This window comes from Callospermophilus lateralis, chromosome 4 (assembly GCF_048772815.1).
Source record: "Callospermophilus lateralis isolate mCalLat2 chromosome 4, mCalLat2.hap1, whole genome shotgun sequence".
Classification (NCBI taxonomy): domain Eukaryota; kingdom Metazoa; phylum Chordata; class Mammalia; order Rodentia; family Sciuridae; genus Callospermophilus; species Callospermophilus lateralis.
The window spans coordinates 149,498,396-149,642,574 of NC_135308.1; the positions used below are offsets into that span (position 1 = coordinate 149,498,396).

At 42.4% G+C, this 144,179-nt stretch overlaps 2 protein-coding genes across 2 annotated transcripts; one reads left to right on the forward strand and one right to left on the reverse strand.

Moving 5' to 3' along the window:
- Positions 1–27,736: 27,736 nt before the first annotated feature.
- Pah (phenylalanine hydroxylase) lies at positions 27,737–95,594 on the reverse strand. The gene is made up of 13 exons (XM_076853241.2): positions 95,535–95,594; positions 89,329–89,436; positions 72,321–72,504; positions 56,203–56,291; positions 43,839–43,906; positions 39,848–40,044; positions 37,808–37,943; positions 37,219–37,288; positions 33,605–33,661; positions 32,420–32,515; positions 31,750–31,883; positions 29,816–29,931; positions 27,737–27,780 (listed from the first exon to the last, which is right to left on the reverse strand). The coding sequence occupies exons 1-13, from the start codon at positions 95,592–95,594 to the stop codon at positions 27,737–27,739; spliced, it is 1,359 nt and encodes a 452-aa protein (XP_076709356.1).
- A 26,512-nt stretch (positions 95,595–122,106) lies between these two features.
- Ascl1 (achaete-scute family bHLH transcription factor 1) lies at positions 122,107–122,808 on the forward strand. The gene has a single exon (XM_076853242.2). It carries the CDS (start codon positions 122,107–122,109, stop codon positions 122,806–122,808), a length of 702 nt encoding a protein of 233 aa, XP_076709357.2.
- The last annotated feature ends 21,371 nt before the right edge of the window (positions 122,809–144,179 follow it).

Below are 144,179 nucleotides of genomic sequence, written 5' to 3' on the forward strand. Positions count from 1 at the left end.
CTTTGAAATGTCTGATCCAATTGCATTGTTGAGGAAAGAATCTAAGTAGTGTTTCTCCATTTCAGGGCTATTTTTTTTTTAAAGGAAACCACTGTTGGATTGATCATGAGCACATTGCGCCAACAGGTCAATTGAATCCAATTTATCAACTCACTAGAAACAAATTGGCTAGCGGAACAGACTATGTAGTATCTAAAGAGCTAAATACGACACTGGAAAGAGGTAAAATGATAGGCGGCACTGTGTAGGCAAAATGCAGATTCCTGGGTTTGGAACCCAGAAGTTCTCAATCCGTAGATTTAGAATATGGCCATGACTCTTCATTTTAAGCAGCATCCTGATGAATCAGACCCAGATGGTCCAAAGCCCCTGTGCAATTCTAGTTGAGGACATGCTTCTGTAGAGTGACGGGAACTTATGCAATCACTTGTCCTCCTTGGATGTAACTTTCTTACCTAGACAATGAGCACTTCATTCAGAGCCTGCAGGCTGGCAGCCTGATGGCCCCCCTGGCTTCTAACAGTGTCTCCCATTACCATTTTGTTCAGGGCTGTGGCTGATCTTTTTCTTGTCATCCCATCAAATCTATCAAGTGTGTTAAAACCAACCATATTTCACATTCTGACCTACATATAATTCATATTAACCACAAAATAGTTGAATTTCAGTGGATTGCTTGGTAGGTTACAAACCATATTTAATATCATGTAATACAGAATTTAATTTTGTAATTTTCTTTTTATGTTTTGGAACCAAGATTTTTGTTTTGTTTTGTTTTGTTTCCAGGATCTCAAGCATTTCTGTAGGGTCTTAAAAACAACTTAGGTCCTGGATAATGTATCTTTAAAATCACTAATAAATAAAACTCCTTTTTTTGCCAGCAGAGTATTTTAACAGGAAATGAAACCAGACAGGAGATAGTTTAACAGGAATATTAGGTTGATCTCTAGAGTGTTATACATCATCCATTTTATACCTTCCAATTACTATGACCTGCCCAGTCCCAGAGTGTGACCCTTTATCTATGATGAGAAAAATGTCAAGATGTCTTCTATACTCAACTATTATTATTTGATAAATAGAAATTTTCCTGCCTAAAAGCATGTTTTCAGCACATTCAATTGGCTGATAAATCAGAAGTATGCAGTTGTCTCCATTTGAATTTAAAAATAATTTTTTATATTTATATTTTAATTTGTGACAAAAAACAAATTTTGGGGTAGATCCATGACTTCACTTCACCAGCTAAATGATACCAAATGAATGGCAGGGCTATCAACAAAAAGCTATTCAAAGAATATATTCATGATGGTTTCAAGAGAAACTCTCCTTTACGAAGTATAAAGTCAACCTGTATAAATGAATGAATGATGAATGAATGAATGGGATATGCTCATCAAGTTGAAATTTTCAGGGTTGTATAATCTACTTTTGACAAGGGATCATCACTCAGAAAACAGGGAAAAAGAGAAGATGCAAAGAAAGACATTTTATAAATAAAGCCCCACTTCCTGGTTTAGATAGTTTTCTCCCATGTGGGTACTGGAGTAAAGTACATATCAAAGGAGTTCTGTGCACAGTAGTCCCTGGATCCTGTATCTATGCAATACTCTCACAGAGCTGTTTTCTCACTGATGAAGCTTTATAGAGTAGCATATCTTACCCAGCTAGAATCTAATTCAATGAAGGTAGAAATTATGCCTATCTTGTGTACATCACCAGGATCTTCCCCAAAGCATACTTGAAATAAACATTTACCAAAGGAACAAACTCTGGTTGCTTTTGCAATTTGCATACTGCTACCAAGTGACAATAAAGAAAAATGCTCAAAAATTAAATCTGCTAGAAAAATCTAAAAATTACATTAACAAGACAGTAGATATATGAGTCTGACCAAATCAGATTGAAAATTTATTCTATCTGGGGTCCAGAATCAGAAAATAATAAAAGATTTATAGAGCATTTATGTAAAATTTTGTCATGCCATTATGATGTAATGTGCACGAGATATCATTGCTCATAACCTGGGCATGGTCCACATGACGCTACACCATTTGGTTGACTAGCTTAAGCCTCTCTCAAGACAGATGGCTCTTATATAGCGTAGCTCTGTTTATCCTCATTGACCAACCAGGCTAAAAACTATCATGCAACATTGCCATTATCTCCTATATCTCCTATTTGAAAGGAAGTTTTTCTTTGGAGACATACAATTTTCTCACGTCAGAAAACACTCTCAGAGATTCTTTAAAAAAATCTAGAAATGGAACCACCCTATGACCCAGCTATCCCACTCCTTGGTATTTATCCAAAAGATCTAAAATCAGGACACTATAGGAATGCAGTCACATCAATGTATCTAGTATTCCAATTCACAAGAACCAATGGAACCAACCCAGATGCCCATCAACAGATGAATGAATAAAAAAAAATGCAATATACACACAAAATGGAGTTTTAACTCAGCCATAAAGAAGAATGAAATTATGGCATTTGCTGGTAAAAAGGATGGACCTGGAGAACATCATGCTAAGTGAAAGAAGCCAGGCCCAGAAAGTCAAGGGTCAAATGTTTTCTCTCATATGTGGAAGCTAGACCAAAATAAGATGAGAAAAGTGAGAGGAAGAAGTCCTAGCAAAATATGTATCATTGGAGTAGAGGAAGGGAATTGAGGAGGTGAGAGAAGGGACCGAAAAATGGAAGAAAGGTGCAATGAAACTGATCAACCTATTCTATGTACATATGTAAATATGACACAATGAACTTTATATATATATATATATATATATATATATATATATATATATATATATATATATATTTTATATATATACACACACATATATATGTGTGTATATATATATGTATATATATATATGTATATATATATATATATATATATATATATATATATATATTACTGATTTTTTTAAAGCTATATATTAAAGAAGAAAGACCAGTAGAGGTAGTGAAAAAGGAGCTGGAGGAGGAAGAAGAGGAGGAAAATGGAAGCACTAGGAACTGAATCAGAACAAATTATATTGTTAAGTTATGTATAATCATGTCAAAATGAACCCCAATATTATGTATAACTAAAATTCACTAATAAAAAAACCCACAAGAAGAAAGTACTCTTAAAGTAGAAGCAACTTAGAGTTTTTTTTAAAGTCTAGTTCCCTTTAACAGAAAAAACTCTAAAATATAATTTCTAAAATTCCCTAAGAGAAACTTTCAGTACAAGAGTTATATTTCCCATTAAGTAAGAACAATTTGCCTGTTTGTTTGAATCAATAAATTTACCTCTGATGGCACTGAGTGCATGAAAATAAAACCATTAAACAGCTGAAAACATTCTTTTATTTTTATTTTATCATCGTAGTTGAGCATTTTGATGATGACTAATTATGAGAAACTAGTTATTAAGCAGAATATTGAAACCACTTTGTTAAAATGTAAGCATGAATAATTGTGAGTGCTTCTGATAAGAAAGGAGATTGAATGGAAATGAAAAGTTTTTCTCCAAACACTCTTGGAAAGGCCGTATCCCTGGCAGAATGCTCATCACCCCACAAAGTTCTGCTTCCCATTGTGCAGGCCACTAGCCACCTGCGGACATTTGAACTTTAATTTAGCTTAATTAAAATTAAATAAAATTAAACGTTCAGTTCTTTAGGCACACTGGCCATGTTTCAAGTGTTCATTAGCCACACGTAGTTAGTAGCTATTGAATTGGACAGCGCAGCACAGAGGATTTCCATGACGCAGAAAGTTCTATTGGATGGTATTGCTATAGGGAATGTCTCATGCTCTTATCAAATAATTTGCTAATACGTGCTTTATTGAAATAGGTTTAATCATCTGAGTTTCAATTTGGATGTCAAATACCAATATGAAGGATATTTGTTGCCACAGGTAATCCATGGATTGATGAAATGTTCTTTGAAGAATTGGACTTTGTAGTATGTTCATATGTGTTTTACTCATTAGAAGCAAAAGGTGTTTTAAAATATGCAAGATTGATTTCTAAAAAGCCACATGAGCTAATGGAAGCTCAAACCTGCAATAGACATTATCATAAAAAAAATCTACATATCATGAGCGTCCTTTGGATTGGGCAATTTATGTCAAGTGTATTTGATGTTTTATTTGCAGTTACTGGATGTAACTAAGAAAAAGACCATCTGTTTAGGAAACCAGATCATCTGTTTATTCAACCATTGTATTAAAGTAGAAGTAAAAGAAAAACGGATGTCTTTAAAACAACCTATGAAAATAATTTAAAATTGTACCTCAAAATAGAGAAAATAGTCCTATTTTCAACTTTATTTTCATTTTCTTTTTGTATTAGTTGTTCAAAACATTACATAGCTCTTGACATATCATATTTCATACATTTGATTCAAGTGGGTTATGAACTCTCAACGCAGTCTCAATTCTCCCCATTTTTTCCCTCAGAACACTGGAAGAATTTTACCCTTTGGAAGATCATTTCCATCGAATGGCATGCATGCCACTTTACATGAATAGAGGAAATGCTTATAATTTTTTAGTTTATATATTAAAGAAAATATAGTTACTCTGTTAAAACCACGTGCTCAGCTATTTCAGCTATTAAGCTTTGTAAAAATAAATTTAAGCAAAGATGTAAGACAATTTAAAAAATTAGTAGTATACTGATAGAAAATAATAATGAAGTTAGCATATAAGTGACTGAAGTTTCAAAAACAATGCTTAAACTTACCCCTGGGTTTACCCAGCATCCAGCTCCTGGCATGTCATCTCTTAGCTGTATAAATTTTGTTTTCAAAAGGTCTTGTGTTGGTCACAGGTACCATATTGCTAGCTTTAATTTTCAGCATTATCAAGAATCGAAGTGTTATTTTTGAACTTGCATGAAGAGGGGTGTCCTCCCCATTTCACTACATGCCATATTTAGCTATTTAGCCATTTAGCTTCCTCGCTGAGACCTCTGGTCTTCTAGTCTTACCTCTTCTCCATATACTTTCTCCCCCAGAAAAGTCCCATTTCTGAGTGGTGTTTGACCTTCTTTAAATCTACCCAATTATCCTGGATCAGTGGTATTTGCTTTAAGAACAGAGATTCTCGTGACAGGAGACTTCCCATCAATCAGAACTCAGCAGTTACCCATTCAATTAAATAATGGGACAGTGGACTTACATTTTCAGTTACATTTTGAAAGGGATGACACAAATCATCACTTTATAAGAGCATTTCTCAAAGTGTAGTCCATCAGACACTAGTCCTCTCTGCTGACCAGAAGGAATACAAGAGTTCCAAAGCCAAATAATTCTGGGAAATATTGAATAATAAATCCCCCCTCTTGGAGTCTCTCATTGCAAAGCATTTCAGTATAATGGTTAAGTATGCAATTTTTGTAGCCATGTGGTCAGAATTTGAAACTCAATCATCACTTATAAATCCTGTGCCTCATTTGTAAAATAGAAAAAAACATTAGTGGCTACCTCGTGGTGTTACTGTGGGGATTTATCAGGTCAGTGTGAGAAAAGCACTAGTACAGGGCTAGTCTCAGAATAAGCGTGTCATTGTGTTGATGCTTTATTATTTAAATTTACTTTATTATTATGTATTTTTAACTGATATATAAAAATTACACATAGTAATGGGGTACCATGTGATTTTGATACATGTATACATTGCACAGTGTTGGTGTTCAAGTCAGGTCAAACACATGTATCTTCTCAAATGTTTATCTCTCCTTTTTTTTAAATCTTATGGTGAAAAGATTCAAAATCTTTTTTTTTTTCTTTTGTTCCATGGAAGTACATCAAATATTCTGGGAAGTCCTACAGGGTTAAACCACAGTTTTACTTTGCTTAAATCAGATTTGTCCACTTATTTGACTCTGGAAGCCCTTCGCCACGTACAAGTCTTCAGAATATTTATGGATTAATAATTTGAGAAACACTACTCCAGAGTCTTGTGTCTGAAAGCCAGGAGCTCAAGAATGCCAACTGTTTCCTGCAAGGTACTTCTCTGCGTAAGGGTATGCTGCCCCCAGGTGGACAGAAAGACCCTGGTCAGAAGCCCAGTGCCTATGGATACAAGCTGTCCTCAGGTGTAGTTATGAGAAAATGAAACAAAAACAAACAAACAGCAACAACAACAACAACAAAAGCAAGTGATTTTTCTATTAAGATGCGTTTTAAAATAATTTGAAGAGGACCTCTTTATAAAAATGCTAGATATAAAAATAAAACAGCAAGAGCTAAGGCTGTAAGTTCCTTCCACGAAAAAGCACCTTGTAATTATGAATCTCGCGTAGAGCATCGCTCAGACAAGCATACAGTAAGTGATCAATAAGTTTTGCAGAAAAGAAGGGCTGGCTGGTTGATTTCCTGAAAGGAGGAGCAAAAATGGGAGTGAATGGTTTGTCTCTAATCTGACAGTTTGGGCATCTCAAGGAGCTACTGCAGAGTTCATAAAAGTTCAAGTAATTTGCCCAGAACCTTTTTCTCTGGAATGAGTCAGCCCTCACTGAGGAAGGAAGGTAAACTCCAACATCTAACAAAGGCATGAATTTGAAATAAGATGCAAAGTTGCTGAACAGTTAACCAGCAAATGTGACCAACCAGAAGAGCTAACCCTATAAAAATAAGAAGCTGTTTTAGAGAAAAACACATGACAGTGTGCTTTTCGGGAGGGTTGACTGGGTACAGCACAAAGACCTCCGTAAACATTTTCTAAGCTAATTCACCAACAGCCAATGTGATAATTCCTACCTTACCTCTGTTACACACTTGATAAAACTAAGACTCCAATGGATCAAGTGACATCCTCAAGGTCACACAGCCCCATAAATGGACCTTGAACTTGACCCAGCAGCCTGATCTCCAAACCCCCACTCTTGAATTTCCTATTATATTGCCTTAATATGTGCAAAAAAAGACACAGCAAAACAGAGGCACAGACTCCACAGGCCAAGATAGGTCCTTGGACTGAATTGATTAGTTGGCAAAGCAACTTACCTGATGAATTTGGGCTAGCAAATATGTAGGTGTCTTAAAGACCAGAGCTTCTCAGCTTTGGTAGCATATTAGGATCACTTGGACTGCCAATTTATACATATCCTGGAGGTTAAAACAAAAACTGCCAATGCCTGAACCTCAAAGAGAATCCTATTTCATTGTTCTAGCGTGGAGTCTGAAAATACAAATGTTGTTTTCTTTTTATTTGTTCTTTTTAGATAGACATGAGAGTAGACTGTATTTTGGCATATTATACACACATGAAATATACCATTCCAATTAGGATTCTATTCTTGTGGTTGTATATGATGCAGAGTCATGTGTTCAAATACAAGGCTAAGAAAGTTAGGTTCAATTAATTCTATTGTTCTTCCCGTTCCCCTCCCCCTCCCTTCCCTTCATTCCCCTCTGTCTAATCCAATGAATTTCTATTCTATCTCTTTGTCCCTGTTATGGGTTAGCATCCACATATCAGAGAGAACATTCAGCCTTGGTATTTGGGGACTGGCTTATTTCACTTAGCATGATATTCTCCAGTTCCATCCGTTTACTGGCAAATGCCATACTTTCATTCTTCTTTATAGCTGAGTAATATTCCATTGTGTATATACATATGCATTTTCTTTATTCATTTATCTGTTGAAGGAAACAGAGGTTGGTTCCATGGCTAATGTGAATTGAGCTGCTATGAACATTGATATGGTTGTGTCACTGTGATGTGCTAATTTTAAGTCTTTGGTTATACACTGAGGAGTGGGATAACTAGGTCATATGGTTGTTTCATTCTGTGTTTCATGAGGACTCTCCATACTGCATTCCAGAGTGATTGCACCAATTTGCAGTTCTACCAGCAGTGTGTGAGTGTACATTTTCCCTCACATCCTCACCAACAGTTATTGTTACTTGTATTCTTTTTTTTAAGAGAGAGAGAGAGAGAGAGAAATTTTTAATATTTATTTTTTAGTTTTCGGTGGACACAACATCTTTATTTTATTTTTATGTGGTGCTGAGGATTGAACCCAGTGCTCCGCGCATGCCAGGCGAGTGCGCTACTGCTTGAGCCACATCCCCAGCCCTTGCTTGTATTCTTTATAATTGCCATTCTGATTGAAGAGAGATTTCATCTCAGTGTAGTTTTAATTTGCATTTCTCTAATTGCTAGAGATGTTGAACATTTTTTTCATGTTTCTTTTTAAATTTTTTTAGTTGTAGATGCACACAATGTCTTTATTTATTTTTAAGTGATTCTGAGAATCGAACTTAGTGCCTCATACATGCAAGGCAAGTGATCTACCACTGAGCCATGACCCCAGTCCCTTATATAATTCTTGACTGATCATATTCCTTCCTCTGTGAAGTATCTGTTCAGTTTCTTTGCCCATTTATTGATTGGATTCTTTGTTTATTTTTTGGTGTTAAGTCTTTTGAGTTCTTTATATATCCTGGAGATTAATGCTCTATCTGAGGTGCAGATGATAAAGATTTTCTCCCATTCTGTAGGCTCTCTCTTCATGTTCTTGATTTCTTCCTTTGCAGTGAAAAAGTTTTTAGTTTGATACCATCCCATTTATTGATTTTTGATTTTACTTCTGGCACTTTAGGAGTCTTTTTTTAATTATTTTTTAAATTTATATGTGACAGCGGAATGCATTACAATTCATATTACCCATATAGAGAACAATTTTTCATGTCTCTGGTTGTATACAAAGTATATTCACCTCAATTCATGTCTTCATACATGACATCATTTCCAACCCCATGCCCCCTCCCTTCCCCTTCCACCCCTCTGCCCTATCTAGAGTTCATCTATTCCTCCCATGCTCCCTCTCCCTACCCCACTATGAATCAGCCTCCTTATATCAGAGAAAACATTCTGCATTTGTTTTTTTGGGATTGGCTAACTTCACTTAACCAGTCTTCTCTAACTCTATCTATTTACCTGCAAATGCCATGATTTTATTCTCTTTTATTGCTGAGTAATATTCCATTGTGTATATATGCCCATTTTTTTATCCATTCATCTATTGAAGGGCATCTAGGTTGGTTCCACAGTTTAGCTATTGTGAATTGTGCTGCTATAAACATTGATGTGTCCTGGTAGTATGTTGTTTTTAAGTCCTTTGGGTATAGACCGAGGAGAGGGATAGCTGGGTCAAATGGTGGTTCCATTCCCAATTTTCCAAGAAATCTCCATACTGCTTTCCATAATTAAAATAAAAAATCAATAAATGGGATGGACTCAAACTAAAAAGTTTCTTCTCAGCAAAAGAAACAATCTGTGAGGTGAACAGAGAGCCCACATCTTGGGAGCAAATCTTTACCCCTCCCACATCAAATAGAGCACTTATCTCTAGGGTATACAAAGAACTCAAAAAGTTAAGCACCAAAAAAACAAATAACCCAAACAATACATGGACCAAGGACCTGAACAGACACCTCTCAGAAGATGATATACAATCAATCAACAAGTATATGAAAAAAATACTCATCATCGCTAGCAATCAGAGAAATGCAAATCAAAACTACTCTAAGATTTCATCTCATTCCAGTCAGAATGGCAGCTATTATGAAGACAAACAATAATAAGTGTTGGTGAGGATGTGGGGGAAAAAGTTAACACTTATGAGTCCACTGCTGGTGGGACTTCAGGAATCTTAGGGAGAAAGGCAGTTCCTAAGCCAACATGAGGAGCAGTTGGGCCTACTTCTCTTCTAGTAAGCATAGGGCCTCTGATCTAAAGCCTAGGTTCTTAATCCACTTGAGTTTTGTGCAGGGTGAGAGATGGGGTTCAATTTCATTTTACTACATATGGATTTCCAGTTCTCCTAGCACCATTTATTGAAGGAGCTATCTTCTCTCCAATGTTTGTGTACAGAGCCTTGGTCTAGTGTGAGATGACTTTTATGTGGGTGTGTTTCTGTGTCTTCCGTTCTGTTACGTTGGTCTTCCTGTCTGTTTTTATGCCAATACCCTGGGCACAGAAATATTTCTAAAGCTCCCGGAACATTTTATTTTTTGTACCAGGAATTTAACCTGGGGCACTTTACCACTGAGCCACATCCCCAGCCCTTTTTACTTTTATTTTGGGGACAGGGTCTACTAAATTTTGTTAGGCCTCACTAAGTTGCTGAGGCTGGCCTTGAATTTGCAATTCTCCTGCCTCAGCCTCCTGAGTTGCTACAATTACAAGCATGCATGACCACGCCCAGCTCCCTGAGCATTTCTAATGTGTATGTGCAGCCAGTGTTGACAACTTGCGAGGGCAGACTCTCCATGCCCTTAAGGGTGCCTCTTAGTTATAGAACTTCTCAGAGTTCTTTAGGGATTGGGTTTGTTTATCTTGGCATTTTAGTTCAGAACTAATTGGGTGATCCTCACACTCTAGGCAATAATTCGCTGTGTAAATTCTGAATTGGGACAGCACTCTGCCTGGAAACATGAAACTTCCCAAAGAGAGTATTTTTCTCTATTACTAATTGTAGTCAAATTTCCCTTGAAAAATGGCAACATCCAAATCTCCTTTTCCTACTAGTCATGTATTGCAAAAATTAAAAAAAAAAAAGAAATTTTAAAAAGCCTTCAAACATTGCAACACCATTCAGTAGATTGCACCATGTCGTGGCTTCGACCTCATTAGGCTTGCCCTCTTTGGCTTTATCAAGAGAGCAGCCATTTCCCTTTGGGATCCACCCCCTCCCCCATGAATGGATTTCTTCACTTTCCCTGAAAGGTCACAATATCCGCCTTTCCCCGAATCCCTTGTCAAGCAGTGATGGCTCAGCCTCTTGTTATCGGCTCAATGTCGTTCCCTTGAGGATGAATTTTACTTACAAATTCAAGACGTCTACAATTGTAGATGTTTATATTTGAAAAGGAAACAAAATAATCTTATTTTGAACAAAGATACTTGAGATGAACAGGATGGCTCTCTAACCAGCCTTCCCTCTCTTCCTACCAAGACATGGTTCTGTTGGGGAGGCCCCTCCTCTGCACCACCCTCGTGAGCTCAGCATCCACTGTGCTCAGTATTCGGCTCCCTGTGTTCTAATAACAGCTCCCCACTCAGGCGGAGGGCACTCCGACTTTCTATGGTGGCAGCCCCAGGGTACTACAGCAACATCTGTGGATATCCCTGAAGTCTTCCCATGATATTATGCATAATGGCTATATTAATTTCTCCTCATTTGACTAGCTTTCATAAGCCATCTGCTTCCTGCTGGGACCACTAAGACATCCTGTGTCTCCCATCTCCAGTTTCAAGGGCTGGATCTTGATTAGGCTAACCTAATCACAGTATCCCGTTTACCATTCATCAGTTGAAACACCCAGCGTTAAGGCAATTACTCTATACATTCCATTAAGAAATCGTTTAGATACAGAGATGAACACCTGAATTACATTGGTCCATTAGATGGAAGGGACCAGGGAAGCACTTGACCTCAGCTTCTGCCAGCAGCCATCTTGTGAGCAAGAGGAAAGACCCCGTGAACACAAAGTCAACACGCTTATAGGGCAGAGGACAGAATAGTGACATGGAGCCCTGATGGTCATATCTATGGGCTTACTAGGAAATAATAAATCTTCTTATGGATTAACCCCATTTTAGTTTTTTTTTTCCTTTATTTTTGTTTGCTCGTGTGTCCTGTCATTTGCTGAAGAAAAATCTATGCAGTTCTATCAGTGTCTCTCTGGTTTGTGTAGAAGTCACGGGATGTAAAGCATTTCCCATGCTCTGCCTCACTTGACTTTCTCAGTGGTCCCATTCATGGTTATAATAATAGTAATAGCTAAGGTAGTAAGTAATAGCTCCAGGCACTATTTTCAAAACACTTTATCTATAATTTGGTTAATTACCACAGCAACTCTATTCAGCAAGTACCATAATTATTCCTATTAAGATGGCTATTATATGACCCAAGAGCATGAAGATACCCAAAACAGCCGATAGCTGGTAAGTGGGAAAGCTAACATTTGAACTTATGCAGTCCAACCCCAGATTCTGTGTTCTTTATTGCTATATTCTACCACACGTATTTCAAACGGAGAAACTGAGGCCCAGAGAGCCAAAGAGATGGTTAAGAAAAGAATCAGGACTCACTTTACATTAGTGTATTTCCATGATGCTTTATTTCTCTCCTGGTGAGCTCCTCACCAGGGTCTTTCAAATAAGTTGTGGAGCAGTTCATGCAAATGAGAACTCTCTATCCCTCCCAATTGTCCTTGAAGTGGAACTGTGACAACATGAGAGGAGAGACTTTCTCTAGGGGCCATAAATATAATGCAACCTACCAATTTCACAATCACATATTTCAAGTAACCTAATTCTTGGAGTATTGAGATACTGACTTTAAAAATAAAGCGGTTGGATCATTTTTCTGTGGATATGCCTTGAAATCTGAATTGCAACTTGAGATTTACAATAATGCAGTCAGAAATGGTGATATCATTTTTATAATACTTGGAAATTTTACATCTTTCTTTTTTTCTGGAAGTTCCATTTCTAGTGCATAATGCACACAGAATTTTATCCCAATGTGGTGTGTTTATTCTTCAAAGATTTTATTTATCTTTGGAACAAAAATATGAAGATAAGTTAAAAAATACATTGGTTTTTTAAATTTTTCTGTGACTGTGGATTCTACAAGTTAAAATATTTATTTTTGATTGAGTAATATTTGCAAATATTATTAATACATAATTTATAAATATTTATTAACTACAAAAATACACTTCGATTAGAAATGCATTTACTAATTAGGTACAGATGGGGATTTTTTTTCTTTACCCATAGTTCATATGTATTTACTTATTTCTAGAATGATAAAATAACCAGTATTGATTCAATTTTTTTCCTAGTTTTTTTATAGTTGCAGGTGTTGAGAAGCCTTTATAATATAACAAGCAAATGGAAACTTAAGTTTTTTGTAGAATTGTCACTCAATTCATTTATCAAATGCACCATGATCTACTATCAAAATTCATTTTAATAAGCAATCAGGTGTTTACTTCCTCCCTAGTATTTATCACACAAAAGAATTATATTTTCTATGTTTTCCTGTATTTTCTTCCCTTTTACTTCCTGATCCATAATCAGGATGCAGATCCATGACAACAGTACTTTGGGCACATAATAGATGCTCAACAAAAATTTGTTGAAAAATGACTGAGGGAACCGTATCCAAAAGGAAAGCAACCATGGCGATTCTGCCTTGATGAGGGATGGGAGGAGTCTTAATGTGGAGGGTGGATGGGTTCCCAACCACTGAAGCTTCTTCCTTCACCAGGAGTAGCCTCTCTGAAGTACACTGCTGTCTGCACAGAAATTCTCCTCCCATCCCCAAACGTGCAGCTGGTCAACTTCCTGATTCTGTATCTCTAGTCTCAGGGTCATTCTCAGGCACTTCCCCCTAGGAGGTTCACTTAATTGATCTTCCAGTGGCCATCTATGGTCCCTTTGGGTGATTTTGGTGTCTGATGTGCCCGTCAAATTCCGTTCATTCCCCAGCCGAGTGCTACTTAGGGGAACTTCTAGAAATCTCCAAGGACAATGGCTTAATAAGACCATGTGTACATTTCCATGCTATTGAAAGGTCTGCAAATTGCATTTTCATATTGACTTTTTATGACACCAGCTTTACGAGATGGACAAGAATTATCTTTCTTTAACTTGAAGGTGAAGAAACTGAGGCTCAGAAAGGTAAATGAACAAGCCTTATATGCCATCAATAGATGATCAAGTATGGGTTTGAATATATTTTTCATAAATAGAATGGCAATTATCAAGAGTACAAACAAAAATAAATGTTGGTGAGGATATGGGGGAAAGACACAGTCATACGTTGCTGGTGGGAATACAAATTGGTACAACCATTATGGAAAGTGGTATGGAGGCTCCTCAGAAAACTTGTAATGGAACCACCATTTGACCCAGCTATCCTACTTCTTGATTTATACCCAAAGAACTTAAAATCAGCATATTACAGTGATGGCAGCCACATCAATGTTTATAGCAGCTCAATTCACAATAGCTAAACTATGGAACCAACCTAGGTGCCCTTCAACAGATGAATGGGTTCAAAAATGTTGTATAGACATACACACACAATGGACTATTACTCAGCCTTTAAGAAGAATAAAATTATGGCATGTGCCAGTAAATGTGTGGAGCTGGAGAATATCATTCTAAGCTAAATAAGCCAATCCCAAAAAACCAAAGCCAAATGTTTTCTCTGATATGCAGTTGCTAATTCATAATGGGGGTGCTAGGGGGAAATAGAGTTACTTTAGGTAGAGGGAAGTAAAGGGAGGGGAGGGGATATGGGGTAGAAAGGACAGTAGAATAAATCAGACATTATAACTGTATGTACATATATAACTGTATGACCGTTGTGATTCTACATCATGTACAACCAGAAGAATGAGAAATTATATTCCATTATATATGATGTTATCAAAGTGCATTCTACTGATGTATAACTAATTAAAACAATAAAAAAGATATAGTACAGATTTCAATTTAGTTCAACCTGGTTCATCAATTTGCTGATGTGCCAGAAGAAAAGTAATTCAACTTCTCTGAACAGAGTTAACTCAGTAAAATGGAACTATTAAGAACATTTGAGGTCAAGGAAAAACATATTTACAACCTTACCACTCACCAATACGTTATCTTCCCTTGCCATAGGGAGATATTATAATTTTATCCTCATTTTAAAGATGGCAAAACTGAGGCATAACATAGCAGAATACCACAGTCATCAAAAGTGTGCGTTTTGGAGTCAAGCTGCTTGACTATTGCTAACTAACTTTGGCAACCTATTTAAGACCTGCCTAGCACAAGGTAAAAGTCAATCTCTTTCTGCTCATATTAGGCAACTTTTCAAAGACTTTAAATGTCAGCCTGGCTCCAAAGACCATGCTTTGAACAATACACTATGTTATTGTTAGAGACAGAAAGTATAAAGAACAGGGGGGTGAGAAAGAAAGAGAAGCTGGAGGTTTTAGAGAGACAGAAAGTACTGGGGAAAGAGAGGACAGAGACTTGTAAAGTAATCGAGAATTTTATCATGTGGCAACAAATGAATTTCCCTTAGATACCTTTTCCTAAGATTACAGTAAACAATTATATTGTTCACAGTCCTTTTTTGCCAGGAGAATACTATTTTTTTTTGAAATCAGTAATGCATAAATTAGACCACAAGGCAGCCCAAGGAACATAGTAATACTATTTCCCAAAAAAGAGAAATGATCTCTTATTTGCAGCTAGTACTAGGTACTATCTGTGACCACCTGCTAGATGGCAATAGATAGGCTTTACATTGGCCTGGAATTGCTCTTTCCAAGCTATGCATGAATACAAGAGTTCAGTTTCCCTTTGTCTATATCGTTGGGGTTGCAGTGTAACACATATATGGACCTAAACCCCGAGTCTGACTTATAGTCATATTCTTAGGAAAGAGAGAGAACAGCCTGTCAGATTCCTGCAGGATCAGGATATTGATGGCAAGAGACAAGCAGTAGCTGACTCATATTGGAGGCTCAGAATTCACCTAACTCTCATAGCCTCCATATAAAGTGGGTACATTTATTGTTGGCATTTTGTAGTTAGCAAAAACTACAGGGAGGTAACATCGCTGCTCACGTGAGAACAGCTCCAAGAAGACTGACTGAAATCCATCATGTAATTTCATCTAAGTATATGCAGACATTAGCTCCAGTCTCCTTAATCTATTCCAAATTCTCTGGATCCAACCTTCTTGTCCATACTGAATATTTCTATCTGGAAAAGATTCGGTTTCTTCTAACAGGTTTTCCCTAATGCTTGATTTCTATTTTATCAGAAAAGGTTAGTGACACTAACTGCTGACACTTAGTATGTTCCTAAGTTCTTTATGAGTTTATTCAACATTCTTCTCAGACTTACAAGGTAAGTATTATGATACTCCACTTTACCCATGAGGAAACAAAACCACAGGTGATCAATAACTTGCTTGAGATCATATATTCATTGATTAGAAAAACCACGATTCTGCCTGGCTTCTACTCCCTTACTTACTCCTCACTATTTCTGCTCTCTCCTGAGCCAGAAAGCTTTTGAAGAACAAGGTTTTGATAAGTCCGTGGCCCTTGGCTAAAATAAAACCAGGTTTGTGGTCACAGCCAATCCAGAGGAGCCACAGCGTCATCTCCACTCTGTCCCGCCCATGTCCCACGCAGGTGGTGGAAATGGGGTTCCCCTTGGTGGAATGGGCTGGCTGAGAAATAAAAGAGTGTGGAGAAAACCACAGGACACAGAAAATAGTTTGAAAAGCGGGGCCAGGATGGGCAAGCAGATCAGATCTAGTCTCTGGCCAAAATGGAGACCAAAGGCCTTTCACAGAATGTTCTTCACCAGAAAAGGTTAAAGGTTGGCTGGGTGTCCAGTTCCCAGTGGATTTTGCCCATCTCTGGAGCTACTTTGAGGATCTTCCTAGAAGAGTGGAGATGAAGGTCATGTGCACCGGGCAATCCCAAGGCCAAACTTAAATATCCTTGGCTTCCATGCTAAGAGAAGATCCTCATGTAATTCACAGATGGCTTCCCACAAACTTTAGCAAGTTTGAAATACAATGATATACATCTTTCCTTTGGATCAACATGCACATCTCTGAACTCTTATTTCAAGGCATCAGCAATCAGGCCGATTCTGCAACCTGTATACTCAGAAAAATGAGATATTATATCCCATGTGATTCAAATGCACGATATGTCAAGGTCATTGTACTGTCATGTGTAACTAATTAAAACAAATAAAATAATTTAATTAATTAATTAATTAAATGAAAATAAAAATAAATAAATAAATAAAATAAACAGGCTGATTCTGGACTTAGGGAAAACATGTTTCATGTGAATTTTCTCAGAGAAAAAAGCACTGTTGGCCTTAAAAACAGATCTGGATTTTAGATGCTGAATCTTTGCCTCAAAGGAAGAGGTAGAACAGTAATTAACATCTCCGTGTACTTGTTTTTCTTTTTTTTTTTTATTCCCATGACTTCAGTGATATTTGTTTACCATATAAAATATTGAAATAAATAAAATAATAACCCCCCAAACAAGTTCAAATTACCTTTAACCACATCATTTTTCTTTAAAACAACGTCTTAGTTCATTTTCTGTTGTTAATAACACCATACCACATTATTGAAAAACAAAAACAATAAATTGGCTTATTTTGTCGCACAGCTCTGGCATGAGGTCAAGGGGCCACATCTGGTAACGGCCTTCTTGCTGGCAGATTCCCATGGTGGGGCAGACCATCACATGGCAAGACAGAGTGCAAGAGACCCAGCCAAACAAGCTTTTAGAACCGATCTCCTGTCAAGAGAACCCATTAGGGCTGGGGATGTGGCTCCGTGGTAGAGAACTTGCCTAGCATGCAAGAGGCACTGGGTTCAATCTCTAGCACCACACAAAAACTAAATCGATAAATAAATTACTTAATTAAATAAATAAAAAAGAGAACCCATTAGTCCATTAATCACACTAACAGGTTATTCCATTCAGGAGGGCAGGAACTAATCTCCTGCAAAAGGGATTAGGTCCCCAGGGCCCAGTGACTGGACCTCCCTCTCCCCTGTTTCCACAGATGGATCTGGTCACACCTCTTAATATCTCATAATGAGGACTAATTTTCCATATGAGTTTTGAAGAGGGCCCATAAAATTCAACCATAGCAAGAGCAATAAGGTAAGGAATGAGAGCAGTCTCTGACCCCTTCCCAAGACCCAGGAGTGACCACTCTGAACATTCTTACCTGTTTTCTCTCTGCAATCATAAAAATCTACATATATTATGCACATCATATACATTATTTTTGTAAAATTTTTGTAAAATAACTGAAAGTTGTGTTTCTTTCTTCACGTAACAATGCCTCCTACACTTCCCCAGTCAATATTCACAGTTTGACCTTATTGGCTTTTTAGATACTCTACAATATCCCATTAAATATAATTTAACTAAACAACTTCTTCCTGATTGATATCCAGCTGGTTACAAAATATTTGCTAACACAAGAGTTGTTACGTTGCTCATCTTGGTGTAGCTTTTTGCTCTCATCGAGCAGCATCATGTTGGAGCATTTACCACTTCTCTGAAGACGTCAGGTAGTTGGGATCTTTCCCCTTTGAGGTCATTAGGTAAAGTGGAACTGAGTATTTCATTTTCAGAGTTCCCAGACTTCCTTCCACAAATGTTTCCTGCTTCCAATTCTAGACTATATGCCCACAATGTTTTGAATTCGGAATCAAAGATATCCCCATGCTAATACCAGATCAAGAAGGAAACCTAAGTATCTTTCTCCTTCTTCCTCCCTTTTACCACTACCTGGGTGAAGACTTTCATCCTGACGGCTGTCTCCAGGGCCAGCCCTGAATGCTTTCTGGGTTCACAGAGTCCAAAGACTTTGAAACTATTGCTTAGATGAATTGAATTCTTCCTGTAAAGCCTCCACCCCCTGCCCACAGAGAAGGAAGGTCCAACTTCTTAAACTTCAAAAACTTCTACAGTCCTGGAGAAATAGGAAGACCTCTCCTGAGCTCCACCCCTGTATTTAGAATGGAAACCAGCAGAAAAAGACCAAACTGAAGCAATTGACTCTCACATTCCCTTCCCACCTTCCAACAGAAAGACAGATCCCCTGGGGCCTAGTCCCAGCCAGGGCCCAGTGACTGGACCTCCTTCCCGCCTGTTTCCACATATCCTGGAGATTGATAGGTTAGGAAAGAGAAGAGGGAAGAATGTGGTGCTCTCTAGATGCTTGGTGAAAGGGGGACCCTAAGAAGGATCACAAGTGAGGGAATTGCACATCTAGCCAAACCCTCCCCCCAGAGAGAACTGGGGAAAAGGAGAGGAGATGGGGCGGGGAGGAGAAATGGAGGGACCTCACCTATTATGCCTGAAATCATCCTTACTGTGCAGAAAGAGGTCTCTGACATGTGTCTCTCCCCTTTCCCTCACTTGGAATTGGACACGCACCCCAGAGAAGAGGTACCTCAGTGGCTTGACCAGCCTTCCCCCTGATAAAAAGCAAAGTCACCTCTATCCTGTCATCTGTGGGACTGACGTCACTACCTCTGGTTGTCATCTCCCAGGGTGAGTAAGCTGAGGTTCAGCTGCTAACCATGGTACAACTTTCTCAAGACTCAGTCCCTCATAGGGCACCTAGCTCCAGGCTGGACTCTAGTAGCCCAATAAACACCCAGAGGTGGTAGAAAGGATGCAAAAGCAATAGACAATTGCTGAGATTGTCCAACACCCCTCATTCTCCGTGACACTTCAGAAACTACTCAGCTCTGGGATCTACAAGGGCCACAGGGCGGGAGTTGTCCATGGTCCAGGCCAGCGTTGGTGAGTAGGTGATTAAAGACCCAGGACAGCTGGACTACCTTCTGCTAAACCACAGAGAGGAGTCAGAGGCTGATGGGGCCATGGCTGGTTTTCATTAATCCTCCTGCAAGGCAAGTTCTGAGAGCTGCATCTCTGGCCCTTTGTGGTACAAGTTGTTGCTGGGTTAAATCTGAAAGATTCTCGCCATGTTCTCCCTCAGGGTCATCCCTCTTTGAGGACTTAAGCAATAGACTATTTTGATGTCTTCCCCACTTTTGTCCCCAGCCTGCCTGGCATTTATTATCACTCTCCAGCTTCCTCCCCTGCTCCATACCCGGATACAGGTAGAGAAGTACAAGGTGAGGAATTTGTAGCCAAATGGTGACATCTAGCCCTACTTCTGATCCCCAAGCAGCCAGGCAGGTCCTGGGGCATGGGCACACTGAGCCTGAGATTAGGTTAAAACCCATGATGCTGGCCTGTATGCCATGAGGATGAAAATGTAAGTTCATTGTTGAGAGCCACAGCAGAAGGGGCCCCAGCAAACTTTCAGACTTCCAGCTGATGATTGGCTCATAGCGGCCCCAGCAACATCTAGCTGATTGGCTCCTCTGCAGTGATGCTCATTGGAGATGCTCATTGAGCTGTTTCCCCGCCCTTTCAGACTGCCAGCTGATGATTGGCTCACAGCAGCCCCAGCAACATCTAGCTGATTGGCTCCTCTGCGGTGATGCTCATTGGGCTGTTTCCCTGCCCTTTCAGGCCACAGAGCTGCTCATTGGGGGACTTTTTGGCTCCGCCCACGTGACCCAGCCAATCGGCCTCAAGAACAGGAGGATTGTGGGAGGTGGAGAGGCTTGTGGTGGTGGGAGGGGCTTGGGGGAAGCCAGTGGTGGCAGTTGGGCTCTGAGGGTTTTTCCTGAGGAGCTGTTTTGTTTGGAGTGTGTGGTTCTAAAAATAAAGTTAGTTTCTTTTGACAAGTGGCTCCTGAATTGTGCCCAGCCAGACTGAGGCAGTTCATCAAATAGAAACCAAATTTTTGGAACCTTGAGGTTTGGACCTCTTAAAAGGCAGTGTATGTCCACAGATCTGAGAAATCCTGAGTTAGGGATGGTATATGGAAGGCTCCCACTTTTGGGTGGGAGAGATCCTGGAAAAGAAAGAGAAAAGAAGGTTGAGGACTACAGCAGCACACAGAAAGAAACAGATGGGCAGTTGTGTGGTGGAGCAGTAGAGGTGCATAGTCTTGGCAGTAATCATCGTCATGCTCCTGGTCTTGCATTAAACACAAAGCAAATAGTCAAATCAGTGTTCAAAGAATTCAAACTGGGGAAAAACACAATATTGTGTTTTAAGGCACTATATATTAATAGACTCTCTCCTTCATCAAACTGTAGGCCTGATGACAGATTTTGGCATCCTTTATTCTACTAACCTTTAATGAATGGGAATGGAGCAATACTTCTCAAGGAGGATACTGCTTTCCCATCACTTCTACATTTTCAGGGACTACTTTGTCTTGTTCTATTTTGCAGTAATTGTTTGGCCCACTGAACTTCTCAAAGGGGCAAGGCTCAGAAAGTAAAATGAATTGACTACAGTGCCAACCACTTTCCATTTTTAAAATTGGTCTCCACTTCCTGCCCCTGGAAGCACAAAAACCTTTCCAACCCTCACTTACCAAGGCAGTCTTAAAATTGGGCAGCAAAGAAATCATGTTTTCTTGCATTGATTCCTTAGTAAAGGAGCATGTCTGGAGAATGATTCATTTTTAAAATCAATTGTGTTTATATTAAACTGTTTCCTAAAACCTTACTGAAGGTTTCTATGTAGTACATTGAATGGTGGCTTTCTGGAGGTTATGATTTAGAACTGTGAAGGAATGCTACAGCTCCAGGAGGAAATGGAAGGTGAAAAGTTATGAATGCATGTCAAGAAATCAGGATTAAAAAGTGGAGGTTCAGGCTGGGGTTGTGGCTCAGTGGTAAAGCGCTTGCCTGGCATGTGTGGGGCCCTGGGTTTGATCTTCAGCATCATATATAAATAAATAAGTACAGTAAAAACTAAAGAAAGGAGCAGTAGGCCAGAAAGCTTAACTTTCTATAAGTATTTATTTGTCTTGTGGTGTTGGAGATAGCACCCAGAAGGTTTCTATGTTGTACATTGAATGGTGTACTACATGTGGCATGGAGATTCACTGCCACTGGCTTTAAACAGGACACTTTAATTTCAACCTCCAAAGTTGCCTTTTTCAAAATAAAGTTTTAGTTTCAAGTTCATGCAAATTTTTATTATTGACATAATAGCGCATATAGGAGAAACACTTATATGAAACGTTTACACTCTGCTTTAGCAACTAAACCACTCTTCCAAAACCTTTAAAGGAATTTTTTTTTAAATCTTACTCTTTCTTCAAACGGAAGCCAGTTTTTAAGTCAAGCTTCTCCACAACAATTACCTCTGGAAAGAAGGTCCAATGGGATCGTGTTTCTGGACCAAGGTGACCAGAGTAATTTATGGAAGCATAATTGTGCTTCAACTCAGAATAATAAATGCTTAAAATTGTTAGATGCAGCTGACAATGAAGGAAAGGTTCTATACACACAATGTTATTTGATCTTTCTGATGATCTTATGAGGAAGACATAAATCTTTGCCATTTTAAAAATCAGGAAATAGAAAATCACAGAGCTTAAAGGTCTATTCAATTAGATACAGAGAGGTGGAAAACTGGCATTTGATTTGGAATCCACAGAAGGGTCTGATTAAAGATGCTGCATCTTCTGATCTCCAACAGTTACACATGATAGTGTACTGGAAAAACACAATATCTGATTTTCACTTGAATAAATAACAAGACATCAGACATTGTTAATGAGGTAATGAACATTAAAAAAATTCACTCTTTTTATTTAGGCAAATTTTATTTAAAGTCTCAGTGAGCAAGACAATCCTTAGAACCTTGTGTGTCTTTGTATTCACATACACTCTACTCTTTTCCAGGGCTGATGGTTGCTGCATGAGAAGATGAGCTTAAGATATAGCTTAGTGTTAGAAGAATTGACGTGCATGCACAAGGCTCTGGGTGCTATCTCCAATACCACAAGAAAAAATAAATACTTATAGAAAGTTAAGCTTTCTTGCTTACTACCCCTTTCCCTATGCTGGTGGGGGCGCTGTCCACGGTGCTGAGGATCTCCTCTCTGGTAGGCATGGACAGTCTTGGTTCTTTCTCCATTCATCCCAGCCTCAAGTGCCTGGTCTTCAGAGGCACTTCATGATCAAACAACTTCTATTTTTTAACTCCAGATTGTCCTCCACTCTGGAAAATTTGTTGTTTTTTTGCAATAGCAACTTTGAAAGGAGCCTCCTGTCTCTTTGGCTTTCCCAAGGACATGCTGGGAATAGAAGGGTTCTGCTTCCTCCTTCCCCAGTCTAAAATTTTATTTATTTTGTTGGGCCATAGAAATGGAGTTCTCCCAGTTTGACAGATGTAGGGTTGGCGGCCACCAGAAGCACTGCAAAGATCCCAGAAGCCTTCCTAATTGTTCCAGACTGATTTTCTGCCTCTGGGAGAGGTTGCTGGCTGAAGATTCTCTAAGAAACAAACAGCTTTAAAATGTGTTTTCCACCAATACACAAGTATTAGAGACTTACAGAGAGGGCCAGCTGATCTACGCCTTTCTTCATTGGTAGATCCTCTACTGAGCCCTTTCTTTTAAGTATCAGGAGGTCAGAGAAATGGAGTGGTACAATAAAATTTCTCAACAAAACCCAAGGTCTATCCTTTAGAAAAGAGAAATGGGGGGAGAAACTCAGTCACAAAGGAAGGTGTATTCTGAATCTTTCTTTCTAAAATCCAAATTCCATCTTCCCTAGTCCTATCACAAGGTGTGGAAATCATTCTTCTGACACTACTCTCCCCAGTTGAAGGTGATTGGAGAAAGGGACATGACCCAGTTAACATTTCATTGAGAGCCTGTAGGAATAAAGGATCCTCAGAGAGGACTAAATTTATTTCTCTTTTAATAGTTATCCCTTAATTTAGTCCTACTTCGAGGAAAAGAAAATTATAGGCATCCAAAGTATAGACCAATTTTAATAATCTCAATAAAGGATACAGATTCATTTGCTTTCTCTAAATATCACATACTTCCTAAGAATGATCTAAGAAAAAATACAAACTGCAGTTCACACAAAATGCATGTTGAATTGACCTTTCATCCCAGGGATAAATCTAACTTTTTGGTGGTGATTGATCCTTTTCAGATATGGTTGAATTCAGGTTTGCTAATATTTTGCTGAGGATTTTTGCACTTAGTTTCAGCAGGGATACTGATCTGTAATTTTCTTATCTTGTAGTGTTCTTGTCTGACTTTAGTATCATGATAATGCTGACCTCATAAAAATGAGTTTAGAATAGTCCTTTCACTTCATTTTTTGTAAGAGTTTGAGAAGGATTAATATTAGTTTTGTTTTAAATGTTAGGTAAAATTCAATAGCAAGGATATTAGGTTCTGGGTTTTTCTTTGATGGGAGAATTTTTTATTACTGATTCAACGTTATTACTCATCATTGTTCTGTTCAGATATTTTATTTTTTCTTGTTTCAGTATTGGTAGCTTGCATGTTTCTAGAAGCTTATTGATATCCAACTTTTGGTATATAATTGCTCTCTAATTGCTCATTGTAGTATTTCATGATATTTTGTATTTCGGTGATATCAGTTGCAATGTCTTCTTCAATTTCTGATTTTATTTATTTGAGACTCTTCTTTTAATGTCTCCTTATTAATTTACTGACTGAATGACGTATCCATTGTTGAAAGTAGAGTATTGAACCCCCCTGGCATTTTTGCTGCCTTCGGGTCTGTTAATGTTGTTTTATATATTTTATAAATAAATGTCTAGCTAAACAAATATCTAATGTTGAGTGCATAAATATCTATAATTGTTATAACCTCTCAATGAATTAACCCCTTTGTCATTATGTAATGAATTTCTTAGTCTTTTTTATTTGATTTTTTTTTGTCTTAAAGTCTACTTCGTCTAGTACAAGTATAGCTACATTTGCTGTCTTTGGGATTCCATTTGCCAGAATACCTTTTTCCACCCTTTACTTTCAGTTTGTGTGTCTTTAAAGCTGAGTCTCCTCGGGATAGCATATAGCTGGGATTTTGTTTTTTACCTACTCAGCTACTCTTTGTGGTTTTTTTTAAATTTTTTTGTAGTTACAGCTGGACATTTGTTTATTTTTTTAAATGTGGTGCTGAAGATTGAACCCAGTGCCTCACTTATGCTAGGCAAGTGCTCTGCCACTGAGCTACAGCCCCAGGCCACTCTTTGTATTTTGACTGGAGAATTTAATCTGTTTCTATTCAAAGACTTTATTAATAGATAAAGATTTACAACTGCCATTTTATTGTTTTCTTTTCTTTTTTTCTTTTTTGTTTTCTTTTTGGTACTTGTAGATGGATAGCATGACTTTATTTTACTTGTGTAGTTTTTTATGTGGTGCTGAGGATTGAACCAAGTGCCTCCCACACCCACCTCAAGCGCTCTGCCACTGAGCTACAGCCCCAGCCCCTGTTTTCTTGTTTTGTAGACTCTCTGTTCTTTCTTTCTGTCTTGTTCTCTTCTTTTGTGACTTAATGAATTTCTGAAGTGCATTATACCTTGAATCCTTTTTCTTTATCTTTTGTATATCCACTACATGTATTTGCTTTATAGTTACCATGAAACTGACTCAAAACATTGTATAGCTATATGGGCTGTTGTAAGTGGATAATCAGTTAATTTCAATTGCATGTGAAAGCTACACTTTCATTTCTCCTCTCCACACTTTGTTTTTGATGTCATAATTTACACATTTTAATATTATCTGTTACCCTTTAAATTTTTGTAGTTACACTTACTTTAATAGTTCATCTTTTAAACTTTATAGTATAAATGTAAGTAATTTGCATACTTCCATTAGACTTACGTTCCCAGGGGCTGTGGTTGTAGATCAGTGGTAGAGCACTTGCCTAACATGTGTGAGGCACTGGGTTCGACCCTCAGCAACACATAAAAGTAAATGTTCATACTGGAAAAAAAAATTACTTTCACCAGTGAGTTTTATACTTCCATGTTACTAATTAACATTCTTTCATGTTGGATGAACTTCCTTTAGTATTTTTTATAAAGCAGGTCTTCCAGTGATGATTTCTACAACTTATGTTTGTCTTAGAAAGTCTTTATCTTCCCTTTATCTCCGAAAGACTGCTTTGCTGGCTAAAAATATTCTTGATTGGATATTTGCCTATATCATTCCATTCATTCCTGCCCTATAGAGTTTCTGCTGAGAAATCCACTGATAGCCTATGGAGGCTCTTTTGTATGTAAGATTTTTTTCTGTTGATGTCCTCAAGATTCTCTATTTATCTTTGATTTTTGACAGTTTGAAAAATATAATGTGATGTAGTCTTCTTTGTATTGAATCTGATTAGAGATTTTCCTGTACCTACATATTTATGCCTTTCCCAGACTTGGAAATTTTCTAGCTATTATTTCTTATTTCTCTCCTTTTCTGACTCTCTTCCCTTTGTGAACTCCCACAACATGAGAGCTATCACTCTAGATGCTGTTCTATGAATCCTCATTAATCCTCTGCATTCTTTTTTTTCTCTTTTCTCCTTAGTCTGTATCTTTTCAATTATTCTGTCTCGAGTTCACAAATTCTTTCTTCTGCCTGGTCAATTCTGCTGTTGGTGTTTGCTACTATGTTTTTTTTTGTTTTTTTTTTTTCATTGTATTCCTCAACTCTAGAATTTTTGTTTGGTTCTTTTTATTATTACAACCCATTAAATTTTCCATTTTGTTCATTTATTGTTGCTCTGATTTTGTTAAGTATTTTCCTGGAAGCTCACTGAGCTTCTGTCAAACAATTATTTTTTTAATTCTTTGTCAGGCCATTGACAGATCTCCACCTGGGGAGTTAAAGTTACTGGAACATTACCGTGTTCCTTTGGTGACATTATGTTCCATTCATTTCTCCTGTTCCTTTTTTGCCCTATGTTGATGTATGCATACTAATAGTAATAATAAACAACCCAGGTACTTAAAGATCCAGGTCTCTCGGTTCTATCCCCCAAAATTGGGCAGAGCCGGGAAAGGGCCCAGGATTTACTGTTGATGGTGCTACAGCTGGTCTGAGAACTGCTCTTGAGGAAGCACTATGCAAACCCTTAAGACTTAGCTAAAATGTAAGGTCGTGTAAGAATTTGAAATCAAAGCTTTAAAGACACTGACATTCTCCCACTGCCTCTCAGACATGCATGTGTTCAGCTAAAATACACATTTGACAAAAGTCAGCCTGTTGACTATCCACAGATGACTTATTATCACAATGAGCCTCTTCGATGGTTTGGGCATAGGAGCTTCCGGTTATTTCTTCAGTTCAGAAGACTATCCAGCTAATGTGTTTCCAAGGCAATGAAAGGAATATTTCATTCCAAGGAGCATTTAAAACAGTAAAATTTAATAACCCCTCATGTGCTTTCTAACGTTAATTCCTCATTATTTTTAGTGGACTTGCTATTTAATAATATATGCGCTTATTTATTCAATGAATATTTATTGAACATCTACCAACTATGTCTTTAGTTAACATCTGCTGCACCATAAGTGTCTTTTAAAAGTTCCCCCAAAAAACTTGGCAAATTGTTGGAAAATGATGTTGGAAGTTGTGGGATCCTGTGGGGAGTTAATGCCTTCCACAGCAGTAATTATGATTACAAAAAAACATACAGAATGTTTTCACAATGCTTTAAAATTTTAATGTTTGTAATGATCTTAATGGGCTCCCAAATTAAAGAAATTTGATATGGGCACAATAACAAAGCAGTAATCAGAGTCATAGTTAATGAAAATAGAAACTGAATTTTGTAGAATAAGATTTATATTAAACCAACTAATTCGATTCTAATGACAGTCTTCTCTCACGTGTAGCCATATATACTCCCTTAGGACTTCTCTATGACAAATAAAAGCACATATGAAGCTTGAATAAAGCCCTTCCCAAATATTAATTCACCTTGATGAAATGTGACAGAGTACTATTTTATCTTAATCGGGAGTCTGAGATATAATCTCTAAATCAAAGAGGACTCCAAAAGATCCACCATTATATCTTTGGATTTGAATTAATATTCTGTCACTTCAGATTATTTTGATTTACTTGTTGATCTTCCATCTTTTTCTAAAATTGTTAAGGCTAACATGTCACATAAAGGTTTTTTTTTTTTTTTCAGTTTTATGGATGAAAAAAGTAGCCAGATTTCTATGGACAGCTTCTCAGTTGAGAGACCCAAGTTCTGTCTGTAGATTCACTTTATTTTCTGGAGGGCATTGCAAAGGATTCCAACTTCACCTAAAAAGAAGAAAACCATTGGTAAGGGCCACACATATAATTTAAAAATACCCTTGGAGTATCCACAATGTGTGGAACCCTAGGGAATCAGTGGACTTCCTGAAGAAGCTGGGTGTCACTCAAATTTTATGGCACCTACAGCTTAGTTATGGAGACAGGAGTTGGGCAGTTGTGCTATGGGTACTCCCATGTTTTAGGATGTGCTAGAGCTATTAATATAATTATCTTCCTCTTTCCAGAGTCTGTTCACCAGGGAAGGACTTAACAGGCTTCTGCCCAGGCACACACCAGCTATTCTGTTACTTTTTACATGACTAGCCAAAAGTGCCTCAAAGAACTAAGTCACTAAACCCAAAAGAGTGGTTCATACAAATCTCACATGTCAGCATCGCCTGAGGTCTTATTGCCAATACAAATACCCAAAACTTAGCACAAATTTAGTAAATTTGGTTTGGAACTTTTTGAGTTTTTAGCCATCTTCCTAAATGATTCTGGTGCACACTAATGTTTGGGAATGTGTGCTCTAAGCAGATCACAGAGCCTAGATTGTCAGATCCCTAGACTAAGGTGTCATGTGATTCCATTCATGCCAAGTTCTCACAATCCAAAGAACACAGGTCAGATACTCATCATAAAAGTGGAAGAAGCTTTGGGTATCCATAAACCTCCTTCCCTCCTAGATCCAGAAGAAGCAAAAGTGGAAATTATGATGAGGTTTTATATAAAGTCGTAGAGTTCTAAGAAACCTCAGTTCCTAAACTGGTTAGTTTGTGCTCTTGAAAATCCCCTTATGAATGATAATCTATGGAATTATTTTTGTCTTTTCAGAAACAATTTGAAAAAAAATAGCTATGGAAATGGTAAAAGCAGCTATAGCCTCACACCTCTGTCTTACATCCCAGCCTCTGGAGTGTCTGGCGCTTCTTCACTGAACACATTGACACCAAATGAGTGTTTCAAGTGATTTTTTGAAATGAGAAATCACAGGCAGCCATACCTACTGTGGAACATTGTCAGCGATGAGGGCAGGTTCTGCGTGTTGGAGGTTACCACAGGCAATGTGAAAGGGGCGTTACAGAGACAGTTCAATCCAACTTTCCCCTTGGACTGCACTGACATTATGCAAGGTAGGAATTCCTGCCTGGCCCAGAATCCAGAATACCTCCCTATGGGCTCCCCTCTTTGGTAGTTTCATCTATTCATCCAATAGCTCTTGAGTACCTAATATAATTCTTAGAAATAGAGCTATGAATAAACCTGCTGTGGCTTTCTGCCCAAGTCTAGTTGGAGAGACAGCCAAGTGAACAATTATAAAACAGTGAGAAATCCCCTATGAGAGGAATCTCCAGGCACTGGAAGACAAAGGAAGGGCCTCCAACCACTCTTCCTACAAGAAGAGGTATCTACACAGGACATAAAGGTAAACAGGTTGTGGACATCTCTAAAAGGGCCTGGGAAGGAACAGTATTTTAAACAGAAAGAATTACATGGGCAAAAGGCCAGGAACAACCAGAGAGCACAGGAACTAGAAATTGATCAAAATTACTAGAAAACAATTTAAAGGGTTGGGGGGAATCAGGTATGAAAAAAGTAACTTTGTGATTTTTTTTTTTTTAAAGAACAGTTATCATTCCATAACTGAGGAAGAGTAGAAGGCAATAGATGAGCTACTGGGGAGCTGAGAATGGAGACAGAACTAGCTCTTTAGGAGATGAGATACACCCGGACAGAGTGATATCACCCGGACACTTGGAGGAATGGGATGGAGAGGTGAAGGACGAAGGCACCTGAGAGTGGCAGACCAGGTGTAGAAAAGTGGTTGTAGAGAAGGGAGATGGGAGGGAGTCTCAGAGGGTGGAAGGAAAAAGAACTCTCAAGGCAACCTCTCCTTTTTGCCAAATTCTTCTCTCCCGATGATCCCAGGGCTTACGTGGGGATGTCTCCAAATCCAACATGTGATAAATCTCCTATTGTTCCTATAGTGAGGTAAGAAAACACAACCCTGCGTTTCTGGGAAAGAGGGGTAACTACTTACTGTTGATGGAGTCCGCCAAAATCTTAATCTGCTGGGTGTTGTCCAAGACCTCGATCCTTTGGGTGTAGGGGTCATAACGCACTGAGAAGGGTCGAGGGATCGTGGCAGCAAAGTTCCTGAAACCAAAACCGCAGGGCAGCCTTTGGAGAAAAGTCTCTTTTTTCCTGTGGCATTTCCCTTCGTTGTTAACACTGAAGCCTCGCTAGAACAGGGGCTTCCCAAGCCAGGGCTGAGAACAACAGAGAACTTTAGGGAGATCCTCTTGGGAAGCCTTCATGATGCTGGAGGAAGGTGAGGCTCCCGGAGTGAGGAGGATGGAGGAGAGAACTAGAAATGCCAACCAGGAAGGACTGAGGGTCCTTGAGAGAGAGGTGGAGGTGGGAGTCATTTTAGGGCAGAGCAAATGGACTTGTGGGCCAGAATTTTACCTTTAATTACTCAAATCTAAATGCACCAAAGGCTGACATACTCAGCCTCAGAATTCCAGAGGCCTCCATGACCTGGGTCCATCACCTGATGGTTCTAAGCTATTTCCTAAAAGTGGTGACAGTGACTATCAGGATATCCATGTTGGGTAGACCCTCTGCTCAGCCTGTCTCCTGCTTGGATGAGAACCTGGTTTGAGGGTTGCAGGGCTTGTAGGCAAAGCTCTCAGCTCAGAGGCCGAGTCCCAGAGTCCTGAAACCACTCTGAGGCCTCTTGCTGAACTGCCTCTGGGAATGACCCCTTTCATCAGTTATTGATTCAATGCCTTTTTTATGTCAGGTACTATTCTAGGGACTCGAGAAAGAGCAGGAAACAGAAAGCACAAACATTCCTACCTTAATGGAGCTTAAATTATAATATGTTAGAAGTTAAGAAATACTAGGAAGAAAAATAAATCACAGAAGTGCTGAGGGAATGGCTGGATGGAGATTTTAAGTACAGTCAGGTACTGCATAGACGCATTTTGGCCGATTATAGACCATATATATAACAGAGGTCCCAGAAGGTTATCCAGGAACTGGAATATTACTCTTGCCAAGTGACACCATAGCCATTGTAATGTCATAGTGCCACATATCACTTATGTGTTTATGTGCATGCTGATGTCAAAAAACCCACTACTCTACCAGTCATACAAAAGTATAGCAATACAATTGTGTATAGTACAAAATACTTGACAACAATTATGTTATTATGCTACTTTTCTATGGATTTACTATACTGTACTTTTTAATCATTATTTTGTTGTTCTTCTACTTTTAAAAAACAAACATTTTAGTGTAAAATAATATTCTGGGTCATGCCAAGCAGCATCCTCATACATCTCAGCTTTACTGTGCCTCATAGCAAGAATGTTTGCATCATTTTCTCTGGTGCTTGGTTAATCCTGTGTTATTTTGTTCATCAAGGCCTTAGGAGCCATAGGCTGTGCCTTGTATGTGCCATGCAGCTGCAGTGTGCAGTAGGCTTCACCATTATGCATGTACGTGCTATGACATTAATAACACAATGACAATCACCTAGTGATGGATTTCTCAGATAGGTGATTGGTTGATGCATGATTGATCATAAGAGATGAAGACAAAGAGATTAAATTTGGGAAAAGATATAAAGGAGGTAAAGAAGCAAGTTATGCAGGTATTAGAAGAGCAAAATGAAGAAGGTATTTCCTGTGGTTGGAAGACTTCCCTGACTGATTTGGTGGGGTGGGTGGGGGAGACTTTTGTGGCCACTCTGCACACACAGGGTTCCATGACTGGATTTGGTGTCTACACTGAACAGAGACCCAATGTCAGGACAGTCTGCAGGAGTCAGATGTCCAGTCTCCCAAAAGAGCATAGAAATAGATGAGGGTGGGGAAGTTCTGCAGGCCGACTGCCCACAGATCAGCACCACCAGCCCGGGTCAGGGACTCCCAGAGCTAAGGACCCACCTGGTCACCAACTCACCTCACTTTCTCCTTGGCATCACTGAAACTCTCAGCCACATAATACAAGGGCTGGAACTCTGTGACCTTGTATGTCTGAGTCGCTGTCGTCTCCAATTCCAGGGGGAGGAGTTTCGGCTTGTCAGATAAGCAGTACTGCAGGCACCAAGTGAAGGGCTTTCAGTTAAATCAAGATCAGGGATCCTGCTCTCCCCATAGGCTATTTGCACATCTTATTTTACCTTGATTCCTTCTACACTCCATCCCAAATGCAGTCAACCACGTTATTTTGCATATATTCAACCCTTCTTAGCTCATCTAAAACCTGCTACCAAGATAGGAAGTGGTAACTCATTCCAAGTACTTTCAAGCAAAGAGATCAACAGGCACTGTGGGAACCAACCACATCTTCTGGCCTGTGTTTGCATCCATGGAAAGTTGCATACACAGGTCAATCTTCGGATCAGGAGTTCCCTCCTCCCTAGGGCCCTGTGCACTTGCAGTTGATCTTCTACCTCTGACACCCACAGTCATAATCAAACCATAACTGCTAAGGTACCAATCACTGGATGGTGAGCCTCCAATTGCATCTCAAAATGGATACACGGGGCCTCAACAATACCAAGAAAATGAGAATGGTCTCCTGTACCCACCACTTTTAAATCCATTCCTGGTTCCTGTTAGGGTCATACCTGTAATTCACCAAAGGATGACAGGAGCCCAGCACCATATGCCTTTATGGAATCCCCTTGCTTGCAGAGCCCAAACTCCACGGTGAACCAGTAAATCTGGAATGGAAAGCCATGCTGAGAGCATATCCCCAGGAAGGAGAAGGTATCAGATACCCTAGGGTTAAGGACAGAACTGCCCACGTAGGAGCCTGTGTGAGTCTGGTCTCTGGGTCAGTGCTGCTGGACCTCACTTCTCTGTATCCTGTGCCTCACCTACCTACTCACCTGTTGAATCACGAGTTGGCCGAGTCCAAGGTATGATGGGAAATACACTTGATGGGCACTGAGGAAGTCTCCTAAAGATAGCCCCAATAAATTCCTCTAACAGGGGAACCCCTCTTTTCTTTTCTTTTTTTTTTTTCACGGTGGCATAAACTATGATGATATGTCCCTAAAATGTTCTGAAATTGGTAGGGTTTGTCAGGTAATTCCATCAGGTCTAGCAGTGGGTGGTAGGGGACTGGGTGGTGGTGGAATCAATGAGGGGCGCATCCCATTGTCCATGCTAAAACTTGGAGTGTTGCTAAAGTCAACCACTGTACTTATCTCCACAAATGACCAAGTTCTTTCCCTTCAGCGGTCCCTAGTCCAACACATCCTAGATGCCTGCCCTGGGGAAAAGTGTCTTGGGGCTCTTGGCTTAGAAACTGGGGAAGGATGTGTTGAAATTGTGGAGTATAAAGGGAGGAAATCACCTACTATGCAGATTTGCTGCTTCTATAGCTTCAGTGAATGAGTGTCATCATAGTCACATGGGAGAGAGAAGGAAGAGCCCACCCTATTCCTTCCTTGTGTCTGAGAAAAGAGCCTAATGCTGGCTCCACTATAAAGGTGGAGATGTGAACATTCCCTCTTCAAAGTTGTGAATCCAGACTACTTCACGGCACACTTTATTGATTAGTATAGCCAGTTGTTATTTTTAAGAACACTCTGTTTAAAATTATGTGTAAACATCTGCATGCAGCTGCCTCCAAAATTATCCAAGAAGGAGAAATCAAAATGTGAGGCTTCCCCTGGGCAAATGGAACCCACTGCATTCTGATTCCACCCCCCAATAGCCTGCCTTGCAGGAAAGAGCAAGTCTTTAAGCTCTGAGGGCCGCATCACAGCACTCCCACCATCCACCTAGGGGGAGGAAAGACTCACGGTGGCGAGTTTCTCGATGTACTCATCAGGAGCACCCAAAGAGGCCAGGCCAATTTCCTGCATGGTGGAGAAGCAGAGTCACCAACTCAGCCCATCCCAAACCCTACCCTCGGTACCAGGCTGATGCTTGACCACAGAAAGGTCACGAGTGGCCATCTGTCTTCAGAAGGGCCCAGATGGATCCTGTGTGTTCTGTCAAGTCTTCCCTGCCCACACCTCATAGAAGAAAAGATCTCTAGAGCCAGGGAACCTTTCAACATCATTTGGTTCTTTTGTGTTCGCTTTACAAATGAGGTACAGAGAAGGGAGGTGACTGTTCATGGTCACACAGGGCATTGGTATCTAAAGCTTCATCTCTTGTTTCCAGTCCAGTGATTTTTCTCCCATAGCAAATATGGAACATTCCTGGAATATCAGATGAGGCTTTAATCATGTACCTTGGGACACCACAGGAGAACTCAGATAAAGTGTGTGAAACCCTTCCAGGTCTATCACCCAGCTGGAGAGTTTGAAATGTCATGGATCATTTCTCATCACAACTTCAATTGCAGAATTCCTCTCACGGTCTCTTGGTTTGTCAGAGTGTGTGTATGTGTGTGAGTGTGTGTGTGTGTGTGTGCACACACACGCATATGTGTATGGGTGTGTGTGTGTGTGTTTCCAACTTTATGCATTCCTTCCAAAAATATTTATTGAATGCCTTCTGTATGCCTGACTATGTACAAAATTGACACAGATTCTTGACTTTGTGGTTTGTATATCTATGCATATACATAGATATGTGGTACTCTGAATAAGTTCTTTGGAAAGAAGAGACAGAAGAAAAAAGGGACCAGGAGGATGACAAGTTTCAGGGAGTCTGGGAGAAGTCAACCTTAAATGGTGTTTCAGAGGAAGCATCATTGAGAAGGCAATATTTGGGCAAAAATTTGAACAAGATCATTGGTTCTACTGATCTCTGAGGAAATTACATTATAGGCCAAGCACACAGACAATGTAAAAATTCCTTAAAGTGGGGAAATATAAGTTGGTTCAAGCAATAGAGAGGGAACCAGTGTGGCTGAGAAAGGATTCAGAATCAGATTATGTCGGACCATTTTAGGTATTTTAGGGCTTGGGCTTTTCTTTTCAGTGAAATGGGAAGCCATTCCAGGGTTTTGACCAGAGAAGTGGACAGGATCTGACTTATGTTATCAAAGACTCACTCTGGCTACTGTGTAAGAATGGGCTGTAGGGGTCACGAATAGAGGTCAGATGCCAGTAAGGAGGCTATGATGTCAACAGGGTAAAAGATGACAGTGGGTGACTGATGCAGGGTGTAGCAGTGGACATGGTAAGACATGTCAGGCACTATGCCTATCTAAAAAGTAGGAATGCACAGAAGAGACTGAAAGATTGGTCGTGTGGTAAATGAAAAAGGAGGTGATTAACATTCTCCTGTGCTTTTGGTTTAAGCAACTGGAAGAATGGAGTAGTCATGGATTGATATGAGGATGTTTGTAGGTGGAAGTTTGGACAAGATTTGAAATTTAGTTCTGGACCAGATGATGGAAATATCTAATTAATACCCAAGTGGAGCTTTTGAGTAAGCAGGTGGATATATAAGCCTGAGTTTGAGGACTGAAGTCTGAGCTGAGGACATAAATTTGTTCATCATCAAAGTCAAGAAAGTATTCAAAACCATGGGATTTGGTGAGATCACCAAAGGAATGAGTGTAGGCAGATAGAACTAATGATTAGACAACTTTGAAGCAAGAGGATACATGGTTTGCATTTCTATATCCCTCCTGCACCAAGCCCAGAGCCTCAACCCCACTATGCTTAGAAAATGCTATCAAATGTAGAGTAAATCAGATTCAGATATTGTCCTTAACCTGGCTCTCCCTCCATTGTCTCCATTCCAGCCACCTTTCCAAAAAAGCCATAATCCCAAATCCAACAAAATCCATTGATAAACCAAGATCAAAATGGTGCCCAGTTTTTTTCATTACCATTCTCCCTGAGCCCAGAGCTGGCCTCCATTATTTCCCTGTGCTCCATCCCAACCCCAAACTTCCCTATAGTGAAAAGCGAGTTCTACCTTTAGGTCAAAAAGGAATGTTCTCATTGAACTTTTAAAATGTCTCCTTGCCTGTGGATTTTCCAGAACAAAGTTAGAACCATGTGACACTGATGGCCCCACCGCTCTCATCTGTTGTACATAACTGTCCACCCCTCTGTGGGTTCCCCAAAATGGAAATGGCTTAAGGAGGATTGACACTTAGCCTCTCACTTGGTAGAAGAATTCCTGGAGGTGAAAATAAGAAGTATCTATTCTCCAAGGAGAAAAGTGATAGTTCTCTAATATAGTAACCAGTCCCTATTTGAAGCCTGTCCTGAGTAATCAATGCTATCTAGGCAGCTGTACTACACTGTCAGTAAAAGTGCTTCCAGAATTAAAGTTAACTAAGCTGTACACCCTCCCACTTTTAAAAGCCCAACAATCTCCAAATTCCATTAGCTCCCCCAAACCTCACACAGAAGTAACAAAAGCTTTGTCTGTTTAGAGAGTCTGTGTCTTACAAGCACAGTTCTCCCAGACTTAGTAAGCAATGAGTTTGGCTTTCTATTTTGTCCATTTGTTTTAAACATGAAGTGGTATCCTCTTAATTCATCAGTGGAAATATTTATTTCTTCCAGCTGACAAAAAAATGATTCTAATATTCACACTCAATCCCATTATTCTGAAATTCAGACTTGGCCTGGCATTTCCTCATGGGTTATTCTATTTGATCCTCATTCTTCATTATGAGGAAGAGAACCGTCAGGGAAGGCTTCCTACTGATCAGATCTGTGCAAACAAAGACAGGGTGCCCTGGCAATTTTTCCCAGGTCACAGAGCTGGGCATTGGTAGGGTTGGATCCTCTGAGTGCATCAGAGCCATCATGCCACTCAACCACGATCCCAGCTACCCAAGCCTGGTTTTCGGCTGCCTCTCAGTGCCTGGAGAGAATTAGTAGAATATTTTCATTCACCCCAAAAGATTTTTCTTTTGAGTTTGCTCATCATTGTAAAAGATGAATCAAGGTCTAGATTGCTGCTTTGATGATGGTGAGGAGACACTGGGCTCTTTAATTATTTACATATTTATTTATTTTTTTCAACTGTAAGTCAGGTCCTTGGCATTTGATTCTCAATAAATATCATCTTATTTAATTCAAATACATACACCAATGACTGGTGTATGTACTTGTATGAAAGTCCCTAAAGAAAATGAGAGTGGGAAAGTACCAGGGGAACTTGGAAGAAGGCAAGGTGATGTCTGCATGGGAATCAAGGAGACTTTCACAAATGAAAGGCTCTTAAACTACATCTAGTAGGATAAGTAAGATAAGTAAGTTTGACCATGCATAACATGATTTGGAGGATGAGCAATTCATCCTGGATGATGTTCCTAAAGTGGGTATTTAGCCAACTCCACAGACCCACACACCCCTCTCAGACAGGATCGCAGGACTCGACCAGGTTTCCACTCTTGAAAAGGATGTGTAAGGCTCTCTCTAGGGCTCAGCTCATTTGAGAAATCCAGTCCCAACTCTATAACTAGAAGGGGGAAGATAAATCCATTCCTTACCTGGGAAAATTGGGCAAAGCTGCGATCTGAAAACAAGGGCACATGTCCCAAGAGCTCATGACAGATGTCACTGAAAGACACAAAGTAGAGTTTGGAGGGCAGGAGGGTTAGGCCAGGCCAGAATTCATCTTTCTACATGAGGAATGGGCAGAAAGAAGGTAAGTAACTCCTTTAGGCTAATGCCTTCACTCTCAAGAATAAGTGATAGGCAGAGTATGGGGTCAGTTGAGAAATGGAAGAAGGGCAAAGAAAAGTAAGGATCAGGCACAGGGCAGGGCACAGCAGCCAGGGGGCGTAGGGATATGTCCACTAGGGTGTAGGGCAGGACCTAAGAGCCTCTCATACACCTAGGTGAGCTGTGGGTCATAAACACTTTCCCATTCCAAATCTTCTGTATGTTCAAATTTGGTCATTTTGGACAGAGAAAATCCTCAGAATAGACGAGATTCCTTCCCTGTTAGTATTGCCACCAAATAATTCAGACAACTACTCCTGAGGCTCAGCCTACAATGATCCTAAACCTTGTTTCTGGAGCAGAAAGGGTGACACCCACTGTGGCTAGCAACAGGCGCTGGAGGACAGTACTCACGGTTCAGGGGTGTACATGGGCTTGGATCCGTGTCTGATGTACTGTGTGCAGTGGAACACTCGGAAGGCCAGGCCATTCAAGAAATCTCGGGAAGACAGCAGGCCAGCCACTGGTCGGAGGCGGAAGCCAGTACAACCTGGGAAGCAAAGAACAAAGACTCAAACCCCTTTGCGGAGCAGCCAGAGGGTCCTAAAGACCTCCAGGTAAGAAAGCAGTACATGCACCTGCCCTGGAACAGGTACTCTGATGCCAAGCTGGTTTGGCTTCACATCTCTACCCCACTGTTTTATGAATGGCTGATTTGGGTCAAGTAAACACATTTCTGAGCCTCAGTCTCCTCATCTGCAAAATGTAGATAGATAGTGCTTAAGGATATTTCAAACATCACGAGAGTGCTAAGTACAAAGTACTTAGCACAGAGCTTAGTTCACTGCAAATACCTAGTATATTTCACTTTTATTGTTGCTTGTTAGAGTTGAACACTTACTCACTAATTCTTATTTTTCCAGAGTTGGAAGGGACTTTTTACTCTGTTGCCCAGAGGAAAGAGAATGGAAGGAATAGTTCCGGTTTCTCTGCTGTTGCCTCACACAGTCCACCCCAGGAGGAGCTGAGACCTGACTACAGTATTGGGGAAGAAGAAACAAGGGTTGGGACTTTAACCCTTCCCCTGGGGCTCCTTCTTCATTGACTGCCCACGGAGGAACACATTCTGTTCTACTCTTAGCTATGCACTGAGAATTGGCAGGCTAGTTTCCCTATCCAAGGACAAAATACTGGGAAGTCCAATACGGGATTGACTGGACATCCATACCTGCGTATCTTTTCTTTAAAACTGACATTGTGATCACCATCTCTCCAGGTCCTCTGTTTTTCAATTTATTCCATACTTAGAAGGAGAACAGTGATCACACTGATAATGATAATAAGAACAGCTGACACTCTACATGACCTGCCACATGCCTGACACTGTTCTGAGAACTTTACATGTGCTCACCGATATTTGCACTGACACTGAGTTAGATGCCATTATTATCCCCCTTTATAGTGGAAGAAGCTGAGACACAGAGATTAAAGCTCTTGTCACACGCCACAAGCAGTCTGGCTTCAGAGGCTGGTCACTTAATCATGATTATATAATTCCCCCAATGCTAGTGTTACTGTTTTATGATTCTTATCGTTGGCTAAAGATGATAATCAGCTACAGAATCTCTTCAGGGCCTCCTTGCCTCTTCCCTCGTGTTCACAGCATCTTCAGGCTAAAGCTTCCTCTTGCTCTTCTCTTTATCTTAGGAGACTCTCTCAACAGAAAAGACCCCAAAGCTCCTATAGCCCAACCTGCCCCAGCTACCACTTCCCTCCCTGCCATCTAGTTTCCCGGAGCCTCGCACCAGAGTCTGCACTGTTCATATGAACAGAAAATTCTCAGTTGCTATAAACCTGCACTCTGTCTTCCTACCTTTTCCCTCATTCTACCTGGCACATAGTAGGTATTCAGTACGTGCTGATTGTTTTATTTTATTTTATTTTTTTCTGGATTAACACCCTCTTTGCAGAATGGAGAGTACCTCTCTCTGAGCCACTCAGAGGCAATTCAGTCCAAATTCCCCAAGCAGCCAACAGTAGGTGCTGCTTTCATGTGCGACATCTTATTTCACTCTGATGACATCCCTGTGAGGAAAGGCTAAAGGGTTGACACACAGGTGGCAACACTGAGGCAGGTTTACCCAGCTAGAGAAGGTCAAGGGCAGGATTCATGTCCGAGGCATAGAGCACCCCACATAGGGCATTTACACAAATACTGCAGCCATCTCCTGAGAGCAAACCTGCAGGAAGAACCCTCACTGGGCACCTTGAGCTTTGAGTATAATAAAAAAAAAAAAAATTAAAAAAAAAAAAAAAAACAACAACTTCAGGGACAGATGTAGGACATTACTACCAACTCTCTGACTCACTCTGGCTTCCAGGTACCACCCCTTCCCGCTCCTCTCCCCCAGCCCTCCCGCTCCCTCAGGACCCTTGGCCTTGGTGAGGACTCACTCTGCAGGAACTGAGAGACGTCTTCCAGCTGGGGAATGTTGTCTTCACGGAAGCCACAGTACTTTTCCAGCAGAGGGAAAATGTGATTGTACTCGTAGCAAGCGTGGGTTTCATACAAGGACTTCAGGGTCCTGAACACCGTCCCCCACGTGTTCTTCTCTTCCTCCGTGTATTCCACCCGAGGGATGGGCTGCCCGCTAGAACAGACAGGAAACAGGTGTCTCCAGGGGACCAGGCAGAGCTGGCAGGGGATGCAGGCCAAGTTACCAAGAGTGGAGCTCCAGGGTTGGTGGGCTGCCACCACTGCCTAGCTTCAAAAGTAATGTAAGCAGGGCACCGTGGCACATGCCTGTAATCCCAGCAGCTCGGGAGGCTAAGTCAGGAGGATGGCAAGTTCAAAGCCAGCTTCAGCAAAAGTGAGGCACGAAGCAACTCAGTGAGACCTGTCTCTAAGTAAAATACAAAATAGGGCTAGAGATGTGGGTTAGTGGTTGAGTGCCCCTAAATTCAATCCCAGTACCTACCCTCCCCAACAAAAGTGATGCAAAAGGGGGAAATTCCACATACTGATATAGAAACATTATCGTGTTGGTTCTCCTGGTGCATGAGTAATTTGATTAAACAGCAATATATGCCCTCACTTCACTGTTGGCACAGGGAATTTACTCTCACCGTGGGAAATCATTTGGTCCTGCTGCTGTTCTCTCTAATTGTTTACCTGTAGGGGCCAGTCAGGTAGCCAACAGGTATAAAGTGGCAGGTATAGGGTGATAAGGAGGAGGGTGCTGAGGCAATTCCAGAATGCTTCCTCTTTCTAAACAAAGATACCTGACTTCAGTTAAAGCCACACAGTGCCTTGTGTTACAGCAACTAACCCAATTAACCCTGTGGGCTAAGATGGATCTGATAGGTGGGTCCTGGGTCATGAGTTTCAAACACCTTTCTTGAGTGGGTGTGTGCCTGCTGAATTTGGTGTTTCTACTCCTGGGAAGTTACCAAAGTATTTACCTGCTAGGAGTCCACAATGTGTATATATAAATATACTATATATATAAACATAAATGTGTTTTGTCAATACAAATATATTTTATATAAATGCATACAAGTGTATTGTATGTGTTTTTTTTATTTATCAGTTTAAAAGAAAAAATTCTAAATCAAGGGTAAAAATTAAATAAAGAGTGAGACAGGTAAATAAATACATGCTAAGGTATAGCCAACACCGAGCTTGACAAAATACATACACTAGGCCCTGCCCCACGGGTTCTGAATGTACTGGGTGAGGAAGACCCAGACTTTGGAATTCTGATCAGCTCCCCAGGTGACTGTTACGTACTTTGTTTAAGAGTCATTTATTTGAAAGGCCCTGAGCTGTGTTCTGAACAGTGAAAACAAAACAAAGTCTGATCTCAAAGACCAGTGATGTGTCCTGGGCTGTGGGCCTGTTTCCCTCACAGGGGACACAGTCTAGGACAAAGTCAAACTGTTTACCTCGGAATTTCGGATCAGCCTCCAAATTTGATCCCTCCTGCCCTTTCAAAGTTGTAGCACATCCAAGGAAACTAAAGTCAAGTCACTGTTATTTTCTACAGAAATATGAGCAGGGATTAGGGGAAAAGACATGGTTTTACTTATGAATTAAAAGCTAGACAAGCTTAGAGGATCTTGTGGGGACCATCAAGGATGTGAAAGAACATCAGGTGAGCTCCTCAGAATGCACCATTATTTTAGGGCCAAGTGCTGGCACTTGGCGGGGGGTGGGGGGGAAGGCTTTGGAAATGAACAGAAACTGGTTCAACACTGGTCTGCCCTTTCCTGGCTATGTGTCCTCAGGAAATTTAATAAACCTCTCTGCGCTTCAGTCTGTGCAGCTGTTACACAGGTTAATGGCAATAACTGTTGGTAAGGTGTGGATAAGATTAAGTGAAATACTAAGGGTAAAGTCCCTAACACTGGTACTGACAAAGAGCAACCAGTAGATTGTTGATCATGACCATTATAACTGATTCTCATTTAAAAAGAAAGGCATCTGATATTTCCGTTCTTTTCTTTTTTTTTCCCTGTACCAGGGATTGAACCCAGGGGTGCTTAACCACTGAGCCTGAGCCACATCCCCAGTCCTTTTTATTATTTTATATTTTGAGACAGCATCTTGCTGAGTTTCTTGGGGCCTCCCTAAGTTGTTGAGGCTGGCTTTGAACTTGTTATCCTTCTGCCTCAGCCTCTGGAGCTGCTGAGATTATAGGCATTGTGCCACCATACCTTGATACTTCTGCAACAAATTTCAAGAGATAGTAATATCCAAAGCACCAAGATGTCCCCCTGGTCAAGATTTGCTATTCAAGGGACCCAGAATCTGTTCCCTATTCTTTCAGTAAAGTACCCACCTCCCCTGTCAGTCTACAATGTCTGGGTACAAGAAGGTTCCATTCCCCATCTTCAGAGGTGAGTGTTATAACCAGGTGTGGCCAATGAGAGAGTCCTGTTCCCTGGTCACAGTGACTGGCTGAGGGATAGACAAGTCCTGGTCAGAGCTGATGAGACTCAACCACGGAACTTTGACTTTGTTGGAAAGAGATGGAACCTCTATTGGGTCAGCCTAGAGGTACTAGGGTCCATCTTCAGGAGAGGTGAGGTCATTGCCTGAAAACCATCTAGTGCAGAGGCCACTACAGCCAGAGAGAGAGAGAGAGAGAGAGAGAGAGAGAGAGATAGAGAGAGAGAGAGAGAGGCCCTGAGTCCTGGACCTGCCTGTACCCAGCTGTCAGACACCCACAGAAGTATTGAGAGAATAACTTTAGAGTTAAAATTAAAAGCCTAATTTTATCACCTATTAGTTATATGACCTTGACAAGTTACTTCACCTTTTTAAGCCTTAGTTTTCTATTTGAAAACTGAAAGTTATTACTAAGGCTGAAAAAAAATAACATATGCAAAATATTTAGCAAAACCCCAAACACACTGTAAGGACATTTCAAATATGATCTTTCCCCACAGACTCTGAAGAAAGACTCTTGCCTGTGCCTGATATGGAAGGATAAAGGTGAGGACAGAGAGAAGTCACCTGTTCTGTGATTCCTGCTCAGCAGAAGCCATGGCCCAAATGGGCTTGGATCTGACCAAGGGCTGCCGGGTTCTGAACCCTTCTGCTCTCAGGAGTTATTCAGAGAAGAAACTTTCCCCATTTTCTCTAAAGGTCTTTCAGGTTAACTAGGAACTCAGTGACCTCAGTGCACCAAGTCCCAGCATCTCCGTTATCTCAGTGATAATCTCATCAGAGCTGCTGAACTACTATCACCTTAGTACCCTGCCCACCTTTTTGGGCTCTTCCTGTGCATATCTTTGCTCATTTCCTTAACTCGGGGATGGCACCGTCCCTCCAAACATAAGTTTCCCATGGTAGGATTGATGGAGTTCATGAGGATTGAGAATAGCAGAACCATTCTCTTCCCAAACAACATTTTGATATTTGCATTCTCTTTTGGCTAAGTTAGCATCGGGGAGGGGCATTCAATCCTGAATAGAGAAAAACATCCTAAAATTGCCCTTCACAGCTGGGTGAGACCAGACAAAAGTGGAACTCTGCTGGCCCCAAACCTCTCGTGATTCATTATTTCAGTAAAGCCGCCAGTTCCTTTCTGAATACAAACGATCCTCTTTTTTTCCTTCAATGTGGAGAAGACCAGAGGCTGTTTCATTCAAGACTGAGACATTTTGTAATGATTTCAGACATTGTGTCATTAGGCAACAAAGTTTGGGAGAGAACTGAGGCCTAGTGCAGTGGGTAATTTTGTTTTGTCTGGTAGCATTTTTTTTTTTAACATGTGCTATTAAAAGGAGGGCCTAAACACACAGAGACACACACACACACACACACACACACGCATACACCATGGCACACTCCATGCTAGTATTTTCCAATCAAAAGCAAAAGAGACGTAGGCTAGGGGTAGGCATTTCTCTTATCTTTTCTGCAATAGGTGAGACTTACTGGCGGTAGTTGTAGGCAATGTCAGCAAACTGCTTTCTTCTTGCCCGGTACACAGGATCTTTAAAACCCTAAGAGAGAGGAGACACTTGATTACTCAGGCCTTTGTAGTAAAAATTTAACTTCTCTATAAACACCTTGAATGGGGGCTTCCATGCTGGGCAGTGTGAGTCTCCTTCATCTGATTGCACCCTAAAAATACAGTCTCATTAAACTCTGAAAGACAAGTTATCGGCAATGCCTTCAATTAGGCAAGACCCACCCTGCAGTGGAATTCCAAGGTCTATAGGCACACTCTGTTCTTAAAGAAATCTCATCCACAGCATTTTTCCCTTCTGAACCTGCTGAGTCAGGCAAAGATAGTAGGATAGACAGCCGGGTTGAAGATCACAAGGAGCCCTTCCTTCCTGACCCACGGAGCATGTTCAGCATGGCTTCCTAACTGCATGATAGATAAATAGGTACCTGCTTAAAGCAATTTTTAAAGATAACCTTTATTGAGTTCCAACTACATGCCAGTCTCTGTGTGCCAAGGGGTTATTGTATCCACAACTTTGACAACGAACTTGCCAGGTAGACCAATACAACCATCTCCTTCTTTCTAGAATAAGCAGCAGCTCAGAGAAATGGAGTCATAACAAAGGCCAGGCCAGGACCCGGATCACTCAGTTCTGAGCTCTTTCCACTGCACTCCAGTCACTTGTCAACCTTTACAACCTGGCAGGGGCCCAACCAACTGAGAAATCCATCTCAGGACATCAAAAGGATGACAATGGCTTCTCCTCTGAGGCTGACTGGCAGCCAGTCTTTTTAAACAATTTCCAAGCAGAACATTTCCAAGTGAATAGAGGACAAGTATGTCTTCAAGTGTTGGGGGGTGGGCAGTAGGGCACATCTTGAGTGGGAAATGGTTGCAATTGATCAAAAGGGCATTTTCAAAAAAAAGTTTACTATAATCTGAATTTTGGTGAGACACAGTCTGGTACATCACTTCAGAACTCTGCTTGGGTCCCTCCAAGCATTTCCCAGTACGCCTCACAGTCCACCACTTTCCCTTGCAATTCTCTGTCCCAATGACCCCCAAACCACAGCATTAATGAATTGAAAGTTAAGGCTTGTAACATGAAGCTCAGAATTTAAAGAAGTTTTTTTTTTTTTAAGATAAATAATTTCCTGATTTTCAAATATTGCAGTTCTTTTGTTTGCTGGATTGGTTGGCCGGGTTTCCTTCCTTCCTTCCTTCCTTCCTTCCTTCCTTCCTTCCTTCCTTCCTTCCTTCCTTCCTTCCTTTTTTATATCATGGACAACCAACAATTATGAAGAACCAGAAGTCAATGAATGCAATGAAATTTCCTCAGAGAGTCTGGAACAGAGGATCTGGCATGCAAAAGGAACTATGGACACTTGCTGATGGATAGAAGGAGGAGTAGAAACCTATTTTGTTAACTAGGGTGAATTTGGAGAAATTGAAAAATCCAAATACTTCATAGAAAAGCAAATAATAATAGTAATGACTACACATTTTTAAATGACAAACCCAAAACCCAGTTACTATAGTGACTACTGAGTTTAGAAAAGATGCTGATCTAGAATATTCTCCTAAAGATCATGTGTTAAAGGCTGGGTTCCTGGCTGGTGGTGTTATGGGGAGACAGTAGAAACTTAGAAGGTTAGGCCCAGCTAGAGGAAGTAGGTCAGAAGGTTCTTAAGGGGTATAGTTTGTCCCCAGCCCCTTCCCCTCTAGCCCCACCCCACCCACCCCCACCCTTGCTCTGCTTCCTGACTGCCATGTAGTAAGTAAACAGCTTTCCTCCACCATGCCCTTCCACCATGATGTCCTGCCTCACTACAGGCCCAGGAGCAGTGGAGGTAAGAGACCATGGACTGAAGCCTCTGAAACCATGAACCAAAAGAAATCTCTCTTCCTGTAAGTTGATTTTCTCAGGCATTTTATCAGAGCAACAGAAAGCTAACTGTCACATGGCATGGTGATGATGATATATAACCCTATTGTCTTCCCTGGAGAACTAACTGGTTTGGAATCATTAGTTATAGATAGGGAAGCTTAGGAAACTGGGAACTTGAGACTACCATTGGGTGTTCTACCATTGGGCTGAGATAAGTTGGTGTAGAATAACATTATAAGAAAATCTGGATTCCAGATTCCCAGGTTTTGGGGTTTTTTGTTGTTTTTTTTTTTTTTCTTTTTGAGGCTATTGTGAATAGTTTTCCTAATTTCTCTTTCAGTGTATTCATCACTGATGTATAGGGATGTGTTTCATTTATGGGTGTTGATTTTATATCCTGCTACTTTGCTGAATTCATTTATTAGTTCTAGAAGTTTTATGGTAGAAATTTTTGGATCTTCTGGATATAGAATCATGTCATCAACAAATAGTGATAGTTTGAGTTCTTCTTCTTTACCTATTTGTATCCTTTTAATTTCTTTCTTTTGTCTATTTGCTCTGGCTAGAGTTTCAACGATGATGTTGAATAGAAGTAGTGAAAGAGGACATTCTTGTCTTGTTCCAGTTTTTAGCAGGAAGGCTCTCAATTTTTTTCCATTTAAAATGATGCTGGCCTTGGGTTTAGCATATACAGCTTTTACAATGTTGAGGTATGTTCCTACTATCCCTAGTTTTTCTAGTGTTTTGAACATGAAGGGGTGCTGTATTTTGTCAAGCGCTTTTCTGCATCTGTTGAGATGATCATATGATTCTTGGTTTAAGTCTACTAATATGATGAATTATGTTTATTGATTTCCATTATATTGAACCAACTCTGCATCCCTGGGATGAACCCCACTTGATCGTGGTGCATTATCTTTTTAATATGTTTTTGTATGCGATTTGCCAGAATTTTATTGAGAATTTTTTATCTATGTTCATTAGGGATATTGGTCTGACGTTTTCTTTCTTTGATGTGTCTTTGTCTAGTTTTGGCATCAGAGTGATATTAGCTCATAGAATGAGTTTGGAAAGGTTCTCTCCTTTTCTATTTCATGGAATACTTTGAGGAGTATTGTTAATTTTTCTTTGAAAGTCTTGTAGAACTCAGCTGAGAATCCATCTGGTCCTGGGATTTTCTTGGTTGGTAGGCTTTTGATGGTGTTTTCTATTTCATTGCTTTTTTTATTTTTCAAAAGTCAGTGCTTAAAAGTTAAAAAAGCATTTAGTTGTGTGGCAGGATTACAGGACCCCCAATGCTGTGCCCTGGAAGCATAACTCCCATCCCAAGTAGCTTCTCTTCCTTTGATGCCTTCAGCTTTCTATTCCATTACTTGAAATTGATCTGTTGAAATCATGTATGATCTCCTCATTCAGTTTGGGTAGGTCATATGTCTCTAGAAATGTCTTCAGTATTTTCTATTTTATTAGAGTATCAATTTTCAAAATAGTTTCTAATTATCTTCTATATTTCAGATGTGTCCGTTGTGATATTTCCTTCTTCATCTTGTATTTTAGTAATCGCTTTTTCTCTTCATTAACATGGCCAGGGTTTATCTATCTTATTTATTTTTTCAAAGAACCAACTTTTTGTTTTGTCAATTCTTTCAGTTGTTTCTTTTGTTTTGATTTCATTAATTTCAGCTCTGATTTTAATTATTTTCTGTCTTCTGCTTTTGGTGTTGATTTTTTTTTCCTAGGGCTTTGAGATGTAGTGTTAGATCATTTATTTGTTGACTTTTTATTCTCTTAATGAATGTTTCAACCTAGGTGTCCCTCCATAGATGAATGGATAAAGAAAATGTTGTATATATACTCAATGGAATATTACTCAGCTTTAAAGAAGAGTGAAAGTATGGCATTTTCCAGTAAATGGTTGGAGTTGGAGAATATCATGCTAAGTGAAATAAGCCAATTCCACAAAACCAAAAGCCAAATGTTTTCTGTAATATGCAGATGTTAGTTCACAATGAAGTGAGGACACTGGGGAAGAATAGCATTACCTTATATTAGGTAGAGGGAAGTGATGGGAGGGGAGGGGAGGGGATGTGGGGATAGGTAAGGTAGTAGGATGAAACCGACATTATTACTATATGTATGTGACTGCATGACCAATATGATTCTGCAATATGTACACTCAGAAAAATGAAATTATATCCCATCTATGTATGATATATCAAAGTGCATAAATGCAATCCACTGTCATGTATAACTAATTAAAACAAATAATTTTTAAAAAAAACATAGAATTAAAAAAAGAAAAGAAAACCTGGAATCGTGATTTGACTTTCAAGCAATATTAACATGCGTACAAGTAACCCATCTACTGGACTAAACAGAGAACACTTATCTGTCTACATGTGCGTGCTTAGGACACAAAATACACATTTAAATATAAATTTAATATTTGTCATTCTTACTGTCCATCTTAACAGTCAGTAGAAATGTCATTTCTAGTCTCTGGCTATAAAATGAACACCTTTGCTCCAGGCACCTTGGGGAATGTGTGTATATTTTGATCTAGAATTGAGGACAATTAATCCCACTGGGCCATTTCTAAAGGGTCCTTAACTGCAGAACCAGCACCTTCATCAGGGTTTTCTGATCCTACCCAGGCTGGCAATTGAGATTTGAGAGCTGAATGAGAGGATCAGGGAAGCAAGAGAAGAATTCCTTCAATCAGTGGATCCCCATCTCATGCTGCCTCCAGATTAGGATGCCCATGCCATGTCTCTTCCCCTTCTGGCTCCACGGTTGACCTATAATATGCTTTGTGGCCTAATGTTTTGCCACCTGTGAAAACAAAAGCTTAATACAAGTTGTATGTCTAGCATCAACTGTGTCAGAGGGAAAATAAAATTATATAAATGAATTGGTGGAGAAAATACACCAAGCTCTAATAAATGTTACTTGTAAGTAGTGGGGGCCATGTTTTATTCTTCTATACTATTTGTGCACTTGAAGCTTTCTACAGTGAGCATGAATTTCTTTCATAATTTGGAAAGAAAGCAAAATAATATTAAAATCCATCTTAAGTCATCTTGGGAAAGTGGCAGAAGAGTCACATACTGAGCTGTGTGAACACACCTATATCATACGCCACGCAGACTTTCTACGTGAGAGAGTTTCAACCAAGGCCTTTTCCAGCTTTATGTTACTATTAGCCTGCAAGGAGTGCCCACCAGGCAGATCCCAGGGAGTTTTGTCCTCTCAGTGACTAATGGCCAGAGAGATCTCTGGTCCTGAAGCCCAGCCTCTCCATGAGTTTGGGCTGTCAGGTGACCCTGGAGTCTCTGTGGCCATCCACATGAAACGCTTTCTCAATGAAGCTGCTGTTGGTGACAACTAATCACCCTGTCTTGATTTAGATAATAGCAGCAATTTCGGTAGCACTGCATGTCATTTATTTATAATCACCCTGTCTCAATTAAGCTAATAGCAGCAATTTTGGTTGCACTGCATGTAACCAAGTATGTTTTGACAGGAAAAATACATTGTTGGTGAAGGAGTGGTGAGGGAAAGGTGGTAATGAGGAGGAGAACCAGGGGAAAGAGCAGAGAATTTGACAGGATGCAGAATTATAATATTGCCTGAAGTCTTCATACGGTCCCTTAAGTTCAGAAGTTTGTTATTTGCAGGTACGACTTTGGTAGGGTAGGAGTGGGACTGGGGGTTAACAATATGGAAAAGTCTCCCAAGGATTCTTCTAGCCTGAGTCATTTAGTTCATCTTTCTTGACGAACTAACTAAGAATAAGAAATACCAGAAATGCCATCTTTAGGATAAGTGAGGAAAAGGACACAGGTTTTAAAGTCAGACAGGCTGGCTTGGAATCAGAACCCATGCATGGCCTCCAGTTGGTTGGTTGATTTACCTATCAGAGCCTTAGTTTCCTTATCAATAAAATGGAATCGTTAATTGTAGGCACTTCACAGGATTGTGAGGATTGGATTCAGTAATGGAGGTGGGGCATGAGGTGAAGTTCTAAACACAAAGTATGCACTGAAAGTATGATACATTTGCACAAGATGATGGGAAACTCCAAAACCTGAGGGGTGCCACTCGGCTTGCACGGAGGGGATTCTCTGGAATGGGTTATAGAGTCCCACCACCCACCTTGGGCCTTGTAAGTGACACCTGCAGAATTCTCACTTTGCTATTCACGTTTCATGTAGGCCAGTAATGAGAGGCTTTTCACGTTTCGTAAGTACCCAGGGGACGAGAGTTTCAAGCTGGTATTTACTGGGTGCCTATCATTCCCACCCTGTAGACACTGGCCAGAGGAGGCTTGCAAACCAATGGACAGGCGAAACGCTGACCATGTCCCTGACCCAGCTCACTCCGGGTTGCTGTCCTGGTCACTACTGAGAAGACCAAGAAGCCTATTGTGGAGAGGATTTGGGGACCTGGCCGGTCAGGCCCATGTGCTGGGAGTCAGCTTCTCCCCACTTTCTTCCTTGGTGTTCAGTGATCCGTTTCCGCCCACTCTACCTTCCAAACATCCCTGAGACCTTCTTCATTTTCACTGTTCCTCCTTCACTGAGGCCACTTTCCCTTCCTGCCCGGACTTCTGCGTCTCTGTCCAGGTGGTCTTTCACCTACCCTCCAAGTGGCTTCTCCAGAGCCTGCTTGCCTCCTCTATTTCAGCCCAAGGAGACTTGGAAGACACAAATATTCCAGGGTTATCCCCTCCTTAAGAACCTCAGAGGGCTTCGCATTGCTTTGCAATAAAGTCCAAAGCCCTTCGCACAGTCCACCAAGCTTTATGGGATCTGGCCCGGTCTATGTCCCCTGCCCTAGGCTGAGCCACTGCTGTTCTCCAATGGGACTCCCGGTTGTACTGGTCTTTTGTTCAATTCCTTAAACCTGCCACTCTTCCCCACATGAAGGTCTTCACACATGCTCTTGCTTGTGACTTGGATTTGATCAATGAGCGACAACCTCTTCTTTCCATCTTGATTTAAATGGCTCCTTTAGAGACCATCTTTGATTTTTCCCAAAGTTTATTGGCTTCCCTCTGCAACATCTGTGTCTCTCCTTTTATAGGGTCATCACGCTTGTTAATTACAACCAAACACAGGACCTGTTTGTCTTCCTTATCACTTAATTGTCAGTGCTCAGCCCAGTTGGAATACCCCTGAGTAGTAACTATTAAGAACAAATTTTACAAAAACTTGGTGATTTTGCAAAACAAAATTACCCTATGTCTTTTCAATGTCATCTTAGAGCGTGGTCTTCCAAGCTCACTGTCTGATCTTGGAAAACATATTTACTACTTATTAATTAAGAATCTTCAAAGTGAATGCTGACTTTTAGATTAAAAATTGCAAAATGTTTATTTTAGGTTTAAGTTGCAAATGATCTCTGTCTAGGAGAAAAAAAAGTCATCCTTGTGACTGTGGTTGCATTGCCTGGTGGACATTAGTCATCGGTGCAACCCTCTTTGTGATCTGATCCAGGGTTCTGTTTTCTATTGACTATATATACTTTGGTGTCTCGTGTCCTTTGTACCATCTTTGTCATATCTTGACGGTTCCTCGTTAATGAGTCAAATGGATCATGCACAGGTGTTCACCGTGTACTTGTATTTCAGTTGTTTTTAACTGTGAAAACTAGGCCTTGGCAGAGCAGCTAATAAGAGGGCAAGGGCCTTTGATGACTCAGCTGGATGGCTGACCCTTAGAACAGACTGTGACAGCCCCAGGTGGAGAAGGACAGAGGGCGAATGAAAGAGGAAAGGAGAGAAGCCCTGGAGAACATGTCCTGTTCTTGGGGAATTTGCTGGTGAGCAGGGAACTCAACACCCACACGGTGAAAGGTGAAAAAGCAGTTGGAGAGATTTGGCTCAAGATGTGGAGCTCCACACAGAAGGACAGTTATGGTGGCTGGTGTGTCTCCCCCGACAGCCCCCTCTAGAGCCATCTTCACAAGACTGAAGCACAGGCACCAAGTCAGCTGGGTCAGGGGACCCTGGGGTTCAGCTCTGAGTGGCAGAGACTGCTGGTGCTCCCCAAGATCAGTCCTGACTCCTTTATTTAGGGCGCATTGCTAAGTACTTGACTTTGTCTCCTGTGTGACCCGTACTAGGCCCACGGCTGAGTTCTACGTGGTAGAATTTGAGTGGAGGGATGTGAGCTGTCTCCAGCATGGTCCAGAAGAATTTCCTAAGAGCAATTCTTGCTCCCTCTTCCCCCCACCCCAAGTGCTGGAAGAAAAGGAAGGGCTCTGGGGAGCTGGAGGAGGGTGCAGCCATGAGGGGTTAGTCTCTGGAGTGTAATGCAGCTTCTCCACTGAGCTACGCTGCTAGTACATTTTTATTGGTTTAGGCTGTGGAGATTTGGGGGTGGTTTGATAGACAGTAAGCCTACATTGGTTGTTAGAGGGCTCAACTCAGGTCTCCCCCTTTCTAGAAGGCCTCCCTAACCCTTCCAGACCATGGTGTCCGTAGAACTAGTAGCACACACTGACTTCTTAAACCAGGTCTGAGTTATTATCTAACTGATCATTACCCAAACCGTGTTCCATAGAACAAGAGCTTTTAAGGTAGTGTTGCTAAGTATTTCATGGATAGGGAGTTCCATGGTTAAGCACATATGAGGAAACATGAGGATGAATGGGTTTCATTTCCGTATAAATGACTGGTCTCTGTAAAACCTCTTAAAATGGATTATAGAATACCACATTCCTTGGTTCGATTATGGGATTTTGTCATAGACTACAGTTTGAGAAATACGCGTGAGACCCTTTTGCTGGTGTGTGTATATAATCTTGTGGCCTTATGAGGCTTTAGGCATGAGGAAAGGAAGAGGGAATTTACTTGGATCTGATGCTCTGGGCTCCAAGTGTGAAACACACTGAGATAAGACCATCCCTGAGACACAGTTCTTCCTACAGCAATCATGTGAAATGCTTAAGCCTGGAAAGAGACATGAGAAAGCTTAGGAGGGCAGGGGAGAGGAGCTAAGCCTCCTAAGTTGGGTTGAGGTTTTCCATCAGGGAAAGAACAAGGGAAAGTATCTACGGGGAAAGGCCCAGCATGGCCACTTTTGGAAATTGAAATTAAATGAGACTTGGATTTTGCCCACCACGTTTACAGAAGCTATGTCAAGCCAGGCACGAAGGTGCACGCCTATCATCCTAGCAACTCAGGAGGTTGAAGCAGGAGGATCGCAAGTTTGAAATTCAGCCTCAGTAATAACTTAGTAAGAAGGCCCTAAACAATTTAGCAAGACCCTGTCTCAAAATAAAAAATAAAAAGGTTTGAAGATGTGGCTCAGTGGTGAAGTACCCCTGGGTTCAATCCTCTGCAGCACCAAAAAACAGAGGCTGTCCCAGTTCCTTCTGGTATCACTCTGACACACCTTCACTGTCTGCCTTATACCTGGAAGCCTCTGGAGGGCAGGAGTCATGTCTATTTGTCACTCCAACCTCCTTTCATTCACCTGGCCTGGAACCCAGTTCACATCCACCAGAGGCCCCGTGGCCCTCTCCACCTGAGATTTCTCATCAGAAGATGAAAAGCAGAACCCTCCCAGGCTGGTGACCAACATTTAGATTAAAAAACACATGCATCATGCCTGGCTCGCAGCCTGTGCTCAAGAAATGTTAGCTATTCACATCATTAGCTTAATGAGTGTTTGTGGAAGGAAGAAGGGAAGGAGGGGAGGACAGAGGCGTATGGCAGAGCAGGAGGTGCAGGGGGAAGAACAGCCACCCCGTCTCATTTTCCCACTTAGCTAAAGCCCGAAGCCAGATGTCTCTCTTTCGGTGACAACCTTTCCTTTCCCTCATTTCTTACAGCGGCTATTTTGGAGGCCCTGATGTGAGATATTGGGTCAAAAATTAAGGCCCCTTGCCAAAGGCAGGGGTCAGGAAAGGAGGGATCCTACTGTCTGCAAGGGCACAGAGCGGAACAGAGGGTCCCTGGGAGAACAGCCCCTGCTCTCCGCCGGCTGGTGTCGGCTCGAGGTTCTCACGCTGAGGCCAGGCCTGCGGGGCCTGGAGGGCTGCGGAGAGGCACCCTGGAGGGTTTGCTCTGTGCTTGGCTCTGGTTCCCAGAACCTGATGAGAAATCCAAGGAACAGCGAGAGCCTGGCGCCTCCTCTTCGGGGGACTGTGTACCTGATAAGTTGTATTTTTATGATAAAATTCATGACACTGAAAGGCCAGGAAGCCAGAGATGGGGCTTGGGTTGGCGGAGAAAAAAGAATTCCAGAGTATTAAGGCCAATCCATCGGCCTCCGAGAGGACATGAAGACTCGGGGAAGGAGATGTCCCTCTCTCTGGACTGGCTTCCTCTCCTCCTGCCTCAAATGACCAGGGAGAAAGGCCAGCAAGAGGACTACAGGGACACAGGAGGACAGACACAGAAACCCTGGGAGGAGAGGGATACTGAGGGCTGGCTTCCAGCGGGACGGATCCCTTCCTGAGAGGCGACCTTGGAGATGCTGGGCTAACGGGACAGATGGCTGGAGTGCCACATTGGAGGCCCATCCAAGAGCGTATCAGAGCCTTGCCTGGGGTGACCTCTGCCACCCGGCTCCAGAGTGGTCTGCATCCTACATGGGAAGATGGATCCGGGCATCCACGTCCCTCCAGATTCACCTTTGGTTCTTGGACAAACTATTTAAGTAGTATAGATTAGGAGACTGAAATGCCATTTCTGCCCCCAGTTTAGGATAATTTAGTTTAACTTCACAATGAATATTTGAGGAAGCCCCTGGAAGTTCACGTGAAGATGAACAGGCAGGACCTTCACTTCATGGTCAAACAGGGAAGACTGGAAACTTCCTCAAGACTCACTGTTGGGTGCTGCTTAGCAAGAACTGCATTAGCTGATAAATATATTATATACATTCATATATACTTCTATTAATATATGCATATTAATTATAATAATTAATAAATTAGTTTATCATAGAAACATATTTATATAGTTATATGTAATATAATGTCATATATTAACATGATTTATTAGTGCACTGCCATAATGCATAGGGATACAGGAAGCATTCCCAACTATAAATGTTGATTATTTTAGGACAGCATGATAATAGATGATTTTTGTTTTCTGTTTTGAAGTCTGAGGAATAGGAGGGAGTTCTTCTTTGTTTTTGTTTGCAAATATTTTCTCTTACTTAAAAAAAAAATCACACACAGAAGAGTAGGAAGAGAAAAACAGAAATAATTGAAATTATGGCTGATCTTCAAGTTCTCCCTCATGCTTTTCTGTATGTTCAATTCCACTACAGGGGCTTTTCCTATTTGAATTAGAGTAAGTGTCATCAGTTGTCCATATTTTAAAAGGTCAGACTGCCCCTAAAAAAGCCCCCCGCCCTTTGTTCCTGCGTAGGGCCTGGATTTCTGCCACCAGCCAGGCTTTGTCCCCAGGTGCTGTGAGGGCTGGGCTCTGAGTCCAAGCAGCCCAAGCTTGGCTGCAGAGAGCATTTGCCCTTGGTAGGCCTCCGCGTGTCAGGGAGATGGAGTTGCTTGCCGAGAAGTATCTTTGGGAAGAGTCAGCTCCACCCCCACCGTCAGGACCCACAATGTCCTGAGCAAAACACAGTCTCTGGGTGGGAGGCAGATGCTCCCTGCACAGAGCCACGCCAAACCCTCCTGCACCTAACCAGCTTCTGAGTCGTTAAAGACCAGGGAGCTGTTTGTCTGGCAATGAATGGAGGGTGGTCAACAGGCTGGTGCCCTTCACGCCCAGGGAGGCCCCCAGAGCCCACCCTGAGCTGCAGCCAGGATTCTGCCCACAGAAGAGGGAACAAGAAGATTCCCCCCAGCCCTGTCCTCTACTCAGAATGCTTTAAAGGAGCCATCCCTGCCCACAGGGCAGAGGCACGTCAAGTTCCTCATGCTGGTACTTTAGCTCTTTGAAAATGTAACCGCAGCCCCACTTTAGCTCCCATCCTCACCCGACACACTGACCAGCCAGTCCCACACCCTTGCAGACCCTGGGCCTTCACATACACCCTCCTCTCCACCACCAAGCCTCCCCTTCCCTCATCTGACCAGCATTTGGGACTCGGCTTCTAAGGTCCAGGTCCAATGTCACCACTCCCCACCATCCCCTGAAGCTGGCAGAGTTGTTAGTACACTCTGCCCTTCCCAGGAACTTGATTTAAGCCTTCATAGAATGTACAAATGCAGAAATACAGATCTTGCATGTGGACCTTTGTATATATAATATACAGTTTCTGGACAGGGAGTCGTATTTGCTCCAAGCATGACCGTGATAATGAAGATGACGTGAAGTCTAACAAGTTAGTCTTTGCTTCTGCAGCCCTGGTGTAAGTGGGAACTCAATAAATATTTGTTGCAGAAGTAAACAAACACACAGCTACAAGATGAGGATGTGGGAGGAGGGGGTCAATGAAAGACTCTCGCCCAGAGCATCCCAAGGGCCAGGCACTCACCGGGTGGTCGGCATCCAGTTCAGCACCATAGCTCAGAATCTGATTGGCAAACCTGTCAAGCTCTTGGATGGTCCTTGGGAACCAGGGCACTGCAACACAGAAAAGGCAAAGTCCTGAGTGCTGATCAGCAGGATGTGGCCAAAGGCCTTGCTGAGTCAGAAAGCACAGGCCTGGCCCCAGTCGGTCATATTGATGGTGTCAGCGAGAAGGGTTCCACACAACCCCTAAACTCCTGTAATTGAAAAGTTCATTATTTAATTTTCTTGGAAAATTAAATTTTGAAGTATATCCCAAACAGATTCTCTTTCCTGGGGATTTTCCTGAATTATCTCAAACTCTTCTCCCTCTCACCCATCCTATTAGTTGTCTTCTATGACTTTTTAGCATATTATATAGTCCCAAACTATAAATACCAGAACTGTTCTATTATAAACAAGGATGGTCTCACGAGACCCCATCTTCCTACCTGTGTCTCCCCAGATATGCTAGAAAAATATTTCTAATCCAAAAGCCAGTTAGAAAGTCAATATTGAAGCAGAGTGGGTGGGTTCCAGTAGTGTGGGATTTGGAGGCACCTTGCAGTACCTAAAAACCTATGGACTTGCTATTGTAGGGAGGAGACAGGGCCTGAGTCTTGTGGCCCACAAAACCCTGAACCATGGGGTCTTGCAGAGAGAGAGAGAGAAACCCCAGGGAAATGAGGAGGTGATATCACCCAAATCCCTGGGGCTTCCAGGAAAGCAGACACATTGGGAAGAAATTACCCCAGAAGTGAACAGAGACTAGGAATATTGGCACTGTAGGCTCCATAAGAGCAGGAACCAGGAGTATTTTGTAGTTCCAGGAAGAAAGAAGAGTGAAGGAACAGAAGAACTAGCTCTAGATTTGTTAACACGAGGCACTGACAGCAGTAACCACCAGCCACAGTGTCTACTCTGGTCTAGTTGCTGTTTCTGGAGTGTCTCCAAAATGAGGAAGGCATTATAACCTCTACTGTACAGGTGACAAAGTGAGCCTCTGAAAGTCTAAATAGCTGGTTTAAGATCTCACAGTGTTGATCCAGAACATGTGCAGGGAGGAGAGGAGGCACTGGATGCAAGCCAGGGCAACCCAGTGCTCAGATGAGCCTCGGGGGACACAGCTGAACTTGACCCCCCAGCTCTGGCTTAGAACCCAGGTTTCTTCTGCCTCCTTATCCTCTCTGTGTCTCAGTCTCTTCTCCGTAAAAGGGAATAATAACGATAACAACAGAAGGAAGAGTAAATATTTTTAAAACCTTGCTGTGTGCCAGGCACTGTGCTCACTTAGTATTTTTGGTGGAGCATCTGTTTTAATCTGAGGTTTGCCGCCAGGAGTAAATGAGAAAGTAGGCAGTGGGCGCAGCCCAGGTCTGGCACAGGGAGGTTTTGATTCCGACCTGCTCAGGAAGGACAGAAAAGAACATTCCTGCCATCTAGTGGCCGATCTGGGGAGATGCTGTCCGTGAACAAGGACAAGACTGGACTACTTTCCAGCAAACACCTGGATGGTGTTCAGGTGTTCATACACTCAGCTTAGAGCCTCTTTTCTGTAGCTCTGATCTGATTAAGCTCTTTATCAGCCATGCCAACAATGAAAACTAACACTGAGTTCTGTTCTCAATAACTCTTGGTAGCCCTCTATTCACAGATATGAAAACAGAGGCAAGAGATGTCCTAAATTTAATTATGCAGGTGAGAGAAGGGAGAAGAGATGAGGGAGGTTAATTAGTAACAAGCTAATAGCTTTTACAGACAAAAAATAGCATTTTATATTTTTGAATGTGTGTTAAAACCTTAACTTAAATTTATTGTGAACCCCTAGGTACCACGGAATCCTGCTTGCAGCCCCAAACCAATCCAGAGGCAATGGCTACCTCTCCTTGTGGATGTCCTCCTGGCCCAAAGCCTTCCCTGCTTCCTATAATCCCACCTCACTTATCTACGGCCAATATAGGTTCAATGTAAACAGCTTGTGCCTTCCCCAGTCTTTCACTATGAAGTTGTCTGGTTTCGTTAAGGTTGAGCATTTTTCCAACTTCTGCCTCATTGCCCTGTTGCTGGCAGTAGAGGACAGGGACCAGTCCTTTTTGGCCTGGTCCTTATTCCAGGACTGGTCCTTTCTGGCCCTCATCTACAATGGCTCAATAAAAGGGCTTATTGAGCCCTTTTATTTCAGAGATCTCTGGGTTTCAGGAATCTGGGGTAAGCATGGCTAGCTCAACCAGTGGAGTCAGGGTGCAAATGCTGGCCCAGACAATTCTGTCATCTTTTGGTCTTGACCACCAATTTATCCTGCCACTTTGGGCTCTGGAGCCTGACGGCCCGACCGGCTCTTCGTAGTTTCTGGAGATTTCCATGTCCCTCCATCCCAGCCCACTTCTGAGATTAACTCCCTAGGGATGGTCAGGACCGAAGCCAAGGTTGTGCTGGTAATGGCAGTGGACGCCTGGGTAGCTTTGGCTCTGGGCCAGGTGCTGTCCAACACCTCAGTCTTCATGGTGCTGAGTGGCAGGAAGTACTGTTACCCCTTCTTGCAGCTGAGGAAACTGGGGAACAACAAGGGCAAGACCACTAATAGACCTCCTTGCTCCCAACAGTGGAGACTCCAAAGTCTCCCTGACTCAGCACCATGCTCTGCTCGCCTGGCACGGGACCTGGCCTCCCACCTCATCAGCTGACCTCCTCCCAAGCTCTTCTCTCTCCTTGAGTCCAGCATGGGGCCCGTTTCCCAGCCGAGTTCAGAAGAGCTTGGGAAAGAACGGCCTACTGTGGACACACAGGGCTCAGGATCTCCCATGGGACCCTTCTGGCTTCTCCAGAACACTGTCACCAAAGGGTTTAGCAAATGGCACCCACCAGGGCAAGGAGGCCTGTCCCTCTCCTCTGCATGAAGCACCATTGATAACCCCAACTCCTCAATTCCACAGCATCCTGTTACCACTCCTCCATCATCTCCTTTGCCTAAGAATCACCCACAGTTCCAGCAGCTGCCACCTGAGACAAGGTAAGTTAGGCCTCCTTGCTGCTCTTCCTTCTGACTGGGGGACCCTGAGATAAAGAAGATTCCACAGACGTGAAGTGAGCACCTACTATGTGCCCGGCACTGGGCATGGTAGCCACCAGAGTGACTGTCACATTGACTCCAACCTTGTGGTGCTTACACCTCAGCCAGGGCAGCATAAGATAAGTCAGGAATAAATGCAAATATTCACCAATGCCAGGAAGTTCTTGAAAAAGATGACCAGTGGGTGGGTGATTACCACGATCGTGTTAATGAACACACCCATCACTTCATGTGGCTACCATTTGTGTGTGTTTGTGTGTGTGTGTTTGTAAGTGCATGTGTGTGTGTTGAGAATACTTAAGATAGTGCTTGGCAATTTTAGGTCTACCTTACATTGTAATTAACCATTGACACTATGCTATACATTATACCACCAGGACTTACTCACCTTATAACCAAAACTTTATACCCACTGGCCAAAATGTCCCCATTTCTCCCTCCTCCCAGCCCCCAGCTGCTGGGAGCCATCAGCCAAGTAGGTATGACAAATTCCTTGCCAGCTTACTCCCATGCTGTCTAGTGGAAGGACTTCTGAAAGGTGACCTTGCTCAAGGACCAGGGCAGGATCCGTGTTTAGGGTGTTCCCCCTTTAGAATAGGGCAGTTTAGCATAATAGGAGAGTAGGGTGTTTCCCCTTTAGAATAGGGCGGTTTAGTATAATAGGAGATTAGGGTGTTCCTCTTTTGGAATAGGGCGTATCCTGCTGCTGAGTTCCTCTTGAGTGCTTAGGGTCAGACAGTATATTTTGGGAGACAGAAGCCCATGCGGAGTGGATTTGGGAGAGAGTGGATTTGGGCAGAGAACGTGGATTCCCCCAGAGCGTGTTTGTAGACGGCCGGTGTGAGTTTCGGGAATAAAGAATTGCTGTTTGAATCTACAAGCTGTGTGGAGACTCGTGATTTGTGCCCAGCCAGAGACTGCGGCACCCAACAACTGCTATTTTACTATCTGCTTTTATGAATCTGACTTTTTAAGATTCCATATATAAGTGACATCCTGCACTATCTATCTGTCCTTGTGGTAGGGTTATTTCACTTAGTGTAATGCCCTCAAGATTCATTAATGTTGTTGCAAGATCTTCTTTATCACCACTGAGTAGTATTCCATTTTGTACTCACTTTCCTTATCCATTCATCCATCAGTGTGGACACTGAGGTTGTTTTCATACCCTGGCTTCTGGGAATAAGGCTGCACTGAGAGTGAGAATGCAGATGTTTCTCCAAGATACTGACTTTTCCCCCGAGAAGTAGAACAGCTGGACCACATGCAGCTCCATTTTTAAGAGGAACCACCATGCTCTTTTCCATTTTGGCTGTATTAATTTACATTCCCACCAACAGTGTGCAAGGGGTCCCTTTCCTCCCCCCACTTAGCCAACGCTGCTTATCTCTTCTCTTCCTTACCTCAGTCAGGGGGTGCTATGTCAAAGAATATTCTGTGCCTCCAGACCCCAGGGTGAAGATCCTGGTGACATGACCAGACCTCGCCAAAGCTCAATGGGACCTGAGACAGTCAGAGTGCGTCCCTAGTCCTGAGTGGGCTCTTATTTGTCTTGGGGAGAGTATGAGTAAGAGCCCAACAGCACAGAGAGCCCTGACTTAAATCTTTTCCTTACACTTTCTATCTGTGGGACAAGGACAAGTTATCAACCTCTTTGTGCCTTAGTTTTCTTGTCTGTAAAATAATGACAATACTACAACACGATACTTTATAAAACAATATATAGTTTAGTAAGTGAATATATAAGATTTTTTGAGAATAGTATAAGCATATAGTGAATACCATTTTTATTCAGCTAGAAGATACAGGAGGCATGTGTGTGTGTGTGTGTGTGTGTGTGTGTTTACTTAATGACAAATACTTTCTGAAAAATGCATTCTTAGGCCATTGTGCCGTGCATGACAATCACAGGTATGCTTACACAAGCTAAGAAGGCTACAAGGTCACTTAATAATATAATCTATAGGGCCATCATTGTCTGTGTGGTCTATTGTTGACTGAAATATCATTATGCTGCTCATGATTGTAAATTTGTGCATGTACATACAATTTTTTTTTGCTCTGCCCCAAGTTTAACCCACCTCAGAGGAAAGAGTAGAATATTTTCCAGCAAAGCTAGAAAGTAAATCAGTTGTGTCGTTGTGAAACTGAGCCTTCGCTTCTTTATCCATAACATGGATTGAAATGATCTTTCCATATTATTGGCTGAATGGAAGACTATAGCAAATATGGCACATCTTAGCGCAAGTGACTCACCCACAGTCGATTCTCAGTGGTGACCATGAGCATGAAGTGACAAGGAGTTTAGTTATGACCATTAAGGAGGAGGAAGAGGGAGGGGAGTTAGAAGAAAGACTAGCATAAAAAAAAAAAAGCCAATTCTTGGTCCCACTTTAATATTAGTCTTTCTAACCCTGGGCCCCATCCCCCGACCCATAACAGGGTGCTAGAGTCACTTGCTACAATCCCTTTGGGATTTCTTATTCTGAGATCTCTGGGATCCTATGGAGAGCTGATCAGAGGACACATGCCAAGAAGCTCCTGCTGCAACCAATGTGTCACCATCCTTTATTTCCTGGAAACATAGTCACTGCATTTGTTCAGCCCTCAAACCCATCCCACCTGCCATTTCCCCTTTTTCTCTCGCCAAAGGGACAATGCCATAGCCTGTTCAGGGGCAGGACTCAAGAGCTGGGAGCTTGGTTGTCTCCCAACAGACCACCAGAGGGCAGCAGAGCCAGCTATTTCCAGCTCCTTGTTAACTTTTTCTTCCTCCACAGGGAAAGGACTAGTTGGGCCACATGGCTTAGTTCAGACACTTATGGAAAGCAACAAGGCAGAGAACATGAGAGAGTTACAAAGACTCAAGTATTCAAGTCAAAAAGACAAAAGATCAAGGCAGCCTACCAACCACAGGCCTTGGAGCCCAGGACCCGGTCAGAGGCAGTGAGGGACCCGCCACAGCAGCACTGCAAGGTCACAGGGTATCCACTAGAGTCCAGAGGCCTTTGGTGGCTTCTGGGTCCCATTATCACCCCCCAAAAAGCTCCAAATACAGCCAGTCTGGAGAAGTGGCAAACCCTGGGGGCTAAGGACATAGATCCTGTTTCAAGACCCAAAGCTACTTTGTAACACTGGGACTTGGGGCAAATTCTTTAATCTCTCTCTTCCTAGTTTTCCATTTGCAAAATGACTATAGTAGGATGTCCCTCAGCAGTGGCTCACTTCCTGGCTGCGCCAAGCATGAAGGACAAGCCCAGTCCAAGGACCCCAGGAGCTAAAGGCAGGAAGCCCACAGAGGACCCCCAGACAGGCTCAACCCCAAGTCCAGTTGTACTGACACTTGATATCATGCAAGGGACAAAAGCACCCAGGAAGCCGGCAGGTCTGAGCTCAAGTTTCCTCTCTCCCACCGACAGATCACACAAGTCTGAGCTGATTCCCTAATTCCTGGAATCCTGGCTTTTCATCTGTGAAATGGGCCAGGGAACCGATCCCTCACTGCCTACTTGTTCAGGGTGGGAAGCAACTGACTCACAGCAGGTTGATCTGCGTCATCAGTCATTGTATCTGAACCTCACAAGAAACCCTAGAGATGTTTACCTGGTTAAATACAGTCAGGGCAGGCCACTGGTAACAGAGCCAGAGCCTATACTCGTGTTCCCAAATCCTATACTGGCCAAAAAAGTTGTATTTCTCCTCTAAAGTTACTTTTTTTTTTTTTTTGAGAGAGAGAGAGAGAGAACTTACTGTATAACAGATCAGAGCTAAGTGGTTGGCTCGGGTCCATTGTCTCCTCTATCTCTAGGAGGTGGACATTATTATTTCCATCCACTCAGGGGCCAACTGAGGCACAAAGATACAAAGTGGCTTGTTCAAGGTCACTGAACTGGCTGGGCCAATATTAGAATTTTCCACCTATGTAGGTCAGCCCCAGGCCACACTGGCTCCTGTCCCCCCACCTGGAGTGAGAACAGAGATATTGAGCTAAAACAGGACCCCAAAGAGGCTGGAAGAAGTCCCCTGGGACACCCTGGGCCCTCTCCCCTGAGCCTTTTGCGCCTCTATTCCCCTCCTTTTTCGCTTTCTCTTTTTCACTGAAGGCTGCAGATTCCCCCCACGTACCAGGGTCTCACAGAACTGGGAGTAGAGACTGACCCCTGCGACCCAGGCCTCTGTTTTGAAAAGTTCAATCAGATTAGCTCATTAATGACCTTGCCGAATACCCTGGCGGTAGGCCGGCCTCCACGGGCCCCTCCACAGGCCACCGGGCCCGGTTAATGAATGACTTGGCCGGCTGGTGCAACAGAGGCCCTCTGTGAAGTCAGAGTCACCCGGGGAGTGGGGGGCAGATCATTAATAAATATTGATTTGGCTCCAAAGGAAGCAGCCCGCTGGAGAGCTGGCCCTGGACACCCACGTCGTGGTCCCATTAAGTCAGGGTCAACTGCTCAGCTAGGACACCAAGGGGCGGCTGGCTCAGGAGTGCTCCTGAGCCAAAGGCCCCCACTGGCCTGGCTGGAGCCTGCTTCCTGGCCAGCAGGTCAGAGCAGGCCCATTAAATTTACAGCAGTTCAAGGTGCAGGCTGAGTCCAGTGGAACCCCTCCCGCCACCAGATGTTCCCTAGCCCCAGGGCTTAGCCAAGGAGGCACCCCGGCTTGCCTCCAGCCTGTCTCAGGGAGAGCAATAAATCCTCCAGTTCTGAGGCCCAAAATAGAAGGGTGTTTCCACCCCCACCACCCAGGCTCCCGGATGTCGCCTCCAAAGCAATGGTCTCCGGCCACTCAGACAAGCAATCGCTGTGCTGACCCCGGTGGTTCCCACAAGGGGAGAAGGGGTGGCAGCTTACACCTTGCAGAAGAAGATGTTGGAGGGTTTCATCTTTCACTTCTTAAAAAACTTCTTCTTTCTTTTCAGAGGATCAATACCCTTCAGGAAGGTCTTGGCAAGAAGGAAGGATTCAAAAGTTGGGCCCTGGTGCAAAGCTATTACTCTCTAACTCTAAGATAGCCTTGGTCAGGAACAATGGGTTCAGGGCAAAGCATCTATTCTTTCTGTTCACATGTTAAAATAAAAACCAAAGGGCCAGATGAATTAAAGGGATCTGGCCCATGAAGGAAAAAATGTAAATGTGTTGAATAAATAGACAGAGTGAAGGAATAGGATAAGAGTGAAATTATGAATAAAGAAAATAAAGTCCTGCAGGGCTGTTTATTCCAGCTACCTACCTATGCAGTGCTACCTTCCAATAGATGTCATATATCTCATAAAGACATCTAAATGGCAGATTGGCCACCCTGTCCCCAAATACCAATCCTCATGCAGCACTGAAACCTGGTGATGGCGACTCAGAATTAAAGTTGTGATCGACTTGCATTGTGTCGATGCAAGTTGAAACCTGGAAAGCCTCTTCCACGGATGGTCTATCTCACTCCAGGTGGTCTAGCCTGGCCCTGCTCCCTCCCCTCCATCAAATGAAGAAAGACTAGGCTCAGCGCACCTCCTAAGGAGACCCCCAGGCATGTCATACTTCTCCATTGCTAGAGGACATCCTGCAAGAAGCAGCGACCCACAGATGACAGGACACACAGATGCAGGCACCAGCTCAGTCTCTTCTCTCCTGCCTCCTATCCCGGGTACGTCCCTGGGTGACATGCGTCAATTCGGGATAAATGTGAACTAAAGAGGAAAAGGTGGTCAAGTTGATTCTGGTTTCTGAGGACTATTAAGAGAAGAAAGAAAATCCCAATAAATAGGATTTTTTAAAGTCAGGGCCATGTCATTTATAAAAATGCTAAAGAAAGGGGTTGGTGCTGTTCCATGCTACAAACACTGCCAAGGAGGATGACGAAAACTAAGTAGGCTCTTTGTTTTGGAAATGGTTGTGGTCAGAATGATAGGAAAGAAAGGAAGAAGATTAAAAGGGGAGGAAGGAGGAGAGGATGGAGGAGGAAGAAAATGGGAAGAAAAACCGGGGGAGGAGGAACACCCACATGGGGGGCTGGTCTCTTGCCTCTTAGGCCTGGGCTGTCTCCAGTAGGTCCTACGGCCAGGTGGGGAACACCCAGCCCAGGAAGAAACACCTGGAAATGGGCGACCCTCTGCAGGTCCCCACTAATCCCACCCATGAGGCTGCCTCCCCAGTGCTGGTAAGACTGGCCCCAGTGAGGGGAGGTAGCCACCGTCTCCCTGTGTGTTACTGGCCTGGTAGGTGTCCACATCCAGGGAGCTGGGGTTGACAAATGGACGGTTATTGGTGGTTACTGGTCACAGAGGTCTCTCCCTCCTGATGGAGATCATGGGCCTGTGACCTCAGCCTGTTCCACTAGATCCTGCCCTGACAGCCAGCGTACCTCACAAGATCCCCTCCTTGACCTACAGAAAGCGGTGAAGAGGGTCTTCATTCCATCTCACAGATGGAGAAAAGGCTGATATGATCAACCGCAATAGGAAATGTCAGTGTGCAAAGCAGAGACTCAAATCCTGAAATCCTGGCTCTCAATTTGTTATTATTATTATTATTATTATTATTATTATTATTATTATTTTACCCAATGGCACTTAACCATTAAGCCACCTTCCCAGTCCTTTTTAATTTTTTTTTTCTTGAGACAGGGTCTCTCTAGATTAGTTAGGGCCTTGCTAAGTTGCTGAGGCTGGCCTCCTAACTCAACCTCCAGAGTTACTGGGATTATAGATGTGCACCATGGCACCGGGCTCTGACTCTCCATTCTAAATGTACTGCTCTTTCTGAGTCACTGTGATGCTCTCTCCAACCAGCATGAATGCAGAGTGGCATTCAACTATAACTACTTCATATCCTCTTACTTCCTTTTTCAATTGAGGGATCACACCTGTCCCACAGAGAAAAGGTGTTCTCAGTCTGACTTCTAAGTTTCACAGTTGTTCCCAGCATATGAGAGATGGGGGATTTTCTTTATCCCAGATCATGAATTTTAGGATTCTGGACCTGCTTAACCAAAAGATTCATTGTCTACCCTGATAAAAGACTCAAGGATAAGTTTCCTGCCAACATGGGTCCTACATGCCAAATACGTTATGCAAATTATGTTGTATAATCCACATAAACGCGTTGGCACCCGGGTATTTTCATTTTCAGATGAGAAGAGCCAGGTTTAGAGAAGACTGGCGACCTGGGCAAACAACAGCAGCCCAGGAACTGAACTAGAACAATGAAGACTGCAAAATAATCCACACTGCCTTTCAACTTGACCTCTCTGTCTCGTTTTCTATTATTGACAACAAGGGTATATCATCTGCTTGCTGTACTTTCCTAAGTTGGTTATTGCAAAGTTTAAATGAGACAACCTTATGGGGAAAGAATTTTAAAGATGATTTGGCATACAAATAAGGAATTCTTCCTAGAATCTGGTTATAATTTTGTAATCTCCCTTAGCTTGATCCCCTCTGACCTGGTCAATTGGATGGCTTCAGAAATAGCATTTGCTCAGGTTTTCTCTTGCCAATAAATAGTGCTGCCCAGATTTCAAGGAGCAAGCAAATACCAAGGACGTCAAGGACCTCACTGGGTATCCCCTTCCCCAAATGGGTTTATTCTTTGAGCTGAGGGTCCGCTTGCTCTCAACAGGAGCAGGCTGTGAAATAGAAGTCACTCTCCAGTGGTCAGGATGTAGGTCTACACCAACACATCCAGCAAGCAACCTTTAAAACAGAAAAACTGTAGTCGATTCTGTGTGTTTTTAAAAACATGCAAACCCATGGACTTCTGCAGACATAGGGCTACAAGCACCTATGTCTAACCATGGCCATGACAGGCGTCCATGGGGCAAATGCATGGGAGAAATTTTAGAACTGAGAAGAAGGCAATGAGAAGATGGAAACAGAACACACAAGCAAGTGGAAGGGCACAGGTGGCCGGGATGGAAAATCCCAACCAGAATCCGCATTGGCCTCTAGCCCTAAGCTGCCTTCCTCTAGAGATTCCTAACTCTTTGGGAACCACAACTCCTTGGAAAAATCTTCTCTCCTAAAAAGTGTGCATGCATATGTATATGTGCCATTGTGCCCCCAATCCCAGGGGGGCTTTTCAGAGCACTTTAAGGGATCCTGTTCTTCCCCTATTCTAAATTGATCTGAAACATCAACCTTACTCAGCACAGCTGTTCAAGGCAGAAATGGTGGAAAAGAGAGAAAACTCAAGGGGATGGGCGGGGGGGGTGGCTATTAGAGGGAGGGGGAAAGCACTGGGAAGTTGCTTTTGTCTTCTTGCAATAATCACAAGAGCTCCAAGCTTATATGGATGGATGGATGGATGGATAGATGGATAGATAGATAATAGACAAGAAAGAGACATAGAAAAATATGTAGACATTCACATATACATACACAAACAGATACATACGTAGGTAAGTAGGCAGGTAGATACATACATGCATATTACCTAGGCAGGCAGACAGATAGATGATAGATAGACAGACAGACAGCCTTTCTGCTCCACACAGAATATGCAGTTGTATTTGCAGCCTGGACTTGCTTAACTTCCACCCCAACACCCTCATAATTACCATAACTTGAATAAAATCTAACAAGTATCCATCTGCTCTTGGAAAAATAACGCCCAGGAGATGAATTTCTCACAAAGTGATCTCCTCCACCTCCGTCCCTCCAAGACGCGCTGTCCGTCTGCTTCCCCTGGCTGCAGTCTGTCTCCACGTAGGCATTTTCCATCCCCCCCAGTAAATGCAATGTCATGCCGAAGACTCAAAGGGAAGGTAAAAGGATTAGGAGGTTGATCGATGGCCGATATTAATGCTCTTTCATGTTGGGTTGGAGAAGGATTTGAGGTCCTCAGGAGAGAGGGTAGAGGAGAATAGACCTCAGCTATTCAAAAGACTCTCTGGATTAAAATCCTATTAAACTTACATCAGCTTCTCCAGGAGGCATTTGAGAAGGTTGGGGTTTCTTTAACATGTCACCATAATTAACCTTCCCTTAAGCTGTTTTGGGTGGGGAACTTTAGCAATTAAGAAACTGAAAAACTTTCATTTTCTGTCACCCACATGGCTTTTTGAATGGTTTGAAAACTAGAGTGGAAAGTGGTTTAGCTTTAATTGATTTGAGGGGTTCAGATCTCCCACTTGAACCTGCTGTCAGACCCGCCTGAGATCTGAGCCCCTCATTAAAAAGGGCATTTTGTCCAGAGAAAGAATCAAAGGTTCCGGGCTACTCCAAGGCTTTTCTTCCTCTGATCACTGCCCACTGAGGCCTCGCAGAAGGAACAACTCTGTAAAGAGACCGTTGTTTCCGCTACAAAAATCTGGGCCCCAACTCCACAACTCTTACCACAGAGACCCAAGGGGCCCTCTATCCCTTGGCAGGTGCCACCTCTGCATCTGCTGCATCCCTAGAAGCTGTTAAAAATAAGATGAGGTCAGGTGGGGTGGTCATCAGGGCATGTCTGACCGGCCATTCCAAGAAGTAAGGGTCCTGAAAGACTTGTTGTTTTAAAGACTTAGAAGTTTTCTTTTCTCCAGGTAAAATGTCCCCCCAGCTTCAAACATCAGCACCCTGCCATTTGGAGCAATGAAGTGAGGAACCCTGCTAAGGGACAATACCCCTACTGCCTTCCGCCTCTGATGGACTCAGTGGTGACGACGTGATACCTCTGTGGTCCTCAGAGACACACAGCTGTCTCTCTCACAGCATCCTTCTCTCCACGGCATTGACCTGGGTGTCTTGTCCTTGCCAGACAGTGAGATCCTGTGGAACAGGCAGCTGGCCCCACTGTCTCCACAGCTCTGATCAGTGTCAGGCACAGCACGGGGGCTTCAGGGCACCCCTGCCGGTGACCACACAGAATTCACACTGGGCCTTGAGGCGAGTCATGGCCTCCATCCTTACAATAAAACATGAAGGAGGGAGTCTGCAGGGCCACGTGACCTCCGAGGTCATGTTGCAGTTTTCAGGGTCTCCGAGACGTTGTGTACAGACTGGCATTTTGTGGCTCCTGCATTCACGTCCCCAATGATAATAATTTATAAGGATGATAATGATAAGAAAAGAGTCGCTCGATTAAGTCTTTAAGTTTGTTCCCGGTGCTTCCTAGGTGTGATTTCTTTCGTCCTGCGGGGCAGAGACTCTTGTTTTTCCCGCTGGATACAATAGAAGGCTGCAGAGGTCAGTCATTTGCTCAAAGTCACACCAAGTACAGGGCGCCCTGGCTCCGGAACCTGGCTCCTAACTGTCCCGTGATATCCCTGCTGAGAACCTCCTTTCTGAGCCTCCAGCGCGGGCTGCGGCCCTCCAGCTGGTCCACATACATCTTCCAGGCCCCTCAAGGGGCCACCTGCCTGCTTGTCAATTGCTTTGATTTCCGACCCCAGAGCCCCAGCTGGCCCAGCCTCCACCTGCTGCGACCAGAGGCAGAGCTTGCCCCAGGATCCTGGAGGCCCTTTGTCCTGAGGGCCTGCAGCTCCTGTTGGGAGCAGGTGGCCGGAAAAGCAGGAGAGGACAGTCACTAGGGAGGCAGCTTGAGAGGCTGGGGGGGGTGGACAGAAAGGGCTGAACAGAGGACAAATTCCAAGGGCCCAGTCCCTGGATACCTGAGCCCCTGCGTGGCTGTCCATGGTAGGCAAGGGCAGAGCCCAGGAGCAGGCCTCATTGTCTTAGTGTTACCTTCAGGAGGAGAGGGCAGAAGGAGTCTCCTAGGAGGGCCTTGGAGCTACCATTTAGGAAATAATTCAGTGGCCTGTTTGACAAAAGCCACTTCTGTGGCTCATTTTTAAAGCATCTGCCTATTAAAATCCTGTTTTTAAATCATTGTTAATTGACACATAAGAACTATACATATTCTTGGCACGTTCAAGGTCCTGGGTTCAATCCCCATCATAAAGAAAAAAAATCTACCTATTTATGAGAAAACATGTATAAATTGTATAATGCTCAAATTAGGGTAAATAGACCCATCTCCCTAAACATGGATCACCTTGGTATAGTAGGAGTATTAGAAAAAAATTTTTTACTAGCTTTTGTTTTTGAAAAAGACAGTACATTGCAGTGCAATAGAACACCAGGACTTATTTCTCTTGCCTAACTTTAACTTAGTATCTATTAACCAATTCAGCTACAGTGCTTGAAATTCTCTTGACCTAAAGGTTTTTATTGTTCTGAAAGAAACTTTTGATTTTACAGTGGAAAAAAAATTTTTGATTAATAAACAAGTTCACCACAGCCATCACAGTCTTAAATATTTACCCAAATGAGTTGAAAACTTATGTCCACACCAAAGCCTGCTCATGAATATTTATCATAGCTTTATTCATAATCACCAAAGATTGGAAGCAACCAAGATGTCCTTACACTAGGCGATTGGATAAACAAACTCGTGAAGTTCATATGGAATATTATTCAGAGACAACATGAGCTCTCCAGTCAGGAGAAAACATGAAGGAACCTCACGTGTGTGTTGCTAAGTCAAAGAAGCCAGTCTACGGGGCTACACACCATAGAATTCTAACTCTACGACATTCTAGAAAAGGTGAACTTCAGAGACACTAAAAATATCAGAGGTTGCTGAAGGGAGGGTAATGTAGGAGGGAAGACTAGGTGGAGCGCATTTTTATGGCAATAAAACTACTGTTTATCTGATGAGGATGCATGATGTGCATTTGTTAAGACCAATAGAACTATACAATGCAAAGCATGAGTCTAAATGTAAACCGTGGATGTTAGTTCACAAAAATTTATCAATATTGACTCGTCAAATTATAAAACATGTTTTGCACTAATGCAAATTCTTAATAAGGAGAACTAGGGATAAGGAGAATGAAGACATTGGAATTTTCTGTGCTTTCTGCACAATTTTTCTGTAAACCTAATGCTGTTCTAAACTTAAAGTCTATTAAAAATATGCTTTGGACCCTAAAACACAGCTTCCTGTTTCACTATATTCTTTTTAGGCTAATCATAATCATAACAACTTCATACCATCGTTTACCCAGCCCTCTACTATGTCAGATACTGTTCCAAGCATGGTTTACATATTATCTCATTTAATGCTTGTATAAGCTTAATGAAAAATTGAGATCAGAGTAGCTCAAGGGACTGGTCAGAGTCTCAAAGTCATAATGGGGCGGAAGTAGGACTTGAATCCAAGTCCATCTAATCTCAAGCCCATACTTACAATACCTATGCCCTATCACGCTTCGCTTCTCCAGCTGACAGAAATGGGCAGCATTTTGGTAAGCAGAGAACAGGGCGGCATAAGTCTTAATAAATCCTGTGTTTAATCATTCACTCACAAATATTTGCTGGGTACCGAGCACTGAGCTGAACTCTGAGGATCTACATACAGGTAAGAGGGACCCCTCTCCCATGAGGAGCTGGCAGTTCAGAAGCAGAGGCAGATAAAAAGACAGACAATGACAATGACACCTTTAGGACCAAGGAACCAGTCAGGCCCAGGTCTTGAGACAGTCCTCTGGTGGCAATGGAGACCACTAGGCGTCTTGTTCTGGATTTGCACTCACATAGGAAGCACCTGGCACCCTAACCATCCCACCTCTGGAGGTAGAAGATTGAGAGATGATGGATTCAGGGTCTAAAAATTGCAGCGAGAGAAAGAGAACTACTAATCTAAGAAACAGCTATTTTACAGGGGAGGAAACTAATTTGCTCTATGTCCCTGACATGCTAAGCTATTCCTGGTCCCTTACCTACATCTTCTTGTCTACTCCCCCAAAACGGTTTCCAGGGGAGGCATTATTTGTGTGTCATTTTATAAAAACAGACCCCTGTGTCCCAGGATTTCTCTAATTCCTTTGTGGGGGGGTGGCAGAGGGTACTGGGGATTGAACTCAGGGACACTTAACCACTGAGCCACATCCCCAGCCCTATTTTGTATTTTATTTAGGGACAGGGTCTCACTGAGTTGCTTAGCACCTCGCCTTGCTGAGGCTGGCTTTGAACTCGCCCGCGATCCTCCTGTCTCAGCCTCTGGAGCCTCTGGGATTATAGGTGTGTGCCACCCGCGCCCGGCCCTTCTAATTCTTACCAGTGTCTTTTTTCTTATCTCGGGAGAGCTGGTGGACAGTGGCGCCAATGTCATGCCTCAGGATCTTGATGATGCTGGTCAGGGCAGGCATGCTGCGTTTATCCAGGTGGGTGAAAAATTCATACTCGTCCTTGTTTAGTCGAGAAGGTCTGGACTCGATGTGAGTCAGGTTTATGTCATTCTCCTGGAAGAAAGAATCGAGTGTGAGGGGACAGTCACTGTGACCGACAGAGGCCAAAGGCATAAAGCCACACCCAAACACAGCACAGCAACATGTAGAGGTGAGGGGTAGGATTTTGTTTTTAATAACAGTAGGAGAAAGTCCTTAAATTATCAACAGATGTTTTCTTTTTCTTCTGCAAAACCAAGTCCCAAATGGCAAGTGGTGGGAGGAATTATTCAAATGTCACGGTATTTGATCACATGGAAACCTAGTACTGGCTTAGATTTGCTACCACAGGATTTTGGTGTGGTTCAAATATCAAGGACAGTGGTGGCCAAAATTATTTACATAGGAAAAAACCCCCTTTTCCAAGTTAAATCTCACACAATCTCAACTAAGAGACAGTGCAGAAGCAGCGTTGGTTTGCTGAAACAGAATTCTCAGCACTCAGACTTCTTGGCTTTACATCTAAGTTTAAAGTATATTGGTTATGAGATTTTAGGCAGCTTATGTTCATCTTTCTAAACCTCAGTTTTCCCATCTCTAAATGAGTGGTCTTAAAGATACCCACTTCATCAGTTCCTTGGGAGCCCTGGATGAGCTGGTGCATACAATCCCACTACTTAGCACATAGTAAATGCTCAGTAAAAATTAAGTAATTGCCATTAATATCTTCATATGATCCCTTGGGTTTCTTTTATGTCATTCAACAAGTGTGTGTGTGTGTGTGTGTGTGTGTGTGGGTGTGTAAAAAACACCCATCAGATGCCAATCATCTTTCTAGATAATTGGGGTCCCTCAGTGAACAAAACATTCAAGTTGAAGATATACACACAGCAAGCATAAAAGATAATTTAGTTATTATTTTATAAAGATAAAGGATAAGGAAGGAAAGCACAGCAGAGCAGGGTGAAGGGGAGAGACAGTCCTGAGAAAGAACGAGGGTGCCTTGGCATATTGGATAGGGGGACACATGAGTTTGTTTATCTTCTGACTTCCCGAGAGAAGGCAAGACTGATGTTGGGTCAGTCCAAAGGAGTTGACAAAGGTAAAGAGTCTAAGGTCATGTGCCTGCCCTGTTGAAGGGACAACAGCAAGACCAGCATGACCAAGGCCCGAGGAAGTGATGAAGGAAAAGTAGAAGAAGTCAGAATAGTGCCAGGGTAGAGGCCAGCTAAGCAGATTATTCGGAAAGAAATAGGGGTCTTACAAGGTTTTGAGCATAGGAAAATAGGCTTTCCCAGTGTCCACAGAATCAATCTGACTCCCACTTGGAGAATAAGCTTTGGCGGTATGACAGACCCATCCATAGGTCTGGCCTCCTGCCAGGAGGCCATTGCTGTGATGTGGGATATGATGTGGCTGTGCCCTGGTGGGTGAGAAGAGGTGAAATTCTTGACACCTTGTGCAATGTCCTCAAAGGACCAAAATTATCAAGGCACATGAGAAAGATTTGTGGGTAAAGAAGTAGGAAAAGGTCCATCCTAATCCATACCACACTCAGATTTCACCATGACTTTGAATCACCATGTGGCAGAACAAGGAAGATTCTAGAAACCCCAGGGAAAGAAGAGGCACCAATTCGGCCTCCTGTCTCCCTGCAGTGTGTTCTTTAAGTCAAGCACGGTGGGTCAGGGGAGGCGCAGAGATGGAGAAGCAGCTTCTACTTTGACCTTACTCTCCCCAACCCCTCAGACTGCTCTATAACTTCTTCAACAAGCACTCGACGATGGACAAGTAAGTTGCTCTGTTATTTTTCACCACTAGAATCAGTGAGTAACATTACACATACACTTTTCCCTCCTTGCCTGATTTCTCAACATCAATGCCTAGGAGCCATATTGCTGAGTTGCAAAGTTGTGTTCCCTTTAAAACATTTTTATATATTGACCCATTGCCCTTGGGAAAGGCCATACTCATCCACGCCTCTTCTCTATTAGAGCCTTACTTCTCATCGGCCCAAACTTTCAATATTCTTGACCTGATAGTGAAGTAAACTCATAACTCATTTTTTTATTTAATTATTTAGAGGAGACCATACATTTTTTTTTCCTGTGTTAATGATCATTTGTATTTCTTCTTTCATAAATTACTGGTTCATGCCATTTTCCCATTATGAAGTTTTCAGGTTTGTTTTTAACTGATTATTAATAACCATTTGTATATTGGTGTTACCTCTGTTATATGTAATTTTTTCAAGTCATTTTTTATGGTTGGCTACTCTTAAATACCTTCACACATACAAAAAAATATTTAAAATGTTCTCAAAAAATGTAGGGAACTAAAAAATAAAGTAAGTCTCTTATGAGTTTTTAGGGATTGCACTTGAAATGCCTTCTTAGAAAAGAGCAACTTGTTCCGCATCACCACCTTCATGTCAAGTCTTTCTCAATTTGTCCAAAGAACTCCCTAATTCTACAATCAAGTTCCCAGAGATTTACTTTGGCATTGATGGAGTTCTAGGTGCAAAATCACCAGAACATAAACAAGAAGCACACAGCTGGCTGTGTCATTTGTCCAAATGCATTCCTAAAATTATGATGGTGGTGATGATAATAGTGATGGCAAGGGCACTGCTGGATAACCTGAAAGTCTCACTTATCTCTTGGCTCTGACTTCCTTCCAAACAGAGGGGATGTGGGGCCTGGAGCCCATTTCTAACAATGAGATGGCATTATATCAGTTCAGAAGGAGAGATGGGTGTTGCTCAGCAGCAGAGCCTGGTGAAATCTGGTAAAACCTGCTGGACCCCAACACAAAGGAGTGAACCTTCAGCCATTAGCCAGTTCCCAAGGGAAGTTCCCCTGATGCTTCAGCATGCCACACCCACATCCCTACCAGGAGCTGTGAAAGTTGCTGTGTTCAATGCCATACAAATGCAAAAATAAGGATTATCTACTGTGGCTACTCAACTTCCATGTTTTTAGACGGTGACATTTTAGTTCTTTTGGTTGTTTTCTTACATAGGCACACAAATAATTAGTTACTTAAATCCACCCTCAAATTTTAAGTACTTAGCATATCAGCTGCTGAGAACACCACTAGTGCTAGTTCATTACAGAGAAAAACCAAGGGAGTATGGTTTATGTTTTATTAAAACAAACAAATAACAAGGGTGATCTCAACATTTAAATGAACAGAAAATGCCCTGAAAATTCAATAACCTAAATAACTCTAAAATGTCAAAAAAAAAAAAAAAAAATTCAACCAGATAGTTGAAGAGGTCTCTATCTTTGGCCTTGTTTATGGTCCAGGGTTGAGAGGCCACATAGAACTACAGTAATGAAACCTTTTCCCACTTGAGGATCACTTTACAGTTTGATCTTCTTTTCCGTGAGCATTCCTATAATCCTTTGAGGACATTAAAGAAAATGTAAAAAAAAAAAAAAAAAGTAAAATCGGAACTGAAGATGCTTTAATGCCAGCAAAAGGGAGGGACAATTATCTCTTCTGCTGTGAGTCATTAGTCTCCTCACCACACTGCCTTTCCTGCCAGGGATCAAGCCCTCCTCAAATGTCAGCTTTTATCATTATCATTAATATTAAGTCAAATGCAAAAAGTTAAGGGCCCTGGATATTTTTAACTAAGTGACCTCAGACTCTCCTCCTTCTGTCCCCCCCCCCCATGACCCCAAGAACACAAGATGCTGCCATCATTTGTGGGCTCACGTGGTGACCAGGTGAGACTAGATGGAGGCCCGAGTAGTGGACAGACGGATCCTAGGAAGGCCAGAGAGATAATGTAAGCTCTGAAGCTATCTCTGGCAAACAGATTATTTCCTAAACAAAGCAAAGAGCAAGATCATCCTTCCTGGCTCAGGAAGAAAGAGAATGGGAAGTTTCCCATTTACTGACCTATGTTGAAACTTCCAAACGAGAGACAACCAACCCCTGCCTTCTGTAGGGCGGAGAACACAGAAGAACCAAGAACCAGAAAGGGACACGTACGTGGGGCAGGCTTATTTGTCCTAGAGTTTAGGGTGCAGGCCAGGGGCAGTAGGAGGGGGGGTTTGCAGAGGGAGGAAGTTCTGGGAGGCGAGTCATAGGTTAGGAGTGCTCACCACCCACACCCCACCATGTGACGCAGCCGCTTTCAAAGAGAAGTTTCTTACTTTGGGAATAACCACAACACATATGCCATGACTCAGTCATAATGCTGCAGATCAGGCTAAGGGGAACAATTCACAACACTTTTCACCAAAGTTTTTTTCTAGCCAAACCCAGAGGAATGACTAAGTAGATTGTAGTACCCTCCCTCAGTGGAAAATAATGCAACCATCAAAAAGCAAGTAACAATGACATTCAAAAAATAAAGGGTCACCAATCCTTTAAGATGTGTTAAAAGCAGCAATCTCTAAATGATGGGTTTAGGAGTGATTTAGTTTGTTTTATTCTTTCTCATTTTTTGTATCATAGTTGAACTTTCTAAAAATATCATTACTTTTATTATAAAAATTAACTTTATTTATTAAATGATTATAATGATAACCACTCAGAAAAATACTTGTGATGTACATTAATCTGTGGTAATTAAAATGCATTTAAAACAATTATGTCAGGTCCAAAATAAATCTTGGATGAAAAACATCAAAATGTTTATTGTGACATCAGGTGAATATTCCAAGTCTTACTTGAGAGGAGTCTCTGGCTCAGCAGGCACTCAACATTCAGCTGGGGTCTTTGTTTCTTCCCCATTTCTATCAATCGGTTAATAATTAACCCTGTGTTTACCAGGCAATTTCTTTCCTGGGGTGTGTTCCTGTTTATCAGTACAGATCCTTAGAAACAAATAATTCTGATTGCCAAGAGAGGCTTTAGAAATTAATTTCCGAGCCTACTTAGGATCATAATTTTGTAAATGAAATTTTCTAAATTAAACAGGAGTTCTTTGTAGGTCTCCAAACCAACCCACCCACAGTCACCATATCTTGATCTTACTCCAAGGGGACAGGTAAGGAAGGGCACAAAGGTTCACTGTTAAAAAAACATTTCTTGAAGGTGGGGGGTACCTGGGGTTGAACTCAGGGCCCTCGACCACGGAGCCACATCCCCAGTATTTTGTATTTTATTTAGAGACAGGGTCTCACTGAGGTGCTGAGCACCTCACTTTTGCTGAGACTGGCTTTGAACTAGCGAGCCTCCTGCCTCAGTCTCCCCAGCTGCTGGGATTACAGGTGTGTGCCACTGAGCCCTGCTTAATGTTAAACTTTTAAAAACCAAGTTCATGATTTGTTCAAAAGTTAACTTATTCATACACGTGACCCACGCAAAACCTTGATTGATTAGGACTCTGGAATAGAAAGTGGATGGCAGGTTAAGATGAATTGCCTATTTTACAAAGGATGGACCAGAGGCCTCTTTCTTTTCCCATCTTGGAGGAGACTTTTTAAAGAGGCTTTGGAAACAAGTGAATAAAATTATAGGATTCACAATGACGATGCCTTGGCTTGCTATTCTGGATCCTTTAAGTTCCATTTTGTATTTTATTTTTCATTGACAAATAATTGCATATATTGATGGGATACAACATGAGGTTTGGCTTTCTATGTACCTTGTGGAATGATCATGGGAGGTTCACCTATCCATCGCTTCAGCTAGCTATCATTTCTTTGTGGTGACAACATTTAAATTCCTCTCTGAATTGAAATATTTGCTACATTATTAGTGACTCTGCCATGGAATGGGTCCCAAACTGGCTTCACACTGAAGTCCCCTTCTCTCCGTCAGTATCTGATTCTATGAGGAAAGGAGATTGGTCTCCTGAAAATAGCTTGGGCTTCAGAACCAGCAGAAGTTCAAATTCTCATTCTGCCACTCACTGCCCTTGGATGTGCTCACTGGCCACTCTGAATTTTTGCTTGTGTTTAAAGATAACATTTCTTTTTTTCCTGGCAGCTTAATGAATGAGAATTAAAAGGGTGAAAACATGCCCAGCACCCATTGGGTTGACTCTGACAAGCACAGTCAACTCCTGGTGTATTCTTCCTCCTCACCTTGGAGGGCTACTTAGGCTACCGCCGTGCCTTGTTGTCAACTAAGTGGTACCCCAACCTCTTTGGGAGGTTGCAAGGCTAATTTTCCATTAGAGATTCTTCTACAACATGAAAGACATCTGCAAAGAATGTCCCTGGTGGCTGGTCTCAGAGAACAGGTAGGAGCTTTCAGTGATTCATTCCCCTGAGCCCCTCCCCTGTGCCCAGTGCTGCTCTCCGTGCTGGTGTGAGCGAGTGAACAAAGCAGGAAAAAAAACGTCCTGACCTCGTGGTGCTCAAATTCCCCAAGGCAGAAATAAACAAGAGCTATGGGAAATGAGTCAGATGCAGTCCCCAGACGGCGTTCAGCATAATAGAGAAAAGTAGAGCAGGAAAGAGGGGTCAGATTCAAAAATATATATGCAAGGGACATCTAAGCATAAACCTAATGTCAGTGTGGGGACAAATCTGAGGGAACAGCAAGCACAAAGGCCCTGGGATAGACAACATAACTGAGGACCACAAAGGAAACTAGTAGAACTGGGGGAAGAGTGAGCAGGATGGAAGGTAACTGGACAAGAGGCGGAAAGGTGACCAGGATAGTGCTGGGAGCCATCAGCCAAGTAGGTATGACAAATTCCTTGCCAGCTTACTCCCATGCTGTCTAGTGGAAGGACTTCTGAAAGGTGACCTTGCTCAAGGACCAGGGCAGGATCCGTGTTTAGGGAGTTCCCCCTTTAGAATAGGGCGGTTTAGCATAATAGGAGATTAGGGTGTTCCCCCTTTAGAATAGGGCGTATCCTGCTGCTGAGTTCCTCTTGAGTGCTTAGGGTCAGACAGTATATTTTGGGAGACAGAAGCCCATGCAGAGTGGATTTGGGAGAGAGTGGATTTGGGCAGAGTAGTGGATTTGGGAGAAGTGGATTCGGGCAGAGAACGTGGATTCCCCCAGAACGTGTTTGTAGACCGCCGGTGTGAGTTCGGGAATAAAGAATTGCTGTTTGAATCTACAAGCTGTGTGGAGACTCGTGATTTGTGCCCAGCCGAGAGACTGCGGCAGGATAGACCCTGGAAGGCCATATTGGCCATTACTTTGATCTTCGGTTTTTACTCTAAGTGATTAAGGAAGCTATGGGAGGCAGAAGAGAGAGATGATTTGACTCACATTTTTACAGGAGCACCCCAGCAGCTGTTTTAAGAGTAGACTTTAGTGAGAGGAGGCAGAGGCTACTACCATGTTTGGGGTGATAAATGATAATTGCAAAAATTAGAGAAATGTCACGGAGGTGCACAAGCAGGACTTCTTGGATATTTCACCGATCTCTCTTGTGAGAGGGTCAGCAACAGCCCTGGCTGGCCAAAGGTCTAAGGAATTATGCCAACAGGGTTTATCAGAAAACCAGAATCATCCAGGAAAATCGGAGCAGTGCAGTTAAATTCTACATGAAGCCCAAGACTAGTCCACTGCACCCGGCGGTGGGAGTCGGGGGTCTCCAAGAGAAGAAAGCTGGAATTTCAGTGGATTCTCCCCCTGGAGACTCTTCCAGGAGCTCACCCTGGCTCCCTCTTGGAGGGTCCTCTGCCACCCCTGGGAATTGTCTTCTCTCTGTCCTCTCCCTCTGTTAGAGATTCTGCCTTCCCCATGTCCCCAATTCAGAGGAACCTGTTCCTGGCTCAGAAGAGCCACAGCAGCAGCTTATCCTGGCCTCTGCCCCAGGCCTCAGGGAGAAGAACTTCTCTTTCTTTTTATTCCTCCTTCTACAATTTTTTCTGTCCAGCTGAGTGATAAGATATGGAGGATCAAAAAGACCTTGCAGACTATTCCATTGAGGCTACTGATGAGGAGTCCCAACTCTTGTGTCACCAATGGGCCACCATATTCTGTCTACACCATCACAATATGAGATCTGGCTTCATAATGGAAGTTTTGAGAGCCAGCTCCATGTTGCTAGTTCTCAAATTCGTGCAGCTAAAAGCAAGGCTAATTTTCCCTTAAGAGATTCTTCTACTTCATAAGCCATCAACCCTCTGTAACATGTTCAGGGTAATAGCGTTTATACAGACAAACACGGAAACAACCTAAATGTCCATCAAGTGGGTGAATAATGTGTAATCACACAATGGAATAGAGAGGGGGGAAATGAAAAGCAAGAGCTGCACACATCAACATGGACAAACCTCAAAAACAGGGTCCACTCCCCTCCCCTAAACAGGAAACTGCAGAGGGAATTGCAAATATGATTTCCCTATTACGAAGAGCAGAGGTTTACAAAACTATGTGTCACTGGTGGGTATCTCTATATAACAAAAGTATAAAAGGTCGCATGAGAATAATGTATCAAGTTCAGATTAATAGCTACCTCTGAGGAGGGAGGTGCCTGGGGAAGGGGAACCCAGGGACTCGGTTGGCTGTACGGTTTTATTTCTTAAGCAAGTGAGTTCTATGATCTTCTTTATAGCATTATCTATATTTTGGCATTTACATCAAGTGAAAATGTCATCTGGGCTATAAAAACCTTTTATTTTCCAATAGAACTCAAACATCTTATTTTAAGTAAAGAAGAAACGTTCTTGGGAGACATTTTGCTGCCCGTGGATGTTTTGGACCCAAGACCAGGGGGTAAAAGCGGTTCTCGTGATTCACCTTCAATCCCGTCTTGCTCAGCAAGGCCCCGGGGATCACAGGTGAGGCTTTAAAGTTCAAACCTGAGAACAACAAACAACCTGTATGTTCTGGTCCTTCTGCTCCCAGAAACGCTGAGGTTGCACACAGGAAAGGATTTGTGGATTCTGCAACCTCTCCACTTGCTCTTCTCCTCTCACCTTAAGGCTGCTGTTCCTTCATTCTAGAATCTACCCTTCCTCTGCCTCCTCCTGGCCATCATTTTCACATTTCGCCAGAAATAGTATGACTCCAAGAACCCACTTCCACCACCACCTTGTCGGCCTCGGGCCTGGGTGAAGAAGCCCACAGAACCTTGAGTTCCTCGGGGCACCGGCTGTATACACCATGGAAACTCCCTGTTGATGCAGTCTTCACGTTTTACGGGCAGTGGAGGGCTGTTTCACTGATGCCCGTGACTGCATCACCTGTCTAGGGTGTGACCACAGCAGATACTCCAAAGACACTAATTAGATGCATAAATGAGACAATGTGAGATCGTCCAACATCTGATTAGGGAGGAATGAATTCTTTGGGCTTGAGTAGGTTACAGCAAATGGATGTGATTAATATGACTGTGTCTTCTCCTCTTGTTTACAAAAGACCAGTGCACTGTGAAAGTGAAGGTCAGTTCTGAAGCAAATTTTATGTGCCTGGCCTTGGAGAGCTTCCATGGTCTGAAGCTCTGGGCCTCTGAGATGTCCTGAGATCTCAGAGCTCCATATCTCTGCTCTGTGTCTTTGCTTGTTCCCTTCCCTGGAGAATACACGGCAAGGTGAGTGTTGGAGGAGGAAGGGAGACCTCCTCATTGCAACTCCCCCCAGGAGCCTGCTTCTAATTTTATAGCTCATTACTAAACAGTCAGACTCTCGGGAGATTATTTTCCTAAGAAGAATTGGGACGTAAACTAGTAGGGACTAAAAATATAGAGAGTGATGGAAAATGTTTAAATAAACATATAAAGAATTAGAGGAGAGGGGCTGGGATTGTGGCTCAGTGGTAGAGTGCTCGCCTAGCATGCTGGGTTTGATCCTCAGCACCACATAAAAATAAATAAATAAAATAAAGGTCTTGTGTCCAACTACCACTAAATATATATATGAGTTTTGGTTATTCTTAATCATCTGGTCTTAAGTCATCACAAATCTTTCTCAAACTCCACCACCATAAACACAGGAATCTGTACATATTTTACAAACATCCACCCTACCGTGGTGGTATATCCTGAGGCAGTTACCTGCTGAGATCTCCAAGGCCAGAAGTCCATTGACAGACCACGTGATTCCTTAACAGGATGGTGACTTTAGATCTAAATATCTGAGGAAGAGATGAACTCTCATCTCTTGGCGGGGAAGCCAACCTGGGTAACTAAATATTTCAGACCTCATTTTTTCTTTGAAGAGTGTGCTCCTAGGAGTTAGAGACTAAGGAAGTTCCACTACATGGAGTCAGGACAAGGGGTCAGAGGGCCTAGGGTCACATTACTGAGTCTTTTGTTTATTATTCTGAGCAGTTACTGAGATTGGCTAAAAGTCTCAGTTGCAGCTCTTCCATGCCATTGGGCACCAAGGGATGGTTCTACTTCCTCAGGCATGGAGTTTCTGCCATGGTATTTAGCAAGAATCCACAGAACACAGATGGACCTCCCCATACATGAGATTTCTCACTTTTGCCGATCTTGGAGGAGCTGCATAGATTTTTCTCTTTTGTTGCTTTAAGGAAAGACAATATATTTATTCCACAGTTTGATTTGATTCTGCCCTGCCTTTTGCTGACTATTTTGAAATGTTGAAATCAAGATCTTTCAGTGCTCCTTTTGCAGTAGAGATATTGCCTATAAGTGATTTGGAACATGTCGCCTCCAATTTCTACTCATTGACCTTGTCTCTCAAGTTAGAGAAAATAACTAGGATTCTTCCATGATCAATCTTAAAATTTGTTAATTAAACTCTCAAGTTGCCTACATCAAGTCTTTTTTTTCTTTAAACCAAATAAAACTCATCCTTAAACTATTTTTCCTAGCACTAAGAACTTAAAAGTCCCTGAGGCTCTGTATCCCTGTAAAGATAATGGAGCACAGAAATAATTAGAACACGTTTATTTCTTGAGATCTTACTATCTGCCAGATACTGTTCTAATGACTTTTCACGAATTAATTCATCTAATTTTCATAGCAGCCCTATAAAATAGGTTTGTCATTACCTTTGCTTTAAAAAATGAGAACACCAAGCCACCAAGAGTGTAAATTGCTTCCCTGTGGTCATGCAGCTCAGAGGTGGCACAACTGGGTTTTGAATCCACATGGTTTGGTTCCAAACAGTAAATTGTGAACCCCAGCGCTGTTCTGTTCCCCAGTACCTCACACCTAGGCTACCACTGATGGTCAAGAGCTCATAACTCTAAGCCAACATTCATTTAGTGAGACACTCATACCAGAAAAACTAGTAAGAGGACTTCCCTAAATAAGATCTCATGACCAAATGTATTTGGGACATTCTGAGACAGAACATTGAATAGTTTCCTCCCTGAAGATCGGTGTCTGATCGTAGCTTAAAACCTGTCGTGGCGTCAGAGTATGAAAACTTTCATCAGGGGAGTTTTTTAAATTAAGGAAAAATAGAAATCCAAAGCCATGAGAGAAATGACAGAAAACACTGAGTATATCAAAATTTAAAATTTCAGTATGACAAATGATACCATAAACCCAAATAAAATGAAAGGGTTTGGGGGGAAGTATTTATCACACACATAATAAACTTCAGATTAGATAAAATTTCAAAAATCAATGAGTCAAATTTACAAAAGGAAAAAAAATGATACCCTCGGTGAACAATTCATGATTTATGAGAGAACATTTCTAATATTATGAAAAATAAAAAGATGCCCTCTTCTCACTAATAATCAGGGAAATAAAATCTAAAGCAATAAATTACCATGCTTAACCCATTTTATGGTCTGAGATTAAAATAATATTAAGATACATATATAAATGCATATATATGTGTACACACACACACAGGGGATTGAATCCGGGGCATTTAACCACTGAGCCACATCCCTAACCTCCTTTTTAAAAAATATTTTGAGACAGGGTCTTTCTAAGTCACTTAGGGCCTTGCTAAATCGATGAGACTGGCTTTAAATTCGTGATCCTCTTTCGTCGGCCTTTTGAGCCACACTACTTAAGCACATATTCTTAAAGATAAACTATTGGGAGTATAAATTGGTACACAATATTAGGGAACAAATTAGCACTTTATGTTAAAATTGAAAGTGCTCATACCCTAAGATCAACAAGTCCATTTCTCGGTACTTACTCTAGTAAATATTTGCATATTACGTACCAAAATAGGCAAATAAATAAATAAAATAAGTACTACAGAGTTATCTTTGGCTGCACAAAAGAGGAAACCCTGTAGGAGTCAAAAATAAGGGGATGAATAAGTCGTAGTGCACAATATTAAGAACTATGCTTCAAAAGTTAAAAGGTATTAATATGTGCGTATATATCAACATGTATATACAATCAAAATATTGCATTTGATAATATATGTCTACATATAATATGCATATATATTCATTCTTACTGAATAGTTCTAAAGCAACTGTTTAAGGCTTTTACATGCATTAAGTCATTGAATTTTCAGAACTGCTCTATGAGGCAGACTGTCATTTTTCCCATTTTACAGATGAGGAATTGAAGCACAGGTCCTCAAACAGCTCTCTCAAAGCCACAGCCTATGCCCTGTCCCTCCATCCAGTCCATGATTTTGACTGCTGTCCGGGGCTGACTCAAAGAGGTTGCAGAACAGTGTGCACCGCATGACACCTGAAATGTCAACTAACATTTTAAGGACAGGGTGGAGCTACACTAAACCCATATAAATGTTTCCTTGGCCAGGAAGTTTCTAAGAGGGCCAGGATTGAGGGAAGAGAGGAAAGGAAAATAGCTTCATCTTTCATGTTCTAATTTTTCATCCTAAGAAATAATGTGCTCATTTGTGATTTTTTTAATCCATAATTATATAACAAAAAAGGAAAGCGAATATGTCAAAATGCTAAAAGTGGATGATAGTGACTAGTGAGAATCTGAGTAGTTTTCTTGGACTTTGATGCATTTTTCAGTTTGAAAGAAAGAAATATCTGGAGACAGACACAAGAAAAAGAGAATGGGGTCAGGATATTTGCATTATTTAAGCATTCCAAAGGTGATTCAGTTGTTCAAGGACAGCCGTGGGCGGGCTGTGGGGTATAGTGCAGAGATCATGGGCTTTGGCACCTGAGATTCTGGGTTCAAACTCATCTTCACTGTGCATCAGCTGTGTGATCTCGAGCAAGTTACACAACCTCTCAGAACCTCAGTTCCCTCATCCAGAAAACAAGAGCACTGCAAGTTCAATAAGGATCAGATCAAGAATCTGATGTGCCTGACATCCTATAATGTTGTTCCACAAATACTAAAACTGGATTCTCTCCTTTAACTCAGTAATTCAAATGATTATAATTTGTTTAAAATTTTTGTCTTTTTACTTATACATAGTAGACTTTATTTTGACATATTTATACAAGCATAGGATATATCTTATTCTAATTAGAATACCACAGTAGTATTACAGTCAATATTGAGATTCACTGTGGTGTATTCATATATGATTTTGCCAGGCTGTAAAAAAGATATCAGAGGAATGCTGCCCTAGACAATTTCTTGAGTAACTTCTGTATTGAGTTTTTTTTTGAAAAAAAAAAAAAATACACACACACACACACACACACACACTAACAACTGTTCACTGACCACCCAGTACAGTGTCCTGCTTCCTCCTCTGTACAATGGGTATAGTAACACCTCTCAATGATTTGGACAGTTGAGATTCTGGATAATGATTCAAAGAATTCTCCCAGAGCACACATGCGCACGCAACCCTCCTGGGTGCATTCCATCCAGTTCTAGTAACTTAATTACTTGCAGTTTGTTTATTAGATTGTAAACATCCTGCTCATTTACTATTATTTAATCTATTAACTCTGACTTTAGCCTGAGGGGCAACCTCTCGAAGAGAAAATGTGATTTAACTGTCGAACACAAAAGTTGCCCAGAAGGAAGACTTTGCCACTCAGAAAACATGGTTTCTTCTTGACAGATCTTGCTGTGGTTTAGCCATACATCCTCCATTCATTTGGATAACCAGGTTTGATTTTTTAAAAGAGGTTTCATTTTTTTTAGAACAATTTTCAGTGAACAACAAAATGACATTGTATTTATACAGTGTCAGGCACATGTGAGTGTTGCTCAGTGTTAGAGCATGCGCAAGGTCTTGGGTTCCATATCTAGCATTAAAAAACTAAAAGAAAGAATAGTACAGAGAGTTTCCACATACCCTGGCCTCAGTGTCTCTCATTATGAACATCTTATGTTAATGCAGAGCGTGTATTATAATTAAGGCATTGATGCTGATGCGTCATGGTAAACTAAAGGCCATGCTTCATCCATATTTCTTGAGTTTGTGTCTAACTATTGTCCTTTGTCCATCTGAGGAGCTCATTCAAGATGCCACAGACGTTTCCTCTTCAAGTCTATTTAGGATCCTCTTGAACAGCTTTTTAGACATTCCTTGTTTTTAATGACCTTGACAACTTTGAGGAATAGCAACCAGATAATTTCTATAATGCCCTTCCAGGGTTTATCTGATGTTTTCCTTGTGGTTGGACAGGACTCTGGATTTGGGGTTGGAAGAGCTCAGGGGTGAAGGGCCACTTTTACCACATATTCTCCAGAGGAAATGCTGCCAACTTGACTTCTTTGATCTTTTTTAACATGAAGAAAAGCTTTGTTTTAAATATTAGGTTTCTTTTTTGACAATGTCTATCTACCTTGGTCAAAGTGTGGTAAGGAAGTCTGCACTAGGGGAGTAGGAGCAGCCACTCAAATCATTCAGAATTCCTCTGTGTAAGACATCTGTGTGTTCTCCACCTATTTACATACTCATCACTGATATTTAATTTCATTAGCAAATTCAGGGTAAAAATTGACTGGCTCAGAAATTCTCCTTCAGATCCAAGGTAAAAGAGTGAAGATTCTAACTTCCTTTGTTCGTATCTAAATCTAGTTTGAGTCTTAATTGAACAATTAGTGTCTATAAAATCTTGGTCGACTGATGATATAATCACACCCTCTTGAAGAAACCATCCTGGGGGGTCAAACAGAAATGTGTACGCTGAGAGGCGAATCAGTTCCACAGTGAAAGGCCAAAGTGTTTGGAAACACAGAGAAGACAGCAATTTGTGCAAGGATGCTGGAAACAGGAGGTCTAGGTCTGAGACAAGGAGCGTTTCCTGGGTATGGAATCTGCATTTCCACAGAGCTCACTCTTGGGGTCTAAATTCTTAACTACGTGTCCTTGAGTTTCTGTGAGGCCAGCCAAGCTGGAGTCCCAGCTCACCTGTAACCCTGCCTCTGTCCCCTCCCTAGTTCCCAGCAGGGAGTATAGGGGACTTGTTCCTAGTTCTCTGTGCCAAAGGCTCACCACATCACCATAATCGTGACCAGGTGGCAAGAGGTCCAGAGGGACAGACACCTTCCTCTGTCGCCCTCCCCGCCCATAGATTTGCATGACTTGGTCCTATGTGAATCTCTCTTCCAGGGCTGCAATCTCTTGGGGGGTCGCCATCACTGGGAGGTGGTACAGCAGGCCCAGAAGAGGGGAGATGGTCTTTCTCAGCAGTAATAGGAGCATGGCTGTCAGTCCAGCAGCTAAGGGGCCACAGTGCTCAGGAAAGGTGAAGCAACTAAATAACAAAAGCCACAGAGACAGCACAAGAGAGAGATTGCAGAAGAAATGGAACAGTTTTATGTTTTGGTTTTCTTGACAGCACTTTTCTTCAGTTTTCTTAAAGTGCCTTTTCATGTCTGTGCTATATAAGAAAGCCAGTCTTGTCTGGAGCAGTACTGAATAGCAGTTAAGAGAGTAGGTTTTAGAGTCGGAATGCCTGGGTTCCAATAATATCTCCAGGATCTGGGTGACCTTGGGCAAGTTACTTGACCTCTCTGAACTTCAGTTCTTTTCCCTGGAATATAGAGATAGAAATAGACCCTACCTCATGCTATAAAAATAAGATTGAATGAGATCATGTCTGTAGAGCTGACATCAGGAGAGACGTTCCCACACTCTACCCCAGCTCCACAGCTACTCAGACCCTCTGCTGGATCTTAAAGAAGGCAGCTTTTCCTTACAACTTCTGTGTAGCCCCCACACTTCACCAAGCACTGAGAACCCCATAGGTTTCCATGCGATGTCTCATTCTACCCAGCCAGATACTCGAAGGATTTGTTGAATGTGTGATCAAACCAATCTGTCAATCAGCTGAGAGGTCAGAGAAAAATGGGTACAAAGCAATGTATCCTCTGGTAGGAAAAGTCCCAGCTAAAACAGTGGCAAAATATTTGGGAGGAATCTGGGTTAGGAAGACATGCCCAGCAAAAGCTCAAATCAGCATTTCCTAAATTCTGTTCCAACATGTTAATATATGTCCTAAAAAGCAAGAGTCCGCAGTGATAAGCTTGGAAAACAGTACACACGTTTCCCATTTAAACTAATGTGATATACTTTAGCATTTTATAGACTCTAAGATTCCTACAGTAAAGAAATCAGATCAAATGATACAACCCCAAGTTTTCCAAGCACATGGATCATGAAACCCCCTTTAATCATCAGACCTCTACTCCAGTATCTTCAAGAATATTAACTGTTTTCAAGAACAAGTTTGGGCTTAAGCTGTTTGAGGAAGGGATGGTGTCTTACTAGTATCTTCTGAGGATAATCAAACTTAATTTAGTGAATAAAAAAACAAATGGTTCTTCATTTCATTTTTGGCTGGTCTTTAGTTACAATCCTATATAACATTTGTATAACATGCATCTAGGCATTTTACAAAAAAAAAAAAAAAAAAAAAAAAAACATGATTTTATCACAGAATCCCATTTGAAGACAACAAGTCACATCCTATCAGCACCATACTGTGAATATTTAAACTAAAAAGCTCAGAGAGATTGTGTAACTATAAACAGAGTTGCACAGCTGGTTAATCTAAGGGCCTGAGCTAAAAATCGAGCCTTCAATTCTATATCCTATTTTTTTTCACTGCATATAATTATAAAATTCCTCAAAAGTTTGCTCTGCCATTATTCAAGACAAAAATGAAGAGAGCATTTACCTCAAATAAGCGCAAGACTTTGGCCAGTGCACCAACTTCTTCTTTGAGGGAGAAAATCAGTGATATGGCACCATTTTGAATGGAGTTGTCTTCAATGTAGCTCGTTTCCTAAAGAATCAGATGCACTTGGTTAAAGTGTTTTTCATCACTTAGCAATTCATTCCCATGAAGCCAAGTAGGAATACAATGTTCTTGTATTTTTGTTAAGCCTTGGAATACAATGAGCTTCATGTATTCTAGACAGAAATACGTGGTGGTATAGAAAATAAATAAATAAAGGGCAATGGAATGGTCAATGATACTCCCAGGTCAGCTTTCAATTTTAAGAAGTTTCCGTTATTCATGACGTCACCAAGAATCGAGGTCTTTTAATGAGCACTACTAAATGTCAGGCATGATTTACTTTGTATCTTTTGGAGAGATGCAAAAATGAATAAAGTGTTTCCACCTTTTAGGAGCTGCAATCTGACTATAAGCCACTCACAGTAAATCAAAAGATCCTCAGAGGTGATCAAATATGGTTCAAAAAGTATCCCAGGAAAACATTGAGAAATAGATTGGAAAGTGCTAAAAATAGAACACTCACAGGCTTTTGAGTCCATGACCTGGTTTGGAACCCTCTCTTTTTATTTATCAGCTATAGTGATTTGCATGCAAATCACTTAGCCTTCTTAGTTTCCTTGCCTATAAATGCATTTTATTGATAAGGCCTAACCAATCACTATTCAGATGATATAAAAAGAAGAAGTTTCAATAGAATATTAAAAGAAGTATTTAAAAATAATGAAAATATCATAAAATACACATGAATGACCTCTCAGCCTTTGGCAGGGAAAAAAAAACTCAGCATGAATTTGTTGCCACATACTGGGATCTGAGGTGTCCGATTGCTGAAACAGAATTGTAAACCACACAAATGACCTATCAGAAGATGGATGCCTTTCACTAACTAGTGAAGAATGTCAGGGGTCTAGCACATACTCCACGCGTGTGACATGCACACCGAGATGGGATTAGAGTTGATAATCCAGAGTTTGCCAACAGAGATCCTGGAGTTTTTTAAAATCATATGTAAAAATCTGTGTGTGCCCATAAATAGGCAGCATGCTCCCCCAAAACAGGAAGGAGAAAAATGTGCAGAACAATTACTCTCTTGTAAGCAAGTTAATGAGGTTAATGGGGCGGGTGTTACATCATCTCAGTGACAGAAAGCTACACTGGGCAGATTCTTATCAGTGTCTCAGGATAATAGCCCTACATGAATACTAATGACCCTTAGGACAAAATTCTTTGGATTCAGAGAATTCAGAGTTTCCCAGAAGTTCACATGAAACAGGAGTGTGGGGAATTTATCAGCAAGTAGGACTATAGGGTGGTTCAAATAAAAGACTGGACTGTTACATATCCCTGTTTGGACCAGATGTTATCTATCTTTCTTAAAAAACTTTAACCTGTCATTAATAATTTTTTTAAAAATTATAAGCAAATAGCAGAACCATCAATAGATTGGAGGGAAGGGTACAGGGGAGGGAGGAGGAGAGGAAGAGGAGGATGTACTGAGGAATGAATTAGAACAAATTATATTCCATGCTTTTGTAAATGGAATCTATTGTCATGTATAACTAAAAAAAAAAAAAAAAAAAAAAAAAAAAGTAAAAAGAATCTGTAGTGTCCTGGGTATTATAAGCACTTGATTTGGAAAACCATCTATGACTAGGTTTGATTATGTACCAAGTTCCCTCTTCAACTGTAGAGGGTAAGGAACTGGCCCATGGTGTGGCAGTTAGCGGGGGAGCTAGGATCTGAACCTAGGAGACTTGATCCCTGTGTACTGTGCAAGATCACAACCTGCTGCAGACTCTTACCTCCTACTTTGAAACCCTGCCAGGGGCCAGGTGAAATGGCACATGCCTGTAATCCCAGCAGCTTGGAGGCTGAGGCAGGAGGATCATGAGTTCAAAGCCAGCCTCAGCAATTTAGCGAGGCCCTATACAACTTAGCAAAACCCAGTCTCAAAATAAAAAGGGCTGTAGATATAGCTCAGTGGTTGAGCACCCCTGGCTTCAGTGCCTGAAACTAAAACAATAAAAGTCAATAAACCCTCCCAGGAATGTGCCCATGAGTCTGATTTCAGTCTCCTTCCTACAGAGAGCATTGAGTCCTTAATCCTTTCCAGTTTCCTTCAAATATCAAAGGGTTTCCCTGTTTCTAATTCACTTAGCAACTTTCTTTCTCCTGTTGACCTCCAAGAAAAGTAGGATATTCCTGATATGCCTCCACAGATCTCCCTTCCACGAAGGCAGTGAAGTCTTATGTCCTTGTGGGTGAAGTTCAGCTACCCATCTCCCACCCCACTCTCACGTGTGTCCAGCCGATCAAGTTCACTGCAGTCTTCTTCAGCAACGACCTTAGAAGTTAGTCTCTTTTTCTGTTCCCACAGCTATCATATGAATCCTGCTCTCCGTGATCTATCTGCATTGATCCCGCTCCAACAGAATTTTGCCCATTAACTTCTATGTTTTCAAAACCATTCCCAGTGATTTTTAATAATGGGAAAACCTCAAAACCATGGATGAATATCTGGGCCGTTTTTAAATTATGACTTTTCTCAAATATGTCTGCAAATGCGCATTTACCATATGATAGGGTGCTACTCTGTCGTTATTAGTATCAATGCTCAGTACCTGCCCCTGACTGGGTACCCCCTTTTTGCCAGGAACCCTACTGAGTATTTTTCACAGATAATATGCATCATCGTTGGCAGCAGGTAGCACTGTTCAAAGGGGTTGCATGTCACGGCTCAGTGAGTCCTGAAGTAGAAACAGTATTTTGCAAATGAAGGAAGAGGCTCAGTAAGAACATCCAGCTAAAGAGCAGCAGGGCTAGACTTGAACCCAAGTCCAACAACCTCAATGCCCTTATTCTGCCTCCCAGTGGCAGACCCTGAAATAGTACAATAGCTTCCTCTCTGTAAAGTGTGAGGTGTGTGTGTGTGTGTGTGTGTGTGTGTGAGAGAGAGAGAGAGAGAGAGAGAGAGAGACTCTACCTCTGAGCTATATCCCTAGCCCTTTATTAATTTTGTTTTGAGACAAATTCTCATTAAGTTTGGAGGCTGGCCTTGAACTTGTGATCCTTCTGACTCAAATTCCTGAGTCACTGGAATTATAGGCAAATGCCACCACATCTGGCAGAGGAGGGACTTTAAGTGAAAGGAAGCTCCTAGTAGTTTGTGAAATGGTGTGGCCTTCAATGGATTTGGAGCCTGGATTCTGATACTGCTGTTCTGCTCCAGGCAATAAGGGACCCTTTATCAAAACTCTTTTGTAGTAGACTTTTATTGGCTTATAAACTAAATCCTATTTGTTTCCAACAAACATGTGGGTGGACTTACCCACAGGTGTGCTCAGGATAAATAAAAGATTGAGTAAATCAGTTCCAAAGTTACATAGGAAGAAACAGAGCCAGGGGAGAGAATTTTACCAGGAACCAGGGTGCAAAGAATTTTGATCATTGAGAAATACAGTAGACATAGTATGTTCAACAATAGACACAGTATGTTCTTTTTGGTTGTGTATATCAAATGCATTCTATTACCTTTAGAAAAGATCTGATTCCGAATTTATAAGCAATCCACTTTGGCAAGGATATTCTGGGGATCCTAACTTTTTAAGGTTAGTGCTTTGGGGCTATGGAGGAGGTTTTTATTTGCAGGTGTGATCAAAGAGAGAGAAAGAGATCTATACTATAATACTACTGAAAACAAGATACCGATCTTCTGTCTCAGTGTTATCTCCGTTGTATGGTATGAGTACAGCATATTTCTATATTCTAGCATTTACCTACAGGAGGAAGCATTATAGTAAAGAAATGTGCAGTTTGGGGAGTCAGAACTAGGTGGTTTTCTTTTCTTTTTTTTTGCCATTCATTGATGTGATTTCTGTGTTGTTCACCTTCTATCCTATCGATCTGATCCATTTTTCTTCACTGCATTCATCTCTGTATGACATCAAATGTTCATTTTGTTAGTTTGTTATTGTTTATCTCTTACACTAAGATAAAAGTTTTGCCAGGAAAAAAAAAAAAAAAAACACTGTGCCTGGGAAAAGCAGGCACTCAATGAGTCTTGGTCCTGTGGATGATTGTTGTGCTGACTGCATGAATAAGGCCCTGATTTACTGTATACCCCAGGAAAATGGCTCCTTCACCATTCGGCCTTATGTATCATAGGGATGTCTAGCGTGTGCTGCTTATCTGAGTTGGGAATTTTAAGAAGGCATAAACTCTGTCTCTTTTGAAGACTGTCAGAGACAGAGGGAGTCCTAAAGAATAATCTAGTCCAACACTTCCCACCTTGATCTTACACATACCCAACTGAGTCTGCTCATCCCAGCCAAGTGACTTCCCAAGGCAGCTTAGTAGGTCAAGGATGAGAACCCAGGTCTCCCCACTGCACAGCCAGCATGCCCCTCCTGGGCTTCACTAGGCCTGGGGCCTGACCTGCTCTCTCTCCTTCCTGCCAATATCGGAGCTGCATTTTATTGAAAAAACAAATTGGGTCTGGTGCACACATTCTCACTTTCGAGTGCTCCAGAAACTATACTAAGAGATTTATAAGCATTATTTTATTTAATTCTCATATAACACTAGGATGTATTTTTATTCCTAGTTTACAAATGAATCAACCTGAGGCTCTGCAACGTAAAATATCTTGCTTTTGATGCAGAGGTTGCACCAGAGCACACTTGGAACCCTCCTCTTTACCAATGTCCCTATTATTGGTGGTGATAACCGGTGCATCCTCAATCATCTCAGTGCTCAGATGGCTGCCCTCACCCCCTCCCAGGGCTGCAGGGTCCCCACCTCCAGCCACACAGAAACAAAATGGAGGACAGGTAAGTTCTAGGACCTGCCTGCACCACACACCCCCCCTCTTCAACACTAAGTTCTTCTGTCTCTGGTAGACTGCACACCATTTTCAGAGGTGATCTTTCTCCTGGGATCCAAAAGGAGCCAGCCCAAATTTCAGGAGTCTCTCCAGTTATATTAACTTAAACATGAATCCTCCTCTCCTCTCCTACCTCTTTGGTCTCTGCGACAATCCTCCCTGTCACGGTCTCAGATCCCCTCTGGGATCTGCTCTCGAGTCCCGGAGTAAGATTTTCCTGCCTGTCAAATTATAGAATGCATTCTGTACCTGTTCACCTCGAGAGAGGGACAGCCTCCTGAAGAATGCCACCCTCCCTGGCAGCATCCCTAGTCACATCTAGGGTTCTGTCACTGTCTGTGCTGACTCTTGCTCCATCTCCTCTCTGCTTAATTTGTCTCTCCCCAGATCTGAGCAAGTCTCCAGATCCTCTTTGTTAGGTGCAGGACAGGCTGAGTAAGCTGTCTGCAGGGCATGCCAAACAAAGTTAGCTGCAGGATGACCTGGCTTCTCTAACCCTCCGTCTGGTTCTTTATCACCTGTTTGCTTCAAGCTCAAACGCCCAATCCCCTGGCTCAAGGCTGAACACGTAGCCCGCCGCTCAAGGCCGAGCACTTAACCCCCTTGTGTGCCAACAAGGCAGCTTGCAGACGCAGAGCCTGTTAGATTTAGGCGGCACAGCAGAAGGGCTATAAAAGCCTTCCCCAGCTGCGCCCCCCCCCCCAGTTCTTTCCTTCTTTCTTTTCTCCTCTGTTGCACTGCTGCAATAAAGATCTCTTGGTTGCTCCGAGTGTTGTGGTCACTTTCCTTTCACTCTTCATGCCCCATCTGCACCCCAAAGTGAAAGGAATTCTTACAACTTGTCCATTTCCATAAGTGACAGGGAGTCCATTATAAACATCATAGAAGAGATCTAGAAGGACCCCCTACCCCACCCAGGTCATTAAGGATCAGCCCTTTCAGTATACAGAAGAGAAAGCAAGGAACAGAAAGGATCCAACCCGACGCACAGCGGGTTGGTGGCAGTGCTGAAAGTCAAATCCCCAACCCTTGAAGCAAGTGTTCTTCCCCTGAAGACCACACAGGACAGATATGCTTCCATTTGGAAACAATTATTGAGGACAATCTTTATATATTGACTTCCTAAACATTCCCATCATCTTCGAATGAATTCAGAGATCTTGGTGGGCTTCTGAAACTGGGAAAAAAAAAACAGAATTTTTCAGATCTGTTTAGGACCCAAACTTCCCTACCAGAGTAGCTGAGGCCCATTCTGGCTCACCTGTCCAAAGTCGGAGAATTTTCTGCCCATGCCTCGCGTCTCCAGGACCACAGCCGACATGCTGGCTCCCCGGGAAGTGAGGTCTGTGAGTCCGGGCTGCAGTGGCAGGGAGGTTTGCAACCTGAACAAACGTGGAGCAAAGGGTTTTAACCTGCATTAGGGAGGAGGCCAGGTTCCAAAGGGTGCCTCCTGCTGCGTAACAAGCAGGGTGACACCCCTCTGGTGGGCGTTGTCCTGACGCAGAGAGTGAGGGCAGCCCACCTCCTGCTCCAGGTCACCTGCTCTGGGCGGCCAGGAGGGGAGGACTCCAGGAGGGTGTGGCAGACTCTTGGCACTGGGCAACCTGCCCTGAAGGGAGGAAAGCGCAGGGTCATCTGTGTCCTGGTGATTAGACAGGTTTGACACTTCTGGGACTCTCAGAATCCTGGAGGGCAGGTTCTGTACAATTAGAATTAAACCTGAGACAGCTTGCTGATAACAAGCATGTGCATAATTCCCCCTCCCCGAATCAAGCAGAGCCAGAACTCTAATTTAGATTTTCTTTTTGGTCCCTTTTATTAACCACTGAGTGAACAGCTTTGCTGTGATTTGTCTTTAGAGAAGCACACGTGGATGACATTACTCACACTGAGCACAACAGCCACAGACCAAAGGTAGGAGCCACCTGGACTAAAATTCACGCATGTGTTCTTAAGCTACCTGTGTAACTGCTGGGGGCTCTGAAGGGAGAATTGTAGAAGCACCTTGCTGGAATATTCATGAATAACAGGGAGAAGGGATGTATTCAACATTTAGTAGCCACTTGCCACCTAATTCAACATTCAGTAAGTGCAAGATGGTATTTAAAAGTATGTCCACTGTGTGTATATATACCACATTTTTTAAATCCATTCATCTACTAACAGACACCTGGTTCCATAATATGACTTTTGTGAAATATAACCATTGATATGGCCCTATCACAGTAGTATGCTGATTTTAGTGCTTTTGGATAATTACCAAGGAGCGGGATGACTGGGTCATGTGGTGGTTCTATTCCTAGTTTTTCTTGAGATCTCCATATGGCTTTCAAGAGAGGTTGTACTAATTTGCAGTCCCACCCACAATGTATGAGTGTGCCTTCCCCCGCCCCCCCCCCACATCCTGGCCAGCACTTATTATTATTTGTATCCTTCCTAATTACCATATCATAGAGAATGAAATTATGGCATTTGCCAGTAAATGGATGGAAATGGAGAATATCCTGCTAAGTGAAATAAGCCAGACTCAGAATGTTTTCTTTCATATGCAGAAGCAAAAGCAAAGTAAAGGGGGAAAGGGGGAGAGGATTGCATATCATAAAGACAGAGAGAAGATCAGTGGAGGAGAGGAAGGAGATTGACTGGGAGGGAGGAGGGACAGGAAAGGGAGGAAATGCTAAATGAATTTGACCAAACTCTACCATGTGCATGTATAAATGTACCACAGTGAATTAGACCTTTATGTACCTCTATAAAGCACCGATTAAAAATAAGTAGATAATTAAACAGAAGGAAGACCAGTAAAGTAGAGGAAGGGGAGTGGGGGAAGGGAGGAAGAGAGGGAAAGAGGAGGCTCTAGGAACTGAAATGGAGCAAATGAAATTCCATACCTGTTCTGTTATGTCGAAATGAACCCAATCCCTTATCCATAACTAGAAGGCACTAATAAAAGCAGTTAAATTAAGGAAAAATAGGTGGGGAAAATCATGAATGAGATCCCTTTTTTAGGGGGGCTGGGGTTGTGGTTAGAGGCACTGGATTCGATTCTCAGCACCACATAAAAATATAACTAAGCTAAATAAAGATATTTTTAACAAGAGATCCCTTTTAAAAAATGCCCACTTAATTTGACAATGAATAGCCGCTGAGGACATGTGCTGTGTACCAGGTGGTGTTCTAGGCACTGGGAGCAGAACAGAGGACCTGCCATCGTGCCATTCTGGTGGGCAGACAGGAAATGAGCAGGTTCCAGGCAAGGCTGTCTTCTGAAGGAAGCAAATGAGGGGGTGGGTGAGCACTGTGAGCAGTTGGGTGTTGGGAAATGGCCTTCAAAGAGGCAGGAAGATGTCACTAATCCCATTCCTTCAGATGAGGAAACTGAGGCGAGTCATTGGTTGCCAACAGAAATTTAAAAAAACAAAATATGAAAAAAAAATGCTGAAAAGGCAGAGTTTCAGGAAAGATATGAAAGATCAAATCATCAAGCCCCTGGGTACCTGCTTAATATTTACCCTGGTGAGGTTAATGGGTTGTGAGAAAACAGGCCAATAATCGAGGTTGCTAGAAGTCCACCCTCTCCCCTCCCACAATTCAAGCATCTGCCAAAAACAAACAAACAAAAAAAACATTTCTCAAGGTTGGGATTCAAAACAAGTAGGTGAGTTCCTGGCCCTACCACTGAATAGCTGTATGGCTTTGATCAAATCCATGCTTTACTTTCTTTGTCTTAAAAACGGCAATTTTAAGGGCTGTTGTTTAGGATTCCTTGAGCCTCCACCACGTGCCAGGCTTTCTACTGGCTGCTAAGAATAACACATCAGAAGTATCGTGTCTGTTCCAATGGAGACTTTGCATGTCCAATTAATATTCCCTGGGGTAGGTTGGAAGCTCAATGTTGAACATGGAAGGAAGGCCAAGACCTTGACTTTCACAGTCAGGAGAATCTGTGTCCTTTTTCTGACTCCAGTATTCATTCTAGTTTAGTACAAAATACAGTGTTTGCCTGAGCTCCGTCAGGGACTGCCTTTACAAGCCCCATGTCATGACTTAGTGTGGCTGATGTACAAGGGGAGCAAAGACTGACAGCATCCACGCTCTAGCTACATACAGTAAACAAAAGCAGTGATGGCCGCTTATGGGTCTGCAAATTGCATATTAGACACTGTGCCAAGCTCTCTACATGCATGATTTCTTTCCCTCAGCAATCCTATGAACTATACATCCTCTTGGATCAGAGAAGACAGGCCCAGGAAGTTTAAATCAATAGTCCAAATGCAAACAATTTTGGACCCGACTCAAAGTCCCTGGTTCGTAAATGCTCTTTCTTTTTTGAAATGGGGACCTGGTGGCTTTAGGAGAACAAAATGATAGCCATTCTCTTTCCCCTGCACACCTGCTAAAAATGGAGTTCATACTCACATAAAGATACCCAAGATTGAGAGGAGAACACACTTAATTGCTATCTCAAAGAAAAAAAAAAAACCAGAAGTAGTTTTCTCAATCTCATTTACATAAATAAAAAATATTCTGATGAAAAGAGAGAAATTTATTTATGGACCACAGCAAAAACTCAATATGAGATTGCTCATGATACAAACTTCGAAGAGGCCTGAATGGGACACAGTGTGTTACTGTAGCTAATAAGGGGGATGCTGGAGACCCAGGGAACCGAGGTGGAAGCACCAATCCAGAAGGAATATCCACGTTGACATTCCTAGATTTTCAGTCTCTCCACCACTGAGATCCTGTTCATGGCTGGGCAGATGTGGGCACCAAGTCACCAGATGAGCAGCTGTGGACCTGGCAATCTTGATGATGACCTTCGCTAATTTGAAAGCTGAAGATTTCCCAATCGTTGCTGGGTTACCATCTCCTTTTTATGTAACCTCACACGCAGGGCAACGAGTTGACCATGATCCATGAGGTCGTGGCACACAGTCAAAACATACAAGACCCTTCATTTGTTTTACTTATTCATTCTCTTTGATCTTGACTCCCCATTCCCATTGCCTTTCCCCCACATGAATATGTTTAATAGTGTATGTTTATAAAATAAAGTGTTGACACACCTGTGTATTTCTTATTGCTGGGTAATGTTACACTGGATTTATTAGAGTGAGGGTACAGATATACTATAGATTTCATAGCTTCCAACATTCTTCTTTCCGCTGTGTTCTTAGGATCTAGTCTTGCTTAGATCCAATTCTTGCTTGGTTATTTGTTTATTGGGAGCAGATTGTTCCTCCAGGTGAATCCACCATATTTGACTTCTCTATTCTCCAAGATGGACACCTAGATTGTCTACCCCAGAAAACACTGAGATAAACATTCTCATCCTTGCCCTCTTCTAGACCTGGGAGAGAATCACACTCCCCTCATTTCACTAAGTCCTGCCAGTTTGTCCCTTAGATCATACCAGTCCAAACTCCCACCAGCAGGTCCAAGGGCTCCTGCTATTGAGTGCCCCCACTCCTCAGCTTTCTCCAAAACTGAGACTTTTTTCTCAATCTCATCTGCATAAAGATGTGTCTCTTTGCAATTTTTAATTTGCACTTCTCACATAATTAATGAATTTAAGCATCTCTTTTGATATTTAGGCCTCCTGGATTTCTCATGCTGTGAATCATTGATCATCATATCTTATTTTCTACAAGGATTTCTGTCTTTTATTATTGGTTTGCAGAAGTCATTTGTACGGTGTGGATATGAACCTGTGCCTTCGGCAGTAACTGAAGATATTACCTTCCCATAAATCACAGTTAGTTAACTATCAATTGGGTGTCCCTTGGGGAAAAGAGTAACAAAAGTAGGAGATTGCATTGCAAATTATTTAGCTATTATTGGCCTATTCATGTTTTCTATTTCTTCTCTTTTTATATTTTTACAGAAATTAATTCAGTCTGTCAAAGTCTCAACAAAATGAACGTATTACTGTTCTTAGCATTATTTCCTTAATTTTAAAGTTGTATTGTGCACATTTATCTTTCTTTTTTATTCTGTATTTCGTTTATTTGAACCTTCTCTCTTCTTGCCAGATGTCAATCTGGCAATCTCCATTAAAAACCGGCATTTCATGAAACTTCCCTGATGCTTGTGCTATGTTCTCTTTGCTCAATTTCTCTACACTTGTTCTTATTATTTCCCTGCTTGAGTTTGCCTTGTTGGTCTCTTCCCAGTTTCTTGGGTTGAACACTTTTTTTTTTTTTTTTTTTTTTTAAAGAGAGAATTTCAATATCTTATTTTTCAGTTTTCGGCGAACACAACATCTCTGTTTGTATGTGGTGCTGAGGATCGAACCCAGGCCGCACGCATGCCAGGCGAGCGCGCTACCGCTTGAGCCACATCCCCAACCCTGGGTTGAACACTTAACTCACTTGTCTTCAACATCTGTTTCCTGATAAATGCATTTAAAATGCAATATTTCTAAGCACTGTTGTAGCTATGTCTCCAGTATTTGATAATTGATTATTCTAATTACTGTTCAGTTTAAAGTTTTGAATATATTTTTCTCAATAACCCAAGAGTTTTAAGGAGCATCTTATTTAAATTCAAAGCACTTGGGATACTTTTAGTTTTCCTTTTTGATCTCTAACTGGGTTCTACCAATTTATTGTCTACCAGCAACATGCAGGTCCTCTCCCCTCTGCCTACTACAATGCAATTCAAGATGAGGTTGTATATGTCACTGCTGACCAGTGTCAATAAGTTCAGATTCACGAAGACCAGACATCACTTGAGTATATCAAAGAAGGCTGCTGAGTCAGTATTCACGGCAAAAAGGTCATCAGCATTATCTCGCACAAGCAGAGGGTTAAGTTTCTGTCTGCGATCTTCACTAGGGAGTTTCTACCTGTGAGTAAATGAGAAAATAATTAGACCAGAGGGAAGCTTTGCACCTGCTGCCTAGCCAGCCTGATGGACACGAGGTCAAAGTTATTCTGAACAGTCCTGCCTAGACCCAGCACAACTGCACAGGTACAGCACATTAATCTTGGTCACTCATCACAAGTTTTTTTTTTTTTTTAAGAGAGAGAGAGAGAGAGAGAGAATTTTAATATTTATCTTTTAGTTTTCGGCAGACATAACATCTTTGTTTGTATGTGGTGCTGAGGATCGAACCTGGGCCACACGTATGCCAGGCGAGCGCACCACCGCTTGAGCCACATCCCCAGCCCTCATCACAAGTTCTTAAGGATGGAATATATCTGTGTATCCTCAGACTCCTCATCAAATTCAGCCTCCCCAGGCTGAGTGTTGTTAACCACTTTTGCCAAGAATATTTGTGAATTTACTCCTCTAGACCCACAAGAAACAAACATTAGCTGTTTACACGTGTGGTCTTTAAGCCGTACATGAGATTTTACTGAATTTTTAAACTAAACAGAAAAAAAAAACTCAATATAGTTGAACTCTAATATCTCTTATTTTTGAGCAATATTTTCACACAGTTAACAAGTAATTTTTTTTCAAGAGGCTGAGGCAGGAAGATCACAATTTCAAAGCCAGCCTTAGCAACTTAGCAAGGCCCTAACAACTTAGTGAGACCATGCCTCCAAATAGAAAATAAAAAGGGCTGAGGATGTGGCTCAGTGGTAAAACACCCCTGGGTTCAATCCCCGGCACCAACAAAAAAGTGATTTCTATTTACTTTCCTGTGAACTGTCTGCACCTTGGGTTATGTCCTTGCCCTTTGCTTTTGCAGTCTCCAGGCAGAACAGAGGCCAGGGCATCATCCCTAACCACCACCCACCCCCACCACCAGACGTGCTTAGCTGTGCAACATACAGATTCTTCATGGTGACACTGATAGCTGTAACCTGGTATTGGCATCTTCTGTTACCAAAAAAAAAGTACAAATTCTGATTATTTCTCTAATGGAACATTTTATGTGCGCCTCTGGAGGCTTTAAAACATGCTTCCAAGGCCCAGGTGATGTTCCCTGAATGAGAGAGATACTCTACCGTTTCAAGGACACAGACACAGGCAGTAGACTTGGAAGCTGGAGACAAGTTTCTCCTGCTGTGAGTTTCCTGATAGTATAATAAAGATAAAAAACATCTCCATCCTTGAAGATGTTCCATGATGAGAAATCCATCCAACTGTGCTTTCAATCCAGAGTAAAAATGATGCCTGTCTTTGGAAAGGGTGGTGGAGAGGTTGCTATCAGCCCCTATTTAAGATCTGGGTGTCCTGACAGATCAGCGTTCCTCTGCTGCAAAACATACCCACCGTGTGCTCAGCATCCACCTGGGTCCATTCTGCATTGATGTCCATGGAACTGGGGGGACAAGTTCCATGAAATCACCAAGGCCATGTTCCCTGTTGTACCCTGAGCAATAAATTATCTCCATCTGTTTGGGCTCATTCGTTTCTTTACTGCACCATTTCATGGAAGCGTGCCAAGTCTGCCTAGCATTACACTGATCTTTAGAAACTGCTTGACCATTTGACAGAGAAGAAAGGAAGCCGAGGCCTCCACAGTTAGTTGCTCCATTTTCTTTCCTTCTTTCTCATTGAATGACACAATCCTGTCTTCAAGTTTTCTTAGAACAAAAAGTACATTTCTCAGCCTTCTTTGCAAGTAGGTATAGCTACAGGTCTAATACTTTACCAAAGAAATGCAAAGTGAAATGCCCTTTAAGGAGGCCCACCCTCTCCATCCACTTTCTCCTTCTTAGAGATTGGAATGCAGAAATACTGGTTGGAGCAGGAACAGCCATATTGGATCATGAGGAACAGGAACCATGTTTTTCAGAGCAAAAACAAAGAGAGGCCAAGATAAAAGGAGCTTGGTTCTTGACACCATGGAGTATCACTCCAGCAGCCTGGAACTGCTGACTTGAGCTTCAATATAGAAGAGAACTTAACTTTTATATTGTGTAAGCCTATTGTTTGAAGTTCCTGTCACTCATAGCTAAAACTAATCTTAACAATGTAAGACACAAGAGAATGATGGGATGGATTCACCTGACAATTACTCTTGCTCATCAGAATTTAGAAGACAGTGCAATGTCTAACTGCAAAACCAGCTAGCTTCTTCAGAACCTCATTCTTATAGCATCCCTCTTTCCAGTCTTCTTTCCCACTCTGACAACCCAGAAATTGGAAGGTCATTATCAACCAATGCCCATACAAACTAAATGCAATTAAGATATGAAGTCATGGTTTTTATCAGAATGAGATTTAGAGCTGGCTCTTCCAGGAATTCTGAGCAGAAATTGGACATTACACGGGGTCATAATAAAATCAATTATAAATCAAGGGCATTTAATCAAAGTTATGTTCAATTAAATAATATATATGTACAACCTGAAGTCTTTGCAGCCATTACAGTGGTGTGCCTTCTTGGCAGCATCAGAGTGAGATCACAGAGTGTTGTCATTCAGGATCTCCCTCCTCCAGCAAATATTTGCTGAACATATATTTGCCAGGCACTGTTCTAGACACTGATGAGCAGGGTAGTCAAGTCTCTGAGATCATTGATCTCCTGTTCTATTAGGAAACACGAACAGTAAACACATAGATCAAAAAGAAAATCAAAAAGGTAAAACAAACTCAGTGCTGATAATGACCAAGAAGAAATAAAGTTTTAAGAAGTATTGGAAGAGACTTTGTGGTGGAGGCTGGTTTAATTTTGATGCAGGGGAAAGACCTCTTGACCGAGGTAAGTTATGAGTTGAGAAGTGAATTATGAGTAGACTCCAAATGCAAAGATCTGGGGGAAGAGGATTCTGGTAGAAGGTACACCTCTACAAGATCTCTAAAATGTAAATAAGTGGGATTCTTCTCAGGAATATATGTAGGCCGATTGAGGCTGGAGGAGGAGAGAGAGAGTATGGGCTAAGTCCAAAGAAGTAAGAAAGACCAGTTCACGTAGCTGGTTCACTTTAGCCAGAGGTAGGCTAAGGGCAGCTCATGCAAACTCTCATGAGATGATTTTTCAACTATTTTGTGAGCCTGTTGCTAAATGCAAGCCTGATAAAAAAACAAATTGTGTAAACTTGCAATTGAGTAAATTTCATTAAAAACAAACACAATAAATACTCAAAAATCCATTACATTCTCACTATTTTACTACATTTTATTACTGCCTATGCTCCTTAGGTTATTTATGCCCACTGAATTTGTTTAGTAAACATATTACATAATAATAAGCTACTGCACATCTCTTGCCAAATGTGTCTTTAGCGACATCATGTGGGTAGTTTGACATCAGGCGCACCGTGAATGTTTATGTCATGGAAATCAGCTAAATACTGTGAATCACAGTTGTTTGGCAGGTCGATAAACTAATTCACCAAGACTATCACTGTAGCAAAGACACAGAAGGGTGGAAACCAGATGCTGCAGAGGGCAGGCCCACAACTTCATTCAGGAATTGAAGACACTTGGGGACACAGCAAGCTCAGCCACTGGCTAACAGAGCAGGGACATCAAATCCAAGTAGAGAAGGTAAGTGTTGAACTGAAAAAATAATCCAAGATCAATGTTAGGGAGGCTTCCCTAATGACAAGACTTAGAAATAAGGGTTGGTACTTGTTGTGGTTTGGATAAGTGTCTACAGGCCACATGTTGAATGGTTGGTTCTCAGTCCTTGGTGCCATTAGGAAGTAGAAGAACCTTCAGGAGGTGGAGCCTAGTGGAAGAAGGTTAGATCATTGGGGATGTGCCCTTGAAGGGTTTTTTGGAAGGCTGGCCCCTCCTCTTTCTCTCTTTTTTGCTTCTTGGCTGCTATAAGAAGACAGCCTTCTCCACCAGCTCCTACTGCTATGAGGTACTGTGCCACCAGGCAGTGGGGTCAATCAACCATGAATTGAAACCCCCAAAACTGTGAGCCCAAACCAACTTCTCCTTTTTAAGTTGATGAGCTCAGTCGTTTTGCCACAGTGACAGAACACTGACTAACACAGTACCGAATTCATCAACCCAAACACCTCCTCTTCCAAGAAGCTTTCTCTGGCTCACTGCCCTTGGTCAGAAGTGGTCATTCTCCTGGGCTCGGACAGCACCTGGACATTTCTTCCATAAACTCATGCTCTCTTGTAGTCTTATTTTCACTCTTCTGTCTCTTGTCCTAGAACAGGAACTCTCAGGCCAGAAAATAAACCTTAATATTTCTTAAGTTTTCAAAACTAAACACAGAGGCTTATGCATATGAAGCATTCAAGTCTTGGTGGTTTAAGCAGAAATATAGAAAACTATGGATAAAAGTGTTTCAGGTGATACCATCCCAAAAAGTATGGGGAGAAGTGAAATCTTCAGCAACAGGAGAATAATTAAATGAGTTTGTTTATAAATAGATGCAGACACAAAATTTTTTAAGATCTTAAAAAGTATCATTTCTTAAAATACACAATTAAACTACCTACTGGCATAAGGCAGAAAGCCTTGTATTATCTGTTTCATAAATACATCAAGAAGTATATACACAAAAAAATTAAATAAAAAGAGACTGGAAAGAGGAATTTTGTCTAGAATATGGGATTAGAAGTGATATTTTGAGTGTCATATTTATATTTTTACATGTGAACATATGAAAAGAAGGAAAGTTGCCATGAAAAAGTATTTTCCCTCGAGAATCTGCCCAATGCCACATTGAATTTCTCATTAGACATAAATGAGCCATCCCTTAGCTTTATTTTTTCTTATTTATTCCTTATGGGAAAAGAATGAGACAAATATATATTTCACACACCTAGATATTTATTCAGAACCAGGCACACTGCAGAGGTTATCTTATTTCATCTTTTCTACTTTACAATGAGATACAATTTTAGGATTCCCCCCGTATGGACGAGGAGTCCACAATATCAGGGTCTTGTGAGACAGGAGGAAAATGACTGGGAGGTTAGGCTGGGTAAAGTCCCATTATTCTCTCCCTCTGGCTCTCAAAGGAAAGCCAAGTGCTTGGTGAAGAGGGAGGCATAAACACCCCCCACTCAGAGACCGCGGGTCCCTTAGGGCCTTGGCAGGTTTGACCATTTGAAATCCTGGGTCTTGATGGTTGCAGTCATCGTCCACCTAAGAGACCTTCTGGAAAGCATATAGGGAGGCGCACAGCCCATCATGCTCAGTTTCTTGGTAAGAGACAGACCTAACCTTGGGTATGAATTTTTTCTCTGATTCCTCTGTGTCTTTCTCACCAGAAGAAATAGCTGGCTGAACTCTAAGGTGAAGGGGGTACTTGGAGGACTAGAAGTGAGATTCATCCATGCAACCTAAAAATATTTACTCAGCTCTTGCTCAGGGGAGGACTTGATTTACTTTGCAGGGATGCAGCTGCCTTCTTTGCTGCATTCTCTTTTAAGGTCATGGACATTAATTGAATTACAGGAATACACTTAAATTTATAATCCTAACAAGTGCCACAAAAAAAAAGATGTATATGATGCTCTAAGAACTTTACCCAGGAAGTTCCCCCAGTCTGAGGACAGGAAATAGAAAATAACTCGAAGAAAGAGGAAAGGAAGAACCAAGGATCTTCTGAAAGCTTCCAGGCAAAAGGGAAAGCATGATCAAAGGTCATGTGGGAGAAATAATGAGGAGCACAGTTGAAGTCGTGCCTGGAGATCTACAAAGAACAAGACCATTCAAGGCCTGTAGATGTGGTGGACCTGGAATGATTCAGGAAGCCGCTGAAATGTGCAATCCGGATATGCTCTATGAGATCTGCCTTTTGACAAGGCTGCTCTTGGCTGCAGCATGGAAAGCAGAGTGGTAGCAGTGGGAAATGACGACGGTAGCTTGAACCAAAGTAGCAGTGACAGTGGAGATAAAGCAAATGGGATGGATTTGAGAAAACATTTAGAAGACTGGAAAAAGGAGTCAACCTAGATATGAGATACACATTAAAGATGCCTCATAGGCTTATGCTATGCAGATGAAAACAAGATCATCTGCAGTGAGGGCTCCACCTCTTTCTTCTCCAGAAGGACCATTGAGTTGCTGTCTCCACGACACCATTGAGAAGATCTGGGTGGAACTGGGACTCACTGCAATATGTTAAGTTAAAGGAGGAGAATCTTCACCTTCCTTTGTATGTCTTATTCCTAAAATATGTTCTTATTATTTTACTTTAGGATTTATAGAATTTTTTTCATGTGCATTGTCCATAAGATACAGATGTAAGATACAGGTGATTATTCTCATTTTGAAAAGGAGGAAAGAAACTCTGAGAAGTTCAGTGATGTGTCCAAAATCACAGGAGTCATCTCAGTGCAAATCCACTCATTTACTCATTTATTCATTCAACATGTTTTCTGCTGCTTAACTTCCTAGGCTTCAGTGACAGATTCATCATGGACCTAACAAAACTAAAGCTTTAGGGCCCCACATCTACATGGTCACCAAGGTGTTTGAAGAGACCCTAGATGTTGGCTTATCTGCTTATGAACGTCATCTACTTTGTAAAATTTGCCAAAGTCATAGAGTTAAACTAAATAAGGAGATGTTAAGATGTGGATACATTTGATGTGATCATGGTGGAGTTGATTATGTCACTTGCAGTCACTAGAGGGGTGAGTGATTGCTGGTTGTCTAGGTATAAGAAAGAGTTGCAGGAGCACATCCACTGTCCACTGTGTGGTCCCCAGGTCTGAAGATCTTGATAACTCTGGAGAGTGTGTTCCCCAGCATCTGCCTCTTCAATCCCTGGACAAAACAGAATTTCCTTGTCAGTAATAAACTTGATAATAAAGCATACATAATTTGAGCACACGGATTTTTTTTCTTTTTCTATGACAACTATATGAAATGAATTTATCAGAGGCCCTTGGATTTGTATGGCACATGTCTCCATAGTTCTATCAATAATCCATATATTTATGTATGAAGTGATATTCCTTATGCATCCAAAATACCAATAACAAAAAATAGATTTCAATCAAATGTTACTGGGAAAAAAATCTTTTCCTTTTCTAAAGATAATATGAGTAAAAATCATAAGATGACTTAAGAGTAGGCACCAAAAGATACAGAAAAGGTTACTACAGAAGTTTATAATACAACTCATTAATTGTAGCATTCTCCCAGCTTTTAGCAATGAGTAATTTCCTTGGATTTCTGTTCTAAGGACATTATTTACTTCTTTACTTGATTTGATATTTAGATACTTTTATTCCTTTGCTTAAGGAGTGCCTCAATGTTTTACAAGCCTGAGGCTCCTCAGATTTGGATCGCCCTCCTCATCCCACGAAGAACTCTGTGAACCAGACAGGAAAGTACCCTGTCCACACCCAGCTTAAAGTCTTAGAAGGATGGGATAAAAGCAGCACTGGCCACAGGGTGGGTAAGCGTTAGGCCCAGCAGAGGTCAAGCACTGGGGTGGGGGGGCACTAGGGTTGGTAGTGGTGGCCAAGAGGGAAGAAGATACCAGGGGGAAAGGGCTGTGAGCATTTCTTGGATAGAAAGCCTAGCCTGAGCCTCGGAGAGACTAAGTGTAACTGTTCACCAAGTGACCCAAGGTTCATGTATTGCTTCTAATGCAAGCTTTGAGACTTCCATGTGGGAGTTCTTCTTTTCTTGCTCCCCTCAATGTTCTCACTTCCCTTCCCCCAGGACAGTCAGATGTCCCTTCCTTTGATCTCCCTCAGTGAACTGTTGATGTTCTGGTTTTGCATTCAGAATTGCCTCTTTGCTAGCCTTCTTACAAAAAGGATGTGAACTCCCTGGAAACAGGGACAGAATGTCTTTTTTTTTTTTTTTAATTATTGCATCCTGGAACCTGTCAAATGCTTGGCATATAGTAAGTAAACTATAAACGTTTATACAGTAATCTTTACTGAACTCTTACCAGGTGGTTCTGGACATTAAAAACCATTGTGATTGAAATGGAGACAGTCCCTGCCTCCTGAGACTTACATTCTAGTGTCTGTTGAAGAAATAAATGACCACAGTACCCAAACTGAACCACCTCGTGATGAGGAAAGGGGTTTAAAGCATTCAGAGTCTGTGCCCTCCAACCCACCTTCCATAGCTCCAGATTTATCTTCCATGGACAAAACAGGGTCATCTCTCTGCTTAAAACTCTCAGCCCATCACTCAAACCATCTGTCTGTCAAAGCTTCCTGTAGCCCTGCACAACCAACACAGCCCTTCAACATCACCAACACATGGTCCCTGCTCCTCTTACTGGGTCCTTTCTCATATTTTAGTGGAAATATTCATGAAGGGTTGTGTGATACCATCAATATCAAACACACTAAATATTTATGAATTGCCGGCTATATACCAGGATCTGTGTGTTCTTTGGAGAGGAGACCTGAGGCTAGCGAGATACTCACATAAAAAGATCACTGGTGATGCTAGAGAAACAATGCCAGGTGACAAATGAGGCTGCAGACAGGAGAGGAGGAAGAAGATAGTCTTGCTGAGTCCATTAAATTAATTAGAAAAGTGTTTGGCATGCCACTTTCAGTGTCATAGATGCTTACGCCTATGTCATTTAAACTGCTTTAGTCCTTCCAAGTTCATTCACTCCTTCCAGCATTTGTGGAGTCTTTGCCTTATTCTAAACCCCAACCAGAAAGAGGTTAATCCCTGCTGTTAGGAAGCTTTGAGGGGACTGGGTTCTTGTCCTAAGAACAATGGGAGCTACTGAAAGGTTTCAGTAGAGGAAACGTAGAGTACACTATGTTTTAAAAGATGACTGGGATGTGATATAAAGCAATATTCTTTGTACTTTGATGCCTTTATACGTGTGACCACATCATTTAATCACATGTTTCTGGTGGCGGCAAGGAAAAGGTATTACAGGGGGAGAAAACCGGAAACAGACCATGGAGTTGGGAGAATTTTGAAATTAAGCAATGGGATTGGTGATAGATAAGAGGGAAGAGATTTAGACAATCCTTCCTTCAGTATCCAGAAGGGACTGGTTCCAGGACCAAAATCCACAATACCCTTATAGAAAAGGAGGTAGTATTTGCATAAAAGCTATGCCCATCCTCCTGTTTTCTTTAAATCATCCCTAGATTACTTATAATACCTGAAATAATGCAAATGCTATGTATTTAACTGTTCTACTATATTTATGGAATAAGGACAAGGAAAAGTCTGTACATGCTCAGTACAGAAATGTTTCTTAAAATATTTTCAATCTGCAGTTGATTTATTCCAAAAATGCAGGACCTGTGGATATGGGGGGGGGGGCAATGGTAATATATATTTTACATTATACACATTATATATACATTATATATACTTTACATATGCACACATTATATATGTACAATATAAACATATTCATTGAAATGTACGTGTGTATTTTTCTGCTAAGACTTAATGATAAAGGTGTGGGTATGAAGGTGAGAATATAGAATGATTCCCAGGATTTGGGGTGGGATTCTGGGTGGGTGAATGACGCCAAACCTGTAAATACAGAACACAAGAGGAGGGAAAAATTTGAGGGAGTAAGAATGATGAACCAGATTTCAAATATTACACAGGAAATATTCTAGTAGCAATGCTGGCCACACAAGTTTGGAATCCCAAAGAGAGAGTCAGGCTAGAAATAAGAATTTGAGAGTCATCAGCAAAGGAGACAGGAGTTAAAATCTAAGGGCAGCATGTGTCAGTGGGGGTGGAGGACATTCCATTCAAGACAGGAAACTAAAATCTGAGTTCTGGGAAAGTAAAAGGATTCAGGGATGAGAATCAGGTAACTGACATAGGAGAAAACAACCAGCTGAGTCCCCAGCAGTGCCAAATACAGTGAAGCAATCAAATAAGATAAGATGTGAAGCATCTATTACATCTAGCAAAGTGCTGTATTAATGGGTGTGTTAGTGTGAGAATCAGAACCTGTAGGAGATTAGGTAGATAGTGTTTAGGGAGATAGTAGATAGGTAGGTAGATATTTGGAATATAGAAGGAGTTGGTTCATTTGGTCTCAAGTTCTACAGTCAGCAAACTGAAGACTCAGGGTATGGCTCCAGCCTAAGTGTGACTTCAAAGGTAGGAGAAGCCCCATGCCCCAACACAAAGACAGCCAGGCAGAGAGAAAATTCACCCTTACTCATCCTTTTTTATTCTATTAAGGCATTCAACAGGGTGGATAATGCCCACCCACATTGAGCAATCTGCCTTACTCAGGTTACTAATTCAAATGTTAATCTCATCCAGAAACACCTCCAGAGACATAGTCATAATAATACATAACCAATTATGGGGACTCTGTGGCCCAGTCAAGCTGTCATTTAAAATTAACTATTGCAACGAGGACCTTCAGTGGAGGGCAAACCCAAAAGAGGCAAGTGAGAAATGGGTGGAATAATAGATGTAGAGTACTGCACACCTAGGAATTTGGTTGAGGTTTGAAAGTGGGCATGAGATCAAGGTGTAGGTTGACTTTCTTTTCTTTTGGTACCAGGGATTGGACCCATGGGTACTTAAGCAGCAAGCCACAACCTCAGCCTTTTTTTATGATTTTTTTAATATTTATTTTTTTTAGTTTTCGGCACACAACAAACATCTTTATTTGTAAGTGGTGCTGAGGATCGAACCCAGGGCTGTACGCATGCCAGGCAAGTGCGCTACTGCTTGAACCACATCCCCAGCCCTTTTATGATTTTTTTTGAGACCGGGTCACTAAGTTCATTAAGGTCTTGCTAAATTGCTAAAGCTGACTCTGATCTTGCTATCCTCCTGCCTCAGCCTCCCAAGCGACTGGGATTACAGGCATACCTCACTACTCCTGGCTTGACTTTTTCTTAGGATGGAAAGATATTTGATAAATTAGAGATTTATGGGTGAATTGGTTAAACTTTCCAAGGTACTACTGTTCTGAATGAAGACAAAGTCCAAGATGTAGCCTCAAAAGGAATGCCTCCAATGGAGATCAAGGTTACTGGAGTTGCGAAAGTCAAGGGAGCGAAAGGCCTGGTGCTGGGCAGGTTGTTCACATGGTCCTTTTCTCCCCCATGCAAGTTTCTGACAATTCATCAGGGCTGGCAACAAAGGCCATCTGTGTGCCAAATTACCCATCTTCTCCTCCTCCCTCAAAGTCAACAGGATATCCCCCAAGGCTTAACGGACTAGTGTAGCTTCTTTATGAGAAGACATTCGATCTTCACGGGTCTAGAGAGTGGAAACTGTGTCTTATCACTTCTAATACCTCTAGAGAGAGAACTGCCCATCATCCACGTGTAAAAGGGATTCTGATTTGGTGGATCTGGGGTGAAGTTTCAGAATTTGCATATCAGAAGTATCTCAGATAAATCTCTAATGTGGGTATCCCAGGGCATGTGACACGGGAGGCACAGTGTTCTGTGGTTGAACTGAATTGTGTGGAGTCGAATTAATAGAATTGAACTAGGTGATACTTTGGATCCAATTGCAGAATTTTCTCAGTTCCCGCTGCAGTTTGAGAAATGACCGGCAGGTGGCGGGCGACCCACACAACCAGCAAAGAAGGATTTAGAGTTTCCCAGGTCCCCAAATCCCAGCCGAGAAACTGCCCAGGCCATAAAAGACAGGCAGCTGTTGGCAACAGTGGTGAGTTTCATCCCTTTGCATGTGACTCCCGATGCCCCAACGACCCACCTTTTGGGTTGGTCCCCAGGGCTAAAGCCTTGAGGATCCCATGATCCCAGGATGCCGCCTTCTGGCCGCCAGAAGCCATAATCCGGCAAACTGGTGATGACGTCATTGCCTCCTAAGATTCTTGCGGGTGAAATGAGGGCAGAACAGCAAAGAATGTTTTTGGCTGTACAAAGAGGGGAATTGTGGCTAAAGAGTGATATGGCCCGGTGTGTGTTGTCTTATAGTGAGAACTGGAGGGGATATATATTGCTCAGTCCCCATAGTTTGTAAATGGAGAACATCCTGAGAGAGAATGAACAACTTGCCAGGGGTTGCAAAGTCAGAAAGTTCTAGAACATCCTGGAATCTTTCTTTTCAAGTGACTTAGGCAGATACCCGCACTTCCTTCATTAGTGTCTGCTGAAGATTTGTCATATTGGGAACATCTGTTGGAGAAGCTGGACGATATGATGTGTTCCCAATCCACTGGCTTTAACCTAGACTTTGTATTTATTTGGGGATAGCCTGACAGATGGGGAGAGGGTGAAGGTCCAAAGAGAAATGGAGATGGAAGAAGAACGTTCTCCATTGTTGTTCCACTTTGTGTTTTAATGTACCTTATTTTCTTACCCCCTTTTCCATCTATTAAACTACAAGTGTATTCAAGGCTATGATGGTGTCTTATTTATCTTAGTTATGTTCCATAGTTATTTGATAAGTCAAATGAACACTTATCATTTTAAAATCTAAGCTGTATTTTTTAACGTCTGAGATGAATAGCATATACCTCCTGTTACATATTTCATTATACTTCTAATATTTAACATATTTCCTATATGTCAGGAACTGTCATTTTTTACAAACATTAACTAATTTAATTGTCTTTCTTTGTTTCTTTAAGTTTCCATGTCCATGAATATCCACATAGAATGTCACTCTCTTCCTCCCTCCTCCCCTTCTCCTTTCCCCAACAGAGGACAGAGAATACCTAGTGTTCCTCACTTGTGCTGTAAATGCTGGGCCTGGGGAAGAATGTCTCCAGGGAGGAAAGAGTTCATTAGCAGATCCTGGGGATGCAAAGTTAATCCTGGTAGTCACTGTGCCTTGACCATCGCTGATTCCCTAATAGTTTACCAGTAAACTAGATTCTCTTGGTCTGCAGGCCAGTGTCCAGATTTGCCCCGAGGAGGAGAAGGCTGGAGACCAGAGGGCTGATTTATAAGCCAAAGCATTCCCTGGCCGCACCGCAAGGAGTCGGGCTGAGCCCGGACTTTGGGGAGGTGATGATGGACACAGGACACGTGGCCACACAATGGGGACACACGACTGACCTCAGTCACTTCGGTAAACTGCCCCTGCTTTCAGGAGGCGGCAGGAGCGTTTCAGGGCTTCCAAGGCTCCTGGTGCCTAAGTCCCTTGCCCCGCTGGTGGCTCCCCTCGCCCTGTTGATTGTGGAGAGCACCCCCTGGCGCGCGGGAGCTCAGAGGCCCCTGACTCTGATCTTAAAGTCCATGCGAGAGGATGGAGCCTTGGTGCGTTCCGTGCTGTGTAGAGAAAAAGACACAAGAACCACATCGGTTAGGGGTTGGGTCTGTTCAAGACCCGCTGCAAGTGAACTTTCCACGATGGTCAGATAGGCACCGAGCGGAGAAGTGACGTCACCGAGCAGCCTCCATGGGTGAAAGGCAGCAGAAGGGTCAAAAAGTAGTGTGTGGCTGGAGAGGGGTGGGGGGGCATGTGATTAGAGGGCTATCAGAACGAAAGAAGGGGTTTGGGGATGTATGAATTTGAGAAGTAGCATCAAGTTGGGGTAAACAGCAGGGCTTTTTTCTTCCCTCCTATATGCAAACTGTCACTTCGGGTTAGCGTGAGCCCTTATCTGGCTCATTAGCATGAGCTGTGGCTAACACGCTTAAACCCTCTAATTATTTATTATGCCGACACGGAGCGGGTCGCAACCCCCGGGCGCACTTGTGCGGACGGTGGAACTGGGCACCGCGCGGGGGCTGGGGCGCAGCGCTACCAGAGAGACCCTTCCTGGCTCAGGAGTCCCCCAGAGCACTGTGTAGCTAGTGCAAGCGGCAGAGTTAGAGCGGTCTATCTGGAATGTCCTACTGTCAAAATTTATCCCTGGGGAGTTAGTGCACCACATAAGTGGCTCCTGGTCTACACTTGCGCAGGCTCTTCTGGATCCACAAAGAAGGAACTTGGCGCGAAGGGAACAGAATTTTTTGCAAAAAATGGAAGTCAAACCCAGAGCAAGGGGCTGAGACTTGGGCTGGCTTGACTGTTGGGTACACCTTCCAGAAGAGCTCTGGGAAGAAACTAAAGCCCCTAGATGGTCTACGCAGTTGCGGGGAAAGAGGACGGCTGAAATCTGGCCACTCATGTCCATGGTTCTAGTCAGAAAACAGTTTCAAAATAAGTTAACCTCTGTAGGGTGTTTTTTCCCCTCCCCTTCTAATTGTCCCCCTCTCCCCCTCCCTCTCCCTTCTGAGTCTGTTTTATGTCCCTCTGCGTTGTGCCAACTATTTTATCTTTATTCCTTCTCTTTCTCTGTCGCCATTCATTCCTTTTTTTGTGTGTGTGGCTTCTGGGGCCGATGTGCGGCTTGTTACCACCCACTGTAAGCTCGCTCCTGTAGCTGAGGTGTTTCTATACAAACTCCAGCGTCCAGTTGTCATATTAATTATTACACTGAGTAATGACTGAAATGGTCAAAATAAGGGGAGACTCAAGAGCGCTTTTTCTTGCTGCTCAAAGATTCAGCAAAGAAGCCGTGCAACAAAGCACTAATTGGTCCCCAGAAACACTCTGACAAGGCATGGAAGATAGGTTTCATAGAGCCCTGCGATTGTGAAGGGGGGAAGGCTCTGAATGGACCCCACGCTTCTTTTCTAAACTCTCTTGCTGAGCAAAAAATGGACCTCTGTTTGAATACTGCCCTGATCCTTGAATACTATACCCAGCAGAGAAAAAAAATGCACCATTTATTGTAAGTTTTTTTTTTTTTCTTCTCCAGCTATTCAGGGGTTCTCTGTGAAGAATCAGCTGGTTTTGTTTACCATGAAAGACCTTTACTTTATTTTCATTCTTGGAGGAGATGGGGAGGGAGAGGGAAGGAGAGCCATGTGCCTAGACAGAGCAGAGCTGGCCTACTGTAACAAAATAGAGTGTAACAAATCCTACAAAAGTTGAGAATGTATTGATTCTTGGGAGAGCTATATAGATTAACGACTTTCTTTATGCTTATCCAAAGAAGGTATTTAATCATAATGTAAATGGGGCTTTAGAAAAACTAAAGACTTAGCGTTACTTCTCCTTATTTGGAGAACTTCAAAAGGACTTGTGAGGTGGCTGCAAATTACCCCGTTCACCCCCACCCCCGCACTTTTCCTCCTTCATCAAAAAGCCACAATAAAATATAGTTTGTGCTTTTTGTGTTGCACTTTTTCAACTTTTTTTTTCTTTTTAAGGCATATTGAAAAAGCAAATAGATTTGTTAGTAAGTCTGAATTCCTTCACGCAGGTGCAGGCCTGGCTGTTTTGACCAACGAGGGGAGCCCAGCCAAATGCAGGCTGTGCTGTTCTGCCCTCTGAGCAAGCCCTCTCTCTACAGAAACTCCAACTCCACAGTGGTCTTCCCTCAGAATACCTTGGCAAGAGTGCCTTTGGAGACAGGAGATTGAGCAGAAATGTACTTTTCCTTTTCTCTGAGAAGACACGCTCAGAGTACTATGCACAGCAGGTCAGAGTACATATGGTTGCCAGAAACACATATTTGCAATTAATTCAGGGCAAACTCAACTCTTCTCAAAATACCTGGAGCTCTGGGCTGGAGTTGTGGCTCAGTGGTAAAGTGCTTGCCTTGCACAAGCAAGGCCCTGGGTTCAATCCTCAGCACCACATAAAAATAAATAAATAAAGATATTGTGTTCATCTACAACTAAAAAATATTTTTAAAAAATACCTGAAGCTTCTGGGACTTAGGTCTCCCCCCAAAAATTCTTGTGACCAAATCCAGAATCAAATGCCTGTGTTTATGTTTGTACACTCTTTGCCCCTTATTCAAGATACACTATAAGTACAATTTTATTAAATGATTCATCCCATGACAAACTTAGTTTTGCTCTCCCACAAAAAATGTAGATGGGCTTTTTTTTTTTTTTTTTTTTTTTAATGAGACATAGCTTGGTCCCACAGAAAGAGGTCATAGGATTCTGGGGCTTGAGGATAGGGTGTGAGAAAAGGTGATTCTGGTCTGGCCTTCAGCTGTGAGTGAAAATTAAAGTGGCAAGAGACTCCAGGGAACAGGGTCTCTGATCTTTGGGTTGCAGATCTGTATGGATCATTAAGAGAAAGTCATTTTCCCCTAAGTGGACCTTGGTGCAAAGTGTAGATAAGAGCTAATTGAAAGCACTGTCCAGTTCCAGGAGGTTCTGACATAGGAAAGTGGTTTGAAGGTACAGTAATGAATTCACTTATTGTAGTGAAGGAAAAAATCAAACCTTTCTATTTTCCTAGAATACCTACATTTGGGCTAATACTTACCAATGAGTGTCAGTGTCTTGTTCTCCTGAAGACAGAACTCTGTTTGCATGCTACTAGTTGAAAGAATGGAAAGGCAATTCCTAGTGTAAGTGGGATATTTGCAAAGCAAACTCAGCAACAGCATTTGTCATTCTCATAACAGCCTTGACAAATAGGCCAAGGGTACCCTATTTGTGGGTGAAGGTATCAGAACTCTTCTTGTGTGAGTTGTTTTCTTCTTCCCATGTTCAGATAAATGAGACCTTGTTCAAATATCCTGGTTAATTGAAATCCTGGATGACTTGTTCAGAGTCAGGCCCACTGAGTGGCAAGGGAACCACAGAAAGCCAATGTGTGCGTCTGGGCCAGGGACTGTGCTACAGCCACTTTCATGTGAAGGTCACATGAAATAATAGCATGTCTATATTTAATCTCCTTGCTACTGCTCAAGTTAAAACATGGGCTTGCTATCTCTATCACCTTGATTTACCAGAATCACAGTCATTCCTAAAGAACAAGAGGAATTACTTACTCCTAAGTGCTCAGACAGGGAGACATGGTAGCACTGGATTTCCACCTCCTGGAGCAATGATCACAGTGTGGTTCCAGGAAGCCAAGAGCTGAACCTTTTCCTCTGCTGTACTTTGGGTCTGGAATATTTCCCAGAAGGCCAAGTGTAGAACTCTTGGTCACCAGGGTGGTGCTATTGGGAAGTGGCGCTTTGACTAGCTTTGAGAGATGTTTGGTCATTGGGGCCATGCCCTTGAAAGTGATTGTGGAACTCCGTGCCCTTTCGCTTCCTGGCTGTAAGGTGACTGGTCTTCCTCCACTGTGCACTTCCACCAAAACACGGGGCCAACAGATTGTGGATTGAAACCCCCCAAATGGAGAGCTTAAATCATTTATTTTTATGAATGAATCATCTCAGGTATTTCATAGTGGTGATGGGAATGCTAACCAACACACCCTCTCTCAAACCTTGCCTGGGCAGGCTGGATGAGTGTGACTTCCTTATCGATCTCTTATCTAGACCTAGTCCAGAGTGCTGCATGTGTGTCAGGTCAAAATCTCACAACTCTTGTAAAATAGGTGTTGTACCTGTTGCATGGTACAGGTAAGGAAACAAAGACTCCCAGAAGGTAAGCTATGATGTACTCAAGGTGATTAAGCCTGGATACCTGCCAAGTCCTTCTGCTTTATCTGGAGCTCCCTGGACCTAGGAGAGCACACTGCCAGTTCTCTCAAGAGGGAAAAGAGTGTGTTATAATCTAGGTCACAGAGTGAGAAGCAGGATACCAATTTTGGCTCTTGAGCCTCAGTCCTTTGCTCCAAACTAGACTCCCATACAGGAGGTGGATATAGGAGGTGACCAGGCCTAGATTAGAATGAGCCAGGAAACTAGTTTCAGAGGAAAACTCTCTTTGGTTCTGTACCATCTCCGAGGGCAGAGTTGCATACTCTTAAAAAGAAATCTAGACAGCTCAACCTTAAGCTTGGAGGAGGTGAAGACAGCGTTGGAGTGCTTAAGTTTCCTGGAGGAAGAAAAGAACAATGCCTGGGTTTCTGGAAAGCTTTGCAAAGCATGCATGGAAGCAGGCTTAGCCTATGAGATTAGAGAGAATTGGGGTAGGGGTAGGGAGACTAGGGATACACTCTCAGGTACTTTTGCTTGGAAGGGTTACTATACCTGTTATCCTCTCTCCAGAGCTGGGGCTAAGGAGCAGGAACACTGCACTGCAAGATTTCACAAGGTACTTACATTTAGAGCCCATTTCATGGCCAATGTGTGTTGTTCTGATTTTTTAAGTCTCTGGTAATTAGGATCTCTGTATAGGCCTGGAGCCCCCATTCCAGAATACATATGGCTACCAGAAAATTTTCTGTGCTCCTAGATATGGTTTTCAAAATTAACTAATGTAGGCCTTTTCCTGTGCAGATCAGAAAACTGAGGCATATAGAGAGGATGAGGCTTGTTAAAGGTTACAATGTACCACAGTGGTACAGCTGGGACTCTTCTGAAACTTTTTCAAATGTAGAACAATAGAAGTTGCATGGGAATTCAAGGCTCCTGCATGATTCAACATAACATGAATTAAAATGCACTTATATTCATTGATGTTAGCCACACACTCTTCTGCTTTCCACCTGCCCCCACTTTTGCCAGAGAGGAGTGGGTAAGGCCTGTGGAGGCCTCCTAGTGGCACACCCAGGACTCACAGTGGGGCATGTGGATGGTGGACAGCTCCTGAATAATCTTATTCTTTCTGTGGCCTGAGGTTTCCTGAGGTTGGAAAGCACAAGAGGCCCAGACTGGGTGGTGAAAGCAAACTTCTGAAAAGACAAATGTGACTCTGGAGACTTCTTGGTTTATTTCTTGGGATGAGGACATCCTCCCAGTAAATCCAGGAGGATTCAGTGAAGTCCTGTGAATTCAACAAGACACAGGTTACTGGGGGCCCTGGGGACTGTGTGAGTGAGGTTTACAGAACAGACCTTTCTTAGCAGGACTAGGTCATATGCTTCCCAAACCTACCTCTTCTACATAGAGGAAACTAAGGCAGAAAAGAGACGTGATTCACCTGGGGAGCTACTTATTCTTACTGCCCACCATCATTATTCTGAAAACACTCATAACCAGCCACTCATACCCAGTGTGGCTGCCTGGGTCACTCTCACCGACCCTTTAGAAAGACCCAGCTTCATAAAGGAAGTTCATTTAGAGCAATTATTCAGATAATTCACAATCACTCCTGCACTTAGATCTCTGATCAAAACTATTTCCATTGGACAAATCCACCAGATTGCCCTCTCTCTGATTCTGCCTCTGTAGACCTGAGATGCGACCCAGCCTACAGCTCCACCAGATCATTTACTTGGTTTGCTTTGCCCAGAGCGCAGTATCCCCAGACGTTCCGAAGCTGGACCGGGTTCTGGCCAGAGAGTGCCAAGGCCGAGGGCCCAGGAAGGGCGCCTGGGCAGGCGCTGTCCAAGCCGCCGAGCAACGGCTGCAGGCGCCTCCCCCACCCTCGTGGCGCCAGCACACGGCTCCACCGGGCTCAGCTCCCAGTCGCCTGCCACCGGCCCGCCGGGCACACGCCTGGGGCGGGATGGAGGCTGAGCCAAGGCCGCCGAGGAGCCTGCGGCAGCGCTGCCCAACAGCCAAGGAAGCTCCTCCAGTCCCCTAAGCTCCATCACTCTCTCCTCTGCTACCCCACATCACATCTTTCTTCTTGGAGAGACCGGAAGTATCCCAGAGCACTCTCCTCTTTGGGCTTCCCACAGCCAGTCTAGAAATAATTCTCTAGGGAACCGGTTCGAGGTTATCCAGGGCGCGAGCAGGTGGGGGGGTGCACCTCCCTGTAGAACTAATTATAATCTTTCCGCACTCCTCCATTGTGGTGGGTACCTCCTAGTTATTAGGGTAGGATGGGAGATAGAGACCATCTAATCTAATCTTCTGTGGCCACAGAGGAGAAAACCGAGGCTCAGGAGGATAGCACTTACCAAGAGCCACAGAGCTCTTGAGAGGACCGGACGGAACTAGAACTCAAGCCTTCGCAGAGTCTAGTCCTTTTCCCACTGTCTGGATGGCGTTTCCATTCCCTGCTTCTACACTTTAATTTTAAAACTACTGCAGTTCTTGCCATTGAAGAACCCCGAGAGAGCAGTAGTGGGGAGAAGTAAAGAGGAGCCCCAGTTCTCCCCTAACCTTCACACCTCCCCTGGGCCACTCTTTCTGCCCAAACCCTTCCCTGAATTTTGTTCCAGTTTCTCAGGAGAATCCAAGAGCATGTCACCCACCCCAGAACTTTCTACCCATACACCTCAATTCCCAGAGCCATTTACCCCTCCTGCGAAGCCGGCCCCCCCTTTCTAGAGCCACCCCCGGCCGCAGCCCGCTCCTAGCGCGGCGCCTGTTTATTCAGCCGGGAGTCCGGCACGCGCCAGGCGCACGCACTGCAACAACAAACCCTGCTGAATGGAGAGTTTGCAAGGAGCGGGCACAGGGAACAGGAGGGGGAAGGGGAGCGGAGGAGGGGGAGTTTAGGGAGTGGGTGGGAGGAGGAGGTAAGAGGAGGGGGAGTGGGGGCTGCAGCCGCTCGCTACAGCAGCGGGGAGTGGGGGGCGAGGCGGGGCCAGGGCTGCGAGTGGGGCTGGGTGTCCCATTGAAAAGGCGGCTGCGCTCCGGCCGCCCAGCACTCTCACTTCTGGCCAGGGAACGTGGAAGGCGCACCGACCGGGAGCCGGTCAGGGAGAGAGAGTGAAAGAAGGAAATAAGAAAGAAAGGAGGTTAACAAAATAATAAAAACAGCCTGAGCCAGGGCTGAGAGACCAGGACCAGGCGCAAGAGATCGCAATCTTTAGGTAGAGAGGATCTGGAGACGCGAGACTCCGCAGAGCTCACTCAGCACTGACTTTGGCTACTTCTTCCTTTTTCTTTTTCTTCCTTCCTTCCTTCCTTCTTCTTTTTTTAATAGCAAGAAGGCGCTAGCGACAGACTCACACGCGAGCGCCACGCGAGGCTCCCAAAGCCAACCCGCGAAAGGAGGAGGGGAGGAGGAGGAGGCAAAGAGGGAGGAGAAAAATCATTTGCACCTTCTTTGCTCCCTAAGAAATCTCCCGAGGATTTTGCTTTTTAAAAAACTTCCCTCTGGGCTCCCACTTTTTCTCTCCCCTTCTTCCCTCTCTGTTCGTGCACCCAAGTTCTGATTCTACCCCTCGCCTGCCCCGCACCTTGCATCCGGGCTCACTCTGATCCTGCGACTCCTTGGCCGCCGCTGCGCATGGAAAGCTCTGCCAAGATGGAGAGCGGCGGCGCCGGCCAGCAGCCCCAGCCGCAGCCCCAGCAGCCCTTCCTGCCGCCGGCAGCCTGCTTCTTTGCCACGGCTGCAGCTGCGGCGGCAGCAGCCGCTGCAGCGGCAGCTCAGAGCGCGCAGCAGCAGCAGCAGCAGCAGCAGCAGGCGCCACAGCTGAGCCCGGCGGCCGACGGCCAGCCCTCAGGGGGCGGTCACAAGTCAGCGCCCAAGCAAGTCAAGCGACAGCGCTCGTCCTCTCCGGAACTGATGCGCTGCAAACGCCGGCTGAACTTCAGCGGCTTCGGCTATAGCCTGCCGCAGCAGCAGCCGGCAGCCGTGGCGCGCCGTAATGAGCGCGAGCGCAACCGTGTCAAATTGGTCAACTTGGGCTTTGCCACCCTCCGGGAGCACGTCCCCAACGGTGCGGCCAACAAGAAGATGAGCAAGGTGGAGACTCTGCGCTCGGCGGTCGAGTACATCCGAGCGCTGCAGCAGCTGCTGGATGAACACGACGCGGTGAGCGCCGCCTTCCAGGCTGGCGTCCTGTCGCCCACCATCTCTCCCAACTACTCCAACGACATGAACTCCATGGCCGGCTCTCCGGTCTCATCCTACTCTTCCGACGAAGGCTCTTATGATCCTCTCAGCCCCGAGGAGCAAGAGCTGCTGGACTTCACCAACTGGTTCTGAGGGGCTCGGGCTTGTCTGGCCCTGGTGTGAATGGACTTTGGAAGCAGGTAGGTTGCATTTGGGGGTGGACAAATTGAGGTGATCTTCTAGTCTTGGTCCTTTATCCTTCTGTTGAGTGTCTGTGAAAGGCGAGGCTGACTTCACGGACATGAAGGTCTTATTTATTTAAAGAATTTGTTAAAGTATGGCATTTCAAATTCTAGTTTGTTGGTTTCAACACTGCCTTGAGAAAGTGGCTTTGACCAGGAATTCAAGGAGTGGAGGGAAGGGGTGAGGAGCTGAGATGCTGGCGAATAGGGTCCTGGGATTTGTCAAAAGAGGTGTTCTACCTGACAGGGTCTCCCAGAAACCTCGGGTGCTCTACTGCTACCTTCTACGTTCACACTAACTTTTCCTGTTCTTCTGTTTGTTATAGCGTGACCGCACCACCTGCATCTTTAGTGCTTTCTTATCAGCGATGTTGGGAGGGAGATAAAAGAAGAAGGAAAGAAGAAAGACACACACACACACACACACACACACACACACACACACACCAAGAACAGGCCGCTGATTGATGAATGCCTGAGAGACAAGGCTCTCAGAAAACAAGGATGCGCCCAGAACAGCATGTGTGCACTCCAATCACTTACGGGGATACGAAGAGCAACTAGTACCCGAAAGTCTGCGCAAGACCCAGCTGGTGTGCAAAAACAGTGGTCTCCCTGCGGAAGGCAGCAGCGCATGCCCTGTAGTAACTCCCACCCACCGCTAAGAAGAGTTGAAAGCACTCGCTCTGGTGCCTTCACCTCCCCGCCCTCCCTCAAAGTGCAGTTCTTAGCCCTATAGAATTGGGTTGGTGTCTCTGATCTCAGTAACCCTCATCCCGATGAGCTGTGGAGATTTGTCCACAGTGCAACTATGCTATACTCAGTACTTTGAAACTCTGCCCCTGTTCCCTGGGACCCCTCCCCAAACCCTACTCTCTCCCTCATACTGTCTTTTCTACAGTTTTCATCATAGAAGGCTTCCAATCTTTTGTGAATTTTTTTTTATTATAAGAAAAATCTATTTGTATCTATCCTAACCAGTTTGGGGATATATTAAGATATTTTTGTACATAAGAGAGAAAGAAAGAGAAAAAATTTATAGAAGTTTTGTACAAATGGTTTAAAATGTGTATATCTTGATACTTTAACATGTAATGCTATTACCTCTGCATATTTTAGATGTGTAGTTCACGTTGCGACTGCCGTTTTCCCTATGTGGTTTTGTAAAGAACTCTCCTCATAGGTGAGATCAAAATGCCACCAGATGTACTTCAGCACCAATGTGTCTTACTTTATAGAAACGTTTTTAATGTATTAATGATGTTATTAAATACTGTTCAAGAAGAACAAAGTTTATGCAGCTACTGTCCAAACGCAAAGTGGCAACCAGTTGGTTTTGATAGGTTGCCTTTTGGAAATTTCTACCACTGCCTTTTTTTTTCCTTACTGTTTTATTACAAACTTACAAAAAAAAATGTATAACCCTGTTTTATACAAACTAGTTTCGTAATAAAACTTTTTTCCTTTTTTTAAAAATTAAAATAACTAGTTGTCTCTAAGGCTTCTTTGACTCTGACTCCCCTGGCCAAGTTATTATTAAACTACCAAAGGGAATGGGTGGATGGGGGGAGGGGAGAAAAGGGTGGTCCAAAACATGCTAAGTGGCAGAAATGGCCAGACTAAGTGCTATGGCCAGTCCTAGTCCTGTGGTAACTTTGTGATGGCTGCAGAGGGAAAATATTATCTGTATTTTATTTTCTTCTGTCTCTCTATTTATATGTTTTTTATTTTGGTATGATGAATTGACCCCAGTAATGCTTAACCACTGAGTCACATCCCCAGCCCGTTCCAGTTTTTATTTTGAGACAGGGTCTGCTAAGTTGCTTAGGGCTTCACTAGATTGCTGAGGTATAAATAAAAATAAAGGGCCTTTTTTATTTTTACTTTTTGGGCTATGAATATACACATGTCCCCAAGAGAAGAGATGATTTAATGGCTGCATCTCACTTTAATAAATTGTACATTTAAACATCTCCAAAAAAAAGTCAACTGGAAAGAGAAGTCCTCCCCTCCCCTCCACTCTCAGACCTTCACTTTCTGAGTTTAGCCTTGAGAGTCCATGGAAGGGCAGGAGGAACTAGGGGAGAGAGGGGTGGGTGGAGGAAGGAGGTGCTGAAGTTTGGGGGGGGGAGTTGGGGCAGGTCTCCTTTTCCACACTTTAGCCTTGATGGTGGGTGTACTCCTTTTCTCTCACTTCTAGGCACACGTTTCCTAGTCCTTTTCCCCCATGCACACACTTTCCATGTTGACTTCAAGTAAAAAGCAGGTATGATATGAATTCCTTGCAGAAGGAATTAGATTTAAATAAACGCATTAGAAATGTGTGGTCGCTTTGAGACACTGGCCTATCTAAGCCTGTGACTCTATCCGAATAGCGTGAGCTGCGTGTAAAAGTACCCAATTACCAAGATTCAAAAAGAAATTGGTGGGTTTTTGGCTGGCTTGCTTCTTGTCAGTTAGCAAGGACGTGATTAGAATCCTACTGGGCCTCTCGCCGGCTCCTCACTCGCCGCCTGCATTACTTGCAGATTCAGTTTGCGTGTCTCCAGCCAAGCGGAAAGCCCAGCGCAAAATGCATCTTACAAAACCCAACAAAGAACGGGGAGCCAGCACGTCTTCCAGAGTTAAAAATCTAGTCTGTGTTGGTACATCTATACCATTTAGTGGCACAGAATAATCATTTTTTAAAGCCGCGATGCGCGGAGCACGCCACTGCGTCTGATGTCATTTTGCTAAATGACCCTCTATAGAATGCACATCGCAGCTTCAGTCCCTTTCAAAGAGATGAACGTAATTAAGGGGAAAAAAATCAGTAAATTCCTCATCGCCATAAATAATCGGACTTTCTGCCAGCAGTGGGCCAATTTAGAGCTTACTCGAGGGAAGTAATGCTTTTGTGATGCCTGTTTTTATTTTTATCTTATTTGGAGCACCAGAGCTGGGCCTCCCCCCCGACACACACCCCATTTCTTTTTCATTTAATTTAGCCCCTTTGCAAGTTTACAGATAAGGTATGCAAAGAAAGTGTAGCAAGTCATTTTTTGCTATGAATATAACATTAGGATAATGTTTCAGCTCCCACAAAGAGTTTTTTTTTTTTTTCTTCTCCCAGTGTGGACAGGTGTTCTTTTACCCACTTCTGAATGGGAGATACTCAGTCTCGTTAAAACTCGAGGCAAAGTTAGCCGTTGTTTGCCACAATGCGAAGGCAAACTCGAAAAATTCACAAAAACACACACAATTTTGCCGAAGCTAGGAAAGGGCAAAGCAGGGATTGGGCAAAATCTCATTACATCTGCTCTAATCGCTTAGCAACACAAAGCCGGGGCTTGTGCGGCGAAGGGAAGCCATTCACTGGGCTCTGACAGGCCGCATTCAGCCAGCATTAGTCAGCTCCATAAATCACCGCTGCCCATTGGCTGCGCGGCGGGCTTTGGAGCAGCCCTGGGCTGTCAGCGAAATACAAAATGTAGACCCCAGAGGCTAGCAATCGCAACCTCTCCCCGGTCTTATCCCCCACCCCACTTTTTTTTTTATTAAGCGGGGGGGGGGGAGATGCTGGGGAAGAAAACTGCATTAACTTTATTGACTGAGAAATCTTACCTATTCAAAAAATGGCCTGGAGACCACCGAGTTAAGAGAGGAGATGCGCCTGAAACTGAGGAGGAGTGGGGAGCGGGGGTGATGGGCAGATCTGCGGCTGGCTGCAGAGATGTTGAATGCACGTATTATCAGAGGCTGGCATAGAACTACTGGGACACACGTTTCACCTCCCTGATGCAATCTTTCAGTTTTTAAATTGGGAATAGGAAGGCTATAGATGGAGAAGACTATCTCACCGTTCCTATCAGGTGGACCGACCAAGGAAGAGAAAAAGAAACCATTCTGCTCTGCTCAGAGCTTCCAATGAGTAGGACTGAGATGTAATAAAGGAGGAATTGGAAGTGCATCTCAGAGTTTGCTGTTCTTGAAGAGAAGTAAGACACTGAATTAACATGCAGACTTCTTGGTGCCCAAACAGCTAGAATAAACAATGTAAGGGACTAGAGGAATGCCCTGTGGGGAAACCACAAGCTCTATGTAAATGTTCCTGTGGTGCTATTTTTTTTTTTTTTTTTTTTTTTTTTTATTCTAGTTCTGTTTCTCATCTTCATGGGGACTGGCCAGGTGTATCTAAATCACAGCCCAGGCTTGATTCTTTCCCACAAACCTCATAGAAACAAATCTGGCAGTAGAAATGGATTCAAAGTAGACTTTCCTAGAAAGTCCAGGTTGCCTTCCCTCAAATGCTTTCCCAGAGGACTTCCTCCAGAAGCTTTCCCAAGGGCTCTGTCTAAAACAACTCTCCATCTCTCACAATCAGTCCCTGTCCATGACCCTGATTCTCCTTCCTGGTGTTTACCTCTATGTGAAAGTGCTGTCTTTGCTTGTTTCTATGTTTGTTGACAATGTTCTCCCACCGAATGGTTAATTCCATGAGGACAGAGGCCTTACCTGTCCTGTTCACTGCTAAGTCTCTGGAAAAATAGTGGGTAGAGTGCTTGCCTTGCATGTCCAAGGCCCTGGGTTCAATCCCCAGCACCACACACACACACACACACACACACACAGCTGAAAAAACAGTATTTGGAAGAATGGATCTGGATCATAGGCTTTCCCCTTCTGATCTACTCTTTACCTTTCTCTACTCTTCAGTGTCACTCTGAATTCATCCCTAGGGTTCTCTTGCTCTCTGACTTCCTGTTGGGTGTGGCCAGTGGGAGGCACCCTTAGGAGGCCACAAAGTGGGAGGGGAGGTAGGTGGAAATATCCATACTCTCTTACTGTTTGGGCTCAGTTGCTTTGACAGGGGCTCTGCTCCTTTGTCTAAGGACACAGTTGCCCCACAGCTACAGCTATTTCTGAGATCCAGGAACAGAGTTCTCCTCTTGCCACTTCAGGTTCAGGTCCTTACAGTTCACCCTTGTTACTAGCTCTGGGTGTTGCATTTTTGGTTCCCATAGCCCTACCTAGATCTCTCTGTCTATCCATTGAACTCTTTTCATTTACCCTTTTACATAAGTGCCATTAGTTCCTGCTGACCCTGACTGCTGGTTGGCAGTCAGGCCAATAGCCCCAGGATCTCATGAATATATACTAGTTCTTTTTAGGAATTCATAGGACTACTGGCAAGAAACTTCCAGGGGTAGGGGCAAACCAAACTCTCTGCAACATCTAATTCTAGAAAATAATTTCATTGTTTGAAGCCAGCAATGACTTACCTGAAGGTCTGCAAAAGAAGTTAGTTATTTTCTCTTCTGGAAAATGAGAGTAACAATACCTTCCTTTCCATAGATCACCAGATGAATAGAAAATGAAAGGGCTTTACAGCTGTCAATAACTGAATATCAGTGCAAGAGATATTCACTTCTCATAATTTTTCTGAATCAGATAAGGAGGTGGTGCTGGGACTTGCCATTAAGATAAACAGAGAGGCTGCTGTGGGGAGCCACTAAATTTTCACCCATTTGTTACTCAAACATTTATGCAATCACTTAAAAAGGGGTGGACAAATGATTAAATTTAGTCAACCTTTATAGGTCTTAATTGCCTTCATTTGTATCTTCTACTGCAAACTCTCCAAGAAGTATGTTTTATTGCATTTTTTTTTTTTTTTAGCACTATTGATGCTTCTCAGTGATCCCATTTCTCTTGTCTTATTGTTGAGTAGTCTCAGGACTTCTATCCACTTCTGGACCGAGAAATGATTGTTTCCGGATTTCCCCAGAAATTCCAAGTTACCTAGAGTCAAAGGTAGAGAGGGAGGTGGATTCCCTGATACTAGCGTTCTTTTCGCGCTGCGAATAAGAATGACTTGGCTCTAGCGCAGGTCTAAGTTATATTCCTTCTTCCTTTGTATGCAAGATTAGGTTGTTACAAAAGAGGGTGTGTAGGTTAATGGCAGGAAGCAAGTTGCAGCTCGGAGCGCAGGCCCTGAGCGCGTGTCAAGCTTAATGATTTATTCAAGCTGCAGCGCATCCGGGCGTTGATTGGCTGCAGGCATGCGTCCGCTGTCAGCTGCGCGCGCCAGAGACTCGCCAGGCTACCTGACGCCGGGAGGTCGGGGGGAGGTCGCCGGCGGAGGTAGAGGGAGAGGGACAACAGGCTTGGGGACCGGTTCCCCGGGAGGAGTGAAGAGGAGGAATAGGTAGGAGGTGACAGGAAGGAAAAGAGAGACAGGATGGTAGCCAGAGTGGAGAGAGGAAAAGAAAAAGGAGAAAAGGATCGGGGGAGGGAAAGAAGGAAGGAAGGAGGGAGAGGAGAAGAGACGGGGAGGAAAAAAAAAATCCAGGATAGGTGGTAGGGAGGAGAGGGGGAGGGGAGAAAGAAAATGAAAGAGAGGAGAGGCGAATGAATGAGAGAGGGAGAATAGGGAGAGGTTGGAGAGGGGAGTGGGACGCGCTCCCAGAATGTCCCGCGTGCGCCCCCCTTCAGGCAGCCAGCGGGCGGCTGCTCACAAAGCCGCCTTTGATGCGCTGGCTACCAGGGCTATTTTGGGGATGAGATGGGGGAAAGCCGCCAACCCACACTCCTTGAAGGGAGTCACTTTCTGCAAAGTACGTTGGAGAGGACTGGGCCCTGGGTCTGGACTGCTGGGGCAGGAAGTGGATGTAGGGGACAAAAGCTCCGCACCTGCCAAAAGCGAGAGCACTTGGAGAGCACCTCCCCCGCAGCCCCCTCCCTGCTCCCCAGCCGGTCCGGGGAGCTCCGGCTGCTGGGTTCTCGAGCAGCGCTACACCGCCGCTTCCGGACTCTACCGCCGCAGCACCCAGCCCTTGTACATCCTCCCCGCCAAACCGCTTCTGCCAGCCTTTCTGCGTCTTTCTCCGAGTCACTTTCTCCCTCCTCTCTCCTCTTTCTCTTTCTGGCTTTTCTTCTTTCCTTCTGCGTTCTTCATTCATTTGCTCTCTCTTTTTAGCCATCATTATTTAAAACTAAAACTAAAACAAAATAAAATAAATAAACCTGAACACTTCTAGATTGTATATAGGAGTCCTGCTTCAGCCAGGGAGCCCTTTGGAGGGAAAAAGGGAGAGCGGGAAGTCAGAGCCCAGGAAATAAGGGGAAGAGAATGAAAATCAAATGGGAAAACCAGCCCACTGTGCGCATTTGCTTGGATAAAGTTGTTGAGCCTGGAGAGGCAGCGGTCAGAGGGTGGCTGCTTGTGTTGAGGGAGCTGGGAATTCTATCAATAACCATCCCTGTCCCAAAGACCGAGACTGAAGTAAAGCTGGCATGCCGCCCCCCACAGCCTCCAGTACACACAGCTCTTGGCCTCCCCCAGCTATCTCTCTTTACTAGGAAAACAGTCTGGCTCCATTGTCCAGGTGCCAGCAGGGCCTTTGGCGAAAGGGAGGCCGGCCAGCCCTCTGATCAAACTCAAAGGTTAGTTAAAAGACAAAAACAGCTGAAAGTCTTCATGAATAATGCCGGGCCAGCCCACCCCCACCCAGACCCCCCCAGCTCAGTGTAGTGCAAGCCACGCTCAATGCCCGACCACTTTGTTATGCTGCTCGCCTAAGTCAGAATTTCACAGAAAGGCCAAGAAGAAAAGCTCCCACAATTAGGGGTCGCCTGTCAGAAAACATTAACGCCTTCCTCTCCCAGCCTGTCAGGCCTGCTGCAGATACAAACCGCCATGGCGAATTGGCCCTCCACCCCGTGAAGCCCCGCCAGCCAAAGGAGCAGGGATTTGCAAGCCAAAGGAGATGGAGCCGGCCTCAGTGCAATTTCTGCAGTGTCGCAATGCACAGAGATGTCCCACCTTCTGCTTTCTAAGACTTGGCCCTGGAGAGGTCATAGGAGATAGTCCTGCACATGGGCATGGACAGATCTCCCAGACCAAGGCAGCATAGTAAAATGGCTATACCCTTCTCCAGTGTTTACTGACCATATTTCAAGTGCCAGGCATCTTATTTTGTTCATGATTAAAATAGTTCTTTAAGGGAGTACATCAACATATTTACTATAGAGGTGAAGAAAAACAAGAGATTCAGTGAGACTATGGGACTTGTCAGGGGTCATATAGCTAGGTAGTGTCAGGGACAGGATTTGAACTCAGGTTTGCCTGACTCCAAATTCCATGTCCTTTTGACCTCAGTCCAATAGTTAGTTTCTCCAATAAGATTCAGAGAATAACTCTATGCTTGTTCACTTCCGAAAGCATTTGTAATACTCAAGCATGTTCCTTGACATCTTTCTGTATTAACAAGAATATTTCCTGCTTTTAGAACAGTATCTGGCACATGCTTAGCACTTATACATTTATAGAAGGAAGAAAACAGGGAAGGAAGGGGGGACATTCCATAGAAATGTCCTTTTGGTTTTCTTTGAATACTATTTTCTTCTGGAAGATATTTGATTAGGGGTCAAAAGATCTGGTTGGGATTCTGGATGCCCTATCTGATAACTAGGGAGTTGAACTCTTGTCTCCTCACTTGCTTAAGTGGAGATAATAATAACTACCTGCCAGGAATGGTGAAGATAGAATTAGATAAACTATGTAATGCCCCAGCATGGTGTCTAGCACATACAAGATAGTCCAAAAATTAAGTTGAAATGAAATAGGAATTAGTCTTTATTTTTCTGTATCAAGAAAATATATTCCAGGTATGCAATTACACCTAGGAAACAAAAATACTGTGCTACAGCTAACTCATTAGGGAACTTGACATGCTGTTGTCCTGTGGTGTTCAAGCTGCCAGGATGCTGTGAGGTAAATCGGAGACCACATTCGCAAATCTCTGGGAGACTGCCTATTGGTGTGGAAGAGTTTCAGGGCCTCCAAAAAATCAGCTGTCACCGTTCAGTAAGAACAGAATGACCTGACTGCCACTTATTTCTTCATAAGGAAGCAGGTAGGAAATGAAAAAGTAAGTCCTAAGGAGTGATTACTTTGCTAGGAGAAAATTAGCACTGAAAGTTAGAGTTAGTTACTATGCTTTTCTTCCAAGAGTCTTATCCCCCTAGCATTCTGGAATGGTTCAGAACTTTGATTTCTTCCACAAGCCTTAGAAGGATAATTTGCAGAAGTCATAATAATTTAAGGGATGGCTATAATTCCCATTGCATTGGATACTCCTGAGATAATTTAAATTTGCTTTCAGACCCAAAACTCCAGGAACCATGTGATGATCTTTCTCTGATCCTATTCACTGGCTGTTTCATAAAACAAAACTAGAAAACTTAGAACAGCTACTTTTTATAATCCCAGGGGAGTTTAATAATTCTACTGAAGTTGGTCAGTTTCTCAGTCATTATTTTTCATTGATTCCTTCTGTGATATTTTAGTTTCTTGAGAGCAGAGATCATTTTCAACATGTCCCTCTTGGTCTCTGCGGCATCTTCTGTTTTTCTTCCTTCTGTGGACACTGTTTCTCATCTTCTGAAGACAGATTCCATATTGATATAGAATCATTACTTCACAGGTTGCCAGCCAAAAAAGAATGCAGTGCTAGATTGGCAAGTCTGCTTTGAGGATCGTGAATGATATGTCCAGAATGCAGTGATGTTATAAATACAGACCAATCTCATGGACAACCCCCTCCCCAGCCACATAAGCATGTGACCCAGGATTGCTGAAATAAAAACTTTAGAGTTAGTACAACCACAGTGCTTTAGCCAATGGTAGTCCATGTAAACTATTGATGAGATAGATCTTTTCTCTTGAAAATCCAAGGGAAACAAGAGTGGCCAATAATAACTGATCCCTGGGTAGAGGACCAGGCCTGATCCATAGGCAGAGGTGCAGGCAGGACCAACTCAGCTTCAGCATTCAGATCTTCACTTCCTGGGGAGACAGAAACTGTATGGAGAAGAGAATGCTGCATGTATGTGGGAAGGACATCTCTTTCTCCAGTTTCTTCCTGTTGGCTCAGTGGGGAAGATGCCTGTCTATATCCATTTTCTCCTTCTCAGGAATGTCACCTGCTTCACCAGGGCACACAAGAATGATGACATTCATTGTGTGGCATCCAATAGATTATATATTTCAATGAACAACTAATTTTGCTGTAGATACTCTACAGATGAAAACAGACCAGCTAACTCTAATTCTACCTACTTTTTATGAGGAAAAAAAAAAGAATCAGCACAGTTCAAAAGACACAGCCAAGAGCTTTTGTTGTATGATTCTTATCGTTTTATAATGGTAAAAATTTGAAACAACTTGACATGTTAATGTTGAGTATTGGTTCAAATAAGTATTTGCAAGCTCATTTAATGGGACATTATGCAAACTTTTAACAGTGATGTGGATTTATATTTACTAATATGGGAATATATCTGTGATATATAAATAGCCCTCACTTCTAATCTTCCCACCACAGAAAAACAGTCAACATCTAATCTTATATTTTTTTTCATAAAGAACATCATATCTTTCACTTTTATACTTATATGCAAACATTTATCAGGTTAGTTATTAAATCAATAAATATTTTCCCAGGTCTATTCTTAGCCCTCGCAATATAGCAGTGAAGACTAACATGGTCCCTGTCCTTACAGAATAAGGTAGGACTGAGATTTAAAAATCTAGAAGTCATTTATTTCTGAATCTTTAGTCTTATATAACATAATTTTAAATGTTGGTTGAAAGTATAATAACATCTTAGCCAATCTGTATTTTTACACAAATGATTTGTTTTCTATTTTTCTTTTTTTGCTATAACAAATGAAAAATGTTGTAACTAAACATCCTATCCATACCTACGTCCTTAGGATGGATCTGTAGAAGGAAAACTGCTTTGTTGAAGGATATGTGCTCTTTGAAGGCTCTTGGATTCATATTTCTTCGCAGCATTTAGAAAGGTTGAATTTGTCAAAGTTTCATCAACACTGATATGAGTATAATCTTCCACGAAGCCTCAGTGAGTATTATTAGATTTTAAACAATTTTACCAAAAGGGTAAGTTTAAAAAATGATATCTGTTCTTTTATTCTGCTTGTCTTACCTCACTAGTGACATTCAGTTTTCTTTTATATTTATTGACAGCATTGATTCTCATACACAGCACTAAAACGGACTGCATTAGAATAAATGGGGGGGGAGTTTGTTTATAATACATATTCCTGGGTATTTTGATTAACTAGGAGGCTTTCCAATAAGGCCAGTTTGTGGAACAGGGATCATTTGTTTTAGTCTTCTGGGGGAGATGTACCAGTTAATTAGCTTTAACAGAAATGACAACTGTGGATAAGATAAAACCACCAATCCCATAAAGGTGACTTATATTCTAAATTTACTGTTCCAAACTTATATGCACTGAAGGTCTGCAATGGCAACCTGTCAGAGGGAATGGGGAGGATTACTTTGGATTCTGATTCTCTGGTGTTCCTCCCTCTCCTTTCCAGCCTCTTCCCATTCACTCTGACCTCCCAGCCCTGCCCCCCACCTGCTGCAGGCCTGGAGAAGAAAGCCATTTCCATTGGCTTTGGCTGCCTGGGGAGATCTATATTACTCGGGGGAAGACAAGAGCTGTCCCCATCTTGGTAAAGTGTGAAATTCGGTTTTGATTGCAAAGGGAAGCCATTTCAACGGGATTACACGGTGACCATGTAGATTAAACTCAGCCATATGGCCTGGGGATGAGTCTTCCTACTGTCAGGTAACAGTGCATTGCTAATGACGTGGGGATGATATTTTCCAGTGAAAAATAAAGCCACCTGGACAGGAATAAAGGAAGCACACGCACGCACACCACACACACACACACACACACACACACACACATGACCGGATACTGGCAAGCATTAACAGAACTGTTGACTGCTGGTTTTGGAGAGGTGATTTGTGTAATTTATAAGTAAAACCAATGATCATGGTGTTATAAAAGGTCTTCTGCCTGCCTGACATAGTAGAATGAGATTCTCTGTTTTGATCAAAAGTGTTGACTCAGGGAGATTGCTTGACCTCACTTAGCCTCAGTTTCTTCACCTGTTAAGTGGGCCTAAAACACACTTCCCAGGACTGGACGTGTGATTCGTGAATTGGAACCTGATATAAACTGGCTAATGTAAACTAAAAAGGGACATAGAAGGAGTTTGGGTGCTTTGTAGAACAATTGGGAAGACTGATTTCAGGATCACAAAATGGCTTAAAAAGATGAAGCTAAAAATGCTCCCCCAGAATGGTCAGATATGGCTGCAAAGGTTGTTTCCTCTGCTCTCTGGACACTGCCATTTATGCTGACACCATCTCCAGCATAGAAACAGATCTCTTGCTGATATTGATGCTGTCACTACCTGGAAACTGGCTGGTTCCAGCCATAACCCAAGCTGCCAACGTCACAGCAATGGCTTCCCCACTGTCTTTACTTTGCGCAGCTGTCCCTCAGTCCATTTCTAGGGCAGGGGCTCCTGATTGGTTCAGCCATAAGTGTAAGGGAGGCTCCTGGAAGAGAGTCTTTGGCTTTATCTGCTTTTACACTAAGAAATGGGCTCTATTTTCTTCGAAAATGCATAAGACTGTCCAAAGGAAGGGTATTCACAATTGGACAGCAATTTTTTTAAAGCAAATACCTTTTAGATCAGTAAATGCTTCAGTAAAGAGCAACATAGTCAACATTTTCAGCTTCCTAGGCAAACTATTCCATACTATTCTTGCTATTAGAATGCAGAAGCAGCTAGAAGCAATATGTAAATGAGTGAGTGTGACTGTATTCCAATAAAACTATTTATAACAGTAGGATTTTGGATTTTAGATGTTTTTTGCTGATCCTTGCTCTAGAATGATGATAATGGTGACAACTATGTCCTCTTTAAAGCTGTACTTTGACTGCTTGCTAGAAATGGATGCAGGTAGAGATAGTAGCAATTCCGCCAATAGTGCTCTGTCTTCCTTCCTTCGGTTATCTTGCCCCCATAACTGCTGGTTTCATTGTGAAGGCTGTTTCCCAGTTAGGAGGTTAATAACATGTAAGTTATTTGCATCCAAACCTACTTTGGCTTCTCTCCTTGGCCCTTCTGCATTTTCACACCATTGGACAGGTTTGTCATTCTTTGCCCTGGGTGGTATAACACAAGGGCACTTACTCCACACCAGGAATCTGGATATTAGCTTTTTCCTAAGGGCATGACAACCACATTAGTGAAATTCATCAATCACTTCTATGGTTTCTGTGGGATGTTCCCAGAGTTTGGTTTAGTTGACCTAGGGAGGGAGGACAGTCAACCCAATGGACTTATGATGAATTATCAGCTATAAATGTTTGTTGTCAGAGGGACACAGTAACTTTAATGGACAAAGATAGCTTCCTTCTCCTCATCATTCATTTAACCCATAACAATTGTGATCTGAAGGTCTACCATGTCTAAGCAGGGCAATAGTTCTACAAGTGGACTCTGTTCTGGAGGACTTCAGTTGGTTCTTTGGGGCTCCATAAGCAAGGTTTTGTTGTTGTTGTTATGGGAAGCAGTTATTTATTGAATCTATATTACCTAAGCATAATAAATGGTGCAGGGAAATGAGGCCATTCCTCACTATATGAGGGGTGTCAGTCATCACTTTTATCAGAAATAGGTTTGATGGCATGTGCAGAAAATCCAACATATGATGGTGAAACCAAATGATGGACTTTCTCTCTTTTTCTTCCTTTCTTCCTCTCTCCCTCCTTCTCTCTGTGCTTCTTTCATTCTTTCTTCCTCTCCCTTCCAACTTCCTTACTTCATTTCTTTCCTCTTTTCCTTCTCACTCGTTCCTTCCCTCTCCCTCCCTTCCTTTCTGAGTGTGAAGTCTGGATGTTCATAGTGCTATCAGGGTTAGATCAACGTTCCACTTAGTCATGATCAGCATCTGGCTTATTGTCTTGTAGTTCAAGTTGATTGAGTCTCTGGATCACATCTGCTTTCTAGGCAAGAGGAGGAAAGATAAAGGGCAAAAGGAATGTGCCACCTAATGCTGCTCTCTTGTAAAAGAAGGCTGGGAGTTTGCTTTTAAAACCCAGAATGTCACTGCTTCAAACACAGATAAGATTCAATTAGCAAGGGAGAAGAGGAAGACGGATATTGGGTCTCAAAGAGACTCATAGCTCCCTTTGGAGTAGATTTTAACCCAAGACTCACTTTGTACAAATTCATATGTCACCCATGATCTGGCATCTGTTCCCAGTTCTTTTTGTCCTCATTATTTGTCTTGTACTTTTAAGTTGGAGAGGAGGGTCAGTTTCTCAACGTAGTACCATCAATTTCATTTATGGAGTCACTGAATGCTTAAAATACCTCATAGGTCCCCTCCTTCAACACCCTGAGCTGCAGATGATAAAAACAGAAGGCCAGAGATATTAAATAACTTGCCCACGATCACACACCTAAAAAGTGGGATAGCCAAGATTAGAATATATGGAAAGAATTCTGGATATATTCTTTCAAAAGACTTATTTTCTGAATTATAATTCAAGATGGCAAGAATGTCAAACCATCAATACCAGGTGGAGTCTTTTCCAGAAAATGCCTCTCATTATAGGGATCTCCCCATAAAAGGACATTGGCTTTTGAACTACATTTCTAGTTCTACCTATTTTCCCATTCCTAGGGCTTTTGATTAAGTACTTTTTGATTAAGGCTCTGAAAAAAAAAAAAAAAGTTGATTGAAAGAACATGCTCAAGTTGGACTCCAAAGCCTGGTTTGTAATATGCCGCAATCTCTGGCTGGGCACAAATCACGAGCCTCCACACAGCTTGTAGATTCAAACAGCAATTCTTTATTCCCGATCTCACACCGGCCTTCTACAAACACGTTCTGGGGAAATCCACGTTCTCTGCCCAAATCCTCCCACTGGGCTTCTGTCTCCCAAAATACTGTCTGACCCTAAGAACTCTAGAGGAACTCAGGCAGCAGGATACGCCCTATTCTAAACGGGGAATGCCCTAAACACTGATCTGCCCTCCTCCTTGAGCAAGGTCACCTTACATGCAATGTCCCTGCAAAATGTCCTATTTCCATGAGTCCTTCCACTAAAGAAACATGGGGGTACGCTGGCAAGGAAATTGTCATACCTACTTGGCTGATGGCTCCCAGCAGTAATATTGTCATCCCTTCAATATTTTTGACCAGAAACCCAGGAGTTGCTTCATTCTTTCCATCCAGTTCTCAGCAAACATGATTAAGTCCAAAAGATCTTCTATGATGTCTAAAAATTCTAGAAAAAATCAGAGAAAATATTTAAATTATATATTGTACTTCCCCCTAGATTAATGGCTAAGCAGATTAGATTTCTGATTTAGAGACATCTTGCCTATCCATGTGCCTAGAAGTTGAAGGAAACATTCTGAACATGTTCTTTGAAGATGCAAAGAATGTCTTTTTTTAAAAAATTTGTTTTAATTAGACACACAGTACAACGATCTTGACATATCATACATTTTTGAATCAGATGGGGAAAGGATGTATTGTTTAAAAATAAATTTTCTCTGGGTTGAGGTTGTGGCTCAGCAGTGGAGCACTCATCTAGCATGTGCGTGGGCCGGGTTTGATCCTCAGCACCACATAAAAATGAAAAAATGAAATAAAGATATTGTGTTCAACTACAGCTAAAAAATACATATTTTTAAAATAAATAAATAAATAAATTTTCTCTGTTTCCAGACTTTTTAGATATTCATACTTATCTCTTAGACTGAGCTCCTGCATCCTCAACCCCATTGCTCTGCCTTTGTTCAGGACCTTATCATTCCTCCTGGGACCTCTGCCTCTTAACTAGTCTCCTTGTCCCTGTCACTCCAATCCACCCTTCACATTCTGGCCATCTGAATACTTTAAAAATAATATACAGACCATCTGACTGCCACCAAAGTAATCTTTCTTAAGTGGGATTATATAGCCTTCTTGTTTAAAAACACTTTCATGGTTTTCCCATTGTCCGTGATAGTAGTCACTCTATTCACTCCACAAATAAAAATGGGGCTCTTGCTATGCACCAGCACAATGTTAGTCGGTGCCAATGGGATGAATGAGGCAAACCTGGAAGCTCTTGTGGAACTTCCATTCTGATGAGAGTTTTCAAGTCCTGATGATGCAACTTCTGTCCACTGCCCTACCTAAATCTCTAGCCATTCCTAGTGCCTTTCTAGTAATACCAACGTGCTCAGTATCATCTGTCCGTGTTCCTTTTTCTCCTCTTTGTATCTTTGCACATGCCCTCTTTGTTGACCTGGTGTCTCAAAACATCCCTTCTTCCAGAAAATCTTCCTCTACTCCACTTTGCACAGGTTAATCACGTTTTCATTGTAACTTCTACGTATACTAGTGTTATTTAGTCACCCTTATTATGATAGCCTGTAATTTGTTTGTTTATAGCACTTCATTTTTACCCCTAAAGTGGAAGAAATAATCAAAATAAAAAGACTTTGAATAATGTTTAGAATTTAGAAAGGCTGTCATGATTACTTTTATTCAAGAGACTCTGCTGTATCCAAAAATGTAAATAAATAAAATAAAGAGAAATGATGAAATTTTTCATATTGACCACCAGGAGTTACAAATAAGCATTTTGTAGCTCGGAGAACAATAGCTCTTAAGAAAAGGAGCCAGGCAACTCCACGATGCTTTATCTCACTCAACTATAGCAATTTGTGAATCCTCATTAATTGTCTAACAATGTTTCATGAATCTTGAAAGTAACTGAAATAAAAGAGTTCATTAGTGTGTGCTTCATAATGGGGGAAACTCAATTTTCTGAACACAAGAAGGGAACTATTCTATTTTACTCCTTAGGTGTCAGGAGGTCTAGGGAGCTGAAAGAATAGTCTCTAGCAAAACACAGACTGATTTGGGAATTGTCTTCGCAGCCTAAAAAAAATACTATTGGTGATGTAGGAACGTAGGGAGGAAAATCTAAGAAAAGCTAATTCATGTGTTAAAAGAGAAACTAGTATTTCTATTCTCATAATTTTTTTCCCATATAAGAGAGGAATTTTATGTTTTATGTGCACACTAAATTGTTAGGTATTTAGGAAAAGGACTGTATTTTATATTCACAGTACCTAGTGGAGAAATATAGAAGGTGCCTGATATGTGTAGATTTGAATTAAATAACAGAACATAGCTGATGACTGGCTTTATTGGGAAAGACTAAAAATCTACAGAGGTGATACAGATGTCATTCAAAAAAATGTATGAAATCACAGGTCTTAGGGTAAGATTCATTTCTACATTTGGGGCAGGCAAGATCAGAGCCAGCAGTGGGAAATATGCATCCATGTTTCACACATATAACTCCTACATGTGGCCCAGGTGTGTAGCTTTGGCCTCAGAATCTCTTGGGCATCATAACTGAAGTCCTGTTTTCCACCCAACCCTTTCTGTTTTGTTGCTTTGTCTGAAACTTTATTCCTGTGTTTAATTTCCAACTTTTCATACAACCTCAGGGAATTCAGGTGTAAAATATGTCATTCTGGCCCATTTGGAACAGGGTTGTCCCTTCTATTCTTTCTGGCTCTGATTCATATTTTTCTTTTTTTATTTTGTTCTTGGAACCCTCTTCTTTATAAACCCATTCAGCAATTTTTAAAAAAAAATTATACAAATACAATGTGTGTGTGGGTTTTGGGTGGGCTGTGGAAATTGATTTACGAGTCAACCACTTTTCTCTTTTCTTGCCATCTCCCGCTTGAGTGGTTTGTCGTCTCTGGGCTTTTCTTTCACTGAAGGAGAATAAGGTTGTCTATGGAAGAGGTCAGCATTTCAAATTGGTGGAGTTCAACTGCACAAATGACATAGAACTGACAAGAAAAGACAGGGGGTTTGGAGGTCACAGACTGCATAGGTCTCGCTTAGGGTTTTTGCTTTGTGATGAACCCTGGCACCAAAATGAATTAAATAACAGGCTTAAGGACTATTGAGAGAGGACTGAATGCAAATCAAAGATAAGTAGAAGTTTTCTCTCCTAAGAGGGGAATGATTTTTTTCCCTTCCCTCTCCCCCTTCCATATCTGTGCTGGCAAGAGCTGCATGTTAAACATGATTTCTCTGGCATTGTGCTGGGTGCTTTCACTGCGGGCCGCGGCGATGGCCTATCTTGGCCTATGATTAATGACCTGCTAGGCAATTTGGAAGCCATAATAACTCCGCAGTCCACACACAAACTATATAGTCGCATTCCTTTTGCGGATTTGCCAAGCTGTTACCAAGGGGCCTGCATAGGAGCCGGATTGCTGGAGAGATAGCCAAGCATTTCTGCAAATGCCATTCTGGCCTTATCTTGCTGGAAAGTGCAATGAGCGGTGGGCTCATTTACAACATTCAAAGCCTAGATCTCACAGCTTCTTTATTTCAGCCCAGATTAGGGTGAAAAAAAAAAAAAAAAAAAAAAAAAGAAGCTGGTAAAAATCAATCTTTTTCTGTGGTCGTCAGGCCTTGGTGCTTACACATCCTGCACAGTGGTGTCCTCAAATTTCAAGTCAAATTTATCAGGGTCTAATGCTAATAGCACCCTCTAAAAGCAGAGCGGTTATTTGAAAACCTCAGGCCGAAACAAAGGCTGTGCTTCAAGGTTTGCAGTTTGGATCTGCTCGTGTGCACATTGGTGAATGTGAAAAGTGCATGTGAGGGTGAGAGGACATTGTGCTGGGAGTCCGGGTCGGGGTCTCATTGCACTTCAGCCGCTGCCTTGTTCTGTGACCTGGGTGCATTTCTTCTCTCTGGGCTTCAGTTTCTTATCAATTCTATTAGCAATTATCAAACTATGTAGCAGGTCTTTTCTAGCTCCAATTTTTATTCATGTTGCAGATATTTGTTGAGCACTCACCAGGTCTTTGTCATCCTTCTAGGCTCTTGAGAGATTTAGGGAAGAGAGCAGATGAAGATCCCTGTGCTCAGAAAGCTTCATAACGTTTTTTGTTTGTTTGTTCGTTTGTTTTCCTGATGTTGGACATCAAATCTAGGGCTTTGCACATATATAGACAAGTGCTCTACCACTGAGCTACATCCCCAGCCAGAAAAGCTTCCATTCTTGGTGAGATAATCATTAACAATAAAGGTAATTACTAAGTAAATGGTGTAAGTTAGAGAACAATAAGTACTATGGGGAAAGGAAAATGTAGAACAGATTCGAGGAAACTAGAATGTCATAGGGTGGAGTTGAGGGCAGATTGTAATATGAAATGTGGTGGCCAGTAATATTCAGTGGTGCCTGTAATGAGGGAGTCAGAGAAGCATCTGTCTGGAAGGGAGGCATTTCAGCAGAGAACAGGTCCAGAGTGAAGGCCTTAATGGTCTGAGCCTGTTGGTGTTCTCATTTTCTTTGAGACTGGCTTTTGGTCACTTAGCTTGCTGGTGATGAGTCCATCACCCAATTCCATTTTTTTTCAACCTTGGTTGCATGTTGAAAGTACTCTGGGACTTCCAAAAATACAGAGGTTTAAGTCCTGCTTCCAAAGATTTTGATTTAATTGATCTGAGGTGCAGCGAAGGCATCAAGAGTTTTCAGTGCTTTGGGATTTTCTTCTATGCAGTAAAAGTTGCTCTAGTGCAAGGGGGCTCTGTTTCACCATAATCTTTCCAGGGGCTGTTTGTCACCGAGGCAAGTGGTCTTAATATTCTCATTGTCAAGTCAAGGAGCTGTCATTCAGCCCACATGCAATACCATATTAAGAACCGTCTCTGAACAGCAGTGGTCATGTGAAGGAGAGCAAGATGGTCCATGAGAGTGTGGAGAAGATGGACATATGAACACGATTCTTGTAATACAGATGGATTTCACAGAGCAGTGAAACTTTTGGCTAAAAGTCAGTTTTCCCCAAACATAACTGGTTCAAATGCTACTTCAGTGTATTTTCCATATCCATGTAAAATTGACTTGTGCCTTTTCTTTAAATTATCATTTTATTGTCTTCATCAATAAAATTTGTAAAATCATTTGATTACTCTATATGACAAATCTGTTATAGATACCAAATTATACTTATACCTATAATTATAGAAATGATAAATGTTCATCTGTATGCTATCCAAAACCATCTCCAGGATGATGACTAGGAAAAAAGTGAGCTACATGTTTGGATATAGGACCAAATGAGATGAAATGGTCATAACAAGGAGAGGAGGGGAACAATAACTCATGGATCCTATTTTATTTAAGTATGAAATGGTTGATGAAGGACCAAAGAGAATCAAAGTTAAGTGTTTGGGGTAGGCTTTGTAATTATACAACCAATTAACCTGTTTGGGACCATTTAGATGATTAGCAGATGGATTTTTCTTTGGAATTCCCAAACATCAGATATCATTTGCTGTGTGTGTGTGTGTGTGTATGTGTGTGTGTGTGTGTGGTGTGTGTGTGTTGCTAGGAATTGAACTCAGGGCCTTGTGCAGGCCAGGAAGCACTCTACCAGCTGAGCTATATCCCAAGTCCAATCATTTGCTTTTTGACCTTATGGCCAGACTACTATTTTCTCTCTTTCTTTCAAAGCATTATGATACAGAAGCCAAGATCACGCCACCTTAACTCAGTGGTCCCCAAGTCTGATATGTTCAGAAGAAACATTAAGATGGTTGTTTTGCTCAGATAATTGTATCTGACTGCAGTGCTCACCTTTGAGAGAAAAGCATTTAAAAAAAATAGGTTTTGACTACTTGCTGAGGCAAAGTTCCAAATTTCTACGTTTTTCTAGTATATATGTATTAAAAACAATACCCTTTCTCTCCTTATGTACTCTAACTGCATACTTTTGGAATCTGTACAGTCCTCAACAGTAACCAGGTACTGGTATCCTTGTCTTTAATATATTTTTATTTTAATTACCAGGTAATAAATAAATTCATTCCCACTGTAAAATATTTAGGCATTATTGATGTTAACTATCAGTTCCAATGGTAGTTGACATTCCAGAGGCAATCACTTGTTACCAGGTTGTATTATAATTGAACCTTGCCTTCCTTTCTGTCTTCTTACAGTATTTTCATATATGAGACTTCAGAAACATCTAGTGTGTTTATGTGTGGGTTCTTTTTCGTAGAAGTATGAATGATGGTTTATTTTACATTTCATTCCAGAACCATCCTTCTCACTGAACATTATGTCTTAATATGTGTATATCTTACAGATGCACTAGGGCCAGACAAGTAAATCTGCTTCATTAACAACAACATAACTGAATGGCTTTTCAAAATATATATATCTACAGCCTAGAGACAGCTATTGTACTACAATAATGTTGCCTGACTATGCATGCAAACACAAATGTCTTCTTTCCTACATCAGCTCACTTACATCTATGAGTCTAGGGTAGATACTGAAAAGTGACATC

What these genes read in the sequence shown, in the direction of transcription:
- Ascl1 (XM_076853242.2), top strand. Translation starts at nt 122,107, where the DNA reads ATGGAAAGCTCTGCCAAGATGGAGAGCGGCGGCGCCGGCCAGCAGCCC.
- Pah (XM_076853241.2), bottom strand. Translation starts at nt 95,594, where the DNA reads ATGTCGGCTGTGGTCCTGGAGACGCGAGGCATGGGCAGAAAATTCTCC. An exon ending in CCCATGTACACCCCTGAACC is followed by an intron (nt 37,289 to 37,807) that starts GTGAGTACTGTC and finishes TGTGTCTTTCAG; the next exon opens with TGACATCTGTCATGAGCTCT. An exon ending in GATGCCAAGGAGAAAGTGAG is followed by an intron (nt 29,932 to 31,749) that starts GTGAGTTGGTGA and finishes TTTTGGTTTCAG; the next exon opens with GAACTTTGCTGCCACGATCC.